The following is a 134031-nucleotide window of genomic DNA, read 5'->3' on the forward strand; positions in this document are numbered from 1 at the left end:
TGTAGTTCTGAAGGCATGATTCCTGGTTGTAGCAAGATAAGAAATGTGCATTTCAAAGATCTTTTACCAACTTAATCTGAGTTTGAATTTCCAGCAACTTTTTTTTCTACCTTAACTTATTATAGGACTTAGTCAATTTAAAAGCTATTGCCTCAGGTTTTAAGACAGTTTTTACTGTGCTAAAACTTAGATATGACTGGTTAGAAGTTCACACATCTTATCCTGACTTTATTGCTCCAGGCCTCTCATACGGAAAAAGGAACAATACAGGAACAATACAGCCAATGAAGAAAAGCACAGAGAAGCCATCTGTAGTCAAATTTCTCCATCTTTTATGTTATGGAATGGAGGTGGCAAGGGAGATGAAAATCAATTTTCAGCAAACAGAATTTTAACAAAGATTTTGAAACACGACTGGTTTACAAAATGAATCAAAGACTCTCAGCCAAAATAAGAGGAAATCTAAACCCCAATAAACTCACCAATATTAGTCAAGTGACTGCATGGTCAGTGCATACAGAAAGCTCTTACTTGTATCAATTACTAATTCAGAATAGGGCAAGGAAAGCAGCTATGGATGTTATTCTGGCCAAATTACTCCAAAGAATCTTCTTTTTGTTGTTGTTGTTGTTTTGTTTTGAGTGACAAACTCAGAACCTTGCACTTGGTAGGCAGGTGTGCTGCCCCTGAGCTATATCCCCAGCCCTCCACAGAATCTTCTTAGTGATGGCTGTATGAAATCAGAGGGTACTTTCAGTTACAAAGGGCATATTATATCACAATAAAAATCAATTTTTCTAGGTCACTAAAACTTTCTAGGAAGCTTTAAAGTAATGCAAGCACTTTTATTCCTAAGCAATTTATGGCAGAGCACCTCAAACACATCCTATTAAATTTTCTTACTCCAAACCTTTGTGTCAATAAATGGCTCTACATAGGCTCATAAAGAAGCCTCTTTTTTTTTTTTTTTGTAAAAGAGGGTCCTATCTGGTTAAAGCCCCAAATTGCTTATATAATTCTAGACTATACTAAAATCCTGCTGTCTGTCCCAGAATAAAGGTAGAAGAGAAATGTAAAAGATACAAAAGCAAAACAAAACAAATGAGTACTCCAAAACAACAACAACAACAAAATGCCTGGAAACTTTATCTCTCTCTGAATAATTTCACACACCAGTTAGTGCCCCAAATGACCAGCAGTTGGTCCAAATGGCTACAGATGGTGAAGGCACTTGCCTCACCCCAAATGGCACTGCTGGACAACAGAAGGGAAGGTCCATCCAAATGGTGGAGACAATAGATCCCTGGAGTGCACTTTCCAGTGGGAAACAAGGTGGAGCCATCGCCTCCTCAAACTTTTTTCTTTTACCAACAAAGGAGTTTAAAGGCAGCTGATGCCACAACCAGGAAAGAAGGAAGATTTCTAAGTGCAAAAATAACCCTAGCAACTGCTAGAATGTCTGGAGTGTCCTGACCTTGTGTTAAACTAGCCATGAGTAGTCAGTCCCTTTTCCCAAGTGGTTGTTGGGATGTAAACCTCTCAAGAGCAGGGCCTTACCTATGCCTGGCTCGCCAAAACTTACCAGCCACCTAGATAAACACACTCAGGCTCATTTGCTCTCCACTGACTAAATCAAAAGAGGCCATTTTTATTGGTAAAAATTTAAAAAAAGGATTTATTCAAAGCTACCTTCAAAGAGATAGAGGGGCTCATTGCCTCAAATCACCATCTCACCATGTACAGGTGGGCAATTGTCTTTGATATCAAGGAACAGAGGGGAGGGGGAGCACAGAGAGACAATGCAGATCCCACACTTGCTTTATCACTTCTAGCCATTTTTGGCTCATTCTCCCCTTTCTAGTGGAAAGGGAACTGGCTCCAGCCTCCTGAGGCTGGCAGCATCTGCATATTCTGTCACTTCTTTGGGGCTAAAGAGAAGAGAGGTGTTGGTTATATTCTCAACTAGAAGAAATTTGGAGTCATTTTTTTATCTCCAAAGAAAAAGTCTAAGTTTTAAAATTTCATTTTTTAATGCAGGTTACATGACTACCTAATCATAACCAGCATAGATCCCTTTGCTCATAATTTATTAAGAATTTAAGATGGCAGCCAGGCATACTGGTGCACATCTGTAATCACAGCACTCAGGAGGATGAAGCAATATGATCCCAAGAATTTGAGGTCAATTTGGGCAACTTAATGAGTTCAGGACCCTGTTTCTAGAAAAAAACAAAACAAAACAAGAATAAGAAAAAAGAATTTAAGAAGGAGACAGAGCATTAATCCAAGTAATGTGGGAATGCCTGGAATAACTTTCAAAGCTCAGTCATGAAAGATATGAGGCCTCTATCTGATACCATAGCCATGTGTTCTTTTGTGGCCCTGAATGGCCCTGTGAGAAGCCTGGCTGACTGAAGCCACCATGCTGGAGACACCACATGAATAAATCAAGAGGCCCAGGTTTGACAGGTGAGAGAGGAAGCCTCTGGGATGACACTAGCTGTGGTGATCTGAACAGAGAGCAGCACACGCAAAGGCCCAGAGGTCAGGGTGGTGCTGAATTGAAGGTGCAAGTATGACCTGGAGGCTTTCCAACCCAGTGCACCCACTAAGCACAGAACTCTTCTTTTGGTCCTGCCTGTGCCCTCCTGCAGAAGAGAATCCATGGCCTGTTCTGAGCAAAGAGCAGTTTGTACAAATCTGGGCCCCATATCAATTTCAGAAGACCTGTGCACGGAGGGAAGTCACATTTCATTCGTTGGTTCGTTCATTCATTTATCCATCAGCAAATTCAAATGCATCTCCATGGGGAGTTTCCCACAGTCATCTTGGTGCCACAGCAAGACTCCTATGCCCATCCAAGGTGTGAACTCTATTTCTATTGCACAGATGGAGAGATGAGGCTGAGAGGCCTGGGCCCTTGCTCATTGCCAGTACTATAGACAGCTGGATTAGGTGGAAATATTATAGGCAGTCAGACAGGGCTAGGCCTCGAGGGAGTCAGTACAGAGGATGAAAACACATCACAGCTGTGCAGGAAGGCACATCTCTTGAAGGCCAGGCCTCAAGATAAAGTCAGAATGACCAAGGTTACATGCCTCCCCAAGGGATAAGCAATATATTATAATTGGTATTACTTGGTCCATTAAAGTCTAGATAGACATCAGCCACTCAGTTGGGTAAGAAGGACCTCCTGATTCATCTCTTCCTGAAAAGGTCTTTGTTCTTTCCATGTACATTTACCATGTGAACTGCTTCCTTATTGGATCAATATTATCTAAGCAGCTATAGTTATTTTTTATTTTTTATTAATTATATTGGTACATTTATACTTATAATATTGGTTGAACATAGTTTTGTCCTACGTTTTACCCACCTCATGATTTACTTTACAAAACTTCCTCTGTGAAGTGGGGTCCACGGCACCCCACATTTGGGTCCCCTCCTGTCTCTCAGGAGCTACCCCTCTCAATAAATATTTCCTCATCTTAACCTCTGTTGTTCCTTAGATTCATTCTTCAAATTTGGGGAGCATGAACTTGGTGTATCTCACATCTAGCAGGTTGAGAGTTATATTTATTTCCCCTACATCACCAGGAGAGGTTGTGGGAGGCAGCAGGGCACCCAGAGTGGCTGAGCCTCCCTCTCTCCTCTGTTCCTGGTCAAGCCCTCCTCGGCTCTGCAACCTTGGTCAAATCGCTCAACTGCTCTGGGTGAGGTTCAGTTTCCTCTTTTGTAAAACAAGGTCCCATCTGCAGAGTGAGAACTGATCAGGGCTAAGAGCTTTATGTGACCTGGCTCACATGGTGTCTGGAGCCATCGGCAGCTCCTCTTCCGGCCAGACCCCTGCATCTGGTACAGTGTCCTCTCTCCCCTCAGGAGCCCCTGGCTCCTCACTGCCCCAAAGCAGCCTTCCATGTTCAAAACTTCATCAGGATTCATGAAAGCAATAGGAAAGAGACGATACTGAGCAGTGGTAGGTCCCTATATGAGAAAACAATCAGGGAAGGAGGTGAGACCAACAGCAGACAGAGCCAGAAGGCCACACTCCAGCTCCTGGACACTTCCTGTGCAGCCACCACAGTCCCAAGGAGAAAGCCCTGCCCTCATGAGGTTTCCATTCTGTAGGCTGGGAGAGGGAGACACAATCATAGAACAGAGAATATTCACTCCATTTTCACCTGGTGCCTACACTGCCCTATCTCAATTAACTCTCCTGCCTGAAAAGGTAGGAGGGGTTATTTTTCTTTTTCAAGAAGAAACCAAGGCATAGAGAGGGTACATGACTTGCCCAAAATCATACAGGTGGTAGGAGCCAGATGTTGAAGAGCAAACTGGAAATCCTTCCGTTTCCATGCTGAGGACTCACATGCACAGTCCTCAGGCAAGAGATGGAGGTTCCCTGGATTTACAGATTAGGGATGGAGGCCCAGAGAGGTAGAGCTGCCCAGTGAGGTCTCCTGGACCCCAGTGGGGAGGAGTATTTAGGGCCAGCATCTCTGACTGTGGAGGGCAGAGCCTGACCAAAATGCCTTTGCACCCCTATCTCTCCTCCCCATAACTCATTACCCTACTCCAACCCTGGAAAACCTATCCCAGCACAAGACAACTTCTCATCACTGTTTTAACAACCTGGCGAGGACCACCCCAGGCCACAAAGCACCCCCAGGCTCTTAGGAAGAAGTGGGGACCGGAGCCAGGTCCCCACAGGTTCACCCACTTCTCTAAGTCTCCAGAAACACATGGCAGGGCTGCCTCTCCAAACTCTTACCCTGCTCTCCCCTAATGTTCTCTTCCCTTGCTCTCCAGGGACGTTCCAGAGTAACAGGGAACCCAAGGGGGAAGATGGAGAGGTTGAGAATGGGGAGCTTTGGAGCTGGTACTTGAGAATGCTGCCTTGGGGGTCAGAGCTGGAAGGAAGGAGAAACCTGGCCAGGAAAAGAGGTCAGATGCCCTAGGTTCAACTTGGGAATGTGCTGTGTGCACATCCCCTGCACATTTTCCTTCCATTGCTCTAGGGAAGATCAGATCCCCACCAGCCTCAAGCCTTGGAGGCAAGACTGGCAGAGAGTCGAGTGTGACTGCCTGGGGGCAGGATGGGGAGGAAGAAAGGAATCAGAGCACATAGGTGAGACACAGCCTGGGAGGGGTGGGAGCAGAGGCCAGGAGCCCTGAAGGTGAGGGACTCCCAGTATAAACAACTGCAGACAGAGCTGTCCACACAAGGGTTTGCAGCTGTAGCATCTCTGCGGACCTGTCTGGTGTATCCCAGGCACAGGGCTAAGTAGCAGGCAGGACATCAAGTGGTGAATCTGAGTGGACTCCTCTCTCCTTCACTAAGCATCTGGATGTTGTCCTGGCCAGCCATGCTGCTTGGCAGCCTCTTCCTCCTGGTGGCTACCATGATTGCAGTCCAAGGGAATAGACAGCAGGAGGACAGCCCTCAGAGTAACCAGCCACCTGAAGAGCACTTGAGGTTCTTGACCGGAAATTGGATAGAAGAGCTGGAGAATGAGATGAAGAACACCACACAGAGGGTGCTGAAGGTATAGCTAGGCCTGTAATCAATGGGTACCTATGGGTTATTACCATCAGCAGATGGAGCATGTGCCCTGAGGCCTCATTGGGCACAGTGGGCTGGGATATAAAGTATATAGTTTGAGATATGAGGCCCAAAAAGGGAAGAGATAAACCTGGTGCCACACAGCAATACTGGGCACCATCAGGAAGGAAGCTGGCTCTTCACAGTCATGCATTTACATTGAACACGGGCCAGGCCCATCTTAGTCGAGCAGACAGCAGGGAGAGAACAGTTCATCCCTTCTGGATGAGGAGGAGAAAGAGGCCATGAAGAGATTTCTACTGTGTCAGATGGTGATGAAATGGGAAGAAGGGGAGGAAGGAGAGCTGTGGCCAGGGCTGGCTGGCTGAGGTCAGGTCATTTGTGAGGATGTCACAGAGGAGGTGCCCTCTGACCCAGAGGACAAATGAAGCAAGCATCTGTGGGCACATTCCCACTGAGGGACACATGATTTCAAGGGTGCAAGGAGGGAATGCAGTCAAGCATGTGGATACAGCAAGATGGCCATTGTGGCTAGACTAGAGGGAGAGGGGTGTCAGAAACAGAGATGAGGCCAGGCCCAGCTATGAAGGCTCCGTGGGCCACAGCCAGGACTTTTGACTTTGGACCTGAGTGTCACAGGAGCCACAGAAAATTGAGAAGGCAGCACCACTGCTGCTCTGGATTTAATGGGATAGAGTGTAGAGGACAGGTGGATTCTGGGAACCCAAGAGAAGGCCATATGTCAGCTCAAGCCACTAGGCATGAGGTGAGAGGCCTGAGCAGCTTGGGGCTGGAGAGAGCAGAGGGTCCAATTCTAGAGGGACTAAAGTAGCTCTGATGATGAATCAGATGGAGAGAGGCAGAGAACACCAGTTGAGGGCCACAGTAAGTGTGTGTCAAAGCCAAGGCTGCTAAAGGATCCTGTCATTCTCCCTGTTCTTCATCCAAATGTAAGCACCTGCTCTGTGCCCCAGTGAGGCAGAGTCCAAGAGGGCAAGCTTGGCTCTGGAGCAGGGTAGGCAGAGGGATGGCCATGAGGTCCAGAATGCAACAGGCTGTAGCCTCTAAGTAGGAGCTTCCAAGGGAAGATGACACAGTGCAGATACAATCTGAGCAGTGACTTCAGGGTGGAGGTGAGGACTGAATGTGGTAAGTTGGAAAATGGGCATGGCAGGTGAACAGACAAGAGGTGAGCTTGTTTCCTATGGCAGGTGAGAGGACATTTCTTCTCCTGTTTTTTTCTGTGGTGTTTAAATCTCGTGGGCAGTAAGTGCAAAGAGTTAGTGCCCTAATAAGTACATATTTACTGGCATCAAGCACTGGCAACATTATTTATATGATACACACGTGGTGTGATGCAATGAAAGTGGAACTGCAGAAAGGTGACATAGGAAGCTTTTCAGCCTTGGATCTGTGAGATGCACAGTTCTGCTAATTATAGGGAACTGGAATGAGGACTTTACCATAGACTTCTTCAGTAAATCTACAGTCTCCTGTGAGGCACTACAACACAAACTGTTAAGAGTAAACAAAGAAACAGGACTTAGAGAAAACTGGATCTTGGGGCTGATCAGTGCTACTTTGGGCAGAAAAGACAAGGGGAATCAAGGGCATCCAGTATTTTATTGACTACAATCATGGAAAGGTAAGAAGGATATGCTTTGAAGACATTTAGCGGCACAGCTGGATATGCAGGCAGGGATAGCTAATGTGCAGGCAGGGATGTAAAGGGGGAAGGCACTGCTTGTCTTGCTTGAAGAGCAATACTGGGTTGCAATTAACCAGAGTCTGCTCATACTGGGTAGAGATGTCTGCTACAGCTAATGTTTGCAAAATGGGCCTCTGCTCTCCCACCTATCAAATAGATGCAATTGTGTGTGCCTGCCTGGGTTGGCTGTGAGGCCACAAGAGAAGTCTTGGAAAGGGGCTGGTCCACTGGCAGGGCACTGAGACACCATTACTCCTTCTGTCTTCTGGGGTGAGAGTGCTGCTGTACTGAATACACATGGTGCTTTCTCTGAGTCAGGCCTGTGATATGTGTTTAATAGTGACTCATTAAACCTCCTGGTGCTCTAGAACATGAGGGCTGTTCTGATCCCCATGTGTTGTGTGGAAACTGAGGCCTGAGAAGTGAAGGGCAAAGGGTGTGAGCCCAGGGAGACTGGCTCTAGACCACACATTCTTAAAACACTATGAAGATCACTTCTCTGGGTCTCAGTTTATAGAGGCAGACACTGAACCTGGACAGGGCAGGGACTCAGATTGGTGGCTGACTTGTCTTAGAGCAAGTGATCAGAGAAGGCGAGGATAAGGCAGCCAGAAGGAGGCTAGTGGGAGAAGTAGGGTGGGGTTTGGATGTGTTGGGTGGCGCACACCCTTTGGATCCTGTGGGCACAACTGCAAGCACCATGCCCCTCCAAGCCCAGGGCAGAACACCCAAGTGCAACCTCTGCCAAGGGCACTTTGAGAACAGTGATCTGTATCACAAGTGCCTGCACCCCAGACCTCAGCAATTCTGCCTTAAGGATTCTCCTACATCCACACAATCTTACAGGAGTGCTAAGAGATAGGAGTCCAGGACATTCACAGCAGCTCAGTGCATGATGGCAAAAGCTTGGAAACAACCTATAGACCTAGTTATTGGGGACCAGATGGGTAACAGCCTCAAGCATTGGTACTGACAGTACCAATAGCAGCTCATGTCACTGAACACCCAGCCTGTGCCAGGCACAGCTTCACTAAACCCTCAGGACAGCCTGTATAGTAGCCCTGTTACTGTACCCATTGCACAGATAAGGAAACTGAGGCTCTGAGATATTCCCACAGGATGAATGGGACAGAGGCCTCTCCAGGTCTACAAAAAAACATACGATTAAAGCCAGAGGAAACTTCCAAAGCTTCTCCAAGGTGATGGTGGGGAGGTCAGTAATATTTGTGAAGCACCTGCTGCACACCAGGCCCTATCTAGGTCTTCCCCAGGAATCTCATTCATCCAGCAAAATCAACCCAGAAGGAGGTTAGGGACCCTGGGATAGATAAGGAAATCGAGGCTTGGAGAGAGGACTCTCAGCTGAGATCTTCTGGTCAGTGAGTGAGGTTAGGTTTCTAGGCCAGAGTGCAGAGTACTCTGACCAGAAGCCCTGCCCATCAGGGGTGGTCTCTATTGGCCTCATCCTCCTGCAGACCCCTCCCACCAGACAGGTCCTGCATCCTCCAGGCAGACCAGGCCTCCTGAGATGCCAAAGCCACACACTGCAGAGATAGACACCCTTCAATCCCAAAGGCTCCAGCAAACACTGTCGGGACCCTAACCTTCCCCATGGCTGAGCCAAGGAGCCACAGGGCCTGGATTATTTCAAAGTTGTTCCTCTCAGGGGAAGTACATCTCATCTATTCCTTCAACTTTACCATGTTCAGGAAGCACCTACAAATTGTCAGACATCCTCCAGGGACAGGAGAAAGAGGGCCAAGCCCTTCACACTTGGCATTAGAGGAAGATCAAATTGGAGGCATCTGCAGGGGTCTCAGCCTTTCCTGGGCCCTGGGCCCCTCTGGCACCTAGTGAGGCTCTGGACTCTGTTTCAGAAAAAGGTATTAAAAAATCAAATGCATAAGCACTAGGATGTGGCACAGTGGTAGGACACTTGCCTAGCATATGTGTTTTCCTGGGTTTCTTCCCCAGCACTGCAAAATTTTTTTAGAATAAAATAAATACACAGATGTACAGAAGATACAAATTGCCTTAAGATACAGATATCAAAAGGTTTTTCAAAACAGATTTCTGATACAGAGACATAGTACTCCTTTCTGTTTTCAAACACTAACTACATCTACTGGTGGATTTAATCCTATGTGTCAATTTGGCATCATGAGAAATGAACACACAGATTGCAATATTCTCATCCATATGATGAGACATGAGAATGCCTGTGGTTTCTACTGGTGACAAAGCCATGGTTACCGCTAATGTAAGAGGTTGTGACCCATTTTCATTTGGATAAAAAAAGTTATTTTCTATTAAGGATTAATGAAAAAAATGGTTTTTTTCATACAAAACCGTGAATTGCCTGAGCTCTATTCATAGATCCCTCAGAGCTGCAGGGATATCTCTTAGGAACATTTAGTGTATATATTAGTTGTGAAGTATGTATTACCATTATTTCTTTAAAATCCTAACAATTTTGAAGTATGAAGTACGAAGAGGCAACATCATCTCTCTGTCCCCATTGCTATCCTCTCCCCAGTAGATCACCATAGCTAATAGTTTGGTGTCCTCAGCTTTTATCTGTACACATGTAGAAATACAACATCTATGTTCACCGTACACACTAGTGGGGCCACTGCACAGGGACAGCTCTACTTCCTGCCATTTTCACTCAAGAGTGTGCCTGGGGCATCTCTTCAGATTGGCCCCTGAGGATGCTCAGCCTTGTTCTTTTCCTAGCTGTGTACTAACCCATGACCCAGACACAGTAGACTTAACTATGTTTTGGTTGGGTACCCATGCACCCCACTTTGCATGGGTCATCTTAGCAGTGCTGCTGACAACCCAGGAGACAGGAGCTGGGATTATGACCATTTCAAAGATGAGACAATGAGACCTTATCTCTTAGAGATATTGTCGGAGATCACACAGCTGGTGAGTTGAAAGCTGCTACTCAAGCCCAGGCCCATCGACCCAAGGTACTGTTCTCTGCTTTAGCTTTTACCTGTGGTTGATGACTGCCTTACCCAATCATGAATCACATGCATCATTTTCCACGAAAAAGACATGCAGAGCAAATCATTGTTACTGATCTCCTCCTTGGTCTTCAAATACCAGACAAACTCCCATCCACCACAGGGCCATTGCACTTGCCTTTTCTTCCATCTAGAATCCCCTCCCTCTTGACCTTCTCCTAAAGAGCTCAGTCTAATCCTTTTGGCTCAGGTTACCCTTACTATCCCACTCAGTACCTGGCTTATGTTCTTCATAGAACTTGTCACTATTGCAATCTAACTTGCTTACTTAGTAGAAGGGCTCTACAATCTGTAAAAACTTGACAGTTTTTCTCTCCTGATTCTCTAGTACAGAGCCTAGAACATAGTAGGTGCTCAAAAAATAATTCCTGAATCAATACACAAGTGAAACTCAGGGTAAGGGCACTGGATTGAGGAAATATTCAATATTCCATTATATTTGTATGTAGGAAATTCGAGAAAATGTTTCTATTGAGATATAATCCACACACTGTAAAATTCACCCTTCTCACTTATTGTTCACTTAGTTTGGACAAACATATACAGTCCTGTAACCACCACTATAAGCATGATATGGGACATTGCCAACACCACCATAAAATTCCCCCGTGTCCTTCTACACTCATTCCCACTCCTAGACCTCAGTCCTTGGCGACCACAGATTCCAGCTTTCCCAGGAAGTCACAGAAATGCAATCCTGCCGAATGTAGCCCTGAGTCTGGCTTATTTCACTCAGTGTGGTGCAGCTGAGTTTCATCCATGTTGCTGTGTGCCTAAATGGTAACTTCCTATTCATTGTTGAGCCACATCCACTGGATGACTGGGACACAGTTGTTTATCCATTTACCAAAGTTCATTTTATACAACTAATGCCAGAGAAAACCAGGCTCCGGCAGAGCTCCTCAGCTATGGAGGTCACTCATCCAAGGTCAGCATTTGCTATCTTTCTGGGCATCCTTCCTTCTTCCCAACCCCCACCTGTCCAAATTCCCTTTCTTCCTCTAAGGCCCTTTTCAAATCCTGAGAGGAGAAAGAAAGAGGGGGTTGGGCTGGGCATGGTTGGAGCGATTAATCTTTCCTTGCCGCTGCCAGGCCAGGAGGGACCACTGAGAAGCAGCACTGGAGCCTGGCTCAGTGGGCAATGTGTGCCAGACAGAGAGAAGAAGGCCTGTAAAGGCAGGAGGTGGGAGAATGGGGGCAGCTCTAGAAATGTAAGGACATCAGTGTGCTGGATTGATCAGGGGAAAGCAGCAGGTGAGGCCAGAGGTGACAGAGGTGCACTGAGTCATGGGCCTGGCTGGCCATGGTGAGGGAAGGAGGTCAGGAGGAGCAACAGGGAGATTGTAAGAAGAGGGGGCACATTTGGAAAGATTACCTCAAGTTGCGAAGGGAATGAACTACAGGGGGCAAGAGTAGGCCAGAGCCTGTGAGGAAGCTAGTGCATTACACTAGGTGAGAACAACAGATGCTGGGACCACAGTGGGGGCCATGTAGGGAAGAGGTCAGAGACCATTTGAATGGGGTGACTGACAGCACTTGCAGAAGGACAGCATGTGGGGTCAAGGATGCATTATAAAGAATCTACTTGTCAAAAATAGGCTTTTGAAGTGAAAGTTTATTCCAGTTAACAGAGACTAGAAATCAGGAGATTTTAGCAGCTAGCTGGGAAAAGCCGAGTTTATCACATCTGTGTGTGGACGGGCTGACATTGGAGGAAAGATAGTGACACCTAGCTGGGAGAGATTTCATCCTTGGAACAGCTAACACCAGGGGAGAGAGATATTAGCAACTAACTGGGAAAGGAATTAGGCTTATATAGGTTTTGAAGGGGCTAAGGAATCTGGGGTGACATACTTACGACTTGGATGCCCAAAGATGATCGGCTCAGGTGTGTAGACAATCACTGGACTTCTCAGCGCCAGGGGGTTGTATATCTCATTTTTGAGTCCATTTGCCCTATTTACTGAGAAGCTGCGATTGTTTGCTAAAAGCAGCCTGTTTGCTTTGTCCATTTGTTTGTGAAGGACTCACTTAAGTCGGACCTGACAGGATGATCCTTCTGGGACCTGAGAGCAGGAGTAGTGGAAATTTTATGTGGTGTGATGGAGATGGGTGAATGCAGGAAGAAGATCCTGTACTCAGGCAGGACTTGTGTGTGAATAAGTGTGCGAGTGAGCACAGGGACTAATGACTTGGAGGGTGACTCTTGGTCAGGAAGTATAAGAAGTGACAGGCCTATGGGTTGGCTGATGGTAGCTGGTAGGTTCCTGCAGGGTTCACAGAGCTCCCAATCTCTGCTCACTGGTACAGGTCCTGAACCAGATGTCGTACATGGAGCACCAGATGCTGCAGACTTTGCTGACTGCTAAGAAGTTAGAGGGGCAGCTGCAGGCTGAGACCCACACACTGCAAATTCTGAAAGGCCACAGCAGGTGGGTGCTGTTACTCAGTCCCTGTGGGCTGGGGCTGAGCCACCATGGCTAAAATTGAGAACTATGGCTAAAGCTGGGGCTGGGGCTGGGACTGGAAGAGGGAAGATGAAAGCTGGACCTGGGTCAGTGTCTGGACTGACACCAGGATCTGGCTTAGGATTGTGGCAAGGGACCATTGTGGGGGCTGGGGCTGAAGTTAGGACTGTGCCAGAACTGATAAGGACTGTAGCCAGGCTTGGAGTCCAGAGGAGCTGGGAGGAGGGTGAGCAGTGGGACTGGGCTGAAGCTGAGCTGGGGGCCGGGCAAGCCTAGCGCACATCCCCCAGCATTGAATGAGGGCAGAGAAGGGGCAAGTTATTGAGGCTCAGGACACCTTGATTTTGTCTTTCTGCTTTTTTCCCTTCTTTCTCTCTTTATTTTATCAATTTAACTGCTGTACTGAGGTATAGTTTACACACCATACAATTCACCCTGTATGTTTCAATTGGCCTTATTGATCTGCAAATAAATAAACCTAATGCAGTCCACCTGCTCCCTTCCCTCAGGACACCACAGTTACCAGTTTCTAGTATGAAAATCAGAGTCCCTTCATTATGTGCAAATCCACATCAGGAAACACCCTTTGACTACAAAAAAAAATATAATCATGGCATACAGATAAGGCAGAGAAAGCTAACACCCTAGGCAGATTTTATCACAGTTTCCTACTGAGTGGAGAAAAATCTGTCAAGGTCAGGGTTCGAGAGGCAAATCCTACTCAGTGAATATCCTGGTTAAAAGGCTAAGATGTTATTACTTCCACATGCTGTGTGCCGGGGACAGACATAAGGATCATCCTTTTCCTCTGACCTGGGTGCACTTAGGAGTGGTTCTTATTCTCATTCACCCACCCCAATGTCCTGGTAGGAAGAACTGGGGCATTTTCAGTCACTCTAAGTTGGGCAGGTAGGTACCTAGAAATCCACAGAGATGGAAGATGTCATTAGTAAACTCTTGATCTGTGAAGACAGCTCAAATTCTAGAATTCCAGGGTACCTAATTTTTAATTATAATTTTGGGCTTGAGTGCAGTTACTTCTGCCCTGGCTGGATTTAGTTCTGATCTGAGAAAGGGTCTGCAAAACTAGATTGAGAGTGAAACATTTGCCTCCCATCCCTGTCCCTCAGCCATCAAGGTTCTGAAGCCAGACAGTGGCTACCTGGGTGCTCGTGTCCCAGCAGCTTCATCTCTGACCTCCACTGGACCCCAGAACACACTGTAACCAGTTTTCTTCATCTGGGCTCTTGTCCTGTGGGTTACAGAAGAATGAAACCTGCTGGACGGCAGAGGGGAAAGGACCAGGTTTGGTCAACCAGAAAGAATACAGAAAAGCCATTGGTAGTTGAGGGGGGCTCCAAAGGGAGGACACTGAAGAGGCACCCAAATCTAGAGGTTTATATGCAGCTTTTGGTGCAAAAAGGGGCAGATGTAGGTGTGAAAATGAAGGTATGCTGGTGCCCAGGAACAGCTTCTTGTCATCAGCAGATTTTATTAGTCCTTTGTCCTTTGTGCTATAATTAGGCCATTCTCCTTTGTGCTCTAATTTTTTGAGGATTAGCTCAGTTTAGCTAGATCCTGGCCTTTAATTCATTTAGTTTATTCAGGCACTTGCATTTTGTCCCTTTATCTCCTGGTCTCAATCTCTCCTCAATACTGTTGACCCAAAATGCTGTTAGAGGTGCAGGACATTAGTTGCTCTGGTTCCTTTTTGCTGTGGGGGTGCTGGCAGGGCAGCAGTCAGGGTCCACCACTGTGAGGTCTATGTGAGGACTCTGAGTAGAAATCAGGATGAATGAGTTGGTCTGCACCACCTTCTGTAGCTTTGAAGCTGTTAAAGGAGAAGAGGCCCATTTGACCAGGAGATTGAGTATGTATGCCCTGAATAATAGGCTTATGATGAGCAGTAGCTAGCAATGGCCCTACTAGGGGAAATAACCAGGATGCCCAATTCCAGATCCATGACCAGGAGCCCCAAGGCTCAGATAATTGCTGGTGGATCCGAGAAGATTTTGTGCTCTGTCTCTCACTAGTTTAGACTGGTGGGCATAAAAGCACCATTTTTCTTTTAGGAATAGATACAACCTCACCTTTTTGGGCAGTCAGGAGGTTATCTATAACTGATTGTTTTGTTTTGTTTTAAGATCTTTTACATGTGATGTGAATTTTTTTTTCTTTTTATACTCTATTTATTGGTACATTGTAGGTATACAACACAATTACATTTCTCATTGGGAATTGTACCTTTACACAATGCATCTTAGTTCTTATTTTTTCCCCATTCCTAGCCCTCCCTTCATGATGTGAATTATTTAAAGACAACATGCTGTATTTATGAGCATGCAAGTTTTATTAGTTTTAACCATAAGAAGATTGAGGGCTCTGTGGTTTTTGAAGGAGAATTTTAACTAAAGGATTTAAAAAATTTTTGCTGAGCTTTTACAGCTGCCAGTGGCTTTTTAGCATCATTGAACCATAATAGTGGTAAGGTACAGGTATAGCTGGAGACTGTCAGCAGGGGCCAATGTAGTAACTGGAGCCGCCTTTATATATCTAGTGTAAGTTATTAATAATTGTTATATATCTGGTTGTTATATTTTTGGTAGGATGTTTAAGACCAAGTTAAAGTGAGACCCATGTTAATCAATCTTGCTATATATGTCAAGGTGAGCGAAGGCTTCCCAGGGGTTAGTTTTGGGACCATGTGTGGAGCCTCTTAGTTCCACTGCTAATGTCATCTGCAGGGATAAGTTATGATCTTTCTTGACAACATGGCTTCCCTTGGAAGCTTGGAAGACAGTTTTCTCTTTGGTGACCCTCCGCATCATACAATGTACATTGGTTGACTCATCCTCCAGGGTCTAACAATCTCCCTGCTCAGGAAGTTGGGTGACTCCAGAGTTATAGGATCTTATAGAGATGTACCATCATGACCTGGGCCTTTGTTGACCTTGAAGGGTCAGGGAAAAAATATTGACCATCTTCTTAGCCCAGTCATCTTTAGTCTCTAAGCATTGATTGTTGAACACCCAGAATATCAGTTACACCCGTATTGAAATGGGAGCAGTAAATTTAACTATGGTAATTTTATCTGGATGACATGCACTTTGAAATATAGAGTATAGCCCAAAAACTGTTATTTTTTAACCACAGTTGTCTCAGAAGACAAATTTTTAAAGAATGTTAACAGATAATAGCAATCATAAAGTTTTCCAGGGAAACTTTGAAATCAAAAGCAAACATAACATTTTACCATAACAATTATGTTGACATTACTATGTTAGAACCATTGGGGAAATAACCAGGATACCCAATTCCAGATCTCTGACCAGAATCCCCAAGACTCAGATAATTCCTGGTGGATTGTAGAAACATGATTGGTGAGTTTGTAGCCTCATTGAACCATAATAGCGGTAAGCTACAGGTGTAGGTAGAGAGTGTTAGCAGGAGCCAAATAATTGGAGCATCTTTTATATATCTAGCCTAAGTTATTATTAATTGTTATATATTTTCTTGGTTATATTTTTGGTGGGCTGTTTAAGACCAAATTAAAGTGAAACCTGCGTTAATCATAATTAACATGGGGGTTTTATCTCTAAAAGCATATGTAAAATTTTATTTTAGTATAAAATACCTTTTTTTTGTTTGAGACAGGGTCTCACGGTGTAGTTCAGGCTGGCCTTGAACTCACTATGTATCCCAGGCTGGCCTCAAACTCTAGTTGATATTCCTTTTTCAGCCTCCCAAGTGCTGGGATTACATGTGTGTGCCGCCTTGCCTGGATAGTGTAAAATATCTTATCTCAGAGAATAGCTATAGATTGTTAGATGGGATATTTGTTTACTATCTCTATTATAAAACCAAGTTTGAAGCCTAGTTTCTTTATTTCTTAACTTATATTTGGAAAAAAATCAATCTTTTGAAATCTTTTATTTTAAATTTGTCTCAAGTTTATAAAATAAAACCTAAAGGTGACATTTTGGGGATAGATATTCAGCTACCTTATGCATTTAAGATGTACTGTATTGAAGATCTCCTTTGTGTATTTTTGGAAAGAGGTAATAAGCGGGGAAAGAAAAGAAAAAAGAGAGAAAATGGGATCCTGTTTAGGTCCCTCAAGATCAGGTTGCATGAGCTGCTGTTTTTATTTGAAGCCACACTGTACGGGCAACCCACTCCAAACTTGGGTGAGGCCTCAGCCTGTCTCACTTTTTTGTCGTAACATATCTAAGGATCTTTGTCAGTTACATGGAGATCTGCTGTCCATATCTAGAATAAGCATCCTTGTTCCTGACACATAGTTTGTTTAATCTTTATGAACAGATCAAGAAAGCAGGAAAAAGAAGTTATACAGAACAAGTGTATTTATCTTAAAGATCTTTATATCTATAGACCTGTGATATATGTAAGGAACTCACAGAGAGTTTTAAAAAATCTGGAGATGTTACTTAGCAACTAGAAATCACATACAGTTATAACACAATTATATAATGTTTTACCACCACAAACAACTTAGGCTGGAAGACATCAGTATAATAAGGTATTTTTTAGTTTTGTATCATTGAAGGCCTATATGCTTGGGAAACAAATATATTTAATACACTGTGAGTTTAGCAACAATTATCATACAGCCACTGGTATATAGAAACCTTTGTATTTAACTTTTGTAACTTAACTTTTGTATTTAAGGCAGAATTTAGATTTCTAAAAATGTTTACTGGATAAAACTATACTGACAAGAATTAAGGAATATCTTTAGAGGTCTTGGAAGTTTAGGAAACAGAGCTACTGATCACAATAGAATTACTAACTAGTGAACAAGTGTATGTCACTCATACAACAACAAAATGTTTATTTAGTTAAAGTTACTAGATATAGATCAAGTTTTAAATGGTAGGACTAAACTTAAAAAGATGCCAAATTTTGAACATTTTATATGTCTATGGCTTAGGAGTATACTGTATAAAAGGGAGCACCTATTAGTTACTTTTTTGTATGTATTAATCTTTTGTAGTCTTAGCTCTGTATATTTAACTTTAAAGGTAAGACTCACAGCATATCTTGTGTTTAGATATGTAGGTTATATCATAAACTAAGATAATAATTCTTTACTTAACCAATCATAAACTGACTATTGAAAATATTTTATGACAAAACATTTATTTTAACTCTTAAAATTCAGTTTTAGTAACAAAAACCTGTCCTAATATGTTTAGAAAACTCTATTGTTTTAGACCTAGAAAGCTTACTCTTTCAATTATAGCCAACTGAACCATATTTTAACAATATATTTAATAACATTTGTTGGGTTGTGCCACTATAAGACTTTGAGAAAATACTGGAAAGTCTCCTATCAGTGGAGAAAACTGAACAAACTGGTTTAGGCAGCTGCTTTTTCAACTACAGAGAAGAATCTTGGTCAGCAATTTCCCAAGCCCAAGGTATCTTCACTTATTTATCTTAACAATTATTTTGGATGACTCAAGGGAAACAAATCTTAACAGTTAAGATTTTTAAGCTATGTATATATTATCTTTGACCAAGGAAAAACTCTGATATTACAGTACATAGACAACAATAGGCATTGTATTTATAAAACTAACTTTATATTATCTTGATTGGCTCACAACCCAGATGGAAACATGTCACCAACTTTAAAGACATTTTTACTCTTACCAACTGATTTAAATTAGCTCACTGTTAAGCTATGTGGACCAAAAAGATATGAGCTAATATTGTGTCTATCTATAAGCCAACTTAACTAGAACATATATCTGAAAATTGATGTGCAGAAATATATACATTAACCTAATTATATAAACTTTATGTACATAAACTTTAAGTCTTTAATTTATAAGTCCCGTGTAAGCCTCAAGACCATTAGCCCTCGTCCTGTAGTATCTTAAATGAGTTTGGCTATCCCCTAAAACCTATATCAATGGTTTTTTACAGAAGACCTGAAGAGCCAGAAGTTTAAAAGGCAAAAATAAAAGAAAAAGAAAATTGATATTAACCCAAAATCTTTCATGTAGCAGTTGTTGATACTCTAATCAATTTAAATGGACAAACAAGAAATACAGAATACACAAAACAACTAGTTTTAAATCACAGTGTACCCTTAGATATATTGGCCAAGTTGAGCTACAATGATTTGTTACAGTTTTAAGTTTATAACTATAGACTACTCCGAACTTTTTCTATGGGTGACCAACTAGGGCTTTTTCTTTATTTATTTTTAATTTTATTTATGTATTTATTTTTTTTAATCATAACAGAGATCTTGTACTCAGTAACATCCATAAGAATCAGAAAGGGAAAGAGAGAGGAAAATCCCTTTTATACTGAGAAAGCAAGGACTGCTTAGAGAAGGATTAGTCTGATGATTTGTCTTAATTTTGGAATAGCTGTCACCACAATACAGGCTCCTGGCACCCTCTTTATTAGAGTTGTTACAGATAACTGCTTCTCTACCATCTGTTATACTGTATTAGATTTACTATGGTGAACTGCTTTTCATAGAGGATATAGCAGAGATAACACGAAAACTTCAGAGTCTCAGCATTTTTCCTCTGTAAGAGAGACTGGGACATAAGGGCATCCCCTTTTATCCTCTGTTACTCTCTCTTCCTCCACTTCTCCCTGCTCATGTCAGAGGAGAGAGATCTTCATTCGGTGGGCCAGTTGACATTATGTAAGGCTATGTATTGCTGTATCATCCCAGGAGAGTCCATCAAGGACCTGATCCTCATGATGGATAGATGGGTCTGGATTGAATTAATCTTGAGGGCCTCCAGGAGTGACACAAATCCCTCCTAAGGATATCTCTTAGTGCAACCTCTAGAAAAGAGACATAGTGGTGCCAAGTGGCTTTTGTCTCGAGAAATAGCAGTCTCTCTGGAGTCTGAAGGAAATGCTTTAGCTTCCTCCTGAGCAATGGAGGAGATGCCAGGGCAGGAAGAGGCAGGCTTCCGGCCAGTTGGATGATAAAATGGCCGGAGTAACTCTCCCTTAACTTTGACCTTAATCTTGTTCCATCCAGGGGTAGACAGTTGGCCATGCCATGGCACTGCTCTGCTGAAAATGCAGCTCCCAGAAATCCTAAACTGCACTATTAAAGAACTAAAAAAAGGCAAAGCTTAGTATAACAAAAGAAAATTTAATAGGATTAAAAAGATGGAAAAGAAAGAGGATAGACAGGTACCATGAGGTAGTAGGGGGCAGCAGAGCTGAAAGCCCAGGAGCTCTTATCACTGACTCCTTTTATTGGGGACTAGAGTCGGTTCCCATCCCTTAGGTGGGCTTTTGTCCCTATCTGATCTATTCTCTTGACTGTCTTTGATCTTGGGCAGGTCTGCCTACTTTCCTTCTGGCCATTTGGTTTCTTTATGTCCCTTTAAAATGAATAAGTGAAGGGAGAGGGCCTATTATGAAGGCAGATTTCTTAATGATTAAGTAAAAGGGACATGTGTACATGTGTGTATCTGGTGAAATATTATGTTAAAGTGAGAACATACAAACGTGTATAAGCACGTGTGTGCACACAAGGGTGTGTGCATGTATCTTACATATTAAATGAGTCTTTAGGTGGTGATCTCTTCGCCCTTCCATTTTGCCAGGTGGGTGAGGGAGCTGGCTTTTCTGGCCTTTTATTTCTGGCTTCCTCAGTGTTAACTCTTCTTGATAAATTCTTGTAGGACTTGTGTTACCTCCCCTCACAGTCTAGTTTTTCTCTCCCTTCTTTGTCTTTCCAATTGCCCTAACTACAGAGTCATAACTGCTACAGAGGCATAAACTGCTTTTAGTGGTATGGGCAGAAATTACTTTTACTAAATTTTCCTATTGATATTAATAAAGCTCCATGTGACCTTAACCTACCTTGTCCCTACCTATGGGGCCCCCTGTCCCTACAGTCTTAACAAAAATTTCTCAGGGAATCTAGGGGATTACTTGTTAGATATTGGCTCTGTGAAAGTTTGGGGTGGGCTGGACACCAGAGACTTCTGGGTAGTTTGTCCCACTATATCCTGATCCCAACATCACTTCCCTCCTCGATACATGCCTACTATGAACTTCTGGGATGTGTGACCCAAAAAGGGTGCTCCAAGTCTCTGGGTCTCCCTGTGGGGGTATGAATGAGGAGCTGGACAGTAGGCTCACCCCTGTGAACCTCACCCTGCAGTGACCTGGACCCTCAGCTGTTCATTGTGGAGTCACAACAACAGACCCAGCTGGACAGCCTGAAAAGCTTGGAGAAGCAGCTGCAGCAGATGCTGGACCTCCAGAACAGTGCCCTCACCAGTATCCGGAACAGTTTGCAAGCTGCCAGCATCAGCTCCAGCATCCGGCAGAAGAATCATTCCCAGCTGCTGGAGATCCAGCAGCAGCTCAAGCACCTGGTGGAGCAATATTATAGACAGCTAAGTTAGGTTTAGGCAGTCAGACAGGGTTAGGCCCTCCAGGGAGTAAGTGCAGAGAATGAAAACACATTATAACTGTGGAGGGAGGTGCATATGTAGAAGCCCTCAAGGTAAGGACAGAATTACTAAGACTACATGCCTTCTCAAGGGATAAGCAATATACTATAACTGGTATTACCTGGTCCAATAAAGTCTAGATAGACATCAGTCACCCAGGTGGGTGACCAGGACCTCCTGATTCATCTCTTCCTAAAACGGTCTTTGTTCTTTAAATGTACACTTGCAACATGACCTGCTTCCCTAGTGGATCAATACTACCTAAGATTATAATATTTGAAATCTTATTGGTTGATCATAGTTTTGTTCCACATTGTACCCACCTCATAATTTTGTATTCACCTTGTGATTTTGCTCTATAAAACTTCCAAGGTAAACAAGGTTCTGTGGCAACCCATTTTCAGGTCCCCTCCTGTCTCTCAGGAGCTCTCTCTCTCTCTCTCTCTCTCTAAATATTTCCTACTGTTTAACTTCTGTTGTTCCTTAAAATTCATTCTTTGATTTTGGGGAACTCAAACTCAGTGCATCTGACATCTAGCAGGTTGGGAATTATATTTATTTCCTTTATACCAGCAGAACCCAGGTAAACAAAGCAAGGGATCTGGGACAGGAGGCTGGGGAGGACAATGGGAGTCTGGAAGTGTAACTGGCACTGCAAAACAGAACTGTAAAAATTAGGGTTTTTCCCTTTAGAGACAAGTGGCTTCCTAAGGCCTAGAGCAGTTGTTGGGGTCCTCTGACATGCAGAGCCCTCTCTGTCAGCAAGCTAGCCGAGTGTGTGAATTGTTTTTCCTAAACTAAAACCTCAGTATTCAGGTCTAATTGCAATGTTGGCACTTCGCATAAGTTAGTGGGTTTGGGGTTGCTGTTTGGTCACTGGGTCTCTGAGAGGTTCCCTGTCATTGGCCTAGAGCATAAACAGCTTTCCCCCACCTCTCCTCTGCACAGATGAATGAAAAGAATATGCAGATGCTGACACCAGGAAGTCTAGAGCCCAGATTCCTTACCTCTAGAAAGAGGACAATGAACTGAAAATGCCTAAATGTGATAAAGCCAATGTGGAGATTTGCACTATCTCTCTGTGCTGCCTTCCCTTCTGTTCCTTACTATAAAAGACCTTGCCCACCTGCAAATGGTGGGGTGCTGATTTGAGTGAAATAGGCCCTTCCATCTCCTCAGAGCTAGCTTTAAATAAATCCTATTTCCTTTTTACCCAAATATATGACCTCCTTTGATTTAGTTAGCAGTAAGCAGACAAAACAGAACATATGAAACTAAGAGGCTGCTAACACAAGGAGACCTGTTCAGCCTCCAGCATTACTCTAGGCTGAAACTCAGCCTGGACATCTGTTATGGTTTGGGTCTAGATGTCCCCCGGAAGCCTTGTGCAGTCCTAGGTGGGGCATATTTTTTTCCAAGTGGCTGAATCTAGAATGTGTCATGCTGGAAGTGATTCCTAGTACAATGCTAAGCTTAAAGTCACTAGGGTTAAGTGTGTAAGTGCTACCCACCATAAGTAGTCTGGATAAGATAAAAGGGGTAAAAAGATGTTGTTTAGGTTTCTTGTTGCTTTTGCTACTGTTTGGGCATCATGAACTGTTTCTCCTCTGTGACACATCTCTGTGCCCCTCTTCCTTGGAGCCAGCCCATTATGGACTGAAATCACTATAAACTGTGAGCTAAATAAGCCCTTTCCCCCTTAACTTTGGGTGTTGGGTATTTTGTCTCAGCAATGAGAGAAAAGTAACTAAGGTACCATCTGGACAATAGAAATAACAATGAGTAGTAATAATAATGGCAATAACAATGGTCCTAAGTGAAGCCAATACAGGTTCTGCCTCCTAAATTCACAGGAACCTAGGTCAGCCCCTATCCCAACCCACTCTTGGCCTCAGTTTCACCATCTGTTCAATGTGGGTCATGGTGTTAACATGAACAAAGGTAGCCCAGCTGACAAATTTGGCATCCAATACTCACCCTCAGCCCCACTTGCTCCATTGCCCTACCCCTCCCTGGATCTCAGTTCCTCCACAGAATACCAATGTGGAACTCAGTGTACTCCAAGGACTGCTCTCCTATTAATACCCTGCCTCAAAGTCCAAGAAGGCCACATAGAAGGCAGGGGGCCGCCCAGTCCTGCTTGGGAAGGGAGCACAGTGCCCCACCTGTTTCTCAGCACTCACTGCTCACACCTGGAGGCCAAGGGTTCCTAATTCCAGCTTCACCCACTCAGTCAACAAACATTGATTCCTTACTCACTGCATGCCAGGCCCAGAGCTGGGTCCTGGGGATGTAGCAGAGCACACAGGCTGGACTGTCTTTTGCAAAAACTCCCAGCTCCTGTGGGCCTCGGAGAGAGGTAGGAAACACTTCTTTGTTGAGTGCCTAGTGTGTTCAAATTCTCTGTTAGCAGTGTTCCTGAAGCTCCACAGCAGAGCTGGCCTAGGGGCCTGAACTAAGGAGAGGAGATTTTAATGTGAGGACAGAGGGGGCCATGGGTGGGTCAGAGTGAACATCCATTTAGGGAGTAGAGAGTTGGCTAGGTGAGAAAGAGGCCAGAGAGGGGCTCCTGCTACTGCTGGATGGCCATGAGGGGCCTAGAAAGCCTTCAAGGACAAGGAATCCAGCAATAGCAATGGGATTCCAGGCAGTGTGACTGTTAGACCAGGAGACAGAGGGATACTTCCCAAATTACAGCAAAGGCTTGGGTAAACTAAAGGCAAGGCCTTAGTAAAGTGAGATAAGCTGCCAGGAATTGGAGTGCAAGGAACAAAAGCCTAATTGGAGTGCAAAGGACAAAGGACTAATAAATTATGCTCACAGCAAGAACCCTAGCAACTGTAGAAAATGCATACCTTCATTTTCCCACATCCATCAATCTTGAAAACAGCACAACAGCCACCAATGACAAATTTTCCCTTTCAGGAACAGAGGCTGCATATAAGCTCCTTGGTTTAGCTGCTTCCATAGTGTCCTCCTTTGGAGTCCCCCTCATCTAGTGAGGAGCTTTGTTTGCTCTTTCTAATAAACCATACCCAATTTATTCCTCCACTGCTGTCCTGTGGGCTACATTCTTGTCATCCTCAGGACAAGAGCACAGAGGGAGAGAATTGGTTGCAGTAAGGACTTGGGAACAGAGAACCTCACTGTGGCTCCATCCTAAAACCAGCTGGCCCAAGAAAGCCATGGGCAGAAGAGCTAGGTGCCTTCCAACCCACAAGATGTGGAGTGATCAGAATCCATTAGGGGGTCTGTGTGTGGTGTTGGCAGCAAGGCTGCAGAGAAAGCCTCATGTGGATCTGTGGCTCAGCCCAAGCATAGGCCAGGGACCCCTGCTCCCCACATGCTCTGAGCTAACTGGGTCTTCAGTGTGGCCAACTGTATGCTTACCTGTGAGGGCTAGAGATTTTCTGGGCTTGTCCCCATGGGCACCCTTTGACCAAGCACTCTCTATTGTCACCCATGAAGGGTGTTTCTGTCCTACGGTGGTTCAGTCCCCAAGCACAACCTAGGGTCAGGTGGCAGGAAGGGACTGTGGTCTTTCAGTGAATTTCTAGGCCTGGCTCCATCACTTGTCAACAATGGGATGTTGCATACTCATTTAATGTCTCAGAGCCTCATTTTTCCTCACCTATGAAATGGAGATGATAATCTCACAGAGCTCTTGCGTGAAGGACGAGATGAGCCCAGGCACAGGAAGGCCCTCAGCCAAGCACCTGTGGTCAAAGGAAGCAAGGCAGGTATAGACTCCCGAGCCTAGAGACTCAGAAGGAGTCCAGGCAAGGTTCTTGTGCTGTGTATCCACACAGTCCACTTTTTTCTGTCCAACCTTCACTCCCAATCATTTTCAAAACTCAAATGGGCAATTAAAAACCTTGCAATAGGACAGCGGCAGTTATTTCACTTTGACTGTTACTGTCCTTGCTCTCTTCAAGGCCAGTGCCTTCCCCACGCTTATCTAGACTCCAAACCACTGGGCCATGGGGACCTGGGGGCTGCTGGCAGGTGGGCACTGGAGACCCCTGTCTGGGAAATGTTACACACAGGCTGGGATGGCTATAGGTCCTCGTCCTCTCATTAGTAGTATGGGCACAACATCCCCCTTCTGACAGGCTCCCCAGATGCAGGATCTGGGAGCCACAGCCCAAGAATGAGGCCAAAATAAGAAGGCACACCTCCTGGGACACCTGACTCCTCATAGATATTGATACCCATCCATCTGGAACTTTAGCCTCATCCTGTTACCTGCTTACCCAGGGAGTTTGGTCTCTGGTGAAATCACAGCCAGCATCTCTAATTGGATCTTTCTAAATGAGCTAGAGGGAGAATTTCAAATCCTTACCATTTATTTGTCAACAATCACTTTTTGCAAAGGCCCATAGGTCCAGCCATTAAATCAATATTCTCCTGAGCTCAGGAATAGAGTCCAGAAGGAAGAAATGTGAGCCCTTGAGGCCAGTGCGCAGGTCCCAGAGCAGGCAGATTGAGAGCCCCGCACTCAGGGCCATAGTGAGAGCCAGCTGAAATTGGGCAAGATGGGAGCACAGTGCCCCACAATCAACTAAGCCCCAGGTAGAGAGGGCTGTGTCCCCACTGGCTGGCTGCCCATCTGTGGAATGGGAAGCACTTTGCTGGACTGAGGGCTCCCCTTATCCACTCTGAAAAGCCTAGCAGCTCCTCTCTAGCCTCTCTGCTTTGAGGCTCTACCTCTGCAGCCCCACTCTGACCACAGTGCTCTTCCTGAGCACAGCAGTCTTGGCTCCACACCTGGAACTGAAGGATGGCTGGTCCTCCTAAAAGAGACCGAACCCTGCCTTCTGTCCCTGGTACACAACAAACTGCCCATTTTGGAACCTTTACTATGCTGTTCCCTCTGAGCAGAACACTACCTCTTCTCCACATGGGAACTCCTGCTCAAGGTTCAGGTCCCAGCTCACTATCAACTTCTCTAGGAAACCTTCCCACGTCTGACTCATCTCCCCACCCATACACTCAAGAACTGCACACAGCAGGCAGGCAAGCCCACCTGGTTCCTTCCCTATTATCGCTCATCTCCAACTGACTTTTCTTTTGTCACAGTCATCCATCTGCCTCCACATGTGCAGCTGCTCAGGGGTTCGAGAATGTAAGGAGATCCACAAGTCTGGGGTCAGTGTCAATGGCATCTACACCATCCAAGTGCAGAATGTGATAAAGCCCAAAATGGTGAGATTGAGTGTCAGGATGGGGGTCACAGGTGAATGTATCAGTGGATGCTGAGCCAAGAGCTTTCCGAGTGAACTCCCTTCAACATTGGACTCTGTCAAGCAACCAAGATATCAGTGAAGTGGGGGTGTCTTGCTTTCCAAAACCCCATCCAGGCAGAGGTCAGGTCTTGGGGCACTGCAGAAGACCCCAAAGTAGAAATGCCACCTTCCAGAGGGGCCTCTTATTGGAGTAGCAGGAAATACCTTTGTGCTGGTTAAGGTCAGGCTCACTGACAGAATAAGTAAACCCTGAAATTCCTAGTTCTCACCACAGTGGGGTTTATTTCCAGTTGAAGGAGGGAATTGATTCTCTGTTACACACAAGAAATTAACCACAAGGGTCTATAGAGATGCCACCATCTTCAGTGAATGGCTCCCAAGATGGCCCTGAGCTCACAGGTCCAGTAGTCAGGTGAGGAGGGGTTGGAGGAGAGCAAGGTGTCAGGTAGGGCTTGGGGCAGCCAGAAGGGGAAGAGAAAGGGAGCAACTGTCCAGAGATCCTGCTTCAAAATTCCCTTCGCACTTTGCTTTCCCCCCTTTTGAGAGTGACATGGAGAAGCTCCATTTGTTCCCAGGGTGTCTTTCACACTTCTCATGCATCTGCTAAATGGCCCTTTTAGGAAAAAAAACATCAGTCCAAAGGCCCTATGTTGGCAAAAATTCTAGCTACAATTTAATAATATTTGGTTTCATTACATTTATTTTTACAATCATCTAAATAAAGGCAAGTGTTAGCACTTTTTCATTGATGGTACTGATAAGATTTGCTTGTGAACTATGTTTCTATTTATTTAGTATAAGATGTAGCATACTTAAAAGTAAATTTGCTTTGGAAAAATTAAGTAAATGTAGTGATGGTGGACTTCAGGAAGGTATGAATGGAGAAGGGTTGAGAACATTGATGGAGACACAAGAGCCGGCCTGGAAGGAAAGAGATCTGGGTTCAACCCCCAGCTTTACTTTGATTCACTTTCCTGAAGCAAGCTGTTCCCCTCTGAGCCTCCTGCACACCCCGCTATCCTCACAACAGGTGTCCTGCTTCTCTCCCTCAGCTGACCTTTCCTTCCTCAGAGCCTCAACTCCTTCCCATTGCACTCTCCCTTGAAAAAATCATTCCACTCATCTCTTTTTCACAGACACACTCATTCAATGACCTGTTCGGAAGACACCTCCTTCAGGAAGTTTTTCAGGGTTGCCCAGTGAGCACTTTTAGAGCTTTTTTTTTTGTACCAGGGGGATTGAACTCAGGACCCTGTGCTTGCAAGTCAGGCAGCGGCACCACTGAGCTAAATCCCCAGCCCTGGGACTCCTTCTTATAGCTGCTCAAATGTTCACAGTCAACTGTCTGCTTGCCCTATCATATCCTACTCCAGATCAACCCAGCCTGAAGCCTGATTTGTCTCTGATCATCAGTGACTCATGCAGTATAGGGCCAGATGCCAAGCCTACATTCATGGAACACTGAACATGTACCAAATGATAGGAAAAATAGAGTGTGAACCATTGTTAGACTGAAAGATGTAGTTGTGATAGATGGTAAGCTCTTTTTTTTATATACCAGAGATCAAATACAAGCCCTTGCTCTTGCAAGGCAGTTGGTGGAACCACTGAGCTAAATCCCCAGCCCAGATGGTAAGCTCTTTGATAGAAAGGATTCCTTTGGTCTCACCTACATGAGTATCCTCAGTGCTTTGAACAGAACCTGGCACATAGTAAGTGCCCAGCTAACCATTGCGCACTGAAGGACAACAGTTCTAGTATTTTCTGTGTCTGCAGACTGGCTAAGTCCTTTATGCCCATCCACATTTAATCCTCTGGCAACCCTGCAATTTTAAGGATTGGAAAGAATCCATTCACTTCTCTCCTGGTATGTGCCGGGATTTCTTCTAATCATTCACATGACCTATCTCATGTAATCCTTACAATAATGCTTGTTTGTAGAGGAGAAACTGAGGCACAAAGAGGTTAAGATATGAACATCACCATTTCACAAGTGAAGAAAAGGCAGCTGTGGGAGGACATCACTGGCCTGTCACTGGGACATGATAATGAATGTGACGTTGGAACCTGGATCTTACTAATGCCCTTGACCACATTTCGCTTTGGAGGGGATGGGGAGTTCATCAGCCAAATCACCCTTGTGCTGCCCTGGACCTGGCTTCTGGCTGTGTGATGGGCACTGATGGAGGCACCAGGACCTTCAACCAGTGCCGTGAGAACAGCATAGTAAATTTCGAGTGGAACTGGGAGGATTACAAGCAGGTGGCACTGCTGCCCTGGGGAGGGGCTTTGCAGCTCTGAAGCCAGGTGCTAGTGCTGAGGTATTGGCATGGGAGAGGAGCTGGCTCACCCTCACCTCTTCCTAGAAAAAGAAACCAAACCCTTAAGCCATCTACCCTCAAACAGATTTTCCCAGTGTCCATGCACTTCCCAGGACCCCATAACCTAAAAATGACTTCTTTTTAAAATTTGTGATGTACATCCTAGGAATTAAATTTAAATCTTGCTTCAATTTTTAGAAAATACATACATTGCTAGGTTTATTTTGTTAAAGAATACAAAGGAGGTAACCAAAAAGAAACATCACCCACATACCCCTGGCTACATTGCTTAAATAAATTTCTTTTTCCTTTAAACATCTGTGACCAAATCTTCAGGACAAATTCTTCCATATGAAATCGCTGAACCACATGTGTTTTACAAGACTAGATATACTGTCAGAGTGTCTTCCAATTTTTTAAAAATTCTTTTATTGGTACATTTCAGGTATACAATATGTTTACATTTATCATTGGGTGCTTGTACCTGTACATGATGTATCTTGGTTCTTATTTTTCCCCCATTACCTGGGAGCCCTTCACTCCCTCCACCCTTCCCTATTTACATAGATTTTGTTTCCATTTTTTTTTTCTTTTCTCATAATTTTTCCTTTCCCTTCTTTCCTTTCCCCTTCCCCTCCCACCACCCCTACACCTTTGGACCTTTTCCTACTTCAAATTATCAATTATTCATTTTAATCATTTTAATCCTTATTTACACTTTCAGCTTCTCACACTAGAGAAACTGTTTGGTATTTACACATGTGTGTCAATATAGCAGTATTTTTATTTGTGTCTGTTTGGTGTTCCATTTGATAATCACTTAATATAAATACCAAATTAAGTCATGGGTGTTCTTGGACCAAATGAGTTTTTAAATCTCACTTTCAGGCCTGACTTAAGTGAGTCCTTCATAGACCAACAGGACAAAGTTTGCTTTTAGCAAACAGCAGCAGCTTTCAGAAAATAGGACAAATGGACTCAAAATGTAGTATACAATCTCCCCCAGCCCCAGTGCCAAAAAGTCCAGTAATTGTCTACACACCTCAGTAGACCATCCTTGGACATCCAAGTCATAAATATTTCACCCCAGATTCCTTAGCCCCTTCAATACCTATATAAGCCTGATTCCTTTCCTAGTTTGTTGCTAATATATCCCTCTCCTGGTGTTAACCCATCCACTCACGGATAAAATCTCTCCCAGCTAGCTGCCACTATCTCTCTCTCCCAATGTCAGCCCATCCACACATGGATATAATAAACTCAACTTTTCCCAGCTAGCTGCTAGTATCTCCTGATTTTAGTCCCCATTTGCTGTAATAAACTTTCCTTTCAAAAGTCTATTTTTGACAAATGGATTCTTTATAACATTCATTAAAATGAAAAAAGACAAATAGGGTACTCAGGTGCAGGAATACACAAAAGAAAGCGAGATGTTAACACTTAGCTAGTAATGGCACCTCATCCCACAAATGGGGAGTAGGACTTCGGTGGGACCTGTCCATGGTGCTGAATCGTTGTTTTGCCTAATGCTTTGGTTTCTTGCTCCTGGACACTGATGACAAGACACTCCACCTGCTCTTGGTTTTTCATACATTTTTATGTTGGTGAAATTTTGCATTTTCTGCCCTGTCCTCAAAGAAAGTCTGCTGTACAATTTATGTAGCTAATTAAAATCTTTACTTTTTTTACTGAGAGTTAACACTCATGCAGATAAGTGCACAAATATGACATCTAAGGCTCAGTAATTTCACCTATGTGACCCACCCTGAGCTAGGAAAAAGAACCTTCCAGAACTCCACATCTCCCTCTTGCTGCACTACAGTCAACAGGCCCCCAAATGTAGTCACTCTTCTCATTTCTATTGCCACAGATTAGTTCTGCCTATTCCTTATATTTGGAGAAACATGACTTTGTTTTTAGGGGGCTTTCACATTTACAAATCTGTTAATACTTTTCCTCTGTTAGCATTTTTCCTCTGGGAAATGGTGGTCTCCTGCCCCAGACTGCTTATTGTAATCATTAGGAACAGTGGTTTGGGATAAGTGGCCTCAGAGCCTGGTCCAACATAGTTACTTTTCCAAGGACCTAGCCTCCCTGCTGGGCTCTCAGCCCACCCTATCCCCCCCATCCAGTAGGACTTCAGAGATCCAGTAAGAGAGCACTGGCTGGACAGTGAGGCTGGGCACCAGCTCATCATCAGGGGAAAGTACTCTCTGTATGTGGAGGTTGAAGACTGGAAAGACAACACAGCCTTTGTCAACTTCAGGAATTTCCAGTTTGGCAGCAAGAAGCAGATTTACAGGTGAGCTCAATGCATAGCTGGTGGGTGGTCTGGGACTTCTGCTGGGTGCTCTGGGGTCCCAGGTTAGTGGCTGCAGAGTCTGCACCAAAGATCAGTCCATGGGAGTTTCCTCTTTCTAACATCTGTCCTGATTTGGGTCCACATCACAGGATCTGAAGACAGCTGGTTAGCACTCAGCACTCCCTGACCCCTAGGTGGCATGGAGAGGATGTCGCTGATGCCACCATCCCCAGAGCAGAAAGGGACCTTCCAAGGGCAATCACCCCAAATCAGTCATTTACAGAGATCCAGAGAAAAAAAATGTCTTGTCCAGTCTGTGCAGTGCTCTGGGTGAGGTGGATATGACCTCAGGATTGGAGACAGTACACTGGGAACCTTTTGGGCACTGTGGCAGCTCTCACTTGGGTAAATCAAGGTCAAATTGCTGGGAATCTCAGTGTTTCCAAAGCAGAATGGGCTTGGATATGAGGATACTGCAAAATCTTCATGTTTCCCTACTCCTTCCTCAGTCTGGTCCTTGGTATTTTTAGGAAAAAGAATGAGAATTTCCTGAGAATGTACTGTTTTCCAGATGCTCCATTTAACTTCTCCCATAAATCTTTGAGGTGGCCATTACCATGCCTACTTAAGTAAAATGAAATCTAAAGTACTGAACTTAAATTGCCTTACTAAAGTGACAGGTTATATTGCCTGGATTTGAACTCTGGTCTTCCTGCTTCCCAAACTCATTCTACATCCACATAATGCCATTGCCTCTCTAAGTAACTCACTGATCTTGAAGATAAGCTTGTTCCTTGGCTGACTTTGAACCAGGACTAAATGTACCTGCAGACTCAAATGCCCTGAGCTGCAAGGTCTTCACATCCCATCTGGCTCCTTACACAATATCAGAATTCCCTCCACAGCCCATTTATCTTCCACTATTTTGGATTTCCCTCAGTGACTGGAAGGTCACTTCCTCTCCAGGAATCTCTGAATGACTTTCTGTCCCCCTCCACTTATGCCTAATGCCACTATGGGACCTACTTAGTGATATGTTCTCATTCTTCTCTACCTATTGAATGTCTGACTTCCCCCAGTGGTCAGGACATCCCCTCTTTAGGGTACACACTCCCAACTTTTCATGTTTCTCCTGAAGTGCCCAATGTAGAGCTAAGTGAAGAATCTAAGGTCTGGCCAGGCAGGGTTCAGCTAGATGCCCCTACTCTTTGAATTACTTGTAATAATTTTGTTCATCATCCCCACCTCTTTTGTTCTTGGTTTATAGGAGTTCTTTGTATATTAATGATAGTTATCCATGGCCTGCTTTATGTGTAACAGGCTTAAAAATCAGATAGAACATCTAACATAAAGTCATAAACATATGTGCTTTTTTCCCCTCCAATTCTTTTTTACCTCTAAAGCCCAACTCTTAAGAATGTGGGTACATTCAGATCCTTATGGTAACTTTAAGGTATTAAAAGGCCCAGGTAATGGCTAAAATGTTAAGATATAGGTCTGACTCAAAGTGTTCTCCTTCTGGGTCACTGACTCCATGGGCTCCTGACCATAATCTGCCCCATGGGGGACATGTCATACTCTTCCTCCCTCCTCTCCTCAAATGATTTTTATTATCTATATTAGTCTTCTTCTTGTCACTATAACAAAATAATTGAGATAATAAGTTAATGCAAAAACTCACAGTTCTGTCATTTACAATCCAAAATTGGGTAGATCAATGCTTTGGGGACATGTTGGGGCTGCTGGATGGCAATGGCAGAGAGTCCATGGCAGAACAAAACTTAACTCATGGCCAGGAAGCAAAGGAAAGTAAAAAAGCTAGGGCCTCAATGTCCTTCAGGTCACAGTCCAGTGACCTAGGCGTCTCCACTAGGCCCCACTGCCTCACGGTTCCACCTCCCAGTAAGGGACCAAGCCTTTCTCGGGAAGGCCCTTGGGGGACACTTAGCAAATCCTTGTGTGTTGGGAAGAAGGGATGAGGACAAAGACAGCTGTCACTCATTTAATGGGTGTTACTGTGGCCTGCAAAACTCCCACCACTGGAAAAGTGGGGCCCAACACCTGTGAAAAGTAGAGAAAACCTGTGCCTCTATATGTGCCCTGCAGATGTGGCAGGTCCTTTAACGGAGGCATCCCAAGCCTTCTGCTACTTTGAGTTGAGAATCTACAGCTCAATCAATGCTGGGAGCGATGTGCTATAGATCACTATGGCCAGGCCCCTGGTCAAGAAGAGGACTATCTTCTTTCCCACCCATTCACCAGAGAAACATCAAGCATTGTCTCCTGCAGACCCTAGCCATTCTCCCTGTTCCAATCAGGCATCCCCTTTTGAGTTTCCTTATCTACACTATAAATAAAGGTGCTGAGGATGCAAGCCAAGCTTTTTATCTCATCAGGACAAAAATCCACCTGGTCTTAGCTATGTAAACTTTACTGTCACCTTTGTCTTCTTCTTTAAGTTTCTTAATCTCTCACTGTTGTTTCTCACTCCATGAACCCTTCAGCCACACAGGTCATGGCAAATCAACCTCAACCAAACCCTTTATTGTCCACTTCACTGGGACAGATGATTGACTAACCTGTGTGCATCTCTCATTGATTTTCTCCTCATTCTCAGCACCCTGTGAGGGCAGGAGGAGCAGAATGGGGCCCTGGAGGTGCTCTCACTGTGCCTGGGACACCAAGAGGCCCATCTCCATTCCTTAATCTCTCCCATATCTGGGAACTTGTGTGTCCCCAAGATTGCTGGCTGGGAGGGCCTGGGGTGGCCCTGAGCACTGCCCTGGCCAGCTGACATGTAGCCAGCCCCTTCCAGGTGCTCACAGCCTGGAGCCAATTTAACTCAATGCTGGGAGCCCACCCTGTTCCAAAACTTCCTTTCATTTCATGAAGCGATGAAGGTGCTTAGATTGGACCTATTCAGGGATCTAGATTCTCCCCAGGACCTTCATAACAACAACAACAATAATTTCCATTTGCTTAGACTGCCTGGATTTGCACCCCAGTTTGCCACCTGGAGCTGTGTGAACCTGGGCAACTGACTTCCCTTCTCTGGGCCTCAGCTTCCTCATTGGTGAGATGAGTTAATGTCACCTCCAAGTTTGCTGTGACAGTGTGACCCATGTGGGAGGTCCACAGGCACTCACAGCTGTCCCATTGCAGTCCACCTGCCATCGCCTGACTATTCTTCCTGTCACACACAACAGTGCCCTGAACATTCACAATGAAGTCTGAGGACTTCATCAGTCTCATTTTTCAGAAGTGGAAACAGGCTCGGAGAGTTTAGGTTGGATCTGAACCCACGCTGCCATCTCCACAGCCAGCGCTCTTGACTGCTCCAAACTCTGTACCTCTAAAACTGACAAGTCACTATGTTCTCTACCCCAACCCCTCCTCTCCATTTTACCCATGGGGAAACTGAGGACTAGGAAGGAAGGGACTCACCAAGATCACACAGTAAATCACATGCTGGCTTTCACTGGTGTCTGCCCTGCTCAGCATACCCTAGCTGAAAAGAAATGGCAAGTGCCTCTCGAGGAGGGGCGGAAGGACATGGGGTGGGGGTGGGGAGCAAAGGGAGGCCACCCATTCACCAGCACCCAACCCCAGCACCTCCGAGCTCCCTTTCACTGTGACACCCACTACTTAGGCCAGAAGGTTACTTGGAGGGTCAGAGCTGAGACTAAGTGAATCCACAGGGTTGTTCTCACTCCCTGCCATTCTACCTTGAAGGGGCCCTTCCTCCTCTGCTCTGGGACCCCAGGAAGGCTCCCTGTGGTGGCCTTTGCAGCTGGGATCAGCAGGCAAGACCAATAATGAGTAGAACCTCATCTAAGCCCCCAGGACCTGCGGGTGGTCTGGAGACAGAGGAGGCCCCAGACTGGGGTGAAGCCACCCTAAGCAGTGACCCTCATACCTGCCCTCCACTTGGCAAACAGGGGTCCCAAAGCACTGTTGCATTGTCTCACTCTCTCCCTCGGCTCCCCAAAGACAGCTAAAGCCAACTTCACTTCACCAAGCTACCAGCTTCTCTTCAGCAAAACTATGTGCCTCTGAAATGCTCTAAGGTTGCTTCAAAACCCAATTTTTTTCTTAAATAAAAGGAAAAGAGGGCCAGGATTTAGATTCCTGGTGCCAACTCCTGCCTCACAAGTGCAAGGTCCTGAGTTTGATCCCCCCGCAAAAAAACAAACAGTAAAAAAACTTGTAAAGGCCAGGCATGGGGGTGCACACTTGTAATCCCAGCACTCAGGAGGCTGAGGCAGGAGAATCACTGTGAGTTTCAGGTCAGCCTGGGCTACATAGTGAGTTCAAGACCAGCCTGAACTATATAGTGAGACCTCCTTGTCTGAAAGAAAGAAAGTTGCAAATGCTTCTTGGGATCAAAAGGATATTATGAACCATGATGCTGATGAGTTTAGGGAAGCAGAATCTAAACCACGTGAGGCAATCTCCACTGGAATGTTCTGCAGACAGGGGTTGCGGTGCATGGGGTCCAGGTCACAGGATGGTGGGGCTAAAAAAAGAGCTAAGGCCTTCAGCTCCCCTAGGTCCTTCGAAAAGGGCTCAGCCAGAAGACTAAGAACACAATAGTCTGCCCCTATAGCACCTTCAGCCTCTTGAATCACACAAGTGACCCCAGGGGCCCATCTGTGTTCAGTGCAGCTTGTCTGAGGGACCAGGTCCCCTGGGAGGTGCACAGTCCCATGGAGCTGTCAGAAGACCCTTGGGAAACACAGGTGTGAATCCCAGCCTCCCACCTGCCAGCAGCAGGGTCCAGACCAATGATTTCCCCTTTCTGGGCCTCAGTTTCCTCACTGGATGGATGAAGAGGAGGCAAGCCTGGATAAAATGCATTGCCCACATCTGGGAGGCCCAACAACATCAGATTCCAGGGTTCCACACAGTCCTACTAATAGTGAGCAAAGTGAGAAGCAGCCAATGAAAGCCAACTTGATCATTCCAAGACAAGATGGGCTGGGCCCAGAACACAGCTAGGATGACTTCTGCACAAGAGTACCAGGGCCTAGATTTGAGGCTGCAACTCTGATGCTGACCTGGACCTGATTCTATCTATGTGTGTGTTCTACACCACTTTTTCTGCCAAGATCCAAATTCTAGGGTGCTGGAGGTTCCAAATCCCAGAATCCTAAAAGACCAAGATAAGAATGGGAGATTCCAGTCCTGCTTTTTCCCAGTCAAGTTCTTTCTTTTGTGGGGAGAGGGGTCATGGTTAGGCCTGGTCCTCTGTCCCACCTGGAGACAAGGGCACATTTTCTTCAGGGCCCAAGGGCTTCCTGTAGCCTTTGGACAGCAGCTGCTCCCCCTCCTGGCTCCTCCTTTCCCACTCAGCCTCTCCTGCCCTCCTGGGAAGGAGCCACACACACCCCACCCCCACCCCCCCGCCATGAGGTGCTGTCTCCTAATTTCCTCTTTGGGGACAAACTGAGAGAATTCAGAGAGGGTCTGAAATGGCCTGGGAAACAGCCAAAAGGAGCAGTCAGGGAGAGTCCTAGAGGCTCGGGATGGTCTGGCTGCTCTGGATGCTGTTCCTGTGAAGCCCCAGAGCTGAGGCATCTTTGCCTGGCCTCTTCAGCACCCCAGCCCACTCCATCTAGTCCTGAGTCTTCCGGGCAGACTCTCTCATCCAGGGTGCTGCCTGCCATCCCCACATTCTGCCACCAGAGGGAGGTACTCGATTAGGGACTGCTGGTAACTTTTGGCAGTAGAGGGCCTAACCTTCCCCAGAGAGGGCAGGGGAGAGACAGCCTCAGCCTGTTGAACAGGGATTGTTGCCATGGTAACCTCAGAAGAACAGAGATTTCAGCAGCACAGAAAGTCAGGCCTCAGCCCCAGGCCCTTTCTTTCTTTCTTTTTTTTTTTTTTTTTTTTTTTGCAATTTGAACCACATTTATTTTTAAACAAGGAGAGGATATGAGTGTTCTGAATGTTGTGTGCAAACTAATCCATGTCACTCTCTCACTGTCATGATTTAATACAGAAAGGTAGATACACTGGTTTCCAGCATCACAGGCAACACTAGATGTACATTTTTAAATGAATAATGTAAACTTTAGTTTTAAGGCAGCTGGTACTAATGCTGCACACAGGCTTAGCTCAGCACCCATTTCACAAATGGGACAGGTAGCACCTGAAAACAAACTGGGAAGAAAAGGGGAATCTGCATTATTTGACAGAAAACAATGTGTCCAAATATTTTCCCTTTCACACACACACACAAAATATTTGAACATTTAGAAAAACAAAGCACCCATCCCTCCAACTTCAGCTTGTTCCTTAACAAATATTTCAAAGTACTGACAAATAATGGTGACTGCAAGAAGGATTCCAGTGCCTGAACCAATGGCCCCTAGGAGGTCAGCCAGCACCGACAGGACCCCGATGGACAGACTGCCGAAGGCAACCGCAATGGGGTGTACCTATTAAGCTCATGAATCATCAAGGTATCTCTGTGACCCCTCATTACCATTTGCTGTTCTTTCAGCTGTTTGGCTACCTGAAAAATGATGAGGAGACAGATCCCAGCACCCATTTCTGCAGGGTCCCCATACATCCCCATCATGACATACACAATGGCTTGCCCAATGGTAATGATCATACCAAATAGTTTCTGGGCTCCATTGAATAGAGCTCTATCTTTGGGTGTATCTCCAACTTCAAAGATTTTGACTCCAGCCAATAGCTGCATAATCAAACCTGATGTTACAATTGGAGAGATATCCAGTTCCATTAAAGTTCCTCTGTTGGATGCAAGAATGACTCTCATCCAGTAGAAAGGGTCTGCAGAATCTGATGACATGATTCCAAACAGTGGTATTGCCCATGGTGGCAGGGAGGCTCGCAGGGCCCAGCAGCCTCTGCGCTGCCTTTGCTCAGCTCCCAAGCTCTGCTGCCCCGTCACGCTCCACCCCCAGGTCCTTTCTACACAGAGTGGAAAACTGACTCAGTAGACCTGAGCCTAGCATACCAGAAAAATCACCAGGACATGACCTCTTCCCAAGACATCTGACCCCAGTGATGAGAGCCACACTTCTCTACTTTCAGTTACTGAAAATATCATTCATCCTATGTGATCCTTCTGACTTGGAAAGGTACATTCTAATAACAATAAAAACAATAGTGATGGATGATGTTGATGATGCTGATGATGATGTCTTATATTACTGGGCACCAACTGTATACTAGACATTGCCAGGAGACTTATGTACACTGTCTCACTCCCTTTGATTTGTCTTCTCCATCTAGATCTTAGTAACCTATGCTGACTTCCTCCTACGAGCTCCCACTTTCATATGCTTTATCTCTTGCCACCTAACAGCAACCCTGTGAAGTATCTTATGGAAGAGGAAAGTGAAGCTCACATTAAAGTCATTTGAATCCATCAGTCTTGGGTATTCATCTTTTTAGTAAATATGCATAAATTGCCTACTGTGTGCCTGGGGCTGTGCAGGGGTGTCCCAGCAGTATAGAGAATGAATGCTTACTCAGAGAAGAGACTTAGTTCAATCACCAAGAGGCCCCAGAAAGCCTATCTCAACCAAGAGCACCTAGCATTAGTGAGACTCCCAAGAAAAGCCCTGAAGCCAAGAACTCTCCAGCTCTTATTTAGAATATCAGTATAAGTTGCAAGCTCAAGGTCCTGAGTTCCATCCCTTGTACAAAAAAAAAATAATAATAATAATAATAATATCAGTATAAGTGAAAAAAAACAAAAGAAAAATACTTTGGAAAAGAAAGTATCTCAAGGCTAGGTAGTTTTTCTTGGGGAAAGAAGGATAACAGCCAGATACAACATGCCTCACTAATCTAAACTTGTTGTTTAACCATTCACTCTTTACAGTGCCTATGTGCTTTTGCCCCATGATTTAAACATTCACTCTTTCGCCAAGTCCCCCACACATGGTGACAATGGAAGCCAGCTCATTCCCAGAGTGCTCACTGCAGACAAGTCACTTCTGTCACTTCTCATGGTGTGAAAGGCTTTCTACAGAGGACAGAATCCCAGAGGAAAACAGCAAATCCACCCACAGATCACAGAGCAGAAAGCTCCTCCTCCAGGAGCAGAAGCCGGCTCAGAACTGAAGGACAAGGGCTCATGAATGGAAAGGTAGGGAGAAGTCCCTCACTGAGGAACAGCATGTGCAGGGGCCTGGAGAAGGGGAGGCTCCTGGTAAAGCAGCCAGGCCCAGAATTTCCAAGCTTTGTAAGCTGCTAAATCCTGGACCATGGACTCAGCCCTGAAGGCAGCTGGCTCCCCTACTTCCGCCACAATCTCCATTCTCACCCATAGCCCTGTCCTCCCATCGAACCTACCACCCATAAGGTGGGCAGACACTCACACAACCCTCACGGAAGAAGCCATCTGGCCAAGGGGCCTCCTGTACTGCTACTTCTCAGCGCAAGCTGTGGAGTCTTCCCAACACTTGCCCAGCAGAGTCAAGTCACCCCTCCTTGTCCCTTCATGATCCTGATCCTCAGAACACAGGAGCATGATTGAATAAGGAGGGTCAACTGGATGAGGATCGGTCCTAACATCTCTCTCCTAGAGTAGAGCCCAGGAAACAAGGTGTGTCAGAGCAGACAGAAAGGCCACAGTTCCATCTCCACCCCCAGCCAGCTATAATCTGTAGACAGATCCTGTACTTCTCTCAGTGCCTCAGTTTCTCATCTGTAAAAGGAAATAATAAGAGTAGCACTAGAGGTTTACATATATGAGTGCTCAATAGAAGATTTTTAAAACAATTACATATAGTTCATTTATTCATTCAATAAAAATTTTCTAAGCACAAAATCTGAGAAACTGTGCCAAGCATTTAACTTGAGTTCCTCCCCCACAGAAGCCCTCTTATATGATCCTTTTATATGATGAAAGCCCTCTCAAATGAGTTCTATGATTAGTCCCATTTTTAACCAACAGGGAATTCAATGCTAAGAAAATACATAGTAGAGTGGGAACACAAAAACCCTCCACCAGGCATCCCCTTCCTCCACAGACACCCAGGTCAGGTCCCACACAGCCCAGGGATGAGCCACATGTAGATTCCTTAGTTACTCTCCTCATTGCTGGGACAGAGTGCCTGATACACACAAAGTAAAGGGGGAGAGATTTCTTTTGGCTCACAGTTTGTTGAGATTTTGGTCCATAGTTGGCTGCTCCAAGGCAGGGCAGCATGGCATAGGAACAGGGGGGAAGAGAGGGATTACCATCTTTTGGATTCCTAAGTGAAGATTGTTTTCAGGCACTTGATGTCCTGAATAAAAAATGTGACAACACACACAGAAATAGTAATGAGGATTTGCACTTATCAAAGGTGGAAAAGAAATATGCTCTGCAGAGTGAGAGCAGGCCGGTAAGCAGACTCACAGCAGCCGTGAATAATAATGGCGGGGTCTTTTGTATCTCCAGTTCCTCAATTGCCTCTCCCCCATGCAAGCAAAGCATTTGGGATGCTTGTCCTATTAGAAATTCACATGACCTGATGTCAGATCTAAGCTGTCCTATCAAAAGCTCACTTGGTTTCACACCAGATGTAAATGAAGAATTGAAGATAGCACTTTCTGATTGGTCAAGCCAGTCCCATATACAGGGCTTAGGAATTTGCATAGTCATCCCAGGTTCTGTGTTCTGTAAATGTGTTCTGGGTCTCCATGATTGACAGGTCATGCTAACTTACTCAACCAGTTTGCCCCTCATCACTCTCCTACCTCATTTTCCTCTGAAAGACATAATCCCTGTAATTCTTTATGGGATACTGAGATAGAGGTCTCTATCTTCAAATAGCTACTTCTGGTTTGTGGTCATAAAGAGAAAGCCTCAGTTATGGACTATCTACCTCTATCAGGTCCATGCTGCATCTTGTGAACTCTTAATGGTCCTTTGTGTCTTCTGATGATTTTCCCCTTGCTAAATAAAGATAATAGAAGATATTTTCATAACATAAGCCAACATTGTGGTCTAGTGATAACAAGCAGATAGTAAAATACAAAGTGTCCCAAAAGTTTCGGTGTAGTGTTAAGCCTTACCCTACTGTGCTGCTGCCTCTGAGGCACTGCAGCAGGTATAAAAGCTGCAAACTTTTATAAAACATCATTTAAAAATTTCAGTTTTGAAAATGTGGAATACTAAGCTTTTCTCATTTTTTCCTAGTGTCTCTTAAAGGGAATAGAAGAAAGAGGAACTGGAACAAAAATTGCAATGAAAAGCTTACTATTCCACACTTAAAAAATTAAAACTTTCAGATGATATTTATAACATTGCAGCTTTTGTACTTCTGCTGTTATCAAAGCTTAAAATTACACTAAGACTTTTGGGATGCTTTATGTTGCCACAGAATTTCCCTCCTGTTTTTATTATTCATGTCTTGGACTATGGGCACAATCTCTGCTCTTATCTGAGAAATTATTTCTGATTTCAGTTTTCCAGATCCTCTTTTGTTGCCAGTTCAGGGAGTCCAGGTGGTTGAGTATCAGAATATTCCATCTTGTTTTCCTTTGGGGTTGCTGTAGGTGATCTGGAAGTCTGGTTTTGAGGCTTGTTTACATGTCATCTTATTTCGACCGGGGGGTGGGGTGGGGTGCTTGTGCCTGTGCAGCTCACCTCCTCTGCACTGGGAGCAGTGGTCCGGCAGCCCAGAAGCCTCCTCCTCTGCACTGGCAGTGGTACTACAGTGGCCCCTGCCTCCTGTTTTTAAATAGTTCTTTGAGATCTATGCACTATCTGCTTAGATCACCTAAATTTTTTTTCTCTAGATTTGGTAAAGGAAGGTGATTAAGAGCAGTGTTAATTCACATGTAATAAAAAGGAATTGGACCCCAATAGCAGCAAGCGATATGAAAGCTTCCTTTAAAGTCTACCCTACATGTTAAACTGGCTCTAGATGCCCTATTTCAAGTCCTCCTATTTAAGAGGAAACTTACATGAACCTTAGGAATGTTACTGAAGGCTTTACAGGGCAGAGATTAAGTGATTTGAGGAAGATTACAACCATGTTACCTAAATTTGAAATATTAATACTGATTAGTGTTCTTGCCCTGTGAAATCTATTTCTCTGCCATCTCAGATGTAATCTTTGGAATCTTGTCTGTAATAAAGGACTTCCAGCCCAGCAATACTCTCTCATGGTATAGCAGGCCTCACACAAACTTGCATACTGCAGGTTCCACTGTGTTTTGAAAAATGCCGTAAGAGATAAGCAGTAGCATATGAAATATTACAATCTACCACCCCAAAATTTTTTATGGAATTTCAAGCTTTGAGATCTGAGTATTAATTGCAATTTTATTTTAAAAAACAATGCTACCTCTTAGTCATTTTTCCCCTTGTTTATATTTTTTAAACTTAATAAAGTATTTTGATTAAAATACAGCTCGTGTGTTTATTAACACTTCTCTGTTCATATAACATTACATCTCTCCAGAATTTAAATGTTTTGTATCATTCCTGATGGGTTTTTAAGTATTTTCAAACTGACCCCATTAAAGCTGCTTGATCTAGGGCCTCTGGTTAGGTGTAGTAATTAATAATTCACATGTTTTGCTTAGCCTGTTTTTTCACTTGAACATAATGTAGATAGACAGGGTGTCTGAGTGAGGAAAGTGCATGAGAAAATAAACTCAGGTGACATATACCAAAGAGAAATCAGTGACCGGACTAGTATAGAATTAGAATATCAGATGTTTGAAGTTTGCAGGCAGTAATGGTAAAGAAGTGAAGGTACAGGAACTGAAGTTGGAGTTGCTGTAGAGAGGGTCACCTAAAACAAGCCACATAATTTGACATTAACAAGCTATTGTCAAGCATATATTTCATTAGAAATAGCCCAAATAATAGCAAGGTTTCTTTAATATAGGAGACCAGCCACTCAAATTCAGAAATTCTTAATCTAGATAGTATGGCTGTATGTTCTTTCACTTGTATTCTTCCAGTATCAACAGCTAAATTTAAATGACTGATCACTTTGTTCTTACTATATTGATTGTTAGGATAAACAACATGATTTAATTTATCAGGGAAAATATATAATAAGTATGATTTTCACCGTATGTCAGTTCCTAAGCAGAAATGTTGATGAATAGTCAAAAATTAAAAAAGAGAACTTGGGAAAGATGCAAATTTGTAACTTCAAGAACAAGTTAGAAGAGTGAATAAAATCACTAAAAATTGCTTTTCCGTCATTACCCACTTACAATGTTAAAAGTGGCTAAGTTCTCTTGGATATTACCAGGCGTGGAAACCAAACTGCTGATAGAGTGTCAAATGGCATTTATCTCAGGTTTCTATAAATAGGATATTACTGAAGATATTACTGAAATCCACTAGTTTTGAATCTTGTGTCTCCCACTGTTGTACTGAGGATCAAACCCAAGGTCTCTGCACTTAGCTACATTCCCAATCCCAATATTTTTTCCCCCCAAGACAGGTTCACAGTAAGCTAAGTTATCTGTTCTGCAGTTGAAACTGTGATCCTCCTCACTCATGAGTCCTGGTTTTACAAAAGGTGAACTTGTTCTTTAGTTTCTTACATATTATTTTTTGTTTAAGAACATGCAAAAACCTGTTATTCTGGAAATAGTTTAATCCCCATTCTGTGTTCAGGTTAGGCAGTATGTTTGGAAACTAGTTTATGGCACGCAGAATGCCATACCATGCAGCATAGCTTAACTGTCATATCACCAGCCAGCCACCTCTTTAGCTGTGTAATAACTATGGCTAACTGTTCCCTTGCCCAGAAGCTGCCTCCTTGAACATGGTGCCATTTTCTATGCCAAATCTACAGCTTGAACCCAGAATCTCTGAATGTGTTAACCATTAGATTACCTAAAGCCTGACTGCGGGACCTATAAGGCCCAGAATTGTGCCACGAAACACTCATGATCGGGGCCAGGGATTTAGCTCAGTGGTTCTGTTGCTTGCCTTGCAAGCACAAGGACCTGAGTTCGATCCCTGGTACCAAAAAAAAAAAAAAAAAACACTCATGATCTGGGAGCCCTTCAGTAGGGCCCATTCCCCTAGAATAGTAATAGATTGCATTTAGTTTCTAAGGCAGATTTGGCTAAAGTACTTTGAATGAGTTTTTCATGTAAAAGGACGACTACCTTCCGTGAGATAAATGTGAAGAATACTATTTTGTTGCTTAGGATAAACTTCTGGAAGGACTAAGCAATTTGAATGTATGTTAATTTGGTGATAGTCCCAGAACCAAAGTACTCAGTGAGACAGTAGTGTCTGCTTCAAAAGACTTCCGACCATATGGAGATGAGTCACTCTTTTATTTTTTTTCAGTCACTCTTTTAAAAACTTTTCTACAGATTCTTAACCTCGTCAATTCTACAGACTTTTTACCTGGATCCTGAAGATGGTGACTTCTGAGCGGGGCATGGTGATGGTACACACTTGTAATCCCAGCATCAGGAGGCTGAGGCAAGAGGATCCCTGTGAGTTGAAGGACAGCTGAACTACATAGTGTGACCATTTCTGCTTAGGAACTCACACTGTGTGTTCGGTCTCAAAAAAAATATTACAAAGATGGTGACTCCTGTACTCAGAGCAACAAGTGACACACTATAGGCATGTGCCTCCACCTCCCCCTCCCACTGCCTGATTTGCTGAAGTCCCTTGGGCCTTTCCACAAGAAAACCAACCCAACTTCACCCTGTGACCTTCAGCTACTGTCCAACATGGCAATGCTTGATATTGATTACTGTGACCCACTGGCAAAGTTAGATCCAGGTTCAAGAAACACAAACTTTGCTTTTGTGGTGCTGGACTTTGAAAGTAGGACCTTCAATCTGAGCTACATCCACATATCTCTTTTTTGATCCTCTGTAAAGACAGTCTTGCTAAGGAAATTCCAGTCCTCCTATTTCACTGTCCCAAAGTGCTAGGATCACCAGAATGCACAGTGGACACACAGGTTTTATATGGTGCACAGGCTCACACCTAGTCATCCCTCTTGATCACCTACTTGAGCCCTGCTGTGTTTCCTAAAGCTTCTGTGCACAACCTGCTATATTTAGCAATTCTCCTGACCAGCTCACAGACCTGAGTGTATCTTCAGCCTAGATCGAGAATTAGGCAGTATGCTTTACCAAAATAAATCTAGTAAGTTATCAAGTATGAGATGTCCCCTTTTAAGGGAACACCTTATCATCTAAGGGGGGGGTTCCATTTTTAAAGACCTCTGTTCACCATCTCCAACAGTTTGTTCCCTTTCTTCTTTGAAATTTCTTTCAGCTCCCAGACGTGGGAATGGGTCAAACTCAACTTGATTCAGTTCTATAAATGCTCCAATTTTTTTCAAGATATCCCCAAGCCATGTTCCTCACATCAACTGAAAGTGCTTGGGGAAAATGAAGCTTCTCTAAATGTAGTGGGATGGATCCCAAAATAGCTGGTACTGGTGGAAAGTCTGATAAAGTCTGGATTGGACAGTGATGTGCGAACACTGACTTCTTAGTTGGAATAAGTGCACTGCGATAGTGTAAGATTTTAACACAAGAACTATGTGAATCTTGACAACTTTTTAAAAACTTTCAATTAATATTAGATGTACAAAAAAAGGCTGCAAAATTAATAATTCATCCTAAAAACAAAAGTGCTGGTGAGGATGTTAGGAAGGGGGTAGAATCCCTCTACCTTGGTGGGAATGTAAACTAGCAGAACTGTGAAATCAGTGTGGAGATTCCTCAACCATCTAGAAGTCCTGTGTGAGCCAGTTATATGTCTCTTGATTATATTCTCACGAGAGTTAGACAACACACTGTAGTGATGCATACATATTGATATGGATAGAGCACAACTCACAAATACTGGTATCTGGAAATAGCCTAGATGCTCTCAATGGAATGGATGAAGAAAATGCGATTGAGATAGATGGATTGATGGAGAGATGAGAGGGGTGGGTGGAAAGATAGACTATTCACCCATAAAGAAGGAAATCATGACATTTGCAGGAGAATGGATGAAAAAGACTGTCGGGAGCATTGCTACATAAATTTGGGGGAAGGCACAGGGAGAGTAGGAGGAGGTATGAAGGGATTCAAAATGATCAAGATGCGCTATCCAGGTACCAAACACCAAAAGGAATGTAACTGGTGTACTACAAACACCAAATTTTTTAAAAGTTCATTAAAATAAATAAGCCTATTGGGCCTCAGTCCTACTGAGGCTCAATTTAAGGGGCTGAAGCTTGGGAATCTACATTTTTCTCAGAGAACCCCAAGTGATTCCTACACAGTCTGAGACATAAAGACTTCGTCTCAGTTCTCTTTCCATTCCGTGCCTGAACAGCTGTACCTCCTTGCTTCATTAACATTAATGTTGCCTTTCCCTGATTTAATCCTTCAGTGCTCTACCAGGCAGTACTTGGCTCCTTCTTCCTCAGGTCCCATCCTGCTCTGGGTCACAGGTGGAGGCATCCCAAATAATTGAAGATTCTAACTGTGCTCAGGACACTAATAATAAAAATATGCAGGGTGTGTTGGTGCGTGGCTTTAATCCTAGTACTCTGGGAGGCTGGGGCAAGAGGATGGAAAGTGAGTCCTAATCTTCACCAACCCTTCCATGGAAGGATTCCAGCTCTAGTCAAGCCTTCCTGTCCAGGGATCCAGCTTTGGATGCTGACTGGAAGGTGATGACACCCACGCTGCCTGTGGTTCCATCCTTGCTTTTATCTCCACCGGCAACAGGAGGAATCAACTGCAGAGGGCACCAGGAAGCAAGGGAGGGAAGGTGCAGCCCTGCTGTCCTGCAGGGTGCAGCACCACCCTCTCCACACAACCCTCCCGCCATTTACATCAGGCCAGCTACAGGAGCTGCCCTAGGAGTTTCTTGACTTGTCCATTGCCTGAAGCCCCCAAGGAGTTGTTCCTAGCCTCATGCAACAACACAAGAGCTGCAGGAGCACAAGGACCACATCCCCAATGTCATTGAGAAGATGTGCTTCCTGGAGCAGCAGATGGGCCTTTGCCCAGGGAGCTCAGCCAGGTCTGGCATGAGGAGCATGTAAGTACAGACCCTCTGTGCCACAAGGAGCTGTTTGAGCTGCAGCAGGAGTTAGAACAACTGAGTCATGAGTTCCACTGGGTGCAGGTGGGGTGTGATTGACTAGCACAGGACCTGCCTAGTACTACCCATGCAAAGGCCAGGAGCCAGGGCTGGGCCTCAGGTAGGGCTCTTCAAATGGTTGCTGCACTTCCCCTCCTTCCCAGGAGCCTGAAGCTTGGTCCCCATTGCATCCCAAGTGTGTTCAGGCAGCAGCCTCACCTTGAGCTCCACGCTCCCTTGCCAGCACTCTGCTCTGAGTGTCTGAGGAGATGAGGCAGGGGTGTCCCTTGCCTACCCTGGGTACTAATGTGACCCTTTCTCAGATTTCAGGCCATTAAGAGAAAGTCAGGGCAATTCTACCAGGCAGCCTAAAGCCCTGCCTTTAGAATCCCTGGCAGCAGCAATAGCAGATCTTGAGGGGCCCTGTATGAGGGAGGACCAGGTCATCACCCCACAGCCTATGACCACTTCAGGTGGGAGGAGACAGGCAAGCAGAAGGGTACAGAGCACAGCCTCCTGCTCTTCTGGAGGGTAAGTCAGGCCCCAGATAGACCTCTGAGTCTCAACCTTACCCAGGGCTGCATGTGCATGGAGGAAGAGAGACTGTGCTCAGAGTCTGAGGAAGAGCTCAGGCAAGACCTCAGGCAAGGTCTCAGTAATGGAGTCCCTGAGCTAGTGCACTACTTCCTGTCCCAGGTGCCTGCCCAGAAGAAGCAGAACTGCTCCCCTCAGAATCAGAACCAGAGGTGGAATAGGAGGAGGATCACCAGGAGTGTTCTAACTCACCCCAAGTGGGACCCCCAGCCTCCCACCTGGGTTCTCTGGCCTCAAATGGAAGAGGGAGTGGTCATCAGAGTGTAAGGAGGATGAGGAGGGGGAGAGCCCCCAGGGCTTTGACTTAGCACCCAGAGAAGACCTCAGGCTTTTACCTCCTGAGCAGTGGAGCGAGCATATCTGTTACAAAAGGACCCAGGATGAGGGATGAGGGTGAGTAAGCCCTGAGGATTCTACACATGTGCTTATCATGGAGAAGCATTGTGGAAGAAGATGGAGATGAAGCACCTGTATAGTACCGCCTGAGCACCACCGCCTTTGTCAGCCCACTGGATAAGGAGACTCCACACAGCACCTCTAACCTAGTAGTTTAGGAACAAAGAGATATCCAGTTACTGCCTTCTCCCATCCAAGGGAGCACTCTGGGACCCCTGAGCTTTCAATTCTCAGAGGTCTCAAACACCATCTCTCCCCAGAAATATAGATGACAAATGTGCCCCATTCCTGTCATCATGAGAGAAAATGTCTGGATGCATCCTGCCTCTGGAGGTGGTGCATTCATGAGCCATAAGAGGCTGTGGCAGTCTGGGCTGCAGTTCTAAGCTGGTAAATAATTGCTGCTACTCAAGCTCTCACAGTTGCTCTTCCAGGCATCTCAGGAATGAGGTTGGCCTTCTTACTCCCTTCCCATTAGGCTGACCCTGGTCACATCCAGCACCATCTCTCAGGCAGAAGTAGTTTTGCTCCAAGTTGTTTTGCTCACAGCAAACACCTTGCCAGGTCCCAACCTAACACTAAGCTCTCCTCACAGAGGATCTTGTTATCAAAAGATTCCTGGCCTAGGACATGAACTTGAGAGCATCTAAGAAGGTGAGGTCCTCATGCCCTAGGATGGGGTGTCCCTGTGACATAGCAGGGGGAAGGCAGAGTTCCAACCCCACAGTCCTGCTTCAGTCCCTCCTGGGAGCTCCTACCTCACCCTCCTACCCTCAAGACCCATTTAAGTCTCAACACTGTCTGTCTTTGTGGCCTGGCTGATTTTGGCAGACTGGATGGCCAGGTTGTCCTCTCCCTGGATCTTCTGGTATCTGAGCTCAGGCCATGATCTTCCCTGGATGTGGCTTCTTTGGCTGGGGCTTCCTGAAGTTCCTGATTCCTCCCCTTAGCTCTGGAGGACCCATTTTCTCTAATTTTTTAAAAGACTCACTTCTCATTCAAATGACCTCAATGTTTTGTCTAAAAGAGCTATTTGGAAGTGTCATCCTGAGCATCAAGGCTCATCCTGAGCTTCCCTTCTCCTGAATGCTCTCATTTGCAGATGACCTTCAACACCCTGATTTCCCCAATAGCCAGGCCACCTGACACTAGGGTGTCTTCTCTGAGTGGAGCCCTGCTGCCCCTTCTAGTTGCAATCCCCACATCCCTCCTCTTCCAGGGGTGCCTGCCCTCTGACTCCTCTCTCCCCATCAGTGCCTCCCAGCCAAGGTCATTGACTACTCCAGCTGTGCTGGCTTCTTCCCCTGGCAGTACCATGGGATCCATTTCTTCCTGGCTCTGTGAGCATTGTGCCTTCCCCCAGAGGCCATTGGCCAACTTCCATGGTGAAGGGAGTGGGGCTCTTACCTGTCCTCTGATTTTAAACCACTCTGTACTGTTAACTCTGTGGAAAAGGAGCCCCACACTATAGTGTTTCAGTACTTCTCTTAGTAAAGCTTCCAGTCTACCATCATAGCAATTAAAGAATGGGACCAGGGAAAAGAAAGCTCCCAGAGTACAGAGGTAGGAAGAGCTCACCTGTGGTCTTCAGCTCACAAACCCAAGGGGCAGCCATTTCTCACCTTCTGCAGATCTGCTTCCTTAGCAATACCAAGTGTGTTTTCAGTCCCCCTCATGTGTGTTTCCAAGACTGAAGTCTCCTGCATACCCTCCTTTCAGGCAAAGAGTGAATGTAACACGCTCCCTAATGGTCTTTCTCAGAAGTCATTCCACAGGCCATGGAGTGGGCTCTATCTCTGTTGCCTGCTCATTATTCCTAAAGAGGGGCCAACAGCTCACTTGACTCCTGGTTACTACATTGGTGATCACTTCATCTAGACCAAGGCTGGAGAGTTCCTCTTGTATTCACCTGCTCTACAATCACTGTTACCAAACCAGCTCATCATCTTGAAACTTCTTTATGTTCTTTCATTGCTCCTTCCTTCTTATCTTGTTTTCTGTTCATGTGTCTTCACACATTGAACCTGAAAAAATTCTGGATCTTCAAGTTGGTTGAAACTGCCCAATGAGACCCTGTTTCAAAAACAAAACAAAGATGAGCCAGCCAGGGATATATATTTCAGTGGTGCTTTGCCTGACTGGCAAGTCCAAGGTCCTGAGTTCCATCCCTGGTACTGAAAAAAAAAAAGAAAGAAAGAAAGCTGGGCATGCTTTTCTAATCAGTGCACTCTGGGAGACTGAGGTAGGAGAATGGCAACTTTGAGACAGGCCTGTGTGAGGTGGTAAGATAGTAAGACCCTAATTTCAAAAGAGAAATAAGGACCGTGAACACATACTAGCAAGGAACTCTGGGTTCCATCCCAGTACTGGAAACAAAACTAAACTCCCGCACTGTTTGCACCCTTCCCTAATCTCCCACCATCTGCAATGCAATAGTATGTTCCTCAAGTCTCATCATGATAGGATATTTTGGACTCTAGTTCCTCTTCTCCCCCTCCCTTTACCTAAGCCTCTTTCAGTGAACAGCTGCTGAGGGAAGGGTCTTGTGAAATTATGCATGAACTCTTAAAACAGTCCCTCAATCATTTTCATTCTTCAAGTGGCTTCTGTGACAGCACTGAGTCCATGAGGGACTCTGTGTGGTCTTTCTCTTCAGATAAACCTGCCCTTCCTCCCTTCCTCCCTTCCTTCCTTCCTTCCTTCAAAAAAACCTGGAGTGTATCCCATGCCAGGGATTGTGAAGCAATGGGAATAGACACGTAGGAAAAACATTGGTGGAATTCATACATTCTTTGGGCCAAGCCCTGTACTGGCCTTTCAGAAGGAGAGGGATGGACACAGAAATATACTAAGGCCACCCTCTTGTGGTGCTCTCTATGTGGTCAGGAGACAGGTGTGGGCCCTGTGGATGAGCGGCAGGGAAGGAAAGGATGGAGGCAGGGAGATGGTGGTGTCAGCCTTATCTGGTGACAGGGGCAGGAGTCTTCACTGGGGTTCTGTCTTCATCCTCTGGATGGGAGGCACATTCAGAAGGGCCCTGTGCAAACCTTTGCCTCTCCATGGTTGTCTGGTCCTCAAGAGCACTCTGTAAAGGCCAAGGGGATCTTGAGCTGGAAAGGGACCATGAGTCCTTGGGAGGTGACCCAGAGCCCAGCTTCTTCCTGGTTGTGTCCCTGACCAGCAGCCTGCTGTCTTTCCCAGCAATAAAGGACAACAAGTTGAGAAGGACAACAAGCTTCATAAACTAGACATGTTCTTCTTTCTCTATGGGATAAACTTAGCCCAGATTCCCCAGTTCCACGAGCTGCCCTGTGAATTCATCTTCTGCACTGGATGGGACATGAGGATGAGTCCAGAGGGGTGTGAGGAGGTGATTGGGCCCTTGGGCCTGGCTGGGAGGGGTGGGCTGGATTGCAGACAGATGGGAAAGGGTGTCTGGGGATTGTCTTGGAATTGTTGACCAGAAAGAACTGGAGGGTGGGCAAGGGGGTGGTGTCACTGGAGGTCTTCATTCTATTGGGGTCTGCTTTCCTTTCTGGATCCAAGCATATAAACTTGGGTATGGGGCATGGAGACATGAGCGTAGCCTCATCCTTGGCACCCTAGAGCCTTGAGGACATTGGCCTCGAAAATGTATGCGTGTGCCCCTAGAGTTCAGGCAGCACCACTGCTATCTATCTTAGAAATGCAGGGAACACATGCATGGCTCTCCTCTCATGATCCTCCCACCCTATTGACTGTCTACACATCAGGGACCAGCCCAAGCCCAGGCACAAGGTTGGCCTCCCTTTCTCTGCTCCACAGCCACCAAGGTGACAGGCAGACAGATGTGACCTTGGAAAGATGTGCCAGGTGCTGGGACACTGCTCAGTCAGACCTCACAAAACCAGATTGTCCCTGAGCAGTGATTTGATAGAAATCCTTTCACTCAGAGCAGATGGGTCTAAATCACATTGTGGATGAAATGTGATTTTTAAGTGAATATCTATTACTTACAACTTTCCATTGCCCTCCAGAAATTATATTTTTACCTTTTGTCATTTATATAGGACCTTTCATCCTTTAGGAATAGTAAAGAGAAGGATTTATTTATTTTATTTATTTATTTATTTATTTATTTTGGTACCAGGGATCAAACTTGGGTCCTTGTGCTTGCACAGCAGGCAGCGAAACCACTGAGCTAAATCCCCGGCCCGAGAAAGATTTATTTCTAACAAAATTAATGTTGAACAAGAAGCTAGCAGATAAAGTTCAATCCCCGGTACCAAAAAACAAAAAAACGTGTGGAAGAAGCTAGCAGATGAAATGGATTGCATATTCAGAAAGAGAAAAGAATTATCCCTGACTGTGTGTACATCTCAGGTTGCATGAAGACACATTGCTTATGGTTGAGCATACCTGAAAGATTTCCTATTCCCAGTCTTTCCACTTGTGGATGAACTTCTCTTCTTGAATAATTACACATCTTCTCAAGTTTAAGGTCATGGATGTTTGTCAGAATGATGGAATATTAACAAATACTAGGTCTGTGTTTGCTTCTTAGAATAGACACATTACAGAAAGGGTTTGAGGAGAGGAATAAGTAAATATTCATTTTAAATCATATGGAACTAGCCAAATTTAAGATTAGCATTCTGGCTTGGGAAAAGGGATTAGGCATGGAGTCTCTTGTTCATGACTTTGACATATTAGAGATGTTTGAATCACAGATAGAAGTCCAGATGTTAAGTGTGTGGAAAGGACTAAGCTGTGAGTTAAGAGAAAATGTGCCAACTTCTCCAGGGATGTCCTAATCCTTCAGAAGAATTACCTCAAGTTCTCACTATAAAGCAGGAAGCTGGGTCTAACAGTCATCTCTAGTGATTTTTGGAATGTGGGTCAAAGAGTCTGAGAAGCACAACTGGAAATGTTGGTTCAGTACCAGGGTTAAGAAGGAAAGGTTAGAGATAAAGCTGGATCTGTAAGTTTGTTGAAACTGTAGTTGAGATTGACCTTTGAGTGTGAATCTTCTCTCCTAGAAAATTGCTGGACATCATCTCTTCTCATTCATTCAGATCTCTGAGCTCATGGGAGCAATGGAATAGAATCACAACAGCATACTCCCTAAAGCTGGGGAACCTGTGAGGGGACATCAGGAACCAGTTTTTCTTCATGAATCTAAATTTTACATCCCTCATTCAACTTTCCTCTAAATTAGAAGTTGGACATCTGCTACTTTTATATACTTGCTTTTCCCATAGGTTTGGTACCATTGGAAGGTGACCTGTAGCGTGGCAAAATGGAAGAAAATTCCTTAAATTATACCATTAGATCTATAGGGATGTCATAGATGTCTTTAATATATAGCATAAAACTTAATGGTCTATTGTGAACATATTGCCTATAGAAATGTTACTAAATTTATTGTAAGCAATATTGAGATATTATAGATGTCTATACAAGTCTTACACTATTTTGTCTTACGTATTTTAAGTGATATATGTACATAAATATTTTATCTTTTCAAGAAAGGTTTCTATTTTTTTATCTGTTATATTTGCATTATACCTATAGCCAAGTCATAGTACTCCTAAAGTTTTTCATATATAAATCATACTGTAGGGACAGATCTGGGCCCTTTTTAGAGGATAGTAAACCAGCCTCTGTGTGGCTATGAGCAGTAAGCAGCTTTCAAGCAGTTTTGTGATTTGAAGTTGGCAGGTTGTGGTGTTGATCCCTCCCTCTGTGCAGGCAATACTGTCCCTCCTAGTGTAGGTTGCCATGCCTATTCAAATTCCCCTATAAGCCCACAAGACCAAACATCTCTCAACAAGCTCAATATCCAGTCAATCAAGTGTTGACTCTCAGGGAGGTGGAGACAAGGCTCTACCCCATAAAACAAGATCATCAATACCTACTTCCAGAATTAGACTGGCAGAATGGGTCAAGAAGCAAAATCCAACAATATGTTGCATACAAGAAACACACTTATTTCAAAATGAAAGTCATAGACTGAAAGTTAAAAGATGGAAAACAATACTCCATGTGATGGAAACCACAAAATAAGCATGAGTAGCTATCCTTTTTGCAGATCAAGTACATTTCAAACCAATACTGATTAAGGGAGACAAAGAAGGACACTACATCCTTGAAAAGGGAACAATCCAACAGGAAGAGATGACAATCATAAATATCTATGCACCAAACACTAGTGCGCCCAACTATATAAAACAAATATTAACAGACATGAAAAGTCATATATGCACTAATGCCATTGTAGTGGGGGACCTCAACAGCCCATTGTCACAAACAGATAGATGAACTGGACAAAAAAATAAGTAATGAAATACTAGAACTCAATCAAACTCTTGAACAAATGAACTTAACAGATGTTTACAGAGTCTTCCACCCCACAAAATCAGAATACACATTCTTCTCAGCTGCACATGGGTCATTCTCCAAAATAGACCACATACTCACTCATAGAACATGTTTAAGTAAGTGCAAAGGAACTGAAGTTATCCCCTGTATATTATCAGACTATAGTGCGATCAAATTGGAGATCCATAGCAAAAGAAACTGGAAAAATTTCATAAACATGTGGAAACTGGACAATACACTTCTGAATAACCAATGGGTCACAGAGGAAATTAAAGAAGAAATCAGGCAGTTCCTTCAATTAAATGACGATGACAATACAACATATCAGAATCTATGGGACACAATGGAAGCAGTCTTATGAGGGAAATTCATAGCAGTGAATACTCATATTAGGAAAACAGAGTGAGCCCAATTAAACAACCTGATGCTGCACCTCAAGCTTCTAGAAAAAGAAGAACAGGGCAACCCCAAAGCTCATACAAGGGAGGAAACTATAAAGATCAGAGGAGAAATCAATGCAATGGAGACTAAGAGAATGATACAAAAAATCAATGAAGCCAAGAGTTGGTTCTTTGAAAGAATCAACAAAATTGATAAACCTTTAGTCAACCTTGTCAGAAAAAGGAAAGAAAAGGCCCAAATCCATGTAATTAGGAATGAAAAGGGTGAAATTACAACAGACCCAGCAGAAATCCAGAGGATTATCAATACTTACTTCCAGAGCCTATACACCAATAAGATGGACAACACAGAAGAAATGGACAGATTCCTAGATACATATGAATTACCAAAGTTTAATGAAGAAGACCTAAAAGTTCTGAACAACCCAATATCAACCAAGGAAATTGAAAATGTAATTAAAAACTTATCACCTAAGAAAAGCCCGGGCCCTGATGGCTTCACTGCTGAATTCTACAAGACATTTAGAGAGGAACTGCTGCCACTACTGTTTAAAGTCTTCAATGAAATTGAAAGGGAAGCAATACTCCCAAATTCATTCCTGGAAGCAAGCATCACCTTGATCCCCAAAGCAGAGAAAAACCCAACTGAAAAAGAGAACTACAGGCCAATCTCACTAATGAACATAGATGCAAAAATCCTTAATAAGATAATGGCAAACAGAATGCAGAAGATCATCAAGAAGATCATACACCCTGACCAAGTGGGATTCATCCCAGGGATGCAGGGATGGTTCAATATACGAAAATCAATTAATGTAATACACTATATCATAGAGCCAAGGACAAAAACCATACGATTATCTCCATAGCTGCAGAAAAAGCATTTGACAAAATCCAACATGCATTTATGATAAAAACCCTACAAAGAATTGGAATAGATGGTCTCTACCTCAAACTGATAGAAGCCATCTATGAAAAACCAACAGCCAATATTATACTAAATGGTTAAAAACTGAAATCCTTCACACTCAAATCAGGAACAAGACAAGGATGTCCACTATCACCACTCTTGTTCAGTATAGTTCTGGAAACATTAGCCACAGCAATTAGACAAGAGAAAGAAATAAAAGGAATAAAGGTAGGAAATGAAGAAGTCAAATTGTCATCATTTGCAGATGACATGATGCTCTATATAGAAGACCCCAAGAACTCCACCAAAAGTCTTCTAGACTTAATAACCAAATTCAGTCAAGTAGCTGGTTACAAGGTCAACACACAAAACTCAATAGCTTTCCTCTACACGATGACAGACTCACTGAGAGAGAAATAGGGCAAATAATTCCTTTCACAATAGCATCCAAAAAACTGAAATATCTGGGAATCATCCTAACAAAAGAAATCAAAGACCTCTTCTCTGAAAACTATGGCACTCTGAAAAGAGAGATTGAAGATGGTATCAGAAAATGGACAGACATCCCCTGCTCCTGGGTAGGAAGGATTAATATAGTGAAAATGGCCATACTTCCAAAACTGCTATACAGATTCAAAGCAATTCCAATTGAGATCCCAGCAGCATACTTCACGGACCTTGAGAAAACAATCGAAAAATTCATTTGGAACAAGAAGAGACCCAGGATAGCAAAAGCAATTCTAGGTAACAGAGACATGGCAGGGGGTATCACAATCCCCAACCTGCAACTCTACTACAAAGTTACTGTGATCAAAACAGCATGGTACTGGCAAAGAAACAGACCTGAGGACCAGTGGAACAGATTAGAAGATGCAGAAACAACGCCAGACACACTCAGCCATCTCATCTTCGATAAAGGAGCCAAAACCCCTCACTGGAGGAAAGATAGCCTCTTTAATAAATGGTGCTGGAAAAATTGGGCTTCAACTTGCCAAAGATTAAAACTAGACCTATATCTCTCACCATGCACTAAACTAAAATCAAAATGGATTAAAGATCTAAATATTAAAATAGAAACTCTGAACCAGTTGGAACAGAGGTTAGGTAGAACTCTTGAAGACACAGGTGTAGGAAAAGATTTTATGAACAAAACCTCAGTTGCCCGTGAACTAGCACAAACAATCAACAAATGGGATCTCTTCTTATTAAAAAGCTTCTGCACAGCAAGAGAAACCACCAGCAGTGTGAAGAGACAATCCACAATGTGGGAAAAAATCTTCACCTGCTCTTCCTCAGATAAAGGTCTACTATCTCCAATCTATATGGAACTTAAAAAGATCAGACCTCCCAAATTTAAAGACCCAATCGAAAAATGGGCATCTGAAATGAACAGACATTTCTCAGACAAAGAAGTAGAAATAGCAAATAAATACATGAAAAAATGTTCAACGTCACTGGTCATTCGATAGATGCAAATGAAAACAACGCTGAGATTCCACTTCACTCCAGAAAGAATGGCTGCTATCATGAAATCAACCAATAACAAATGCTGGCAGGGCTGTGGGGAAAGAGGAACCCTGCTCCACTGCTGGTGGGAGTGTAGACTGGTGAAACCACTGTGGAAATCAGTATGGAGATACCTCAAAGAACTAGTACTGGAAGTCCCATTTGACCCTGCTATTCCCCTGCTGGGTATCTTCCCCAAAGAATTAAAAGAATCATACCACAGTGATATATGTGCACCCATGTTCATAGCAGCACAGTTTGTAATAGCTAAAACTTGGAAACAGCCCAATTCCCCTCAACTGCAGACTGGATAAAGAAAATGTGGGTTTTTTTATAAAATGGAGTATTACTCACCATCAAAAATGAGAAATTAGAGACATTTATAGCTAAATGGATGCACATTGAGGCAATACTCTTAAGTGAAATAAATAGGACACAGATGTGTAAATACCGAATAGTTTCTCTGGTGTGAGAAACTGAAAGTGTAAATAAGGACTAAATGTATAATAGGTCATGTGAAATAGGAAGAAAAGGGGCAAAGGGGAAGGAAGTGGGAGGGCTAAGGGAAAGGATAGAAGGGAGTGGGATTAATATGAGAAAATGGAAAAATAGGAACAAAATCTTTGTAAATAGGGAGGGCTGGAGGGGTTGAAGGGAGGGCTGGGCAAAGGTGAAAAACAAGAACCAAGAAAGACTATGTAAAGGTGCAAATTTCCAATGATGAATGTCATTATATTGTATATCTAAAATGTACCAATGATTAGAATGAATAATCGATAATGTAAAATAGGAAGAAAAGGTCCAAAGGGGTAGGAGTAGTGGGAGGCACAGGGGAAAGGAAAGAAGGGAAAGGAAAAATGATGAGAAATGGAAAAAATGAAAATAAAGTCTTTGTAAATAGGGAAGAGTGGAGGAGGTGAAGGGAGGGCTAGGAATGGGGAAAAAATAAGAACCAAGATGCATTATGTAAAGGTACAGTTCCCAATGAGAAATTTAATTGTGTTGTATACCTAAAATGTACCAATAAAAGAATTTAACAAAAAATAAATAAATAAAAATAAAATAAATTGCAGACTTTTTTCAAAGATATTACCTTGGATTATTTAGAACATTATTTAGAACAAGCCTGATATTTTTAATCCGATGAAATATTTATGAAATTAATGGGTTTTCTCTTCATGCTGTTGGTATTTTCTCTTGCTATGCGGAAGCTTCTTGATAAGAAGAGATCCCACCTGTTGATTCTTTGTGCTAGTTCATGTGTGACTGAGGTTTTGTTCATGAAATGTTTTCCTACATCAATGTCTTCAAGAGTTCTACCAAACCTCTCTTCCAGCCAGTTTAGTGTTTCTGTTTTAATAGTTGGATCTTTAATCCATTTAGATTTCAGTTCAGTGTATGTTGAGAGATATAGGTCTAGTTTTAATCTTTAGCAATTTATAAACCCAATTTTTCCAGCACCATTTATTAAAGAGGCTATCTTTCCTCCTCTGAGTGTGTTTGGCTCCTTTGTTAAAGATGAGATTGCTGAGTGTGTCTGGAGTTGTTTCTGCATCTTCTAATTGATTGTGGTCCCATGGGCTTCTCCCTGAGATCTGTGCGCACTTACGGATGGTCAATGGGCAGGCCTCTGGCTCTGGTGTCAGTATTATTTAAGCCATTCCATTTTATTTTGATATCTGAATAGTAGAAATAGAAAAATTTCACCTGTTTTTTTATTGCATGAGAAAAAGGCTAACATCTTAAATGTTTTATAATATTTATAGAGGGATTCATACTAAGTGCTTGTCGGGTTTGCTGATAAGTACCATAGCAAAAGCAATATTTTATAACCCATTCCTCAAACATCCCTGGGAGCAAGGTTTCCTGTAGAGGCAGACATGATACTGCTCCCAAACAGTTTACACAGTGTGAGAAATATCTTAATGCTTTAACATTTGACATTGAAACCAAGGGAAAAGCCCCAGGTTTTAAGGTTTAACCTACTGTGACATTTTCTTCTATTTTTCTCTTCCTTCAGGAATCTCCAGGGCAGCTTACTAGGAGGTACAGCTCCTGCTCAATGATATTTCTAGATGGCATCACACTCAGTCAGCCTAATGATAGAATAACCGTAGAATGGTGAGTACAGGAGGGAAAAGGCCTGAGTGACAGACTCCTACTGCCAACCATTTATATACTGATTAAGGGCCTCTCAATGTGAGTTTTCACTTTTTATTTTTATCTCAGACTACATGGTAGCAGGCAACACCAGTTAGCAAATAAGAAACCCTGGGAAAAGTGTACATCTTTATTTGATGGCCTTATATTTTTTTTTTCTTTTTTTTTTTTTTGTGGTACCGGGGATTGAACTCGGGTCCTTGCACTTGCGCAGCAGGTGGCAAAACCACTGAGCTAAATCCCCAACTCAATGGCCTTATATTTTAAAACTGTTAAACCTAAAGAGTAGAGGTGCTTTTTATTGTATGTTTCTAGAAAAAATATATTTCTCTATGAGTTTGGGGCCTAAAACAGTGTTCATTGCTTTAGAAACTACTTTTGGAAGGAACAGCTTTTCCTCTGTTGGCACCACAGTGTATCAGCATTTGAACATTCTCTGTCATATGTGAGCAACCTCATGGGTCATAATCAGAGATGCACTATGAGAATTCCCTGACGTGAGTCTTTCAAGCTTCTTAAAATGCCAACAGCAAAAAGCAACTGGGGAGCTTCCTCCGTCTTTTAGGTTGGCTCGGAACATTAACAATTTCCCCTTGGGTTATGAGTTTTGGTTTTTGTCAGCGGCCACTGGGAGGAGTTGCTGTGCCATGACTGTCCCTAAACAACATGCAGAGCTAAGAGCCATGAAAGCAGCAGGAGCAGAGCAAGCCAGAGCCACAGCTGAAGAGCTGCTCATCTTTCTTCCTTTAGCCTCTTTGTTATCAGACATACTGAAAAACAGCCTTACATGCGTAGTTGTCTACGCTAAGTCATTCTTACATAATTGTATTCCATTCTAGCATGGCCCTGATGAAAGCAGGTGTCATGTCCTCGGGAGTCCTTAAACCCCCAGGACTCTGACATCTTACAACAGCCCCTACAGTTTTCAGAACAGAATTTATATTTCTTGAGAATGTTAAGCTCTCATCCCTAATTTTACTATTCAGTCAAAAAATGTACTTAGCATGTGAAGTTAATTTTTTCTTCAATATGCCAGTTTTCATTTTATAGCTAATTAACATTAATTCCTACTTCTACTAAAACTGCAAATTCACACTTATGGTAAAATAACTTTTCACTCCAACTTCCAAAACTAGTTGAGATAAAATTGTATTTCAACAAAAGATGAATAGTTTATCTTTTGAAATATAGCATCTGTCAAGTAATTACTGGATGTTTGTATTCAGCCAAGACCCTAAATAAATCCAGGAGTAAAAATTTGCTTTACTTTGATTATTTCCACCGTCTGTTGAATTTAAAACATTCTGATGTTTCAACATATAATTCAGTATAGAGTGTTAAAGAATAACCTTCCTCGAAGAAGTATGTGTCATGCTTATTTTACTCCCCATGTGAGTCTAATTTATAGAATTCTGCTTTTCAGAGTATCATAAGTTTTAGAAAACTTGCATTTCATTTTTAAAATAATCATTTTGTACGCTATTTTTGAAATAAAAGTTCATTAAGTAATAGAAGGAGGTTTCTATAAAAATATTTTACAATATTTATCATGGGTTAATAGCCCATTATCCTCAATAAGAAGGGTAAGCCTTGTTAAAATCACTTCTGCAACTTTTTTGTTTTGGGTACTGGGAATCGAATGGAACTCAGAACCTTGCGCTTGAGAGGCAGGTGGTGGAACCACTGTACTAAATCCCCTGCTCACTTCTACAACTTTTTCAAAATGTATCTTCAGGGTCAGAGATTTAGCTCAGTGGTTCTGGCACCTGCCTCTCAAGCACAAGGTTTCAAGTTCGATCCCCAGTACAAAAAAAAAAAAAAAATTATATCTGCAAACACATGCATTTTCTCCACCTTCACCTTTCCTTCTATCTATAGGCACTCATGAGCATTTTAGGAAATCAGGAGGGAAGGTGAGGTGTAGTTATATAGACAAAAGCATTCCCAGTGATTCTGGCCCTAACTGTTAAGTCTTCCCAAACTGGTCCACATTGGAATCACCTGGAGAATCTTTACAACACTCTTTATACCCAAGTCATACCCCATGCCACTTAATCAGAATGCCTTGAGGTAGAATTCAGGATGGTTTGTAAGCTCCTAAGGTGATTCCACTGTGCAGGAACCTTTGGGAAGCATTGCTTACTAAGAACACAGGCAAAGAATTGCTGCTGACTGTTTGGTGGGACTTTAGGCAAGCCTTGGTTCCTTTATCTGTAACAGTGGGTTTTAGGATAAAATTTCTTGTAAGAGATTCAGTGAGCATTTTCAGTGTATGATGTCAGTCTGTGATTAAACTTTATTTGGAAAGAAAACTGTTTGAAACATTATAGAAATACTAAAACACCGACTAGACTTCCTAGAAAATTCAGATTTGCCTTCCCTCCATGATGTTAAGCTTCACTGTAGATAGTGAGGTTGAGTGGAAGCATGTAACTCACCTAAGGGAACCCCTGTGTTCCCTAATATACACCATCTGTGCAAAATTTAGAAATACAGCAATGTATTATATGAAGAGTTGTGTCTGCTGCTTAATATTTCATTTAAACTTATTTGGAAATGCTTGCCATGAGTATTACATGATGAAGACTCATGCTGATATATTATCACTGATTATTTCAGGATGGCTATAGATATCATAAGTTTGGTGGGCACTTATATTTACTAATCAATTTCATAACCTTGGCAAAATGATTTTCTTTTATTTGGTATACAGCACTTTTATTATTTCCTCTTAGAGAAATAATGAAAAATGATGAGCAGGGGAATAATGAAGTAAACTAACTGAAACAACTGCATGGCCTTCCTGCTTTAAAAAAATGATAGTATGGTTTCCATTTAAGCACGTGGGCAGATATGTAGAACTTTTCTCCTAGGGTGTGAGGTTATATGGGTAGAAACCCAAGTGACAGGGAGAGATGTAATAATGTGTAATCAAGACAAAGGTGTTCTATCAGCACATTGCCTAGCACTTGGAGTCTATGTTCGCTAAAAGCTGAAAAATTAAAACAAGGGAAAGTGCACATCTGGTACTGTTCTAAAAGTGGAGGACTTCAAGGCTATGGGAGGTCCTCCCTTGAAAATTTGTCTTCAGTTTCAACAAATGGTAAACTCAGTCATTACAAATATTTTTTTTCCTTCCACAGTGTGAGCATGGCTGTATATTACCTCATAAAGAACAGGTGAGCTCTTAAAAACCTGTCTTACTATTCCAGTTAATTTGCACAGCATCAGATATATACACAATTGGGTCATGATTGAAGATATTATAAGTCAAAGTGTGCTTTTAGTGACATATGGAAGCAAATCATTTCAGATGTTTTGCTTTTGCAACAAAAGGATTGTTTAAAAATATTCTTTTAAAAACCCCAGGAAATAATTACTTCAACAGATTACTTTTACATTTACCATTTTAGAAATTAAAATCGAGAGTTCAATGTATATGTGTTTGTGTGTGCACACCTGTGTGTGCAGAGGGGAGGTACTGACTGAAGGTTTCTCAATACTGGACCTGTTGATATTCTGTGATAAATAATTCTTTCTGGTGGGGGCCCATCTGCTGCAGCACAGGATCCCTGTCCTCTGCCTAGTAGATGCCAGGAGATTTCTCCCTGTGTTGTGACAACCAAAAATGTCTACTGTTGGACAAGATCATTCCTGACTATGGAACTCTTTCTTAATATAAACACCAAAAAATAACTATCTTCCATAGTATTTTCCAGTTTTGTTCCTTTTTTCTTTGGGTGAAAAGTATGTCTCTCTTTACAGGTATGCACATCTACTTGACTGGATAGAACACAGCTAGATTCTCCTATTTCTTGGTTCATTTGCAGTTACTTTTGAGGAAGCAATATGAGGACAACGTAATCTCATGGAGATATATAGTTGGACATAAGTGTATCTTCAAAAATCTCCTATAATTGTGGACAGTGTTTAACATTACATTAAACACCACAAACATTAGTGTCTTGAATGGGCTACACTGGGATTTTACCTGACATCTTGACACTGTTACATTAATACTCATTGGTGCATCTTATACAATGAACACATTATTTTTACCAGTACAGGATTTATAATATGCATTTGTCAGCTTGGAAAATACTGGTTGACATTTCTTTATAATATGCAAAACACTTTTGTTAGTATCATCACCAGTCTTACCAAAAAGTCTTAAAGTACTGAGAAGAAGCTGTCACATGCACAGCAGAAGGCACACTTTTTCCAAAATCTTGATTTTTAGCTCTATAGCTTGAATTTTGTCATTGGCAACAAATACTTGTTCATTGTCATTGTAAGGACCGGCCCACTTTGCTCATTTTTGATATTTCTAGTTTCATACAAAAGTGTTCTTCTGTGATAAGCAGCCTGTTGAGCAAACAACTAAATCACAAGAGCTTTTTCTGAACACAGCCCATGCTCACAATGCAGAAATGCTTCATGTGGACTTTTCATTTATTCAGAATATCTTTTTAAAAGGTCCAAGATGTAATAACATTAGAGTTTACTGCTTCATCAAGGACAATCAGAAGAGAAAGAGGATTCTTAAAGCAACTGCAAGTGACAGTTGACAAAAATAGAATGAGTGCTGGTATAATTTGGTACTACAGGCTTGATGCATGCTGAGAAATCAGTGGTTTTACTTGTATGCATGCATTACAATTGTCCAACAGTGAAAATCCAAGTAATGTCCTCATGTTTTTGTAAGAACAGTTTGATCTCTGAGCCTCCTGAAAAAGAGCCTGGGAAATCTCCAATGGTCCACATACCACAGAGAACCACTTGGTTAAGGGAGCAGAGTTTGTTAGTTTAATGCAAAGACTGGTCTCTTAAAGAAAAGCAGCTACATTTTAAACTCAACTAACAGGAATAAGAAATATGTGATGAAGGTACAGAATACTGAAGATGGGGAAAAAACTGAGAAATCTGAATTTCACTAACATTTGTTAGATTTATAGACTTGATTCCCCACCACTGTTGGTTTACTAGCATTGCCTGTTAGGAAAAGTCATTACTAACAGCATCTTTAGCTGTTCATCATAGAAAAGGCTTCGCAGTACTTGATGCACTGTGTAAAAAGAAGTCTTAAGGATTTAGCTCAGTGGTTCCGGCGCCTGCTTTGCAAGTTCACTCCCCAGTACCATAAAAAAAAAAAAAAAAAAAAAAAAAAAGGAAGTCTTAAGACTAAAATCGAGGAGAAGAATTTGGAAAAATACTTGGTGTGTTGAAGGCTATGCCTCTCCCTCCATCCTCCTCTACCCCTAGCAGATGTTTTATTAAGATATAAATGATTACACTGAGATGCACTTTCTTCTTTTATAGAGATGCAAACAGATGCCTGGATATTTTTGATGAGCAATTGCATCCACTCACAGTAAGTGTCACTTTTTTTGAGTTTATCTTTTTTCCTCACAGGGTTGTGTTTCTTTCACTCTATTTTCCTTTGACATTCATTGCCAGAAGTAAATCACTCCTATCTATTTGAATTCAAGTCACGTACTTGCTCAAGTCATGTCGTAACAAATCTTCTTAGAAAAGGAGGGTTTTGCAGGGCTCTGATAGAGTAAGAATTGATTTGTACCTTTCATATTGAGCTAAGATGAATAAATGTACTATTCAAATGCCAGAAAATTGAGCTTTCCAAAAAATAATTTTCGGTACCATCCAACTGCATAAATGAGTAAATAAACCCCCAGACAGGTGAAGTTCTTTGCGACTGCATCCCTAGAGGCTGTGGTTGCAGGACACTAATTATGTTTATTTATGTAGATTTTATTACAGAGAAATATAGCTTATGATCAAGAAGACTTTCAGCCTAAAAATGAATTTGAGAATTCTGTGGAGGTGCAGTGGAAAGCAATGTCGACTTTCTGAGCTTCTGGCCTTCTGTGTTGTTTACCAAGGGAGTACATTCTGAGAGATGCATTGATAGCAATTCGATCTTTCTACAAATCTCAGAGAGTGCACTTACATAACGAAGATGGCTGTGGTGCACTAGGTGGTAGCTTATGGGGCCACTGCTGTACATGTTTTACATGTTGTACACTGATCAAAGTGTCGTCATGCTCAGTAAAATATCCCAGTGTATCTAGTTGAAGACTAAAAGACATACAACCCAACTGAAATTATTTTAAGGAACATGTGAGCACAGGTGGAGACTGCTGTCTTAAAAGCTTTCTTAAGTGAATACTTACATTGCATCATTGCTCTTTTCAGAGAGAAAAGCTTCCAGAGGAATACTTTGAGCTTGATTCTGAACACATGCATATTTACAGATTTATTGCTAGTATTTTTAATGCCACACGGTTACCAACTGAAGGTGCAATAATAACCTTGGTAAGATGTTTCTTATTTATCAAGCATGCTTAAAAATTGGTCTTGTACACAGAGAAGGGTCTTTTTTCAAATGAAAGAAGATTCCTGAAGTTATCATAAGAACTTTATGAAGAGAAGCCTATCAGAGGAAAGTAAATAAACATATTTGTGTTCTATGATCTTCTAAAATTTTGCCTTTCCTTTTCTCATTACAAAACAACTGCAATTAAAGGTAATTGGAGAGTCACACACACATGCACACACACACACATGGGCACACACACACGGGCACTTAACACCGTGAACCCTTACACATCATGTGGGGTGGGAAGGAGACAATATCAAGGCCATGCGAGCCACAGAGACTGAGTCTGTGCAGGTCAGGCCAGGTCCCAGGCTGTGTTCCCTGGACAGTTCACTGCCTTCTGTTCTCTGTCCCTTGGCTTATGGGTGTCAGTCCATCCCTGCTGACCACTGGTGTCTGCTTGTGACGCTGCCCAGGATGACAGCACCAGCAGTTCTTAGAAAAGCTTTGTTATCCTCCTAAGCCGTAGCTGTGTCCTCATTTTGTGTTATCATACAGAATTCTGAAGGTGAGATTTTATCATTTATAATAAAAGCTGTTCAAGTGGTTGAGATTGTTCCAGTCCTTCCTCCCACAAATGCACAGTGGGAGGTCATCCACATGGCCTGCAGTGAAAGAGCACTTAGAACAGTAGATGTTCCTATGGCATCTAGTCTAGAGTCTGGGATGGGGGCTTGTGCCCTGTGCTCCATGTAAACCCCTTGGGAACATTTCCATATGTAGAGGTAGATGATGCAGGAAGGAGAGCTGGATTGGAAGGGGGAGCTCCTTGTAGGCAAGGTAAGTTTGATGTTCTGTGAGATAACAGTGTCTTGTCTTCTAATAATTTGGATGTGTGGGACCATAACAGGAACCTGAGTCAGAAATAAAGAAGAAAGTGCAGCTGTTCAAATGCACAGAAAGTATTCAGTGAAAAGGGGGCAGGACTCTTCACAGGTACTGATGGAACAGTTGTCTTTGTTGGAAAGAAAAGAACTGTCTTCTGCTCACACAGCAGGGCAAGTGGTGCAAATGTGTGCCAGCCCAGGACAAGCCTATGGCAAAGCTCTATAGAGGGTGAGGACTTACCAGTGTTGGGGCACTTCGCTCTGATCTTTTCTGTGCAAAAAAGACTTGTGTCCTGGGACAGAGGCTCATTTTTAGGTGACTTGAGGGAGCAGGTGTGGGGGAGTCAATACAACTGAGTTGGAGAACATTTTCAGATCTGAACTGCTGGTCTGTCAACTTTCACACAGTAACCTTGCTCTTAAAAGTGGGTTTTTTTCTTTGTTGAAGCATATACATTCTGCCTTCCCATGTCTGTGAGCTCTGCATCTGAAATTTCTGTCACTTGGGGAAAAAATCATGTCCTTCTCTTCTTCTTAAGGTTCAACAATATAGTATAACTGCCTTTACCTAGCATTTGAATTATATTGAATTTTGCATTGTAAGCAACTTAGAAACGCTTTCCAGTATATGGGAGAAGATGCATAGATTATATGCAAACACTAAGCCATTTTATATTAGGGACTTGAGCATCTACAAGTTTTTGTATCACTCAGCTTTAAGTAACAGCAAATCACAGCTTCCTCTCTAAGTTTACTCAGCTGGTAGCCCACCCAGTTCTGTGTAGAATAGATTTTTTTTGTATTAAATTCTTTTATTGGTACACTGTAGGTATACAACACAATTACATTTCTCATTGGGAATTGTACCTTTATATAATGCATCTTGATTCTTATTTTTTCCCAATTCCTAGCCCTCCCTTCACACCCTCCACCCTTCCCTATTTACAAAGACTTTATTTCCATTTTTTCCATTTCTCATCATGTTTTCCTTTCCCTTCTTTCCTTTCCCCTGTGCCTCCCACTACTCCTACCCCTTTGGACCTTTTCTTCCTATTTTACATTATCGATTATTCATTCTAATCATTGGTACATTTTAGGTATACAATATAATGACATTCATCATTGGAAATTTGCACCTTTACAGAGTCTCTCGTGGTTCTTGTTTTTCACCTTTGCCCAGCCCTCCCTTCAACCCCTCCAGCCCTCCCTATTTACAAAGATTTTGTTCCTATTTTTCCATTTTCTCATATTAATCCCACTCCCTTCTATCCGTTCCCTTAGCCCTCCCACTTCCTTCCCCTTTGCCCCTTTTCTTCCTATTTCACATGACCTATTATACATTTAGTCCTTATTTACACTTTCAGTTTCTCACACCAGAGAAACTATTCGGTATTTACACATCTGTGTCCTATTTATTTCACTTAAGAGTATTGTCTCAATGTGCATCCACTTAGCTATAAATGTCTCTAATTTCTCATTTTTTATGGCTGAGTAGTACTCCATTTCATTAAAAAAAAAACCCACATTTTCTTTATCCAGTCTCCAGTTGATGGGCATTTGGGCTGTTTCCAAGTTTTAGCTATTACAAACTGTGCTGCTATGAACATGGGTGCACATATATCACTGTGGTATGATTCTTTTAATTCTTTGGGGAAGATCCCCAGCAGTGGAATAGCGGGGTCAAATGGGATTTCCAGTACTAGTTCTTTGAGGTATCTCCATACTGATTTCCACAGTGGTTTCACCAGTCTACACTCCCACCAGCAGTGGAGCAGGGTTCCTCTTTCCCCACAGCCCTGCCAGCATTTGTTATTGGTTGATTTCATGATAGCAGCCATTCTTTCTGGAGTGAAGTGGAATCTCAGCGTTGTTTTCATTTGCATCTATCGAATGACCAGTGACGTTGAACATTTTTTCATGTATTTATTTGCTATTTCTACTTCTTTGTCTGAGAAATGTCTGTTCATTTCAGATGCCCATTTTTCGATTGGGTCTTTAAATTTGGGAGATCTGATCTTTTTAAGTTCTTTATAGATTTGAGATAGTAGACCTTTGTCTGAGGAAGAGCAGGTGAAGATTTTTTCCCACATTGTGGATTGTCTCTTCACACTGCTGGTGGTTTCTCTTGCTGTGCAGAAGCTTTTTAATAAGAAGAGATCCCATTTGTTGATTGTTTGTGCTAGTTCACGGGCAACTGAGGTTTTGTTCATAAAATCTTTTCCTACACCTATGTCTTCAAGAGTTCTACCTAACCTCTGTTCCAACTGGTTCAGAGTTTCTATTTTAATATTTAGATCTTTAATCCATTTTGATTTTAGTTTAGTGCATGGTGAGAGATATAGGTCTAGTTTTAATCTTTGGCAAGTTGAAGCCCAACTTTTCCAGCACCATTTATTAAAGAGGCTATCTTTCCTCCAGTGAGGGGTTTTGGCTCCTTTGTTGAAGATGAGATGGCTGAGTGTGTCTGGCGTTGTTTCTGCATCTTCTAATCTGTTCCACTGGTCCTCAGGTCTGTTTCTTTGCCAGTACCATGCTGTTTTGATCACAGTAGCTTTGTAGTAGAGTTGCAGGTTGGGGATTGTGATACCCCCTGCCATGTCTCTGTTACCTAGAATTGCTTTTGCTATCCTGGGTCTCTTCTTGTTCCAAATGAATTTTTTGATTGTTTTCTCAAGGTCCGTGAAGTATGCTGCTGGGATCTCAATTGGAATTGCTTTGAATCTGTATAGCAGTTTTGGAAGTATGGCCATTTTCACTATATTAATCCTTCCTACCCAGGAGCAGGGGATGTCTGTCCATTTTCTGATACCATCTTCAATCTCTCTTTTCAGAGTGCCATAGTTTTCAGAGAAGAGGTCTTTGATTTCTTTTGTTAGGATGATTCCTAGGTATTTCAGTTTTTTGGATGCTATTGTGAAAGGAATTATTTGCCCTATTTCTCTCTCAGTGAGTCTGTCATTGGTGTAGAGGAAAGCTATTGAGTTTTGTGTGTTGACCTTGTAGCCAGCTACTTGACTGAATTTGGTTATTAAGTCTAGAAGACTTTTGGTGAAGTTCTTGGGGTCTTCTATATAGAGTATCATGTCATCTGCAAATAATGACAATTTGACTTCTTCATTTCCTACCTTTATTCCTTTTATTTCTTTCTCTTGTCTAATTGCCGTGGCTAATGTTTCCAGAACTATACTGAACAAGAGTGGTGATAGTGGACATCCTTGTCTTGTTCCTGATTTGAGTGTGAAGGATTTCAGTTTTTAACCATTTAGTATGATATTGGCTGTTGGTTTTTCATAGATGGCTTCTATCAGTTTGAGTCAGAGACCATCTATTCCAATTTTTTGTAGGGTTTTTATCATAAACACATGTTGGATTTTGTCAAATGCTTTTTCTACGTCTATGGAGATAATCATATGGTTTTTGTCCTTGGCTCTATTGATATAGTGTATTACATTAATTGATTTTCGTATATTGAACCATCCCTGCATCCCTGGGATGAATCCTACTTGATCAGGCTGTATGATCTTCTTGACGATCTTCTGCATTCTGTTTGCCAGTATCTTATTAAGGATTTTTGCATCTATGTTCATTAGTGAGACTGGCCTATAGTTCTCCTTTTCAGTTGGGTCATTCTCTGCTTTGGAGATCAAGGTGATGCTTGCTTCCAGGAATGAATTTGGGAGTATTGCTTCCCTTTCAATTTCATTGAAGAGTTTAAACAGTAGCGGCAGCACTTCCTCTCTAAATGTCTTGTAGAATTCAGCAGTGAAGCCGTCAGGGCCTGGGCTTTTCTTAGGTGATAAGTTTTTAATTACATTTTCAATTTCCTTGGTTGATATTGGGTTGTTCAGAATTTTTAGATCTTCTTCATTCAACTTTGGTAATTCATATGTATCTAGGAATCTGTCCATTTCTTCTGTGTTGTCCATCTTATTGGTGTATAGGTTCTGGAAGTAAGTATTGATGATCCTCTGGATTTCTGCTGGGTCTGTTGTAATTTCACCCTTTTCATTCCTAATTGCATGGATTTGAGCCTTTTCTTTCCTTTTTCTGACAAGGTTGACTAAAGGTTTATCAATTTTGTTGATTCTTTCAAAGAACCAACTCTTGGCTTCATTGATTTTTTGTATCGTTCTCTTAGTCTCCATTGCATTGATTTCTCCTCTGATCTTTATAATTTCTTCCCTTGTATGAGCTTTGGGGTTGTCTTGCTCTTCTTTTTCTAGAAGCTTGAGGTGCAGCATCAGGTTGTTTAATTGGCTCGTTCTGTTTTCCTAATATGCGTATTCACTGCTATGAATATCCCTCATAAGACTGCTTTCATTGTGTCCCATAGATTCCGATATGTTGTATTGTCGTTGTCATTTAATTGAAGGAACTGTCTGATTTCTTCTTTAATTTCCTCTGTGACCCATTGGTTATTCAGAAGTGTGTTGTTCAATTTCCATGTGTTTATGAAATTTTTTGAGTTTCTTTTGCTATGGATCTCCAATTTCATCGCACTATGGTCTGATAATATACAGGAGATAACTTCAATTCCTTTGCACTTACTTAAACATGTTCTATGAGTGAGTATGTGGTCTATTTTGGAGAATGACCCACGTGCAGCTGAGAAGAATGTGTATTCTGATTTTGTGGGGTGGAAGACTCTGTAAACATCTGTTAAGTTCATTTGTTCAGGAGTTTGATTGAGTTCTAGTATTTCATTACTTATTTTTTGTCTAGTTGATCTATCTATTTGTGACAGTGGGGTGTTGAGGTCCCCCACAAAAATTGTATTAGTGCATATATGGCTTTTCATGTCCATTAGTATTTGTTTTATATAGTTGGGTGCACTAGTGTTTGGTGCATAGATATTTATGATTGTCATCTCTTCCTCTTGGATTCTTCGCTTTACAAGGATGTAGTGTCCTTCTTCATCTCTCTTAATCAGTGTTGGTTTGAAATCTACTTGATCTGCCAAGAGGATAGCTACTCCTGCTTTTTTTCAGGTTCCTGTCGCATGCAGTATTGTTTTCCACCCTTTAACTTTCAGTCTATGAGTTTCCTTTTGAATTAAGTGTGTTTCTTGTATGCAGCATATTGTTGGATTTTGCTTCTTGACCCATTCTGCCAGTCTATTTCTTTTGATTGGTGAATTGAGACCATTAAGGTTGATGGTTATAACTGAAACATATTGACTTGTCATTGCCATGACTTTTTCTTTTTGTTGGGTTCTCCCCCTCTACATTTAATTTCTTGTCATGCCAGATGGGTTCATTCTGCTTTGCTTCCTGGGGTTGTGATCCTCAATGTCTGTTCCTAGGCTATTGTGTAAAATTCTTTGGAGTGCTGGTTTGGTATTCACAAAGTTCCTAAGGTGCTCTTTGTCATGAAAGTTTCTTATTTCTCCATCCATTTTGAAAGATAGTTTTGCAGGGTACATCAATCTGGGTTGGAGGTTGTTTTCTTTTAGGGCTTAGAATATGTCACTCCAAGCTCTTCTTGCCTTGAGGGTTTGTGTTGAGAAGTCTGCTGTGATTCTGATGGGCTTTCCTTTGTATGTGATTTGTTTCTTTTCTCTGACTGCTTGGAGAACTTTGTTCTTCTGTTGTGTTTCTGGAATCTTAACGATTATATACCTATGTGTAGATTTTTTTTGATCAAGGCTATTTGGAGTCCTATATGCCTCACTTATCTGTATGTCAAGCTCTTGTCCCCTCCTTGGGAAGTTTTCTGCCATTATTTCTGTGAAGATATTTTTTATGTCATCTGCACTCTCTCCTGTTTCTTCATTGAGCCCAATCAGTCCTATGTTATTCTTTTTTGCATCATCTAGCAGCTGCTGGATTGATTTCTCATGTTCCTTTATAATTTTGAAGCAATTTTTCTTTTCCTGGTCACTAATTGCAATCTTATCTTCTATATCTGAAATTCTGTCCTCACACTGGCTCATTCTGCTGTGTAGACTGTCAATGGAATTTTTCATGTCCTGGAAATCTATTTGCATCTGTTTTATGGATTCCATTTGTTTCTTATGTTGGGATTCCATCATGTTCCTCAGCTCCTCTCTAGATTTATTAATCATGTCTTGCACTAAGGGCACAATTTCTCCTGTTATCTGAGAAATTATTTCTGATTTCATTTTTTCCAGATCCCCTTTTGTTGCCAGTTCAGTGGGTCCAGGTGGTTGAGTATCAGAGTGTTCCATCTCATTTCCCTTTGGGGTTGCTGTAGGTGATCTGGAAGTCTGGTTTTGAGACTTATTTGTTTTCTCATTTCAACTGGGGCAGGGGGCTGTTAGCACCTGCACGGATTACCTCCTCTGAGCTGGGTGAGGTGGGACAGGGGCTGGGAGCAGCGGTAGGGATGGTGACCCAAAAGCCCTTTCCTGTGGGCTGGGAGCAGCCGGAGGGATGGTGGCCGGGAAACCCCTTCCTCTGGGCCAGGAGCAGCAGGACAGAAGGTGGCCCAAAAGCCCTTTCCTCTGGGCTGGGAGCAGCGGGAGGGATGGTAACCAGGAAGCCCGTTCCTCTGGACCAGGAGCAGTGGGACGACGGCTCAGAAGCTCCTACCTCTGGGCCGGGAACAGTGGGACTCAGTACCTTGGTCTGGTGGTCTGGTGTCCTCTGCGCCTTGGTAATGTGGAATCAGGTGGTTGCCTGTCTGCAGTGGGGTGATTCGGTGTCTTCTGCGTGACTCAGGACCTCGATAGGGCGTGCACAGACCTGCCTGTCTTAGAATAGATTTTTGATTTATGTAAAGAGTACCTGAGTTTGTCTCATGGACTGCCTGGAAGTTTAGGACTCCCAGTGGTACAGACAGGCAGCCCTGTGTTTGCCACCCTAAAACCAATAAAAATGACTAAGTTAAAGATTATATAGGAGGGAAATTGGATTTTCATGAACAGTGGAGTAGAGGCAAACAAGGGCACTAAGGATTACCCTGTTGTACTTGTGGGTTCTGTATAAACACATTGAATTTGGGGAAAACTTTGCAGTTATAAAGTCTTGTGCCTGTCTTGCTGCTCTGCTCAGCAGCCACTGGGGGGCGGTCCTGTCCACCAGTTAGTGCCACAAAAGTGTAAACACTGTAAAAAGGTGAGGATAAAAGTGTCTCACTTAGTTGGGCATTACATTTGACCATGACATGTCTCAAATGATTTTAAAACTATCAGCTAGGTATGCTACATTGCATGTGGAAGGCACTCAGAATTTATTGAACAACTTTACCCAGCCCATGTGTGTGCCCTTCATGAGTGTAAAGGTGATAACAGTGTCACTCTGCTGGATGACCTTGGCTGAGACGTGCAGTCATTCCTGTCACCAGAATTGGACAGGAAATGTACATGGGCAGCAGACGAGTCTTAATTTCCAATTGTAACCTGACCTTTTGTTTAGCTGAGCAAAATCTCTGTAGCACACAAAAGTAAGAGGCACTTCCTCTCTGTTCAGACACAGAAGAAACCCATCACAACAGTTCTTAGCACAGCACTTACACAGGACTGAAATCACAGAACAGTGCTCTCCTCTTTTCAGGTCTTCTTAGAAAGGCTTTTGTCATACACTGAGATTGACATCTGCCCCACTAACTGGAGAAGGATAGTCCTGGGGGCCATTCTTCTTGCCTGCAAGGATTGGGATGATGAGACTCTGTGGAACGTGGAGTTCTGCTGGATCTTCAAGGATGTTACACTTGAGGACATGTGAGTCTGAAAGGGTTTGGTGAATATTCTAACCATTCTCCAGTTCATTTGCTTCCATAAGGTATGCAATTTAAGAAATAATTTTAAATACTACATTATATAGAAAATGGAAATAGTCATGAAGCTGTTACTTTCTGCTCATGTATAGTATAAGTATTCATATTGTCCATCATTAAGTGTTAGGTTTTAATGGGAAATGTTTGTAATGATATGCGTGGTAAACAGAAATGTTTTCTCGTGGTTTTTGCCAAACATCTTACAAGCTTACCACCTGAACAGCATAATACAGTGCATGTCTTTTTGGCTTTTAAAAGCTGTGAGGTCCAGTCCCTTTTCAGGGGTGTTGAGTCTGGCTTTTGAAAGAAATGTTTGACCATGTTAAGGTCTTAGGGCCAGTGGACTATGTAGTATAGCTTCAGCCTGAAACACACATTGTCAGTGTTTCATCTGAACGGGTGTTCATAGCATAATCAGGACATACAACAGGAAAGGTTCCAGATACCTGTGCCTGCCTCCTCCTGACTAGAAGTGCTGCATGTGTGTAGAAATTGGTATGATGGGCTCTCATATTCTGTGTATTGTGTGTGCACAGGCAGTTGTGTAGTCACACAGCCGAGGACTGCTCCCAGTCATTTCTTTCCACTGTCTGTGTAGGCACATGCTCACACACTTGCATGTACATTCTCTTCTGGTGAGGGGCAGCAGGTGCTGATCATCTTGGGTTTCCCAACACAGAAACAAGACTGTGAGTCTAGTGCTCTGCCAGAAATCATGTACCAAAGTGGATGTGGTCTAGCCAAGACTGCTGTTTTTGATCTTTCTTCCTTCTGAAGTTTAAAATGAGTATCTTGATTGTCAGGGTCATAGTTTGTCACCCTAGTAATAATAAGGTGACATACCCTTTGATGTAGCCTCATATTCTGGGACGGGGTACCAATTTCCTTTCCCTATACAGTGCAGTTTGTTTTTTACTTTGTTTATGATGATTGCCTTTTTTTTGTACTGGGGATCGTACTAGAGACCTTGAGCTTGCCAGGCAGGCAGCAGAACTACTGAGCTAAATCCCCCAGCTGCTGATGATTGCTTTTTGTGTGAAGACTTTTTCCCTCAGAGAGAAGAGTGGTGATTCTTTTGCTGGTGCCTCTCCGCTTCTCTTGGCCCGTCCTCTTATGAGCCCATTGACAATGTCTACAAGCTCTTCAGAGCTAACAAAGAGCATACATCACTTCTTTGGTCTCCCACTGTGGTGGGGCCTTGTGAGTGCCTGTGGAGTGTGAGTCACACAGATGCATTGATGGATTCTGACGAATGAGCTGAAGCCAGCAACAGGAGGGAGTGAACAAGCCATAACTTTTCCCCTTCACCCTAACACAAAAGTGCTGGGATACAGAAAGGACAGAAAATAGGTGTGCCTTGTTGGAACATGAGTATTTTCTTCCAGTTGGTAGCCTTCCTAGGTCTCAGAACAGAATTTACAGCAGTCCTAGAAGCTGAAAATGACATTTTTGGAGATAGTCCACGTGACTAAAATTGTCCTGTATTTGTTCTGCTTTGTTCTTCTTCCCCAGAAATGAGTTGGAAAGGCATTTCTTGGACCTAATGAAGTTTAATGTTAATGTGCCTATCAGTGTTTATCCCAAATACTACTTTGATCTTTGCATTTTAGCATTTGAGAATGGCGTGTGTTACAAGCATGTGCCTCTTACCTAAGAAAGAGCACAAGGCCTAGAGGTAAAGCTGGGCATTCCCTAAGTGAAGTTTTTTGTGAACCACCAAAGCCAGCATCTTGAGTACAGTGGCTAATGTGAGAGGGCTACACTTAGCATGTGTGATGTGTGATGTGTGCCTTTCAAATACTAGAGATAAGAACAATGTAGGTTTTCAATGGAAATGGTAGCAGACATGGGAAAAAATAATATAATGGCTTATGAGCATACACTAGAATAATTCACACCAGAAATGGACACATACATTCAAATGGCACTTACTGTAGTGCCTTAGTGGGATTTTGGAATAATGTGTTTTTCTCCCATAACCGATATGCATTTGACAGAGCACCTTTTAATGCTTCAGTCATTAGAACTGTCCTGCCCTACAGTAGGCCAGTACACACCTCCCTCCACAGAAGTTGCTTAGAGTCTCTAATAGCTAATGAAGATTGGGTAGAACTGGGACAGCTCAGCCAGTGTTTCCTGATTGTTTTGCACAGGTTAAAGTTTATCATTTTTAATGAACAGTTGCAAAGGTAACAGATGTTTCTGTTATGAGCCTGTATCACAAAGCCTTTGACATCTTTTTTTATTTTTGAACTGGGGATTGAACTCAGGTCCTTGCGCTTGCACAGCAGGTGGTGAAACCACTGAGCTAAATCCCCAGCCCCTTTAACATCTTTACAAACTCAGTTTTTAAAGACTGTAACTTTAACAAAGTTCCCCTGTTCTGGTAATCTGATCTTCCTCCTTTAAGGATGGTAGTGAATTGGTGGGAATTAGCACTCTGGCAACTTGGCACTGCAGGTCTCAGACAGCCTAAGCAGCACTGACTGACAATGAAATATTTACATAAATCTGCACCATGAATGAACAACAGACCTGAGATTTTTTTTTTTCTTTAGGGCCACAATCTTTGAAACAATTCTACCGGTATTCTGTTTGACTTTCCTAGATCATGGCACAATTGTGTGAAGAGAAAGACTTGGGCCAAGCAGCTCTGAGAAGATCATCCAGTGATGGCAGTTTTGTTGGGGTTTTTGTTTAATACCATCCTCTCTTAAAAGCGAGAAATGGGACCTAAGACATTATTTACAAAAGCTGGAGAAATACCACCTCTCCTGCCCCCCCCAAAAATAGCAAAGTTAATATTTTCACTAAAAGGAGGGCCAGGAATTAGCTCAGTGGTTCCACTGCCTGCCTCGCAAGCTCAAGGTCCGGAGTTTGATCCCTGGTACCAAAAAAAAAAAAAAACTAAAAGGAAAGACCTTGAATTCAAGCAACTCCTGGACAGTAATAGTTGCACTGCGTGGGAAAGAAAGAGACCTTGTCAAAGCAGCAACATACTTTCTGTCCTCATTGATGTGAGCAGAGCTGCAAGGACTTCAAAGCAGAAGGTCCGAGCTGACACAGAGCTATTTGCTTAGTTCTCAGGGCAGTACCTGTGATCCCTGTAAGGCTTTTGAAATAGGCGTTTAAATTTAAGTGAATGTAAAGTATTAATTAATTTTTAAATTAGATTTTAACAATAGTACCCATATAATTGTTCTGCCCCTTATATTGTGACATATGCCTTTAGGATTGTGCAGTATTTTTTAAATTACGATAAGGCTTTATTGATCCAAATGTATTTTTCACCAAAAATAAAGATGTATAACTCTAGTTGTAATAATCACTATTATGTGACAAGTATATATTCTCCCATTATTTTCATACTAAAACCTTCTGAGAGTCATGATCCTTCTAATTATTTTTCACTTATATTATTTCAGTTTTTACATCTTTCTTAGAAATAAGTATCATCACTTAACAGTGTTAATCTCCATTCCTTAAAAAATTAATCTTTAACATGTTAAAAGATGGTGGTTGGCACATAAAAGTTCACATATTTAAGGAATCATTTTTGCATAGATATAATTCATCATATCACAAAAAAAGTGATTTTTTTTCCCATACAAATTATAAGCACTTTTAAAGTACACATGTGCTTTCTCAAGATGCTAAGGTGCACTCGGGAACAAATGTAATGGTTGTTTTTTTTTGGCTCAGAGCTTGGCTTTCTGTTTAAAAGACTCCTTGAGCCTCTTGACAGTGGAAACATCCCCAACTCCCTCAGGCCAGTTGTCATGTACACTGTAAGTTTTGAGTTTACACATACTGGCCCCCGTCCACATTCACCAACTGTCCAGTGACGAAGCTGGAGGTGACAGCAGGAAGCAAACAATAGTGGAGACCTGCTCAGGAACTGCCATTCATTTAGCTGGGATTTTCTGAAAGAAACTTGTAAAAAAAAGCTTTCTCCTGAATCAGCATAGTTGTCTACAGTAGTCTAGGAATAAATTACTCCAGGAGCAACACAGTTGATTCTAACTCCACTGCTGGCCCATTCCACAGCTAGGGACTTAGTGAGATTGTAAACACTTCACCTTGCAGCTCCACTGTGAGCTGTTAACGATTGTCCATTAAGAAGAATAATGATATTAACAATAGATCCTGGGTGGGGGATTTAGCTCAGTGGTTTCACCACCTTCTGGGCAAGCACAAAGACCCGAGTTCGATCCCCGGTACCCAAAACAAAACAAAACAAAACAAAAAACCCCAATAGATCCTCCATCCTCTTTCATCCAGGAATTGTAAATTACTTTGCACATATAGAAGGTGCCTGTCAGGTTGGTTTCAATCACAGCAATACATCCCTTTGAACTGATGTGTTCAGTAAGAGACAAGAACTGGCCAGCACTATTGTTTACCAAGAAATCGATCTTAGCATAAAGAGCTAAGGTAGATTTCAAATTATTCACCTCCTCTTCTTGCCAGATGTTGCACTGTATGGGAGTGTCTTGAGCCTTATTTCTGAGAGGCAGAGTGGCTTTTAATTCCTCTATAGCAGATTTTAGTCTGTCAAATTTACAGGATGCAATAACCACATTACACTTCAGGTGCAGGAGCTCCTTGGCAGTGGCTTTTTTGATGCCCATGCACCCCCCACCCCACCACAATGGCCACATGGTTCTGCAGCAAGCCAGGCTCCAGGCAGCTCTTGCCCTTCATCCAAGAGCCCATCTCCTTGAGCTTCAAAGTGAGCAGACCACTGCTGGTGCAGGTCTAGAGAGTCTGCAGATGTGGGAGGATTGTGCAGGATTGCCATTAAAATATGGGGATCTTTTTTATTGCATGGTGCTGGGAATAAAATCAAGGGTCTCTACCACTGAGCCATCCACCCAGCCCCACATATGGGCATGTTCATACTCACAAAGCCTCTGAGGAGTAGACTGTCGCACTGTCAGGTATTGAAGGTTCTTCCTGTGGTGTCACCGAGTTGCTAGTCATTATTGTCAGTCAGTTTACAGAGAAAAGCTGCTGTAGAACACTTGCCACTCATGTGGCAAGCACTACTTTGCAAGCACTACTTAATGACATCGTGGCATTGTGGCAAGGTAGGTCCTACCTTCTGAAGGGGCTTGATGTCCACTTTGTCTCAATATAAGAGAGCTGTGCCTCCTTTATTTCCGGATCCTGTTGCATGGAATATTGTTTTCTGTCCTTTGATTTTTAGTCTATTTGTTTCTTGTATAGTTTTATATTTTCTTATATACAGCATAGTGTTGGATTTTGTTTCTGTTGGATTTTGTCAGTATGTGTCTTGACTGGAGAATTGAGAACATTCACAATGAGAATTAGCATTGACTCATTCCTGTCACTGTCTTCTTTTCCTTCTGCTAACACCCTATCTTGCCCTACAGATTTTATGACTTATCTAAAAAAAAAAAAACCAAAATCTTGCCCTAAGCCAAGGTCACAAGCACCTTCTCCTTCATTGTTGTTAGAAATTTTGTGCTTTAAAAGAGTTCTACATTTAGATCTCATGTTGGCCACTCTTCACAACAGAAAATTGCACACACAGTTGACACCTACCCATCAGCTATATGAAGTGCAGGGCTGTGCACTGGTGGAAATTGCTACGATTTCTCAATATCCATACTGAACAGTGTGAGATTTTCTTTTGTTTTTTTAAATTTAATTGGTATATTTTGGGTGTACAATATAATAACATTCATCGTTGGAAATTTGCACCTTTACATAATCTCTCTCGGTTCTTATTTATTCCCCATCCCCCTGCCATCCCATCAACCCTTCCATCCCTTCCTATTTACAAAGACTTTGTTTGCATTTTTTCATTTTCTCATATTCAATTCTCTTCTTTCCTTTCCTCTACCCCTCCCACTTCTCCTTCCCCATTGCCCCTTTTCTTCCTATTTCAAATTGTCTATTATCCCTTTTAGTCCTTATTTACACTTTCAGTTTCTCACACTAGACAAACTATTCAGAATTTACACATTTGTGTCTTATGTATTTCACTTAAGAGTATTGCTTCAATATGCATCCATTTAGCTATAAATGTCTCTCTCTAATTTCTCATTTTTAGGGCTGAGTAGTACTCCATTTTATTTTAAAAACCCACATTTTGTATATCCAGTCTCCAGTTGATAGGCAATTGGGCTGCTTCCAACTTTTAGCTATTTCAAATTGTGCTGCTATGAACATGGGTGCACATACATCACTCTAGTATGATTCTTTTAATTCTTTGGGGAAGATACCCAGCAGGGGAATAGCTGGATCAAATGGGACTTCCAGTCCTAGTCCTTTGAGGTATCTCCATACTGATTTCCACAGTGGTTTCACCAGTCTACACTCCCACCAGCAGTGGAGCAATGTTCCTCTTGCCCCACAGCCCCACCAGAATTTGTTACTGGTTGATTTCATGATAGCAGCCATTCTTTCTGGAGTGAGGTAGAATCTCAGAGTTGTTTTCATTTGCATCTCTTCAATGACCAGTGATGCTGAACATTTTTTCATGGGCTTATTTCCTATTTCTACTTCTTTGTCTGAGAAATGCCTGTTCATTTCAGATGCCCATTTTTCGATTGGGTCTTTAAATTTGGGAGGTCTGATTTTTTTAAGTTCTTTATAGACTCAAGATAGTAGACCTTTGTCTGAGGGACCACTGGTGAAAATTTTTCCCACATTGTGGGTTGTCTCTTCACACTGCTTGGTGGTTTCTCTTGCTGTGAAGAAGCTTTTTAATAAGAAGAGATCCCACTTGATTGTTTGTGCTAGTTCAAGAGCAACTGAGGTTTTGTTCATAAAATCTTTTCCTACACCAGTCTCTTCAACAGTTCTACCTAACCTCTGTTCCAGCCAGTTCAGCATTTCTGTTTTAATATTTAGATCTTTAATCCATTTCAATTTTAGTTTAGTGCATGGTGAGAGATTTAGGTCTAGTTTTAATCTTTGGCAAGTTGAAACCCAATTTTTCCAGGACCATTTTTTTTTTTTTTTTTACAGTACTGGGGATTGAACTCAGGACCTTGAGCTTGTGAGGGAGGCAGTGACACCACTGAGCTAAATCCCCAGCCCATCCAGCACCATTTATTAAAGGGGCTATCTTTCCTACAGTGAGGGTGTTTGGCTCCTTTGTCAAATACGAGGTGTCTGAGTTTGTCTGGAGTTATTTCTGCATCTTCTAATGTGTTCCACTGGTCCTCAGGTCTGTTTCTTTGCCAGTACCATGCTCTTTTTATTACATTAGCTTTGTAGTATAGTTTCAAGGTGGGGATTGTGATACCCCCTGCCATGTCTCTGTTGCCTAGTATTGCTTTTCCTATTCCGGGTCTCTTCTTGTTCCAAATGAATTTTTCGATTGTTTTCTCAAGGTCCATGAAGTATGCTGCTGGGATTTCATTTGGGATTGCACTGAATCTATATAGCAGTTTTGGAAGTATGGCCTTTTTCACTATGTTGATTCTTCCTAGCCAGAAGAAAGGGATGTCTTTCTATTTTCTGCAATCCTCTTCAATCTTTCTTTTCAGAGTGCTATAGTTTTCACAGAATAGGTCTTTCATTTCTTTTGCTAGGTTGATTCCTAGGTATTTCAGTTTTCTGGATGCTATTGTGAAAGAAATTGTTTGACCTATTTCTGTCTCAGTGAGTCTGTTGTTTGTATAGAGGAAAGCTATTGATTTTTGTGTGTTGACCTTGTAACCAGCTACTTGACTGAATTTGGTTATTACATCAGCAGGCTTTTGGTGGAGTTCTTGGGGTCTTTCATATAAAGTATCCTGTCATCTGCAAATAATGACAGTTTGACTTCTTCATTTCCTATCTTTATTCCTTTTATTTCCTTCTCTTGTCTAATTGCTGTGGCCAATATTTCCTAGACTATATTGAATAGGAGTGGTAATAGTGGACATCCTTGTCTTGTTCCTGATTTGAGCGTGAAGGATTTCAGTTTTTGACCATTTACTATCATATTGGCTGTTGGTTTTTCATAGATGGCTTTTATCAGATTGAGGTAGAAACTGTCTCTTCCAATTTTTTGTAGGATTTTTATCATAAATGCATGTTGGATTTTGTCAAATGCTTTTTCTATATCTATTGAGATGATCATATGGTTTTTGTCCTTGGCTCCACTGACATAGAGTATTACATTGATTTTTGTATGTTGAACCATCCACATTTTGTATATCCAGTCTCCAGTTGATAGGCAATTGGGCTGCAATTGGGCTGCATCCCTAGGATGAATCCCACTTGGTGAGGGTGTATGATCTTGATGATCTTCTACATTCTATTTGTCAGTATCTTATTAAGGATTTTTGCATCTATCTTCATTATTGAGATTGGCCTATAGTTCTCCTTTTGGATTGGGTCTTTCTCTGCTTTGGGGATCAAGGTGATGCTTGCTTCCAGGAATGAATTCAGAAGTATTGCTTCCCTTTCAATTGCACTGGAGCGTTTAAACAGTAGTGGCAGTAGCTCCTCTCTAAATGTCTTATAGAATTCAGTAGTGAAGTCATCAGGACCCAGAATTTTCTTAGTTGGTAAGTTTTTAATTACATTTTCAATTTCATTGATTGATATTGGGTTGTTTAGAATTTTTAGGTCTTCTTCATTCAAGTTTGGTAATTCATATGTATCTAGGAATCTGTCCATTTCTTCTGTGTTTTCCATCTTATTGGTGTGTAGGTTCTGGAAGCAGGTATTGATGATTCTCTGGATTTCTGCTGGGTATGTTGTAATTTCATCCTTTTTATTCCTAATTGCATGGATTTGGGCCTTTTCTTTCCTTTTTCTGATAAGGTTGCCTAAGGGTTTGTCAATTTTGTTTATTCTTTCATAGAACCAACTTTTGGCCTCATTGATTTTTTGTATTGTTCTCTTAGTCTCCATTGCATTGATTTCTGCCCTGATCTTTATAATTTCCTCCTTTCTATGGGCTTTGGGTTTATCCTGCTTTTCTTTTTCTAGAAGCTTGAGGTTCATTATGAGATTAATTGGGCTCATTGTGTTTTTCTAATATGAGTATTCACTGCTACAAATTTCCCTTGTAAGACTGCTTTCATTGTGTCCCATAGATTCTGTTGTTTTATTGTCATTGTCATTTAATAGTAGGAACTGTCTGATTTCTTCTTTAATTTCCTCTGTGACCCATTGGTTATTCAGAAGTGTGGTGTTCAATTTCCATGTGTTTATAAAATCCTTGTGGTTTCTTTTGCTATGGATCTCCAATTTCATCTCACTATGGTCTGATAATATACAGGAGATAACTTCAATTTCTTTGCACTTAAACATGTTCTATGAGCAAGTATGTGGACTCTTGGAGAACGACTGTGTGCAGCTGAAAAGAATGTGTACTCTGATTTTGTGGGGTGGAACATTCTGTAAACATCTGTTAAGTTCATTTGTTCAAGAGTTCGCTTGAGTTCTAGTATTTCATTATGTATTTTTTGTCTAGTTGATCTATCTACTTGTGACAGTGGGGTATTGAGGTCCCCCACTACTATTGTATTAGTGCTTATTTGACTTTTCAGGTCCGTTAGTATTTGTTTTATATAGTTGGTGCATATATATTTATGGTTGTCTTCTCTTCCTCTTGGATTGTTCCCTTCATAAGGATGTAGTGTCCTTCTTTGTCTCTCTTATTCAGTGTGGGTTTGAAATCCACTTGATCTGCAAAGAGGATAGCTACTCGTGCTCTTTTCTGGGTTCCTGTTATGTGGAGTATTGTTTTCCACCCTTTAACTTTCAGTCTATGAGTTTCTTTTTGAATTAAGTATATTTCTTGTATGCAGCATATTGTTGGATTTTGCTTCTTGACCCATTCTGCCAGTCTATTTCTTTTGACTGGTGAATGTTAATGAGACCATTAACATTGATGGTTATAACTGATGCATATTGACTTGACTTTTTCATTGTCATGACGTTTTCTTTTTGTTGGATTCTCCCCTTTTGCATTTAATTTCTGGTCATGCCCAATGGATTCATTCTGCTGGGCTTCCTGGGGTTGTGATCCTATTGTCTTTTCCTAGGATTTTGTCTAAAATTTTTTGCAGTGCTGGTTTGGTGTTCATGAAGTTCCTAAGGTGCTCTTTCTCATGAAAGTATCTTATTTCTCCATCAATTTTGCCGGGTATATCAATCTGGGTTGGAGGCTGTTTTCCTTTAGGGCTTGAAATACATCACTCCAAGGTCTTCTTGCCTTGAGGGTTTGCATTGAGAAGTCCGCTGTGATTCTGATGGGCTTTCCTCTGTATATGATTTGTTTCTTTTCTCTTAACTGCTTGTAGAATTTTGTTCTTCTGTTGGGTTTCTGGAATCTTAAATATTATATGCCTATGTGTAGATTTTTTTTGATCAAGGGTAGTTTGGAGTCCTATATACCTCACTTAGCTGTATGTGAAGTTTTTTTCCCCTCCTTGGAAAGTTTTCTGCCATCACTTCTGTGAACAGTTTTTTATGTCATCTGCACTCTCTCCTGTTTCTTCATTAACTCCGATCAGTCTTATGTTATTCTTCTTTGCATTGTCTAGCGCTGCTGGATTGATTTCTCATGATCCCTTACAATTTTAAAGAAATTTTTCTTTTCCTTCTCACTACTTGCAATCTTTTCTTTTATATCTGAAATTCTGTCCTCACATTGCCTGATTCTGCTACAAGCTTTCAATGGAGTTTTTAATCTTCTGGAAATCTGTTTGTATCTGTTTTATAGATTCCATTTGTTTCCTATGTTAGGTTTCCATCATGTTCCTCAGGGCCTCTATTTTTTATCTGTGACCTCTCTGGATTTATTAATCCTGTCTTACACTATGAGCACAGTCTCTGCTGTTATGTGAGAAATTATTTCTGATTTCATTTTTTCCAGATCCTGTTTTGTTGCCAGTTCAGAGAGTCCAGGTTGTTGAGTATCAGATTGTTCCATCTCATTTCCCTTTGTGGTTGTTTTTCAACAAGGAGGGCAGTTGTGCTGCTGGTGCCCGCATAGCTCACCTCCTAGGTGCTGGGTGGGGCTCTGCTCCTCTGCACTGGGGGTGATGGTATGGCAACACAAAAGGCTCAGCTGCTAGGTGCTGGGGGCCTCTGCTCCTCTGCCTGTGAGATGTTTTGAAAACATCTTGTCAGGCATGAAAAACAACATATGATATCTTTGTAGACTGGTACATGGAGCTCTCTAAAGGGAGCTGTCATGTTGCAAATGGAGTGTGGAATCACTTTAGTGAGGCTTGCCATCCTTGGGTAAGCCTTCTGGTGTGAATTCCCATGCATGTGCATGAAATATCTCTGGGTAGGTACACACACACACACACACACACACACACACATGTTACAGGGTTGAGGTTATAGGGTTGCCTCAAGCAAGATGGGTCTCAAAGGGATGGGTAGAATAGTCAGTCACTTTTCACTGTGCCCCTTTTTGTACCTTTGAGATTTTGTTCTGTGGATCCATAGTATACCACAAAATAAATAAACACAAAAAGAAAATAAGCAAAGAAGTTTGGTTTTGTCAGAAACACGTGGTCTGAGAATTTGTGTTTCATGTGCACAGGCCTCTACAGTTTGGGAAATCTTTTCATGTTCCTCCTCAGTTTTCCAGCACATGACTGCTCTGCCAGGCATCTTTCATGGACAGGCTTCTTTCTCAGATGGCTAAACTGAGACTCTGGCCAAGATCATCCAGCTTAAATCCAGTAACTAGGTGGAGTACCTACCAGGGTCAGAGAGTCTGAGACCATGGAAGAGAAACTGTAGATTGAAATTCATGTCTAGAAAATCATCTTTCATATATCCTCCCACAGATGTACAAAACCATATTCATTGCAGCCTTGATTGAAAGAGATGGAAGAGGCCCCTGAGCATCCTCTTGGACAGCACTCCTGGCCTCACTAGCATACTGCAGGTGCCCAAACAATAATCCCATCAACTAATATGCTTGGGGCCATTTTAAACACCAACAGTGTACTAATCCACACTCCACAGTAGCCATCCAAATTGGATGCTCCTATGAGCTGGGCTTTTTGGATGACCTGGCTGAGTCTCAGAGACACTGAGTAGTTTGCCCAAACTCACACATCCCACATGAGGTAGAGGAAAAATTTAAACTTGAGTCCAGGCTCCAGATCTACCACTTCAAACCACTCCCCATACTTCCTCTGTGCATCATGCTTCCTCCTCATTAACCTTCAAGTCCTGTGGCCCCTACAACAGCAACCCTGAGATGCACATGAACCCAGATCCCAAGCAGCGTTGGCTGAGGTCCTCAGAGACATCTCCACTTTTAGTCATTTAAACTGAATGAGAATATGACAATGGTCAGGAGGCTGAGAAGAGACAGAGTGTAGGAGAAGAGTCCACAGTGGAGGAATGGGGGCAAAAGGCATCTCAGACACATTGCCAGTTCACGGAGTCCAGGTTGTTGAGTATCAGATTGTTCCATCTCATTTCCCTTTGGGCTTGCTGCAGGTGATCTGGAAGTCTGGTTCTGATGCTTGTTTATGTGTCTTCTCATTTTTGACAGGTTTGGGGAGGGAGCTGCTGGCACCTGTGCGGCTCACTGCCTCTGTGCTGGGAGTGGTGATAGGTTGGTCTGGAAGCCTCCCACTCTGCACTGAGAGCTGTGGCACATTGACCCAGATGTCTCCTCTGTGCTGGGAGCTGTGGCATGCTGACCTGGAAGCCTCCTCTGCACTGGGAGCTGTGGCAAGCCGACCCAGAAGCCTCCTCTCAAAAAACTATTTTTTATGAAGCTACTGTAGGTACTTTTAACACACTATCAAAACAGATTAACTGGCATATGAACAGAGAAGAACATACATAAAACAACCACGTTAAATTGAAATACACTTAGATATATTGCCCATGCTGAATTATAACAATCTTTTTTATAGTTGTGGTTTATAACTACAAACAGAATTGTCAGAATATTTCAAGGGTTATGAATTATCTCTCTTATTTCTTATGTAAGTCATAAGAGTACTTCTTTCAGTGCAACTTTAGCTACTCTGAGTATCTTTTATGTTAGTTAGCACTATAGACTTATAACCAAAAAGAGTCAGAAGGGGAAAAGAGAGAAGAGCTTGGAGGCCTTGCCTTTTTTCTCTCTATCTTTGGAGAAAAATAAAATTTAAAAAATCTTGTATCTTAAATGGTCCCAAGTTTATAAAATATAACTTTAAGGTAATATTTTAGGGTAACATTTTGAGATACTTATAATCATATTAAGACCTATTACATGCCTTTAAAACAGCTCCTGTGTACTTCTGGAAAAAGATAGAGGGGGGGAAAGCAAAAGAGATAGACTGGATCCTTCCTGGAGGTGAAGCAGCCAGAGTACCCCACCTTATCATGGGGTCCCATGGCATGTGGCAGTGGGAACATGCAAACCAGGCTGTCACCATGCACAGCAGTGAGGAACCTACACTGGGCTAGGCATGTGCAAAGCTCCCTCCAGTGCCAAGGTCATGCTGTGTGTGCTGCCTTCCCTGTTATTCCAGAGTCAGAACCCCATGATTGGTGACTCTGCCCTGTTTTCTGTCAGTGACTAGTCCTGCTAATCATACAGAAAATCCTTTATCCACAGATCAAGAAAGCAGGAAAAGGAGTTGTACAAGAGCTGGATTTTACATAAAAATCTACCATAAAGATCTTTATACCTAAGGACCTGTAAGGAACAGAAGGAACTCATAGAGGGTTTGAAAAGCTCAGAGATTTCATGTAACAACTACAGATCACTTATCAGAGAAAACACAGCCCACCTGCTTCCCCCATCTCCTCACACTAGTCACCTCCACTCTCCAGTTATGTTTTCTCTCCACCTACTATCAGAAGAAAAAGAAGTTAAAGGAATTGAGACAAAGGAAGAGAAGAAAGAAAAAAATGAAAATCCTCTTGACTGAGTTTACCAGAGTCAAGATCTCTACAATCTTCATGCCTCTTTATGTCCCTTTGTTGTTGCCAAAATAAATGTCACCAAATTGGGTCTGCGAAGTCCTGGAGGCTGAAATAAAGAACTTAACCCACCCTTTTTGGAGAATGAGTTAGTAGGTTCATTGACATCCATCACAGAGGCAGAACTTTCAGGACACATCAGAGGCAAGGGCGGGCTTTGTCAGACAGAGATACAGGATGCACTCAAGAGTGGAGTGTAGAAGCTCTATTTTTTAAATTAAGGAATGGAGGTGGCAGGAGAGACAAAAATCAATTTTCAGCAAACAGAAATTTAACTAATATTTTGAAACACAACTGGTTTATAAAATGAATCATGGACTCTTAACCAAAATGAGGGGAAATTAAATCCCAGTAAACTCACCAGTATTAGCCAAGTAGCTGTATGGTCAGTATGTACAGAAGGCTCTTACTTACACTGATTACTAATTCAGAATAGAGCAAAAAAGGAGCTATGGATGTTGTCCTGGACAAATTATTCCAAAGAATCTTCTTAATAGCAGTTGTATGAAATCAGAGGGTACTTTTCAGTTATACAGGCCATATTGTATCATAATAAAAATCTACTTTTTTAGGGTTACTGAAACTACTAAGGAGCTTTAAAGTAGTGCCAACACTTTTATTCCTAAGCAATTTATGGCAGAGCACTTCAAACATATCCTATTAAATTCTCTTACTACAAACCTTTGTGTCAATAAATGCCTATACATAGGCTCACAAAGAATCCTTTTTTTAATTGTAAACCAGGGTCCCATCTGCTTAAAGCCCCAAATCACTTATGTAATTCTAGAAGGTACTTAAAACATGTTGCCTACCCAAAATAAAGTTTATAAGAAGAGAAAGGTATAAGAAACAAAGGCAAACCAAAACAAATGAGTACTCCAAAAAAACAAAACAAATGCCTGAACATTTTTTCTCTCTCTGAATCACTTCTCACACCAGTTAGTGCACCCAAATGACCTACAGTTGGTCCAAATCACTACACATAGTGAAGGCACTTGCCTCAACCCAAATGGCACTGCTGAACAACCAAAGAGAAGGTCCAAATGGTTGAGACAGTAGATCCCTGCAGTACACTTTCTAATGGAAACAAGGTGGAGTCATCACCTCAAACTTTTTCCTTTTACCAACAAAAGAGTTTAAAGGCAGCTGATGCCATGACCAGGAAAGGAGGAACATTTCTAGGTGCAAAAATAACCCTGGCAACTGCTAGAATGTCTGGGGTGTCCTGACCTTGTGTTAAACTAAGCATGAGCAGTTAGTCCCTTTTACCAAGTGGCTGTTTGGATGTAAACCTCTCAAGAGCAGGGCCGTACCTATGCCTGGCTCGCCAAAACTTACCAGCCACCTAGATAAACACACTTGGGCTTATTTGCTCTCCACTGACTAAATCAAAAGAGGCCATTTTTATTGGTAAAAAGGAAAAAAAAAAGATTTATTCAAAGCTACCTTCAAAGAGATGGAGGGTCTCATTTATCTCAAATCACCATCTCACCATGTACAGGTGGGCAATTGTCTTTGATATCAAGGAACAGAGGGGAGGGGGAGCACAGAGAGACAATGCAGATCCCACACTTGCTTTATCACTTCCAGCTACCTTCAGCTCATCCTCCCCTTTCTAATGGAAAGGGAACCTGGCTCCAGCCTCCTGGAGCTGGCAGCATCTGCATATTCTGTCACTGCTCTGGGGTTAAAGAGGGAAGGGGCGTTGGTTATATACTCAACTGGAAGACATTTGGAGAAGTTTTCTAACTCTCAAAGAAAAAAAATCTAATTTTTAAAGTTTCATTTTTCAATGCAGGTTACATGGCTACCTAATCATAACCAGCATAGATCCCTTTGCTCATAATTTATTAAGAACTTAAGATGGCAGCCAGGCATACTGGTGCACATCTGTAATCACAGCACTCAGGAGGATGAAGCAAGAGTTGAACTATCACCAGTAGTTTGAGGTCATCCTGGGCAACTTAGTGAGTTCAAGACCCTGTTTCTAGAAGAAAAAAAAAAGAAAGGAAAAGAATTTAAGAGGGAGATAGAGCATTACTCCAGGAGATGTGGGAATGCTTGGAATAACTTTCAAAGCTCAGTCATGAAAGTCATGAGACCTCTGACACCATAGCCATGTGTTCTGTTGTGGCCCTGAGTGGCCCTGTAAGAAGCCTGGCTGACTGAAGCCACCATGTTGGAGACATCACATGAATAAACCAGGATACCCAGATGTGACAGGTGAGAGAGGAAGCCTCTGGGATGACACTAGCTGTGGTGATCTGAACTGAGAGGAGCACATGCAAAGGCCCAGAGGTCAGGGTGGTGCTGAATTGAAGGTGCAAGTATGACCTGGAGGCTTTCCAACCCAGTGCACCCACTAAGCACAGAACTCTTCTTTTGGTCCTGCCTGTGCCCTCCTGCAGAAGAAACTCCATGGCCTGTTCTGAGTAGAAAGCAGTTTGTACAATTCTGGGCCCCACATCAATTTCACAAAAGCTGTGCATGGAAGGAAGTCACATTTCATTCATCTATCAGCGAGTTCAAATGCATCTCCATGGGGAGTTTCCCACAGTCATCTTGGTGCCACAGCAAGACTCCTATGCCCATCCAGGGTGTGAACTCTATCTCTATTACACAGATGGAAAGATGAGGCTGAGAGGGCTGGGCCCTTGCTCATTGCCAGTACTATAGACAGCTGGATTAGGTATAAATTTATAAGCAGTTCAAAAGGGCTAGGCCCTTGAGGAAGTCAGTGCAGAGGATAAGAACACATTACAACTGTGCTTGGAGGTGCATTCTTTTAAGTCGAGGTATCAAGATAAAGATGGAATGTCCAGGACTACATGTCTCCCCAAGGGATAAGCAATATACTATAATTGGTATTAGCTGGTCCAATAAAGTCTAGATAGATATCACTCAACAAGTGTGTGACCAGGACCTCCTGATTCAACTCTTCCTCAAAAGGTCTTTGTTCCTTCCATGTACACTTGCTATGTGACCTGCTTCCCCAATGGATCAATATTACCTAAGCAGCTATATTTGTAATCTTATTGGTTAATCAGTTTTGTCCCTTGTTTTATACACCTTGTGATTTTGTACCCACCTCATGATTTTACTCTCTAAAACTTCCTCTGTGAAGTGGGGTCCACGGCACCCCACATTTGGGTCCCCTCCTGTCTCTCAGGAGCTACCCCTCTCAATAAATATTTCCTCATCTTAACCTCCATTGTTCCTTAGATTCATTCTTCAAATTTGGGGAGCATGAACTTGGTGTATCTCACATCTAGCAGGTTGAGAGTTATATTTATTTCCCCTATATCACCAGGAGAGGTAGTGGGAGGCAGCAGGGCACCCAGAGTGGCTGAGCCTCCCTCTCTCCTCTGTTCCTGGTCAAGCCCTCCAAGCTCTGCAACTTTGGTCAAATCGCTCAACTGCTCTGGGTGAGGTTCAGTTTCCTCTTTTGTAAAACAAGGTCCCATCTGCAGAGGGGGAACTGAGCAGGGCTGAGAGCTCTATGTGACCTGGTTAACATGGTGTCTGGAGCCATCGGCAGCTCCTCTTCCGGCCAGACCCCTGCACCTGGCACAGTGTCCTCTGTCCCCTTGTGAACTCCTGGCTCCTCACTGCCCCCAAGCAGCCTTCCCTGTTCAAAACTTCATCAGGATTGGGGAAAGCAACAGGAAAGAGATAATACTGAGCAGTACTAGGCCCCTCCCTGGGAAAACCATCAGGGGATGATGTGAAGCCTACAAGGAACAGAGCCCAAAGGCCACAATCCAGCCCCTGGACGCTTCCTGTGCAGCCACCACAGTCCCAAAGAGAAACCCCTGCCCTCATGGGGTTTCCATTCTGTGGGCTGAGGGAGTCACAATCATAGAACAGAACATACTCACCCTGTTCACCTGATACCAACACTGCCCTATCTCAACTCTCCTGCCCTACAAGGTGGGAGAGATTATTTTTCTCATTCAAGAATAAACTAAGGCATAGAGAGGGTACATGACTTGCCCAAATTTGCACAGCTGGTAGGAGCCAGATGTTGAAGAACAAACTTGAAATCCCTCAGTCCCCCTGCTGAGGACTCACATGCAGCTCTCAAGCAAGAGAAGGGGCTACCTGGGTTCACAGATTAGGGGTGGAGGTCCAGAGAGGTGAAGCTGCCCAGTGAGGTATCCTGGCCCCAGTGAGGAGAAAGATTTAGGGCCAGTGCCTCTGACTGTGGGGGTCATAACCTGGCCAAGATCCTGTTGCACCCCAAGCTCTTCTCCCCATGACCCATCACCTCGCTCTAGCCCTGGGACAACATATTCCAGGACTTGACAACGTCTCATCACTGTCATAGCAACTTGGCCAGTGCCATTTCCGGGCACAAGGCTCCCCTACTTTCTTAGTGAGAACTAGGGACAGGACCCAGGTCCCCACAGATGCACCCACTTCTTTGAGTCTCCAGAAACTCATGCTTGGCTGCTTCTCCCCTGGCTTACCTGGCCAACCATTCTGCCCCCTCCCTATGTGCTCTGCATTGTCATTTGCACTTAGCCAAGTTTGAAGCTAACAGGGAATCTAGGAAAAAAGCTGGAGAGGCTGAGAAGGGCTAGTTGTGGCTGACACTGAGAATGCAGCCTGGAGGGCAAGGGCTGGGAGTGTCACTGAGCTGAAATAACAAACCTATCCTACCCTTGTAGAATAAGTGTTCAGGTTTAATGGTCCTGTCTCAGAAAAAGAATTTTCAGGACACATCAGTAAGAGACACAGGAAGAATTTATTAGAGATTTTTTAACTCACTCAAAACCCGATGAGAGCAGGTGTTCAGAGAAAGGTGAGGCATTATGCACCAAAGTTGGGTATAATTAGGTGATCTCTTTTGGATGGCTGATCTAGGGTATGTATTTCTGCTGTCTGTCAGATTACAAGGCAAGCCACCTACATGTGGTTGAGGTTGAAATATGCTGCCCATCAATATTACTGCTTCCTTGAGGGTGGAAGAAACACAATTTATGGGTTAAAAGGACAGGCCCAGAACCCAGATTTTCAGGACTATTGTCATTAAGACCCTTAGGCATTTTTTTAGTGAGTTTCCTGGAAAGGAAAAGGATTTGAATAACTTTTGTGCCTTGAAGCTGCAGTTACAAATAATTTTAAAAATCTCAATTTCTTAATGTCTTTTCTAAGTGGTTTTTATTTCTTTTATCCTACTAAAGGAGGCAGTATAGAGAGATAGAGCCAGGAAGAGAGCACAGAAGCACTGGGGTCAAAGCTGTGGGGCTTGCAAAAGTGTGGTGTGTTCCTGTCCCTCATGTTTTCTTTGCACCAGAGCTGGGAGAGGATAGGACCCCACTGGACAGTCACAGGTCTTGAAGGAAAGACAGGCAAAGAGGCCATTGTGACTGCTTGGGGACAGAAGGAAGAGAAAGGAGGGGAACAGAGCCCTGAGGTGAAGGGCAGCCTGGGGGTGGAAGCAGAGGCCAGGAAGTCCTGCAGCTGTGGTACTTACAGCATAAATAGCCACAGACTGAGCTGGCCACACAAGGATTTGTGGTTATAGTAGCTCTGAAGACCTGTTCTGCAGGAGCCACAGGCCACACTGGTGTGTCCCAGGTACAGAGCAGGCAGCAGTGGAGAGAGCCTGTCAGGGCTCTGATCAGACTCCTCTACTCAACACGTATCTCTGGATGCTCTTCTGGCCCACTATGCTGCTGGGCAGCCTCCTCCTCCTGGTGGCCACCACGACTACCACCCAAGTGAAGGGACAGCAGGCAAACAGGCGTAGGCAGGTATATGGAATCCAGCATGACCAGTGCGGCTACACCATCTTGCTGCCTGAGCTCCCACACTCCCCACCAAAATCCACAGCTTTGAAGGCATCCAACAACACCCAGAACCAGCTACCCATCATTTGTGCAGGGCTGTTATCTGACCAACAAATGGAACAGCTGAAGAATGTACTGAAGTACAGCCCACAGAGGCTGCAGAAGGTATGGCTGGGGCTGTGAGCAGCAGGCAACCTTGGGGCAGTCACCATCCCCAAAGGCCTCACTGGGCATGAAGAACTGTGCTTTAAGGTGTAGAGATTGGGATGTAAGGCCCAAAAAGGGGAAGTGGGGGACCTGATACCACACAGCAAGACTAGACAGCATCAGAACAGGAAGGTGGCTCTTCCCAGCCATTCTTCAGAGACCAGGCCTTTTCCCACATGGGCACACAGCCAGAAGAGAATAGTTCATCCCTTCTGGATGAAGGAGAGAAAGAGGGCATGAAGAGATGTCTACTGTGTCACATGATGACACAAAGGGAAAAAGGGGAGGAGGGCGAGCTATGGCCAGCGCTGGCTGTCTGAGGTCAGATTGACATAGGGGGAGTAATATAAAATTCTCAACCTGCTAGCTGTAAGATACACCATGTTCTTGTTCCCCAAAATCAAAGAATGAATTCTGAGGAACAACAGAGGTTATGAGTAGGAAAAATTTATTGAGATAGATAGCTCCTGAGAGACAGAAAGTGACCTGAAAGTGGGTTACCAATGAGCCCACTTCTTAAAGGAGGTTTTGTAGGGCAAAATCACAAGGTGGGTATGTTTAACCAATTATTAAAACAGATTAACAGGCAGACAGAAAAGATAACATATAGAACACATAAAAAACAACTGTATTAGACTAAAGTGCACTCGTTGATGCATTGGCCATGTTCAGTTATAATAATATTTTTTAAGTTGTAGGTTTATAACTATAAATAGACTAGTCAGAATGTTTTAGTGATTATTAATTAGCTCTTCTTTTTATGTAAGTCACAATAGTATTTCTTTTAATACTTTAAGCTACCCTGAGTACCTTTTTTGTTAACACTATAGACTTTTAGCCAGTAATAGTCAGAAGGGAAAAAGGATAAGAGCTGTAGGGGACAGGGGAAGGGGACGTTACCAGAACCCCTGCAGTGAGTCCTGGTCTCCTGCGAGCCACGGCAGCACACGGCGAATTACAGGAAAGGTAGAAAAATGAGACCGAGAAGAAGCTGAGCTTTGGGTCTGATCAGTGCTGCTCTGGGCGGCAAAGACAAAGCCCCCAGCTTACCACACCTTTTATTCAGTACATCGGGAGAAACAAATGTAACAAATGACTTGCAGAGAGTTCAATAGTTCACTTTGGGATAAACAAGGTGTAACGGAAGGCTTGCAGAGAGTTCAGTACATCTCCGGCAAACAAGATGTTAATCAGTCCAAGAACAATGAGGAACTGAGCAGATGTTTGTTCTCCCAGGATGTTTCTTGTGCTGGAGAATCACAGCATTACTGGATCACTGAAGTCTCAGTTGTGACCGGAGGCCAAACTGGAGTTATTCTGTAGCTGGGCTGTAGGCAAGAGAACTAGGCTAACCAAATGATTTTTCCCTAGAATTATGTAGCATTGCTCCCAACATAGAGCTTTGTCTTTTTCTCCTAATTTACCTTTAAAGAAAAATCAACTTTCAAAAGTGTTATAGATGGCACATGAATCCACTGGTTTAAAATGGGCTTTTGAAAGAAAAGTTTTTTCCTGTGAACAGGGGCTAAAATCAGGGACTAGCCAGTAGCTGGAAAAAGCCAAGTTTATTACATCCACATGTGGATGGGCTAACACTAGGAGAGAGATATTAGTAGATAACTGGCAAAGGAATTAGGCATATATAGATATTGAAGGGGCTAAGGAGTGAAATGTTTGTGATTGAATCCAAGGTCTGTCTGCACAGGTGTGTAGATAATCACTGGACTTCTCAGGGCCAGGAAAGTTGTATACTTCGTTTTGAGTCTATTTACTGAGAAGCTGCTATTGTTTGCTGAAAGCAGCCTGTTTGCTTATCCTGTTTGTTTAGGCCAGGCATGACAAAAAGCTTTTATCTTAAATTGATCCCAAGTTTATAAAATATAAAAAATATAAAAATATTTGGGACTGACATAGTTATAGTCATATAAAATCTACTATACCTTTAAATGTCTCTCTTGTGTACTTCTGGAAACAGATAGAGAAAGAAAAGAGAAAAAGATAGGATTCTAGCCCATACTCAGGCAGCCAGAGCTACCCACTTCTTCCTGGGGTTTGCCTGCACAGCAGTGGGAGCACCCAAACTGGGGCACCCAAACTGGGCTAAGTCATCTGTGCAAGGGAATGCTAGGGTCACACTGTATATACAGCCTGTCCTGTCTTCTAGAACCAGAACTGCCCGGTGTGGCAGCTTTGCTGTTTCTCTCCCACCAGAACTCTCCACAACTGGGGGCTTTGCCAAGTTTTGTGTCACTATCTAATGTAGGCATCCTTGATAGTCACAGAGAAATCCATCTGCTCTAACCTTTATCAACAGATCAAAAAGCAGGAAAAGGAATTATACACAACAGCTGGATTTTACTCAAAAATTTACTGCAAAGAACTCTATATCTAGGGACCTATAACAAACACCAAAAAAAAACAAACTCACAGACAATTTAAAAATCCAAAATGCCACTTAATAACTACAGGTCACATATCAAGAAAAACAAAGGCCATGGCACTTCCCCTCCCTCACTAGCACTAGTCTCCTCCACTCTCTAGTTCCCTGCCTGTCTCTGCTAATATTAGGGGGGGAAAAGTTGAAAGATTTGAGACAGAGAGAGAAAGAAGAAAAAAGAAATGAAAAGCCTTTCTGCTGAGCTTACCAGAATCAAGGTCTACAGTCTCCACCCCTCTTTTAAGATCCCTTCATTGTCTCAAGATAGATTTCACTGGGCTGGGTCTAAAGGTCCCTGAAGTTGGACATAAGGAACTTAACCCAGCCTTTTTAATAAAATAAGTTTTCAGGTTTGCTGACTCCCATCACAGAAAAAAATTTCTGGACACATCAGTAAGAGGCAAAAGAAGGGTTTATTACACAGAGATATAGGATATAAAAGCAGAGTGTGGATGTTCAGAGAAATGAGACACATTATAAGCCAGAGTTGGGTACATTTTAGGGGGTCTCTTCAAGATAGGTGATCTAGGAAATGCATTCTCACTATCTGCCAGATTACAATGGAAGCCATTTACATGTTTGAAGTTGAAGTATGCTACCCGCCAATCTTGCTGCTTCCTGAGAATGAAGGGTGCACAGTTTACAGGTGAAAAGGACAGGTCAAGGGCCCAGTTTACAGGCTTATCATGCTTGGAAAAAACCCTTGAGTATTTTTATGTCTTAAACCTGCAGTTTTTCTTATAAGTACAATTTTAAAATTTCAATTTCCTTGCTTTCTTTCAACCTGCTCCTTACTTTCTTCCTATCTCACTGTGAGATTGACAGTAAATAGTGTCACATCTAGGGGTGTACACCACACCAGGCCACTGCTGTTTTGGAACCTTCAGCTATCAGGGTCATAAACTAATTCCTATGAGAAAATGAAAAAATGGAAACAAAGTCTTTGTAAATAGAGAGGGGTGGGGGTTTTGAAGGGAGGGCAGGGGAAGGGGGAAAAAAATAAGAACCAAGAGAGATTACATAAAGGCACAAATTTCCAATGAAGAATGTCATTATATTGTAGACCTAAAATGTACCAGTGAAATTAAATAAAAAAGGAAACTCTCACCACCAGTAAGGAATTAAAGAGTCAGAATTTAAAAATAAAGGAAGACTATTTATTTGGGAAAGGGTGGTAAAGAAAAGAGAAGATAGATAGCTACTCTGAAAGAATATGAGGCATCAGAAAGTGAATACCTGTGGATTTTTGCCCTCAGCTCTTTTTTATTAAGACTGATGTCCCTGCCCCATGTTGGGCACCTGGAATTTGCAACAATCTGGTTGGCTCCCTGGTTGTCTTTGACTCCAGCTTGGGCACTTCTGTCTACATTCTTTTGGCCATTTGACTCTTTCCTGTCCTTTTGTGATGGATAAGTGTAGAGAGGGAAATCCCCATAGAAAGGCAGCTTAGAGTTAGAAATTATGTAAAGAGGACATGTGTGTATCTGGTGCTGTGGTATAGTGATACTAAAGTGAGAATATACATATAAGTGTATATGTATAGGTGTATGTGTCTTTTACATATTAAATAAGAGACCTGAGGTGTCTTCCCCTTGTTTTCTTTGTATTTTATCAGGTGAAGGTGGAAGCTGGGAACCCTGATCTTTTTCATGTTCCTGGCTACATCTCTGTTTTTTGGGGGGGTTAATTAACTTTATTGGCACATTTTGGGTATACAATATAATGACATTCATCATTGGAAATTTGTACCTTTATATCTATCTTAGTTCTTATTTTGTTTCCCATTCCTCTGCCCTCCCTTCAACCCTTCTACCCCTCCTAATGTATTTATTTATTTATTTTTAATTCTTTTATTGGTACATTTTAGGTATACAATATGTTTACATTTGTCATTGGGTGCTTGTACCTGTTCATGATGCATCTTGGTTCTTATTTTGTCCCCATTACCTGTGCTCCCTTCACCCCCTCCACCCTTCTCTATTTACATAGATTTTGTTTCCAGTTTTTTTTCTTTTCTCATAATTTTTCCTTTCCCTTCTTCCCTTTCTCCTTCCTCTCCCACCACCCCTACACCTTTGGACCTTTTCCTATTTCAAATTATCAATTATTCATTTCAATCATTTTAATCCTTATTTACACTTTCAGTTCCTCACACTAGAGAAACTACTCGGTGTTTACACGTTTGTCCTATTTATTTCACTTAAGTATCACCTCAATGTGCATCCACTACATCTCTGTTTTGCCTGTCGATTCTTCTTGCTAAATTTTTACATTAATTGTGTTGCCCCACAACCTCTCCAATCTAGTTTCTCTATTTTTCTTTCCCTTTGTCTTTCTAATTGCTGAAGTCTAATTGCAGAGACAAAAGCTTACTTTGGTAAGATTTCCTATTAATTTCTTTAATAAAGCTTAATGAGATCCTCTTTTATCCTTTTTCTTGCCTATGACCTCCTGTTCTTACACTAGCATCATAAAAATATGACTTAGTTTTTACTCCTAAGGAAAAATTTAGATTCCTTCAACAGGTTTTACAGGATTTAACTGTACTGACAAGAACTAAGAACATCTTTAGGCCTTTTATAAGTTTAGGAAACTGTTACTGATCACAAGTAGACTTAATACCCAGTATACAGCCATGGGAGAAGCCCACCACTCAGACTCCAGACTTATAGACTCAGATGTGAAGTACAGCAGAAGCAGAACTTTAATGGTGATTCTGCAGAAATAGGTGTCTGTCTGGACTCACACACACCTGATTCAAACAAGCTGTGTCTTTCATCCAAGTACCTTATAAGGTCCCTTCCCCCCTTTCTCATTGTCTGAGGTCAGGGAGTTACAATCTTCTCAATTGCCATCTAAGCGCCCCTTGGTTTTTCAGTAAACCCAGATTATGGAATGTTGTTTGCTTATCATTTATCTAGTTCTAACATAACCATAAATCCTACCTATCTCTTTAATATAACCACAGTGAAAGGAGAAAAATGGAAAAAAGATAAATACTCTCTGATCTCTTACCTCCTGTCAAACTCAGTTCACTGGAATTAAAGTCCAGACCCATCTTGATGGGACCTCTAATATGACATAATTAATTTTGTATAAGCCCAAGTTCTTTGTCTCCAAAAATTGAAAAAATTATTTGAGGACAAAGAGGATAATTTCGGAGAGTGCTTATTACAAATAATAATAAGAAACACAGCTCTTGGTTGATATCCACCAAGAGGGCAAAGAAGTCCACCATTTTTTCTTGGCTGTATATAGATAAGCAAAGCATAGTGATTTATTTCAAAGAATATGAGTTCAAAAAGAAATGGATTGTCTTGCATTTCTTATTTTCTCCAGTTCTAGTCCAGTTGTCCAGAGGGTAGAGAAAAGTTATTAACTAACTTAGCCTATTTTCTTCCTGGGAGGAAAGGTCCTCATGTCTCTTCCTATTGTAGCTTTTGTCATTCTTATGTTTGTCTCTGCATCTCTAAGTTTGGCTTAGCTGCTTGAAATAGCTCTTTACCTGCATGGGTTATTTTATTTTCTTGTATATGACACTATCAATCCTCTTTGAAGCCCTGCTCATGATAACTAAAATAAACCACTACACTGGCCCATTCTGAGCCTCTGACTGCTCTGTGAGTCTCCATAGAGACCCTTTGGAGGGACAGGAGGCTGCTCTGGTTTCTGCCTGTGACCCAGCCCAATATCTCCCCAGCTGGAGATACATCCTGATCATCTTGAGACCAGACCTACCACTGGACCAGCAAAACATAGAGCAGACCCACCTGGCCCCCATGCTCCAGAACCAGACCCAGAAGCTGACAGGCATGGAGGATCAGGTAATGGAGAATGAGTTGGTGGGTAGCCAGGTTGGCACCTTGCCTTGGCCCCTGTCCCTGGGTCAGGTCAAAGCCTCTTCTGGGCCATAGGCTCCTAGACTCCCTCCCTAAGGACCCAGTCCCATCATTACCACCCTCCCTCCAGACTGCAGGTCCTGGGTGGCTAGGCAGACATTGGGCCCAACTTTGCAGCCTGCATGCAGTGCTCAAGCTGGGCCAAGCCACAGGAACAAGAAAACAGCATAATCCCTATGGCCTCAAGGGTTTAAGGTATATGGGGAAGATGGATGGTGAAGAATCCTTTAGGCCTCAGGGGCCAAGGACTCCCTGAGCAATGAGAGGAAACAGGGAAAGTTAATGGACACGCTCATGAGTGACAAGTGGGTACAGGCTTTCTGAACCCCACTGTGTGCCAGGCCCCATTCCAAATGCCTGGTCCCAGTTCAGAGCAGTACATAGGACACACATGCATCCCTATCCCACAGAACATACCAAGAAAGTGAGCAAGATAAGGAACATGTAAGTTACACAGTGACCATGCTAAGAAGAGAGAGCTAGGTGGGGTCTCCTGGGCGTGGTGGGAGGGACGAAGCTGCTGGTAACGCTGCAAGGCTAGAAGGGACCACTAAGGAGCAGCACTGGAGCCTGGCTCAGTGGGCAGTGTGTGTCAGTCACAGAGAAGACCATATGCAAAGGCAGGAGGTGGGAAGATGGGAGCAGCTCCAGGAATGTAAGGACACTGGCGTGCTAGAGTAACCGGGGGAGAGCAGCAGGTGGAGCCAATGAGGTGATGCAGAAGATCATCAAGGGCTTGGCCAGCCATGGTGAGCACCGGAGGAACAACAGGGGGACTGTGAGCAGAGGGAACTCATTTGGGAAGTCTGCCTCAGGCTGCTGAGCAGGAAAGGACTACAAGGGCCAAGGGTGGGCCAGGGAGCCTTGTGAGGAGGTCATTACAGGACACTGGGCAAGAGACAACAGAGGCAGGGGCCATGGAGGAGGCCATAGAGGGAATAAGTAACGGACCATTTGGAAGGGGTTGATAATGGCACTTGCTGGTGGATTCCATGTGAGGTCAAGAATGATCCTCCTGGAGTCTGCACAACAGGAGGACTGGAAGTGTCACGAGCAGTGATGAGGGAGGGCAAATTCAGGAAGCACACCATACACTCAGTGCATGAGTGAACACAGGGACTAATAACTTGGAGGGTGGCTCTGAGTCAGCAAGTGTCAGCAGTGACAGGTTTGTAGGCAGGCTGATGGCAGCTGATAGATACCTGCAGGGATCATGGTGCCCCCCACTCTCCTGCTCCCTGGGACAGGTCCTGAACCAGAAGTCATGCATGGAGATCCAGATGATGGAGATTCTACTGACCATCACCAAACTAGAGAAGCAGCTGCAGGAGCAGAGCTATGAGCTCAACCAGTTGCATGGCTGCAACAGGTAGGGAGGGCTGGACTAGGACTGAGCCAGAAAGACTCGAGCTCAGGACCTGAGCTGAAGCTGGGGCTGGCAGCTGAATCTGGGCCAGTGTCTGGGATGGCACTGGGGCCTGGATTAGGACTGGGGTGAGGGACCATTGTGAGGGTCTGGGCCTTAAGCTGGAGCTAGGCCAGGGCTAGTAAGGACTGAAAGGCTTGGAGTCCAGAGGAGCTGGGAGGAAGATGGGCACCAGGGCTGGCCGAGCTAGGGGCCAGGCAGTCCCAAAGATTGGCCCCCAGCATTATGTAGGGAAAGAGACTCAGGGCACTTTGCTTCTTTCTTTTCTTCTTCCTCTCTTTATTTTATAAAGTTTAACTGCTTTATTGATACATAATTTACACACCATACAATTCAACCTGTACATTTTAACTACCTTTCTTGATTTGCAGACAAATAAACCTGATGCAGCCCACCTGCTCCCCTTCCCCTAGGACACTCCAATTACCAATTTCTAGTCTATACAGGCAGAGTCCCTTCAGTATATACAAATCTACATCAGGAATTAGTCTTTAAATTGCAAAGAAAAATATTAGTCATGGGCAGAGAAAGCTGACACCCTAGGCAGATTTTATCTTGGTCTCCAGCTGAGGGGAGAAAAAATTGCCAAGGTTAAGTTTCCAGGAGAGGCAAAACCTAATCAGTGAGCAACCTTGTAACCAGGATGATATAGTTATTGCTCCTTTATGCTGGGTTTGGGCCATAGTCATCAGGACTATCCTCTCCCTCTGATTAGAATGCCCTTAGTAGCAGTTCTGTTTCTCATTCCACCAACCCAAGGTCTAGGTGGCAAGAACTAGGGCATTTTCAATCACTCTGAAGTGTGCAAGTACCTAGAAATCTGCAGAGATTGAAGACACTCTCAATAAGTTCTTGTCCATTCAAGACAGTAAGAATTCCAGAATTCAAGTCTGCCCAAATTCTCTTTTCCTGCATTATAATTTCGGGCCAGGGGGCAATTTCTTCTGTTCTGGCTGGATTTAGTTCTGAGTCTGAGAAAGGGTCTGCAAACCTAGATCAACAATAAAATGTTATCCTCTCAGCCCTGTCCCTAAGCCACCAGGGTACTGAAGCCAGACAGTGGCTGCCTGGGTGCTGCTGTGTCCCAGCTGCCTGACCTCTGACTTCCCCTGGACCCCAGTCCACACCACTCTCCTCATCAGTCCATGCCTAATATGGGCAAGGATGTGTGACCCCCAAATAGGAAGTCTCCAGATGCAAATGTGGGTAGGACAGTGGGCTCACCCCCATGCAACCCTCCCCCCAGCGACCTGAAGACTAAGTTGCTCACCCTGAAGGTGCAGAAAGAGGCCCAGCTTGCCAGTATCCACAGCTTGAAGGCACAGCTGCCACAGCTGCTGAAACACCAGAGCTGCACCCTCACCAGCATCCAGCACAACCTACAAGCTGAAAGCAGCAACTCCACCATTCTGCAGCAGAGGCAGCACCAATTCCTGGAGAACCTGAAGCAGCTCATGTGCCTGGTAGACCAGAGCCCAGGTGAGTAACCAAGGTGTGCAAGGCAGGAGGCTGAGGAAGAGGACAGGAGCCAGGAAAGAGCCCTACTTAGCCTCCAGGGTTACTCTTGGCCTGGACCTATCCTGGGGAAGGCCACACCCTCCTGGCCACTACACAATAGAAAAAAACATAAGCAGCAATAATAATGGTGAGAGCAATGATCCTAAGAGAAGCCATATTCTACCTTCTGACTTCACATGTGCTTGTGTCTGCCCCATCCCACCCCATACCTAGCTTCAGTTTCCCCATCTATTCCATGGAGGTGATGGTGATAACAAGGACAGCAGCAGCCCAACTGACAAATTTGGCTTCTAGGAGTCACTCCTTAGCCCTGCTTGCTTGGCCTTCCCCTACTCCTCCCCAGGCCTCAGTTTCCCCCATAGGATGAGGATGTGGGACTCAGTGCACCCCAAGGACTTCTCTCCTGTTAATGTCCCACCCCTAACCCCAAGAAGACCACACCTAAGACAAGAGGCCTCCCAGCCCAGCTTGAGAAGGGAGCCCAGTACCCTACCTGCTCCCCAGAACTCACCCACTGTGGCCCACTTGGAGGCTAAGGCTTCCTGATTCCAGATTCACTCACTCAGTCAACAAACTTTGATTCCTCACCTACTGGGTGTGAGGATGCAGCAATGCACACAGGCTGCCCTGTCTCTTGCAAATGTACCCAGCCCCTCTGCAGGCCTCAGAGGAAAGGAGGAAACATTTCTTTGTTGAGTGCCTATGGTGTACCACATGCTCTGCTAGCAGTGTTCCTGAAGCTCCCACAGCAGAGCTGGCCTAGGGACTGTGCTAAGGAGAGGGGACTTTAATCTGAGCCCATAGAGGACATGGTGGATTGGACAGGATGGGCCTCATCTTAGGGAGTCGAGAATGGCTGGGTGAGAAGCAGGCCAGAGAGAGGCTCCTATTGCTGCTGGGTGGTCATGGGGGAGCCTAGAAGCCTTCAAGGACCAGGAATCCAGCAATTGAGACGGGAGTCCAGGCACCGTGTTGATAGGAACTTGGGGCAGAGGACCCCACTGTGGCTCCATCCTAAATCCAGCAGGCCCAAGGAAGCCACAGGCAGGAGATCTGGGTGCCTTCCAACCCACAAGATGTGGAGTGACCAGAACCCATTAGGGACCTGTGCATGGCAGCGGGACTGCAGAATAACCCCCACGTGTGGGATCTGTGGCTGAGCCCAAGCACAGGGCTTACCTCACTCCATAGACTTGCAGCTATTCTGATATTCAGTGTCTGCTCACCCATGGTGGGGAGGCGGTGATGGCCCTTCACCATGGGCATAATTAGCCCAAACACCCTCCACTGTCACTGGGAAGGATTCTTGTGGGGTACTTTTGCCCTGTGATGGAAACTCTGTGGGCATAAATCTGAGGGTCAGGTGGTAGGAAGGGAGCATGGCCTCTCAGCAGAGTTCCAGCCCTGACTCCATCACTGGCTAACACTGGGACTTTCCATACTCTTTCAATTTCCCAGATCCTCATATTTCCTCACCTGTGAAATGAGGATGATAATCTCACAGAGCTCTCGCTCTGAGAATGAGATGAGACTATGCACTGGAAGGGGCTAAGCAAGGTGCCTGGGGCCTAAAGAGAGCAAAACCGGTATGAATTACCAGCCCAGAGACTCACAGGGAGCACAGGCTGGGCTCACACTGTGTTGTGTAGCCATACAGTACAGCCTATTTTTATGTCTCACCTCCCTTCCAGTGGTTTCTGTAAAAGCAAACAGTCACCTAAACACCCTACAATACAACTGTGATAGTTAATTGACTTTTGTCATTGTTGATACTGATATTTTTGATGACCATAGAAATTTGCAGTGCATAGAGTGGTGGTTGGAAATCTTGGACCAGCTCCTGGCTTGGCCCCTGCCTAGCTGGGGGAAATGCGGACTGTCCTGTTTGCTTCTGTGCCCGCACCTTCCTCCTGCTAGCCTGGACTCCAGTTCCCATGGACCATGAGAAATTGGGTACAGCTGGCAGGTAGACAGGGGAGACCCCTACCCAGGAAAGTTACCCGCAGTTCCACAGTAACCAGTGTTCTTCCTGGGCACAGCAGTCTGGGCGCCTTGGCCTGGTCCTCGAGGCCAGCTAGGTCTGCTGAAAAAGCCTCCTCTCTGCACTCTTCCTTCCCTGACCTCTCTGTGCCTGCCTTGCCCTACCTCAAGCAGCCAGAGAACTCCTGCAAAGGCTCCCCACTCATGGTGTGAGTCAACCTGTCCCTCATAGCCCTGTGCCCTGCTCACACTAGACTGCCCACCTTGAAGCCTTTACCAGCTGTTCCCTCTGCCGAGAACACCACCCCTTCTACACCCAGGAACACCTGCTCACTGTTGATTCCTAGCTCTAGGAAACTTTCCCAGGTCTGGCTCTTCTCTCCATCCCTGCACCTCCCCAGGACCAGGACCTGCACACAGCAGGCAGGCAAGCCCACTCTGTCCCTTCCCTCTCCTTGCTCATCTCCAGCTGACTTTTGCTTTGTCCCATTATTGCCTCCACAGGTGCAGCTGAGCAGGTATTCCGAGACTGTGAGGAGATCCATAGGTTTGGAGTCAATAAGGATGGCGTCTACACCATCCACATACCCAATCTGAACCAGGCCAAGAGGGTGAGGAGGATCCTAGCATGTGGAGACTGAGGGGAGCTGAGCCAAGTGCTGGTGAGATGAACCCCCATCAGAATCGAGCTTTGTCCAGTATCTGAGATGCCAGTGAAGTGGGGGCATCCTGCCTTGGGAATGTCCTGCCTTCTGCAGCCCCCATCCAGGCAGGTGTCAGACCTTGGGGCAAAACAGAATTCAAAGTAGAAGTGCCACCTTCCAGAGCGACCTCTCACTGGGGTCACAGGAAATAGCTCTGTGCTGCTGAAGGTCATGCTCTCTGAACAAGTAAACCCTGCAATTCCAGAGGCTCAGCACAAAGAGGTTTATTTCCAGTTGAAGGCAGAAATAGGAGCTCTGTCTCATACAAGACATTAGTGACTGGGCCACCATCTTCAGTGAGTGGCTCCCAAAGTGGCTCTAAACTCACAGGTCCAGCCGTCAGGGTTGGAGGGGAGCATGGGTGTCGGGTAAGGCTTGGGGCAGCCAGAAGGGGAAGGGAAACAGAGCAACTGTCCAGCGGTCCTGCTTCAAAATTCCATCTGCACTTTCCTTTCAAGCTGAGTGTGTCATGGAGAAGCTTTATTTGTCCCCAGAGTGACTTTCACATTTCTCACACATCTGCTAAATGGCTCTTTTAATAAAGAGATCAACTGAGGGTCCTGTGTTGGCAAAAATGTCTAAGTAGAACTTCGTAATATTTTGTTTCATTATTTTTACAATCATGTGAATAAGGCAAGTGTTACTACTGTTCCATTTATTGTACTGATAAGAGTCCTTGTAAAATATATTTCAATGTCCTTAAGTATAAGAAAGGACACCATTTTTAATGAAAATATGCTTTGTAAAAATTAAGGAAATGTAGCTATTGTGGAATTCAGGAAGATGTGAATGGCTGAGATGTGGGGGGCACTCATGGAGACACAAAGCCTGGCCAGGGGGGAAAGAGATCTGGGCTCAACCCTCAGCTTCACTTTGAAGCAAGCTCTTCCCCTCTGAGCCTCCTGCACACGCTGCCACCCCACAACAGGTGGCCTGCTTCTCTCCCTCAGCTGACCTTTCTACCTCAGAGCCCCTACTCCTTCCTGCTGTACTCTTCCCTGAAAATGTCACCTTTCTCTGGCAGATACACCGTCATTCAGTGCCACATTGAGAAGCCACCTCCTCCAGAAGGGTTTCTGGGGCTCCTTCTTGTAGATGTCCAAATGTTCACATTCAGTTGTCTGCCTGTCCTGTCATAGCCTCCTCCAGACCAAGCCAGCCTGAGGCCTGATTTGTCTCTGATTCATCAATGATTCAGCCAGTACAGGGCCAGGCACCAAGTCTGCATTCATGGAATATTGAACTTGTACTGAACTGATAGGAAAAATAGAGTGTGAACAATAGTTAGGTTGAAAAATTTAGTTGTGATAGATGGTAAGCTCTTTGAATGAAAGGATTCTTTTTGTCTCACCCATGTGAGCATCCACTGTGCTTTGAACAGAGCCTCACATATGGTAGGTGCTCACACCACTGTAGATTGAAGGACAGCAGTAATAGCATTTTCTGAGTCTAACCCCTTATTAATCATCTACACTTAATCCTTCCAGCAGCCCTGCAATTTTAAAGAGTGGGAAGCCTTCATTCACTTTTCTCCTGGTATGGGCTGGGCTCTCTTCTAGACATTCACATGACCCATCTCATTTAATTCTCACAATAATCCCAGTTTGCAGAGGAGAAACTGAGACACAAAGAGGTTAAAGTATGAATGCCCCCTTTTACAAGTGAGGAGAAGGTGGCTCTGGGAGAGGATCACTGGCCTGCACTTTAGGCAATGATTGCAATCGATAGGACATTGGAGCCTGGAGCTTGACGATGCTGTTGACCTTTTGATCTGCAGGGCGGGGCCGGCGGGGGAGTCCAACAGCCAAGTCACCCTTGTGCTGCCCTGGACCTGGCTTCTGCTGTATCCAGGGATTCCAGCTGCTCCCTCTTCCCCTAGGTGTTCTGTGTGATGGGCACAGATGGAGGCACATGGACCGTCATCCAGCACCGGGAGAACAACAAAGTGGATTTTGAACGGAACTGGGAGGATTACAAGCAGGTGACACTGCTGCCCTGGGGAGGGGCTTTACAGCTCTGAAGCCTGGTGCAGGTGATAGGGTGTTGGCAGGGGGAGGGGACCTGCTTCATTCTCATCCTTTCCCAGAAAATATAATCACGTAAGCCACTTACCCTTAACCAGATTTGCCCAGTGTCCATACACTTCCCAGGACCCCTTAACCTGAAAGTGAACCTATTTTTGAAATTTGTAACATACATCCTAGGAATGAAATTTTAACACTTGTTTCACTTTTTGGAAAAGATATACATTGCTAAGTTTATTTTTTAAAAGAATACTAAAGAGAAAACCCAAAAGAAATATCACCCACACACATTGCTTAAAAAATTTCTGTCTCCTTTTATACATCTGTGACATCATCTGCAGGACAAATTCTTTTTTTAAAAAATTAATTTTATTGGTACATTTTAGGTATGCAATATAATGACATTCATCATTGGAAATTTGCACCTTTACATAATCTCTCCTGGTTCTTATTTTTTCCCCATTCCCCTGCCCTCCCTTCAACTCCTCCATCCCTCCCTATTTACAAAGACTTTGTTTCCATTTTTTCATTTTCTTATATTAATTCCATTCCCTTCTTTTCTTTCCCCTACCGTTCCCACTTCCCCTTCCCTTTGCCCCTTTTTTTCCTATTTCACATTATCTATTATACCTCTTAGTCCTTATTTACACTTTCAGTTTCTCACACTAGAAAAACTATTTGGTATTTACATGTGTATCCTATTTATTTCACTTAAGAGTATCGCCTCAATGTGCATCCACTTAGCTATAAATGTCTCTAATTTCTCATTTTTTTATGTCTGAGTAGTAGTCTGTTTTATTTAAAAAACACATTTTCTTTATCCAGTCTCCAGTCGATGGAGACAGGTCAAATTCTTTCATATGGAATCCCTGATTCAAAGACCACATGCCTTTTTCAAGATGAAATATACTGCCTGATTGCCTTCCAGTTTTTTTAAATTAAATATTGAGTAAAGGATTTTTCACAAGGTAACTTAAATGGTATTAACCTGTTCAAAGTAAAAGAAATAGGAAAGATAACCACAAGGACATGCAGTAATGTCAACCCTTAGAAAGTGGCACCTCTTCCCACCAGTGGGGAGCAGGACTTCAGGGTTCCCTGTCATTGGTGCTGAATTATTGTTCTGCAAAGGGCTTTGGTTTCCTGCTCCTGGACACTGGTGACAAGATACTCCACGTGCTCTTAGCTTTTCATACATTTTATATTGCTGAAATTTTGCAATGCCTGCCTTGTCCTTGAACAAAGTCTGCTCTATCATTTATGTAGAGCATTTATGATGAAAATCTTTATTGTTTTTGTACTGAGATTTAACAGAGGAGCAGCTAAGTGCACAAATATTAAATCTAAGGCTCAGTGGGTTTCACATATATGCTTACCCATGGCACCCTCTGCAAGATAGATAAGACAAACCTTCCAGCACCCTAGAACCTCCCTTGTGACCCCTCCCGGTCAACAGCCCACTGAATGTATTTTATATTCTCATTTTTATGGCCACAGTTTAGTTTTGCCTGTTCCTAAACTTTGGAGAAATGTGATTATTTTTAATACACTTTTATATTTACAAATGTAAAGTCTTTTTCCTCTGGGAGGTGGAGGTCTGCTACCCCAGACTGCTCACAGTGATCATTAGGCACAGCAGTTTGGGGTGTGGCCTTGGTGCCTGGCCCAGGCCCCTTGCTTAGTCAGGGTCCTAGCCTCCCTCCTTGGCACTCAGCCGACTCTATCCTCCCCCCACCCCATAGGGCTTCGGAGACCCAGGGGAGCACTGTCTGGGCAACGAGGAGGTGCACCAGCTCACCAGCAGCGCAAAGTACTCTCTGCGTGTGGAGCTAAAAGACTGCCACGGCAACCCAGCCCACAGCAACTTCAAGCATTTCCAGCTGGGCAGTGAAGAACAGTTTTACAAGTGGGCTTGGGGCCCAGATGGCGGGCAGGCTGAGGTCCCTGGTGGGTGGGCTGTGTTCCAAGGCTAGAGCCTACAAAGTCTGTTCCAAAGGTCAGTCCCAGGGCGTCTCCATTTTCTACCATCTGTCCCCCATTTGGGACCACATCACGGGATCTGGAGAAGGCTGGTTAGCACGCAGCATGCCCTGACCCCTGGGTGGGGTGGAGAGGAAGTCACCGACACTGGCACCAACATCTCCAGAGCAGGAAGGGACCTCCCAAGGGCATTCACCCCAAGTCAGTCACTGACACAGACCCAGAGAGAAGTGTCTTGTCCAGTCTGTGCAGTGACCTGGGGTGAGGTGGAAATGACTGCAGGATGTCCACAGACAGTAGACCAGGAATCTGTCTGGCCCTGTGGCAGCTCTCACTGGAAAGCTCAGTGCTTCTAAAGCAGAACGGAGTTGGATATGAGGATACTGCAAAATTTTCACGTTTCCTCACTCATTTCACAGTCTGGTCCTTGGTATGTTTAGGGAAAGGAACAAGCATTTCCTGAGCACCTGCTGTGTTCCCGACACTCTATTTAACTCCTCCCACAACTCTCTGGGGTGTGCATTACTAGGCCTACTTTAGTAAAATGATTCTCAGGCACTGAACTTAAATCATCTGGCTAGAGGGGAATTTAGATAGCCTAGACTTGAACTCAAATCTCCCTGCTGCCCCAGCTCATTCACCTCCACACCATGCTGTTGCATCTCTGAGGAACTCTCTGATCCTGATAAACTTGGATTCTGATTGACTTTAAACCAGGACTGAATGGACCTGCAGACTCCAATGCACTAGTCTGTGAGTTGCTCACATGATATCTGTCTCCTCACATGATGCCAAAATTTCCTCCTTAGCACAGTCTCTTCCACCAGCTAGAATGCCCCCCTTGACGGGGAGGTCACATCCTCCCAAGGAATCTCTAAATGACTCTGTCCCCTTGCACTTGTGACTAATGCCATTGTGAGGACTTCCCAGTGATGTGTCCCCCCACCCTCTCTTCTTAGTGAATGCTCTTCTTGCTTCAGTGAGGTGGCTCTGATAGTCCTCTTTAGGGAACATACACAACTAGCTTAACTTGCTCCTTAGTGCTGCATATAGGACTAAGTGTGCCACCCAGGGCTGGCCAGGCAGGGCTCAGCTGGAGCCCTGCTCCTCACAGCTGCCCAGTGAGTAGCCACAACAGCTACTGGCTCCTACTTAAGTCACTGACTACTGAAGCACAGACTGAAATCCTAATGCCACCCTTGTCTACCTGAGTGACTCCAAGCCATTCCCTCCCAGTTGTTATCTGTATAATGGGTGCCCTAGGCTGGAGTTTGCATGAAATGTTATTCAGAAAGCATGAACACACTGCCTGCCCACTGATACCACTCACCAAATAGTGTCACAACTGCTGTCCCCCACAGCAGTCCTCATGGCCTTGGCTGGCCCATTCTCTGTGAGCCAAGCCCAGCTGCCCAGCTTCCTGCTGTTCCATCCCTGGGCCTCTAAATGATAAGACCATGGGAGGCCATGCAGGCAGCCCTCCTAGTCTTTCCTACAAGTAGCCATTGAGTCTCATCTCCCTGACCCAATTCTTGGGCAGGAACTTCTGTGGTCCTAAGTCCAGGATCTGCCACTTACATGCCTTGAGGCAGAAATATCAGAAGAAACATCTCATTCCACTAAAGAACACAGACCTTGGAGCCAGATTGCCTAACACTGAATCCCACCACTTATTTCTTTCATCACTTTAATACAGTTACTTGATCTCTCTATACCTCAGTTTCTCCATCTGTAAAATGTAATATCTACAACATAAGTGATATAATTTATAGTAAGCCTCCTAGACTGTGGAAAATGTTAAGTAAAAGTTGGAGAGGTACAAATGATAAATTCAAAGATAAAAATATCACATTTCTGCCTCCATGCATAAGTCTACATTATTTATGTCCACCATGCAACCATATGCATGTGCGTTAAATTTGAAAGCTCTTGTCCTGCTCTCATATGTGAATTGCATGGTCTCCTTATGGCTCTTTGTCTGAGCCTCAGAGAGCTCCCTAGCTCCAGGCTGCTATGGGCAGGCCTCAAAGGGCCCTCACTACCTGACTCTCTACAGAGCTCTAAGTAGCAGGACATTGAACACTTGCTCTGTGCCTGCTTGGGCTGGCCTGGTCCTTCAGGAAACCTGCTACCAGTTTGGCGGGGGGGTGTCCACAGTCACCCCCAAACCCCAGAAAGATGACAGCTGCCAAAGGGGAAAGCATGAAAGAGGCTGGAGATGCTATATACTCAAGGAGGACTCTTGGAAGGAGGTGATACCAGTCATGAGTGGACTCTGCTCATATAGAAAGTAGATAGGAAGGGCGCCCCAAGGAATTGGCATATTCTGAAAAAAGGCAGAGAGGGCCTCCAGCTAGGGCACACCTATCCCAAGCCTGAGATAGTCTTACAAGGGCTCCTGGGATCATAAAGAGTGTATGATCATTCAGGAAAATCTTGAGAGACCAGGATACTGGAAACCATGGACTAGGGGGGCATGGAGAGGATAAGAGACACTGAGCCCCAGGATCCACCCTCCAGTATCAAGCATCTCTCAGGGCAAGAATTTCATGGGGAAGCCCGGGGTAAAGATGCACAGTGAGCAGGTGGAGGGTGGGCGTCCAGGTGGGAGGGGCTCCCTTGTTTGTTAGACACAGCAATGGGAGCTCCTGATGCCCAGCAGGGGTGCATGCAGACCTTGTAGAGGAAGTGTGGCCCTCAGGAGCCACAGATGAGTTGCAGGCACACACAGTGACCCAGCACCTGCTTCCCAGAGGCACACACACATCCAGACCTGAATGCAAATGCAGGCAGCACACAGAGATTCACAGGTAGCTGCACAACCAATCTGCACTGTGGAGGGGTCCTCCACACTCCTGGGTATCCACAGTTCATACACATTCACGTGTATCCCACACTCTGAGCACAGACACATGTGCAAACGTTTCTCACAAAAGCCCTCCCAGGGAAACACATCCACAAAGGCCCAGATCCATGGGCAGATCCTGGAATACACATCTGGGCCACAGTGGGTCTTTCAGCACTGACTCAGCACCCGCACACACATCTACCCTCAGGCACTGAGAACCATATCCAGATGTCACAAAACAGACACACAGGCTATGTGGACGCATGGATAACACCTTACACCTGACATGTTTACTTGTGGCTTCCTCAGACCTGAGCTATAAATGTGCTTAAAGTGCACCTGAACTGTGGGTGAGTTGGGGTGTCCTGGTCTATAACATGAGGTCCTCAGAGGTTACAGCCCCATTCTAACTCCCAAGGGGGAGGGATTGACATAACTGAGCCCACCCAGGGGACCCCTTAATGGCCACAAGGAGAACCCAGAACCATAATAGTGGCTGGGGAGCCAGTGAGTCTCCTCCAGGGCACTGTGGAGCCAGGCAGGTCTTTGCAGAAGGCTGTACCACACCAGCTCCAGACCTCAGGGTGGCATGTTTAAGGGCGCAGAAGGATATCATGATGACCGTCATGGCCATTGGGACCCAGGGAGCCACGCTCTTTCTCACTCCAGACAGACAGAACCCATGAATAAAAACTGAGGGGACAGCACCAGCCATACTCCCAGACCCACTTTCCATTGGGTTGCACCAGGGGCATCTCCCCTGCCATGGGGACAAGCACTTCCTTGAGCCGCCCTGGCAACACCTGCAGTCCATTCATCTCTATCCCATGGGAAATTAACAGCTCCCAACGGGCTTCTACCCCTGCTGCAGGCGCAGCCCCTCCATGCTATCTCCCAGCCAGGCTGAGCCATACTCTAGGGGCCAAGTAACAGCAAACACTAAGTGTGTCCAGTGTTCACTGCCCTGCACAATCTACACACTGGTGCCACCAAACAACACAATGAACAAGGTCACTGTCAATATTTCTGTGGTTGCCACACTCACAGGTGAAGAGACTGAGGCTCAGGGAAGTAAAGCAATCTTCCCAAGGCCATGCAGCCACCGAGTGGCAGAGCTGGGGTTTGAATCCAGGTTAATGGCCATCAGCACCAGGCAGCCTTGGCTGTGCCTGCCAGGACTGCAGAGTCTGGCCAAGGAATATAACTCCCCCTCCCCCAGCTGCCTGCTGATGTGCAGGTCACAGGGCTGGGGGTGCCCTGGGAGTAGCTCTGTGTGGGCTGCTTTGCTTACAGAGGGCTTCCTGAGAGAGGCAAGTGGACACAAGGAGTTGTGAAGGGAGCAGGGTGCAGGATGGTGAGTGGATGAGGAAATGTATGTGGGTCCCCAGTCAGGCCACACCAGGCCAGAATATGACCCTGACCCTGCTTGGTCCTAAGACCTTGGGCAGGTTCTTGTGCTCTTGGGATCCCATCTCCTTGTGTGGAAAGGGTGTCATGAGGCACAAATGAGAACGAGTCAGCCACTGCAAAGGGCTTTGGACAATGCCTGCCCCCCAGTAGAGGCTCCAAAACTGTTAGCCGTTGTCCTTGTTATGGTCATTGTGACTCCTCTCCAAGACCAATTGATGAGAAGAAGAGGGCCCAGCACATAGTAGGTGGTTTGTCCTTTGAGGGCAGCAGGAGGAGGACAATCTGGAGGAAAATGGCCATGCAAAGGTCCCCCTCCAAGGACAACAGGAGGGAGACCGAGTCTGGGACAATGTTCCCAATGGAAGCCTTTGTTAACATGGCCCCAACCTAACTCTGCACTCCTCTTCCATCACTACCTCTGGGCGGCCATCAGGATTTTTGTTAATGGGTACAGTGGTGTATCATCACACCTGGGTCACCTGGTCCTGCGGAAGAACACCTTCAGCACCCAAGATGCAGACCATGACAACTGCTTCTGCAGTTGTGCATCAATTATGTCTGGAGGTGAGTTAGGGTCAGATGTACCTTCCCCATCAGAGTCCTAAGGTTCCCTTCAGGCCACCCCTCTTCCTAACCCAGAGGTCAGGGTGTGGCAGGGGACGGCTCCCCACTGACTCTGGCTCAGGCAGTGCTCCTCGACTGAGACAGAGGTCAGAGAGGGGGCAGGTGGGATGAGTCAGAGACAGAGCAGGAAGGCAGAGACAGGAGAGACCTGAGCCACAGAGACAGGGACAGATGGGGGCAGAGAGAGACAGAGGCTGATAGAAACGAGAGCAGTGGAGACAGAGCTGCCCTGAGACAGGGAAGGCAGAGAGAAAGCTGGAGAAAAAGTACAGCCCTGAGCATGGCCAGGAAAGGCCTCTGTGCATAGAGACAGGCTCTTCAGAGAGCCTGAGACCAGAGACAGCCAGCCAACAGGAATGACCTAAGCGAGAGAGAGGGCACACAGTGTGACACACACACAAAGGCCATTAAGAGAGAAATTCATGGAGAAACACAGAGGCCACCACATACCCATGGGAGGTGACACAGAGCCCCAAGGGAGCCAGAAAGATCGGAGGTCAGTGAAGAAGGGACACAGGACACAGATGAGTCAGGAGAAGCCAAGGAGTGCAGAGGGCCTGCTAGAGTCCCCCGCTGCTTTTTAGGGGTGCTGCCTGAACAGGGGGTCTATTGCCCCCCTCCTCCCCAGCCAGCTGGCTCCCCAAGGAGGCAACATCCCTGATCATCATATCCCCCACTTCCACAGGGTGGTGGTTTGATGCCTGTGGCGCCTCCAACCTCAACAGCATCTAGTACCCAGCCGGCCAGCACTTGCACAAGATAAATGGCATCTGCTGGAACTATCGCCACAGCACCTCCTTCTCTCTGTGTGCCTCTCACATGTTGATGCGGCCCTTGCACAGCTATCGAGTGCTGTGCAGAAGCTGGGCCTCGCAGGAGCTGGACTTTGATCTCCCAACACCCTGGATTCAGGGCAGAACACAACCCCTGGGGCTCATCCTCAATATCCTGGGGCATCTGAGCCAGCTTTCCTTGCCCTAGAAGTCCAGAAGAGTCGCCTGCTTCCTTGTTCCCCTGGATGTGGTCCCTTTCTCTGCAGTACACACTCCTTTTTCTTCTTCCCTCCTACCTCCTACAGGGACTTCCTCCACCTTGGGGGTCACCATGCCCTGAATGAGCTGCAGATTAAACTTGGCTCCTGGAAGGAATCCGGCTCCTGGAAGGAATCCGACTCCTGGTGTCACTGCAGGTCTTGGAGGAGGAGGAACGTGACTCAGCAGGCTGGACTCCAGGCCTTGACTTGCAGGGAGGACCATATGCCATTCCACACTTTCCCAGCCTTGAAATGCACTAGCTTTTCCAGGCTGGAGGGGCTGCACTACCCCCTCATAGTAACCGTTCTCTTCTCTCCACTACATAGCTCCTAGACTCCAAAGCCTGGCATCAGACCCTATTCCTCCTGTGCTGCAGGAGGCTAAGAGGGATTCATTTACCCCCAGCATACCCCAGCATGGACTCAGTCAGTAATAGCAGGACTCCTCTTTAAAGTACCTATGGCTAAATGAGAGAAAGACAACAGATTAAATCAAAGGGAATAGGCAATCTTAACTGCAGGACTTGTCAGAGCCTTAATGAGGTTACGTACTTTGGGACTGTCCATAAAAATCACTATACAGGGTAGCGTTCTCCAAATCTACTTAATTGAAAATAGGCCCTGTTTGTTCCACCTGAGGGCCACAGAGGCCCTTGAAAACAGGCAGGCCTTATATGTTAATGGAAAAGTCCCAGGCCCCACCTCCAGTCACACTCACCCTTTTTGGAGCCCTCGGCCCCTCCCTTCCTCACCCCACAGGGCTGTCGCACTCAGGGTCTCCAGGGGGAACTGGGCCATTGTCAGGACTCTTCTTGAACTTCTCAGAGGCTGGGGTCAGAAAGGAGTCAGAGCCACACCACCACCACTGTCACTGTGTCCCCTCCTCAGCCCTGATGAGACCCCACAGCCCTATCGTTGGCCAACACCGAGGCCCAGCAGGCCCTGCCTGCCCTAGAACCATCCTGCCCTTGTCCTAGGCAGCAGTGGGACACCTTTGTGCCACATGACTCTGCCCCAGGCCCCAGGTTCCCTCTCACCTTGAGAAGACACAGCGCAGACCTCCTGTGAGCCTTTCAAGAGAAGCAGTACTTCTCCATGACATGGCTGCCAATGGTGGCCCCAGGCAGGTCAGGAATGTACCCAAGGTACCAGGTTGCTGCTCAGAAAGCTCAGGTTGCATTATACAGCATCTTCCCCGCAGACCTTTTTTAGCACCTACTGTGTGCTGCATGGCGACATGGGCAGGGCTTTGGAGCCAAACCTTAGGCCATGGCTCAGCCTCTCAAGGCCTCACTTGTCTGTAAAGCAGAGATGGTGCTGCTCTGTCCTTGCTGGGCTGCAGTCAGGAGGATGAGACCATGTATGTAAACATCTCAACCAAGTCAAGTGCAAAGCAGGTGCTAATAAATGTTAGCTCTAAAGGAGAATGAGCAGACAAAGGCATTTGTTTTACATCCACAGTTTTTATTTCTGTACTGCAGAGCTTGTAGGCTGGCTTCATGCTGAGGGGAGATGGGCAAAGCTGTGAACCTCAGGATGAAGGACCAAACCCCTGGCTGCATGACAGTTTCTAAAAAGTCTGAGAAAGTGACTTGAGTTACCTCAGACACCTGCTCTTAGATATTCATCCTGCCTTCCTACCTTCCTCCTCCTCCATCAGGACTCTCCAGATATAAATTCTATCTGTAGAATGGATTGGCTCACATAACTCAAGTGTAGGAGAAGATTCAGGCATGGTTAGCTCTCAGCACTCAAATGATGTCCCTTTCCTGGCCTTGCCATCCCCTGTGTTATTTCATTCTGATGAGATGGCTCCAGCAGCCCAGGTCCATGTCCCCCGACTCAACATCCTCAGCCAGGGAGCTCCTCTGGCCCTGAGGTTCCAGCAAAGAGGTGTTTCTCTCCAGTCAGCATGGGTCCATTGTCCCACACAAGACTCTATGGTTCTGATTGGCCACACATGGGTCACATGATGACATCAGAGGTGGAGTCAGTCTTACTCAAGACCTGTCTGCAGGTAGCAGAAGCAGAAGCTGGCTGGCAGGAGAGTGTTCACTCTCCTCCTCCCTTGCTTCCCATTCCCTTTGCTCTTCTTTCCTTCTCTGCCTCTCTCCCCCAGGACATTCTGCCCCAAGTCCAGACCCAGGCACCAGCTCATCCCCAGGTCACCTCACAGCTATGACAAGGCCAGTTCATAATCCTGCCTCTGCCCCTGGAGCAGAGCCCCTGGCCCTCTCTGAACCTTGATTTCCCATCTGTGCAATAAGGATATGACCTCTAGCAGCCCTTCTGACAGAGATGCTGTCTCACAATGGCCAAAGCCAGTCAGAAGACCCTGGGCAGCACAAGACCTTGTGGGGGCATGGCCAGTGTGGCCTTGGGCCCATGCTGTGTTTCTTGGGGACTACAGCTCACAGGAACTGGCTCTAGAATAGTTGCATCTACAAGTTTCTATGCAAAATCCCCGTCACATCTCTCTATTTTGTCAATGAAGGCATCAGGGCTCAGAGAGGGAAAAGGTTTCATCCAAGGGCTGAAAGGACATTCTGGAAAAGCCTCCAAGACCAGCTATCTTTCCCATGGGCGCCTACTAGATCCTGATGGAGCCAGCCAAGTAGAATACATTGCTCCTGAGATCTCTGCCTGTAGCTGGTGAGGCCATTTCCACACTGAGGAGAGCTCAGGGCATAGGGGATAGAGGGCAGCCATTATCAAGATAATAGTCTTGGTGTCTGCCGGGTTTGACTGCTCTTTCCGGGTTCTCCTTCCCTTATATCTGTGTGGCCCTCACCTCTCCCATTTAAAGTGGCAAAGCTACCAGTGTTGCCTTGGCAACAGCAGCATGGGCACCTTTTGACAGAGCAACCCTTCAGATTCACAGGGTCTGATTTACAGGGCCAGGTCCACACATTCATGTACATATTCTTTCATGTGTTTATTCACCTACATCACAATTATGTCTTGAGGACATGCCTGGGTCCAGGCTGGGCTGAGTGATGAGGTGGAGGAGTGAACAAGACAGAAGTCCACATCCCTGCATTCACAAACCTGATCAGGCTTAAAGAGAAGCTGGAAAAAGGCAAATTAAAATTCATTTATAAAACCAAGGGAACACATTAATTTTCATATTGCAAATGAAGGTAATAAGCAGGAGGTAAAAGAGAATTACAGAGGGTCCAACTTAGGGTAATCAGGGAAGAACCTCTGGGGAAGTGATGCTTAAATTGAGGACTAAATAGGTGTGAAAGAGGAAGCCAGGTGAAGAGCTGTTGGAATAGCAGGCCCACCAGAGGGAACACCAGGTGCAAAGGCCTTCAGGTGGTCATAAGCTTGGCTAATGTGAGGAACCATAGGAGGCCAGTGTGCCTGGAGCAGGTGAGCAAGGAGGAGGGTTGTGAGAGAAGGTGCCTTCCAAGCACCTGTGTCGGGATAGATCCCTCACCCTGATGCCCTCCAACAACTGAATGCAGCTACCTCTCTCCCTGACTCTGTGAATGTGGGACAAAACATGAAGGTCAACCAGGGAAAAGAATGACAATAAAGGACACTGACTGTTTGCCTTCTCCTCAGAAACTACATAGGCCATCTCACTAGACCCAAGTAGGTTCTCTTATGGCCCCCATTCTACACATGCATTAACTGAGGTTCAGAGAAATGAAGTGCCTTGCCTGAAGTCACATGGTGAATCAGGGTACAGGATAAGCTGCACCCCAGAATTCAGTGGGTTAAATCTATCTCTCATGGAACTCTGGAACTGAGCACTACAGTTTTCCCCTCTTCAGGCAAGGAAGCTGCACCCAAAGCTGCCATTTTCCACCTGGCAGGAAAGAGAACAGGACAACTAGCCTGCCACTGCAGCACCTACCCTCTTAGGCCAGCCTCATTTTAGAAGATCACATCAGCTTTTTGACAAGCCTGCATCTTCAGGTTTGCTTCTTCCTGGGCTACAACCATGTCACTTTCCCTACCTGGATTCTTCAGTGGCTCCCCAGGATCCTGAGAATAAAGTCTAATGGTCAGCTGCAATCAAGGCTCTTTGTTCTGCAGCTAAGTTCTTCTCTAGCTCTATCTCCATCCTCACTTCTCCTTGTGTAGAGTCTCACTAACTCATAAAAGGCCATGTAGCTTTGGCCTGTAATCAGAGTCAGCTTCATGGGAAGGTGGCCCATTAAGTTGCTCAGGGCCTAGTGTTCCAAAGGGTCATGAACCTGTGTCAGTGCTCTGCTGTAGTTTTCCAAGTCTTGTAGCTTTATCTTTGAGCTTGAGTTTTGTAAGCTGGAGCTTGTTTCCCTGCAGGGGACATATGTGTACCACCTCCTCTCTACCTTATCAGCGCCCAGGTTAGGAGGTCTGGAGCCTCCAGCCTTCCTGTCCCCCAACATGAGTGTGGAGCCTGGAGCAAGTTCCTTCTCTCTTAGGACCTCAGTTCCCACTCTCTGGGTGCCAATGATACCCATTTTGCTGAGATTTTTGAACATGGGAAGATCAAGTCATCTGGGTAGGAAAGACCTCTACCAAGGAACTGCTTCAAAGCTGTCATTCTCAGTGTGGCCTGTGACATTTCTGTGTTTTCCCATCACTTTCTGTTTCTTGATCCTTTATCATTGCTGAAACTTGATTATCAGACAAATAGGAGTGGACCCTAAAGGTTTTAGGGTAAATTTTTAACTGAGAGAAACAAATCCATATGTTTCCTTTTTTCCCCTAATTGTTTGGGAAAGAACCCCCAGAGTTCCACGGGAAACTAGATTGAGAACAATTAGCCCAACAGCAAGGTAAACAAACTTGGCATCTGTACAATAGGGTCTGATGACTATGACTCACTGGTTCAAAAGGTATAGAGCACATGAGCCCCTAACCGGGCTAAGAAGAGGAAACTGGATAACAATGATAAGTTCAGACAAGGGGAGAGAGAAGGCAATAGGGCAGCTCTTGGGGTGCTGGGAGTGCTTTTCACTTGACCTGAGTGAGGCACGCGCGCACACACACACACACACACACACCTGTTCAGTTTGTGAGAATTCAACTGGCTGCACTTTTATTTGTGCCCTTTTGTCTAGATGTGATTCTCTGTATAAATGTAGGTATGGAAAAAGGAATTATACAAATGTACTAGAAACTAAAAGAAAGCCACTTGAGGAGAAATAAGAGTTTGAAGAGGTAGTTAGCCACAGGTAAAATTACACAAGCCTTCACCTTTGGCTCAGTTGTCTTCATTCCAAGGAATCTGTCCAGCATACAAAATAAAGGCACAAGGCTATTCATTGGTGCTCAGTTTGTAGTAACAAAAGATTGGAATCAACCCAAATGAATAAGCTATAGTTCATTAATTTCTGTATATCAGAATACCCCAATCTTAGTAGCAAAACCAACCATCATGTACTTCATGGTCACGAATTCTGCAGGTCAAGAGTTCAGACAGAGCGCTGTGAGCCAGTTATCTGCTCTATGATGGCTGGTCCTCTGCCTAGTGACTGGGGCACACTCACTTGGTCCTTGCTTTGGGTCTCATGTGGGTATCCATTCACTGTGGATTTTCAGCTCCTTAAATCAATGAAAGTCCTGTTTTCTTCTCAAGCAACTTAGAGTTGGATTTCTGTTACCTGCAGCTTAAAGAGCCCCAAATAGCACAGTAGCAAGACGGTGGGCAGAGGCTGCCCAGGTGACAAAGGGTGTGGCCTTTCCTACAGCTGAGCAACCAAGCCACAAAGCAACAGCATGAACTGGACAGCTGTTGTCATCTTTCCTGTAAATCAGTGGCAAACAGGAGCTCCCAGAGCCCCAGCCCTGAGACACTAACCTCTAAATTACAGCCCAGGAAGCATTCATGCTGCTAGATGTGGTCATTATCTTGACCATGGGGATAGTTTCACGGGTGGATACAGATGTTAAAACTTACCAAATTATTTTCTCACACATCAATTTCATCTCAAAGCTGTTTTTAAAAACAAGAAAGGTAATAAATTAGATATTAGACAAAACACAGCTATTATTTTCTCTTCACACCCAAAGTCCCTCAGACATAGCACCTACCACACATAGAGACCATCTGTGGAATTGGGGAAACACAGTATTTCATTTAATCCTCACAATTCAAAAAAGTTCTTTAAATGAGAAAATGAGGCAAAGTGACTTGCTACAGATGTCCACTGCCACCATTTCTTATTAAAATATATCACAAAGTTCTAATACTTGATTCATGGTAACACTGCTATGAGAATAGGCAAATGATGACTATAAATAATCCACACTGGGGCCAGGGATTAAGCCCAGTGGCGCCACACCTGTCTCAAAAGTGCAAGGTCCTGAGTTCGACCCCAGTACCAAAAAAAATAATAATCCACCTTGATTTTGTTGTTCTCCCTTAACCTTGGGGAAAAGAGCAATGAACAAGACTTACTTTGTGATGTGATGCAGAGAACAGGCCCACAGCAGCTGTAAAAACATCTGACAGATTTGATAATGTGCATCTACTCCATATCTGTGTGAGCTTACACAAACTGCACAATCTTTCCATGTTTTTTGGTCCCTCTGTAACAATCCAGTAATATGGTAACACCTTATCCATAGCTTCATTTTCTATGATGCTGCTGCTCAGATTTTAATGTCCTCAAAGGCTCATGTGTTAAAAGCTTGGTCCCCAGGTTGGCTCTCTTAGGAGGTGTGAGAACTCCAGGAGGTGAGCCTAATGGGAGGCCTTCTAGTCATTTATGGTGCTGGTGGGACCCTGTTCCTGCCTCTTCCACTCTCTTTCACCTCCCAGTCATGAAGAGACCAGATATGCCACACTCTGCTGTAGGCCCCAAAGCAATGGGGCCAATGGACAGTGGACTGAAATCTCTACAACTGTGAGCCAAAATAAAAGAGGAAAAATCTTTTCCTCTTTGTAAGGTGATTATATCAGATATTTGTTATAATAACAGAAAGCTGACTAACACACAGATTTAGTTACCTTTGATCAACTACAGTCAGCAAATATTCATACTTGTCTTGATGCTCTCAAGAGAGTCCACATTCATAGAACTTTTATTACAGTTTAATGTTATAATATTATTTTCTTATAATTATTTTCATGAACCTCTTACTGTGCCTCATTTAGTAGATTGAATGTTATAGGTAAATGTGCATAGGAAAGAACATAATATGTATACGGTTTGATTCTGCAAGATTTTAAGCATCCACTGGGGGTTTTAGAACATGACCCCTGGGATAAGGGGACACTGTATTGCCTGCCTCCTGTGGTCACTGGAGAGTTGAATCATTAACTCTTCTTGGTTGTGATATAGACCTTTTTGACCACAGATAACCCACATTAGTATCCGATGAAGCCAGGGACTCCCTCCTCAGAATGATGTTTTAGAATGCTTAAAATAAAATACACTGGGTCATAAGGGAAATAAATTACATTAAAAATACAACCATCAAAATATTCTTAAAGGACATAATTGTGATACCATAATACATGGGAACATATTAATTAGCAAGACCTAGCAATGGCTCTCCATAACTTCAAAGAAATGATGAGTGCTAACAATATCTTGAGGTATCTACAGCCACTGTGACAGAAAATGAAAATAGCCATGGTTTCTAATGGTGACAATGTTCCAGGCACTGAGGATATAGGTGTGATGCATGTCCTATGTTCATAATTGAAGAAATACTGAATTTTATTAAAGGTGAGTAAAGATAAATTCCATCCAAGGATGTGATTCTGAGATTGATTCAAGGTGTGATGCTCAGATTAAGAGGGCAGGTAGCCTGGATAAAACATAAGGGACAACAAGAGGGCTGCTGTTACCATTGCTTGTCACTTGTCACTTGCTGCTGCTTTACTATTTTGCTGCTTTGCTGCCTTCTGCCCACCATGAACTGTTTCTCCTCTGTGATGCCCATCTGCCATGCCACCCTACCTTGGAGCCAGCCAAATATGAACTGAAACCTCTACAAACTGTGAGCTATAATAAACCTTTCTTCCTTTAAATTTGAGTGTTAAGTATTTTGTCTCAGCAATGAAAAAAGTAACCAAGACAGATGTTAATAATAAGGGAAACTGAATTTGGATATAAAAGAACTGTCTGTACCATCTCTGCAATAATTCCTAGATCTAAAAATGTTCTAAGGTGAAAGTTTTTTAAAGGTTGTATGTTTAAAAAGAAGACTGGGAAGAGTCAGCCATGGCTAATACCATCTCCATGGTGTCATCAGTTTCCTTCTAGCTTCGTGGTGCTTCATCCTTACCATGTGGCTTCATCCTCAAGTTCACTTCCTGATCCAAGATGGCTGCTGGGGCTCCAGCCATAATGCCTGAGTTTCACATAGAAAGAAGACCAAATGGGCTTTCCTCCCAGCTATACCATCCTCTTCTAAAAATATTTCCCAGAAGTCTCATCTAGCAACTTCTGCTCATTTGCAACCAGCAACTGCAAGAGGGGCTGGGGAATATAGTCTTTTGGGAGGAGGGGAATTGCTCCCTCCAATAATCAGGTTTTGGTTAATCAGAACAGAAAGGAATCACATAAGCAACTATATCCCATTTTGGAGCTGAACAAACAGGCTCAGCGATAATAAGTAACTTGCTCATAGTCTGAGGTCTAGGCAAGGAGGAAGATGAATTTGAAGTCACAAATCATGACTCTTAACCCTGCTGCTCTGACCACTAGGCTATGCTGCCCGTTCTCAATGTGACAGCACTGACTGCTATGGTGATGCTGCTTTGCTCAACCTGAATTGCCACTACCAATGTGAATGTGGGACACAACTGAGGTGCATTTCATCTGGGTTCATTACACACTGCCACCCAACTGCGCTAATGACTGTATCCCCACCTCTTGGCTCTATTTCGCCCACAGAGGAATGTCTTCCCACCCTCTACCTCTGCATCCCTTAACCTTCACTTGGCAAGAATTTATCTTTACATATCAGAGCCACCTCTGTCCTTCCTTCATCTCCCAAACTGGCAACAGTGACAGAGGTGAAGCCTAGAGGACATAATCACAGGCTCTGCAGCCAGCCTCTCTGCAACTCTTGGCTGTTGACCTTGTTCAAATTACTCACCTTCTCTGGGCCTCCATTCTGGCCTGATAAAGGAGGATGCTAATAGTATCTCACGGGTTATAGGGTCACCATGAGGCCCAAATGAAAAACAGACAAGACGAGCGAAGCAGTGTCTGGCCCAGAGTTCATTTTCAACGTTCAAATGCAAGGTTGGCTAGGGCTTCCTTGGGGTCACAAAGATGGCATCTTCCATGGCATTCCTTGAGTTGCTGCTTTAGGATTCTGCTTAAAATGAAAGAGAGCAATGTGAAGATTCCAATGGAGAGCACATGAGCCCCACCCCAAGGCATCTGAAACTGGCTCCATCTGGAGCAAAACCAGCAGCTTTGCAGACCATGCTCAGATGCTAATGCAGCCATGAATTTGTAGTGGACCTTGGACAAGTACTATTCCTCTGAACTCAGTGTGCTCTGCCCCCTAATGGGGCACTGGTCCTGTTGCCAGGAGCCAGTGTGACAACTGGCTTGGGAAGGAAGTGTGAGCTGTGAGGGTTTGGGGACCCAGGTTCATCTGGGTTGATAGGCCCTGCTGACAGTGAAGAAGAGCTTCCCATCCCAGGAAGTGCCACTTCTCCAGGCTGGACCTGGCAGGACCCAGCTCTTGGTTCTGCCCTAAACCTGCCATGTGGCTTTAAGTAAAGCACCTCCTCACTCTGGTCCTCAGTTTCTCCATTTGCTCATGGAGGCCCCCCTGGGTCTTTCTCTCACAAACAGGCTGAGTAACTTGACAACAGTCACACAGCAGTAAGTCTGGACAACCAGACTCTGGGTCCAGTGCTCCTTCAGCACAGAGGCACTGAAGCCGCCTACACAGGAGAGAAGCCTACTGCTGGACCCCAAGGCTGCCCTTTCCCCCAACAATGCTGTCTCCCAGGTGACCTCCTCCCAGGGGATGTGGGTAGCCACAGAGTGGCTAACCCAGGAGCACGGGAAAAAACCTGAGGATACTCCCTAGGTGAGGCAGGAGGAGCCTCTGCACAGAGCCTGCCGCTTTCTTCTCCAGGGCACAACCCGGGAATGATGCACCTGCACCTCTGCCTACACACACTCTTTGAGCTTCCAGTTCCCTCTTGAGACTCGATCGCACAGCCTGCAGTCACATCCGTTAGCACCAGCACTCAGCTATGGTTGGGGGACTGTGCACACAATTCAAGCAGGGAGCATGGAGACATCGTGGTGATGTCCACCCAGTGTGTGTGTCACACCCATTCCCACCTCCAGTGTATACACAGGGCTTGCCATTCTCCTAGAGGGAAGTAGGAGATAGTTCTCAGAACTGGGACAGAAATAAATGCATTTTCATTTCTCCAAACCTGGCTGGGGTTATTATTTACTAGCACTGTGGCTTTGGGGCCTGACTTTAGGTGGATTCAGAGCAGAGGATTAGAGGGAAATGCACTTGTTTTGTTTTCCCAGAAATGTCTTCAGGTCTGATTTAGCCCACAATATTTGTCTCAAACCAAACCAAATTTCCCCCACCCTGGGAGGTGCCACCCTACCCCCTTCCAGCAAGCTTGCTGGCAAGATGATGGCGATAACACAACTAGCTGACATTTTTTCAAATATCCTACTGGGTAACTGACCTGTGCCTCTCATGTAACCTAGGGATTATTCATAGCCTCATTTCACAGATGAGAAAGCTGGGACTCGGGGAGGTTAGATGACTGTTCTAAGGTCACACAGCCAGTAAGTAGCACAGCTAGAATTTCAATCCTGAAATTATCATCTAATAGAGATGTAAAGGCCCCCAAAACACATCTAAGACACAAAATCATTTAGCAGATGGGCAAACTAAGGCCCATTAAGAAGAGGTTGGGGACATCCACTTATGAAGCTCCCACCAAGAATTTCCTATACATGAACTCATAGGCCAATTGGAGAAAAGCATCGTTATTCTCATTGTATAGCTGTGGCCATTACACCTTTGTGAAGAAGATGCTCTTGACTGGGGTCCCACAGCTGGGGAATGGTACAGCTGGAGTTCAGCCTGTGCTTTGTCCCCTCTCCCCTGCGGTCCCAGACCAGAGCCTGGCCCCTGCACCCTTGTGAGGTCTCTGCTTCCCTCCTGGCTCCTGGCCTAATCCAGTGGGGAGCTTGCCTGAGCTCACTGCCCAGGGAGCTGAGGGGACTTGGTGGGTGGCCAGAGCTGGCTTCCTGGGAGGCCAGAGCCTGGTGGAGGAGGGGTGGCAGAAGGACAGGTACTGCAGCCTGCTAGGAGGTAAGAGGTCTGGACTGGCAAGGATTCCTGAACTTCAATTTCCCCCTCTATCCAGGAGGGGCTTGAAGTCCAGTGTTGCTCAGGACCCTTTTAGCTCTGGTACCGTGGGATTTTGAGATGCCTGCATAGCTACCTGCCAAATCTTCACAAACTCGGTGACTCCACAGAACGTGGCATATCATATCACACTGTGTGGGCAAGAATCCCAGCCCTGGTGACACCAGGCCCCCTGCTCAGGTCTCGCCAGGCTGAGACCACGGTGTTGCTGGGCTGGGGTCCTTTGGGGAGGCTTGGGGTCCACTCCCAGGGATCTCAGGTTGTCAGCAAAGCTCAGTTCCTGTGGTAGTAGATCTGAGGGGCACATTTCCTTGCTGCCTATAGCTTGGGGGTCAGTCTCAGCCCCTAAAGGCCACCTTCGGTCCTGGCCTTCCTTCATGTCTCTGTTTTCTCCACATCCCACATCTGTACGTTGTCTGTGGGCTCCACCTTCAGGGTTGATCCAGAATCCTATGCCCTTTGCCCTCCTCCCCAGTCTAGCTCCTCATCTCTCACCCAGACTACTGCAGGAGCCTTGTCCCCTACTGCCTCACAGCCTCTCTCCACATGGTAGCCAGGGGAGGAGATGTTAAAATATTCCTGATCCTGTCCCAGCCCTGCTTGGAACTTGGGTGAATGAATGAATGAGAAAATTCAGTCCCTGCAGGCTACAGGTTAGCTGATGGGGACAGGGCTGTTGTGAAGGGTTCACACACTCACAGGAAGGTTGCAAAACAAACACAAGACCAGCAGGGCCCAAGAGGCTGTGGGAAGTGTCACCCTTCTGTCTGGGCTGCATCATGGCTCAGGCATTTGAATGACACCATTTCCGGGCCAGTGTCAGCCCCACCACCTGCCTCGGCAGGCAGCCCAGCCCAGAACCTGACGCCATTGGCGGGAGCTTCCCATGGATGCTGTGCATGTGGAAACCAAAATATTACTGTAGAGGGTGGAGCCACAAAACTTAGCTGGGCAGAGCAAAGAAAGATGGCCTGATGTGGTATGCTTGTCTATTTCTAGCTTCTTGGCTACTTTCTTTTTACTTTATTTACAGTGTATTTTTATTTTTCCACATAGATAATATATGCCTATAATTCAAAATCAAAAGTGAGTTTCCCTCCCACCCTGACCCCAGCCTGTCAGTTCCCCTCCCCAGGAGTGGCAATGGCCAGGCTCCCTGTATGATTCTCCTGGGAGACTTCAAGCTGATACTAAGGCTTAGGGATAAGACTTCCTGTTTCCATGACAGCAGACATGGTGAAGCTGCCCCATTGACCCAGGGTCCAGCAATTGTACAGCTGGTGTGTTTGGGGCATCTTTTTGATGGCTGCATACGATCTTACTACCTGGCTGGATCCAGTTTATTTAACCACTTCTCATGGATAGACATTTCCAATAATTGTACAAATAACAGTGTAATAAATAACATTCTGTGCTCGATAGGGAAGGATTTTTGCATTTAAGTAGTTATAAACATTTAGTAGTTCAATGTATGAAACATGATTCAGGACCTCCCTTCTCAGGAGAGCTTGGAAGCTCTGGCTTCTGCGCCACTGCTCCTACTTAGTGACACTGGGCTGGGGCACTGTCCCACCCAAGGAGATCATGGAGTCCCAGACAGGAAGTCACTCCTGCCTGAGACCATAACACCCAGAGGGGTGAGTGCCAGGGTCTGCCCTCCATACCTGCAATCCGGGGCCCATGGCTTCTGCTTTCAGAAACACCACTAGAGGAGATGGGAATGGTGCCCACTCCATGATGGTGTTCCCTCCCAGGATAAGCTCCCCTGGAGCACTTGGCCCATCCAGGGCACACAGTAGTTACCTGCAGTGCCTGACAGGCATTTGTTACTTGGTCCATATATGTTATTCTTCTAATGGTTTAATGTTCAAATAGTTATGGCAAAGGAAAATTTTAACAACCTGTGCAACACATATAATGTGAGGCCTGACAGTGTCCAGGATTAAAGGATTTGTCCTTTGGGCAGATGCGGAGTTAGGGGGCCCAACAGTGCACCCAGTTTGGAAGTAGCAAAGGCTAGGTGAGAACCCAGGCTACCTAGCTCCAAATGTTCTTGATCACCACACCCAGGGTGATATGGGGAAGGAAGGCTCTGTGTGACTAGGAGTCTCTCTCTCCCTCTTTCTCTCTCTGCAGGCCTGAGCTCAAACCCTAACTTCACTCCCTGCATTCTCCCAGCTGTCCTCTCTGAGCCTCAGTGTCCTCAACAGGAGAGCAGCTACTGAGCAGGGGTGAAATTAGACACAGACCAGGGAAAGTATTGCAAGCTGCAAAGGCTGCAGGCAGGGGAGGATTAAGAGATTATTCCCACTGGTAGGCACTGAGGGAGAAGGAAAGGTGGGGAGGGAAGACAGGGCAATCAACAGGTCTACTTTGCCTGAAGAACCTCCCAGAACTATCTGGCCCAGCTGTCAGGTGGCCTCACTCTAACCCTGCGCCAGGCTAACAGGCTCCAGGCAGAGTCCTGGCCCCAGGTAGACGCTACAGGAGGGCAGAGGCCAAGCCAGGCTATTTTGAACCCCAGTTGGCCACGGAGAGGCCTTAGCTCCCTTCCTCCCTGCAGGCCGTGGCCCCTCCACAGCCTGAAGCCTGCCTGCCCCATTGAAGAACCTCCTTAGAGACCACAAATGCCTCACAACTCAACTGGGGAAACTGAGGAACAGAAAAGGGAACAATTTATCTGGGTCAGCCAGTGAGAATTTGAACCCAGACCCTCTAATCTCAGGGGCAATTCCACCATGCCACTCACTGGATCTTCCTTTCATTCCTTCATTCAGCAAATGTCTATGGGACATCACTGAGATCAAAGACATCCTCCACAAGCTGTGTGCGCCCAGAGGATCATGGAGGCACTGGAGTCATCAGTGGAATCATCACTAGTGAGTTCTGCTGCTGAGTGTGCCATTGGGAGTCTGGTAGGAAGAGGCAGTCATGAGGGGCGTCTCTTCCCGCTCTCCTTCCTGGTCTCCATGTGAGCAGCTTTCCTCCACAGCAGGCCCTTCCATCCTCCCATTCCTACCTTGGAGCCATCCAACCATGGAAACCCCTAAAACCTTGAACCCCATGAAACCTCTCTTCCTTTAAGTTGTGGAAGTCCTGGAGACCAGGAAAGTGACTGAGACAACTTCCCACTCCCCAAGGCTGGGGACACCACCTGGAGCAAAGTTTAGTCCCTGCCTGGTAGGGCTACACTCTGGCAAGACAGAGGAGAGACACACACTGTAGCCTCTGTTTAATAAAACCCAGGAGGTAGGTGTGCTAGGAAGAAAACCAAACCAAAGAAAGGCGGTAGACTCAGATGCTGATGATTCAGCTATGGTGGGGCAGAGGTGGTAGGTGGTCAGAGAGGCTTCTCTCAAGAGGTGACAGGTAGGCAGAAGCTACAATGACAGAGAGAATAAGCCATATCCACATGTGGGGTGGTGCCAGTACTGACAAAGGAAACAAGTACAAAGGCCTTGAGGTAGGAATGTATGCAGTGTGTTTCTGGAACACCAAGGGAGTAGCCCGGCTACAGCAGAGGGATGGTAAAGGGGAGACTGGAGGAGTAACAGAGCCAGACCATGAGCACAGTCAGGCCATTGGGTTTTAGTTTGGGCTGCATAAAGGATAGGATAAACTCAAGTTGTTCAAAGACTCCCACTGCTCCATATGACCTGGCCCTGGGGCTCCAGCCATCTCTCTGTTCCTAGATCTGTTCCTCCCATCACAGGGCCTTTGTACATGCCCTCCATCTGGAATCCTGTCCCGTTCCTATCCTTTCATCCCCTAGTTAACTATCCACGCTTCACATCTCAGCCTGGCCAGGGCAGCAGTCCCTCGCTCCAGTGTAGACACAGAGTTCTAAGTATAGCCCTGGGAATTTGGCTATGGCTCCTTACCACCTCCTCCCACTGTGCCTCCTAGAAGCCCACACCCACCTGCCCTTGCTCCTTGCCATTCCCCAGGCCCTCTCTCACCCACAGCCCTCTGGGATCTCCTCAAGGGACAGGAAGATCATTGCCATTTGCAGTATACATATACAGCACCCAGAATAGAGCCCCAATCCAAATAGTTAGGTAGTGATTGCAGCATAACTAAACAATCCCCATTTTACAAGTAAGGGCCTGAGATTCCCAGGTGGGCTGAGAGGTTCCCAGTAAATGGAGAGCCTGGGGTAGGCAGGAAGCTTCAGTTCTCATCCCTCTTGGGGGCATCACCTGTCCACCTCCATGGAGCTCAGCAACAATGTGGCACCTGGTGGGTGCTCATAGATGCTTATCTTACAGCTTGTTCTAGAGATTCAAGTTTTGAAATTGGCTCCCACTTAAAAGGAAGAGGGAGATGGCTTGATAGAAAACACTTGAAGGGCTCCAGGAAGAAAATTGGAACCAATAAATTAGCTGCTGTGTATAAAGTAACTATGGGCAATGCAGGGTGTAGGAGAATTGAGAGAATTAAGGATGGGTTAAGATAAACCTGGGCAAATGAAAAATCACAGCAGTGGGCCTGCCTTGCAAGCACAAGGTCCTGAGTTTAATCCTCAGTACTGCCAAAAAAAGAAAGAAAAATCACAGCATAGTTAACTCCAGGAAAAACAGAGTTGTACAAGAAAGGAAATGCAACCAAAATACATGACATGGCTTAGTAGGAAACAGTATTTATAGTCATAATATAAATAACATTAAATATTCATTCAATGAAAAATCATGATACATGTAGATTAGAAGGAGGGGTGAGTAAAAACTCAATCTCCCTTTGTAATAATAAAAATGGTTGTGCGTTATGCTAAGTGCTTCACACTTTGAATTCTAACAATCCAATAACCTAAATATTCCCATAACTCATTTTATAAATGAGAAAACTGAGGCACAAGGAAGACTAAGTCACTTGCCCAAGTTCATAGGGCCAGAAAAGGAAGGGCTGAGATCCAAGTTCAGAGTTAGGCTGCAGAAGTGACTCTGTGAAGACATCAAACCGGAAAGTCAGTCAGTATTTGCCTAAACTTAATCAGCAGGAGGAAACGCTATTTAGAAATATGGAGGAAAGTACCAGAGTAAATATAGAACAGAAGGTGGTTGCCTTTGGCAACAGGACCGGGAGGGAAAATATGGGGCAAAGGAATGTTTTTATTAATGCTCTTTAATTTATATAAGTCTATACACAGATCTGCCAAATGGAGGCTGGAACCGGCAAGGGAGGGAGAAAATGGAGCTTTCCACAGTGACAGTGATGTTTCATATCCTGATCGGGGTACAGTGTGCATTTGTCTGAAACCAGCAAGTGATACCTTTAATGCATTTCAGTGAATGCAGATTTTACCTTCAGGGAAAAAAAAAGCACAAATACTGAACTCCAGCTAATAATATGTATGTGGAAATGCCTTGAACAGAATAGCACACTGATGTTTGCAGCTTGCTTTGATAAAAATAAATAAGTTGCATTAGTGGATATATAAATGGGCAGAATCTTGATAGAGAAAATACAGCAAAATATTAACTGTGCATTATTAGGTGGGTGTTATGATTGCTCACAGTATAATTCTATCAAGTTTTCTTCATGTTTGAAATTTTCTTTAATAAAATTCTGGGAGAAATAGATGAAGGTATTACATGAGAAATAATATTCATTGTTAAGAACCTGGATGGGTTTTCTGTCTTGGGCCTGGATGAACCCACACCTTTAAGTCATCCCATGGAGGACAGCTGTTACCGTGCTTGTACCTGTGTCCCCGCCTAACCTTGGGACCCCAGAGCTCAGGGACCTATAGCCTAACTCCTTGTCCCATCAGCTCCTCTGTATACAGCATGTCAGAGAGGATGGAGGTGCCCTCACCCCATTCCCCAGAAATGCCTCAGTAGCACAAACAGAATCATTTATTCCACTTCTATCAAAAGGGCAAACTGAAGTCCAGTGGAGGAGGTCCTTTTCCAGGAGCCCATCACACCTCCATGGTACAAGTGAGCAGCCAGGTTGCCTGTCTCCAACTCCACATGTATATAATTAGCTGGTGGGAAATAGATCAAGGAGCAGATCTCATCTCTGCCTAATTAGGGACCAAGCAGCTGGGGCCAGGCTGGCCTGGGGGAACTGCTCCAAGGCCAGGAAGCCCCAGGAGACAGGGTAGCAGCTGCAGGCCTCGGAGGGTTGAAAAGCAGCAGCGGCTGCTCATAGGGGCTCACACTCCATCTGGAGGTGGAACAATAGAGGGGCTGTTTCTGCAGAGACCCCAGCCTGGTGGGGGAATGGGACAGCTCCCTTCCTGCTTCTTCCACAGATCCCTATATGGCAGGCTGGGAGGCTCTAGACCCTGGAAGAGGGCAGCCTTCCCAGGACCAAGCAGCACCTGTTGGAGAAATCAAGGCTCAGCCTGGTACTTCGGTCCCTTCCAAGAACCTTCCTGGCTGACCTGCCTATAGACTCTCCCAAAGTCCTTTTC

General features: G+C 44.2%; 1 protein-coding gene and 2 pseudogenes across 1 annotated transcript; 2 read left to right on the forward strand and 1 right to left on the reverse strand.

The window, feature by feature from the left end:
* The first annotated feature begins 24925 nt into the window (after positions 1-24925).
* On the forward strand, positions 24926-77169 carry LOC147824692 (cyclin-Y-like protein 1; annotated as a pseudogene).
* A 997-nt stretch (positions 77170-78166) lies between these two features.
* LOC101696687 (peroxisomal trans-2-enoyl-CoA reductase-like) lies at positions 78167-79184 on the reverse strand (annotated as a pseudogene).
* Positions 79185-94075: 14891 nt separating this feature from the next.
* On the forward strand, positions 94076-110363 carry LOC101718402 (angiopoietin-4-like). The gene is made up of 7 exons (XM_013070767.2): positions 94076-94374; positions 100540-100663; positions 101986-102107; positions 103411-103643; positions 106167-106273; positions 108246-108347; positions 110133-110363. Exons 1-7 carry the CDS (start codon positions 94076-94078, stop codon positions 110361-110363), a joined length of 1218 nt encoding a protein of 405 aa, XP_012926221.2.
* Positions 110364-134031: the final 23668 nt, after the last annotated feature.

Source organism: Heterocephalus glaber, unplaced genomic scaffold, assembly GCF_053883595.1.
Source record: "Heterocephalus glaber isolate CG9 unplaced genomic scaffold, H.glaber_assembly_v1.0 deba00001532, whole genome shotgun sequence".
NCBI lineage: Eukaryota > Metazoa > Chordata > Mammalia > Rodentia > Bathyergidae > Heterocephalus > Heterocephalus glaber.

Excerpts from the sequence above, each read along its gene's own strand:
- LOC101718402 (XM_013070767.2), top strand. The coding sequence starts at position 94,076 with ATGCTGCTGGGCAGCCTCCTCCTCCTGGTGGCCACCACGACTACCACC. Across the intron at positions 100,664-101,985 it reads TGACAGGCATGGAGGATCAG|GTCCTGAACCAGAAGTCATG; the intron begins GTAATGGAGAAT and ends TCCCTGGGACAG. Across the intron at positions 108,348-110,132 it reads ACTGGGAGGATTACAAGCAG|GGCTTCGGAGACCCAGGGGA; the intron begins GTGACACTGCTG and ends CCCACCCCATAG.